This window comes from Larimichthys crocea, chromosome XIX (genome assembly GCF_000972845.2).
Source record: "Larimichthys crocea isolate SSNF chromosome XIX, L_crocea_2.0, whole genome shotgun sequence".
Taxonomy (NCBI): Eukaryota; Metazoa; Chordata; class Actinopteri; family Sciaenidae; genus Larimichthys; species Larimichthys crocea.
In genome coordinates this window covers 8,181,071-8,324,930 of record NC_040029.1, presented here as the reverse complement: position 1 = coordinate 8,324,930, position 143,860 = coordinate 8,181,071, and the positions used below count along the sequence as shown (strand labels likewise).

The 143,860-nt window shown below is 43.0% G+C and overlaps 5 protein-coding genes and 2 long non-coding RNA genes across 14 annotated transcripts in view; 3 read left to right on the top strand and 4 right to left on the bottom strand.

Annotated features, from left to right (window-relative positions):
* Positions 1-40,731, top strand: part of LOC113748293 (uncharacterized) — a 46,307-nt gene extending 5,576 nt beyond the window's left edge. Inside the window, exons 2-3 of the long non-coding RNA XR_003464233.1 lie at positions 7,527-7,656; positions 40,619-40,731. This is a non-coding gene — a long non-coding RNA (uncharacterized LOC113748293). The remainder of the gene's footprint in view (positions 1-7,526; positions 7,657-40,618) is intronic.
* Positions 11,821-40,060, bottom strand: LOC104929110 (fibroblast growth factor 14). Of its 3 annotated transcripts, none has more exons than XM_027291473.1 (5): positions 39,353-40,060; positions 32,590-32,700; positions 28,075-28,178; positions 15,811-16,009; positions 11,821-12,668 (listed from the first exon to the last, which is right to left on the bottom strand). In XM_027291473.1, exons 1-5 carry the CDS (start codon positions 39,543-39,545, stop codon positions 12,619-12,621), a joined length of 657 nt encoding a protein of 218 aa, XP_027147274.1. In that variant the 5' UTR covers positions 39,546-40,060; the 3' UTR covers positions 11,821-12,618. The 3 variants fall into 3 exon arrangements, with proteins under 3 accessions (XP_027147274.1, XP_027147275.1, XP_010741857.2); XM_027291474.1 differs by lacking the exon at positions 11,821-12,668 and adding an exon at positions 12,682-12,797 and having other exon boundaries at positions 39,353-40,059; XM_010743555.3 differs by lacking the exon at positions 11,821-12,668 and adding an exon at positions 14,977-15,485 and having other exon boundaries at positions 39,353-40,056.
* LOC113748294 (uncharacterized) lies at positions 25,686-26,225 on the bottom strand. Its single transcript, XR_003464234.1, has 2 exons — positions 25,984-26,225; positions 25,686-25,728 (listed from the first exon to the last, which is right to left on the bottom strand). It is a non-coding gene; the product is annotated as an uncharacterized LOC113748294 (long non-coding RNA).
* Positions 40,732-70,607: 29,876 nt separating the features above from the next.
* On the top strand, positions 70,608-77,256 carry rcbtb1 (regulator of chromosome condensation (RCC1) and BTB (POZ) domain containing protein 1). Of its 2 annotated transcripts, XM_019271139.2 has the most exons (14): positions 70,608-70,743; positions 70,846-70,875; positions 71,666-71,963; positions 72,157-72,307; positions 72,619-72,785; positions 73,199-73,357; positions 73,445-73,552; positions 73,629-73,771; positions 74,034-74,097; positions 74,703-74,829; positions 74,944-75,070; positions 75,153-75,304; positions 75,395-75,525; positions 76,025-77,256. In XM_019271139.2, the coding sequence occupies exons 2-14, from the start codon at positions 70,859-70,861 to the stop codon at positions 76,163-76,165; spliced, it is 1,785 nt and encodes a 594-aa protein (XP_019126684.1). In that variant the 5' UTR covers positions 70,608-70,743; positions 70,846-70,858; the 3' UTR covers positions 76,166-77,256. The 2 variants fall into 2 exon arrangements, with proteins under 2 accessions (XP_019126684.1, XP_019126685.1); XM_019271140.2 differs by lacking the exon at positions 70,846-70,875 and having other exon boundaries at positions 70,634-70,743.
* Positions 77,257-78,197: 941 nt separating this feature from the next.
* cdadc1 (cytidine and dCMP deaminase domain containing 1) lies at positions 78,198-83,978 on the top strand. The gene is made up of 12 exons (XM_027291472.1): positions 78,198-78,215; positions 78,313-78,412; positions 78,637-78,737; positions 78,824-79,001; positions 79,720-80,020; positions 80,416-80,622; positions 80,698-80,825; positions 81,213-81,262; positions 81,626-81,795; positions 81,874-82,063; positions 82,136-82,184; positions 82,266-83,978. The coding sequence occupies exons 2-12, from the start codon at positions 78,313-78,315 to the stop codon at positions 82,364-82,366; spliced, it is 1,575 nt and encodes a 524-aa protein (XP_027147273.1). The 5' UTR covers positions 78,198-78,215; the 3' UTR covers positions 82,367-83,978.
* Positions 83,979-84,024: 46 nt separating this feature from the next.
* Positions 84,025-96,891, bottom strand: cab39l (calcium binding protein 39-like). The gene is made up of 9 exons (XM_019271141.2): positions 96,606-96,891; positions 89,277-89,403; positions 87,904-88,068; positions 87,712-87,830; positions 87,465-87,633; positions 87,299-87,358; positions 86,309-86,374; positions 86,065-86,208; positions 84,025-85,980 (listed from the first exon to the last, which is right to left on the bottom strand). Exons 2-9 carry the CDS (start codon positions 89,376-89,378, stop codon positions 85,801-85,803), a joined length of 1,005 nt encoding a protein of 334 aa, XP_019126686.1. The 5' UTR covers positions 89,379-89,403; positions 96,606-96,891; the 3' UTR covers positions 84,025-85,800.
* Positions 96,892-97,613: 722 nt separating this feature from the next.
* mcf2la (mcf.2 cell line derived transforming sequence-like a) lies at positions 97,614-137,052 on the bottom strand. 5 transcript variants are annotated; one of them, XM_010743548.3, is made up of 32 exons: positions 136,832-137,052; positions 117,451-117,534; positions 115,733-115,847; positions 113,707-113,797; positions 108,236-108,355; positions 108,021-108,137; positions 107,783-107,932; positions 107,568-107,692; positions 107,358-107,472; positions 107,151-107,270; positions 106,603-106,794; positions 106,332-106,523; positions 106,099-106,252; positions 105,960-106,012; positions 105,779-105,858; positions 105,604-105,670; positions 105,390-105,505; positions 105,207-105,276; positions 105,032-105,124; positions 104,842-104,934; positions 104,624-104,749; positions 104,319-104,540; positions 104,060-104,152; positions 103,898-103,976; positions 103,736-103,802; positions 103,539-103,645; positions 103,239-103,331; positions 102,319-102,393; positions 100,694-100,803; positions 100,489-100,601; positions 100,095-100,198; positions 97,614-99,984 (listed from the first exon to the last, which is right to left on the bottom strand). In XM_010743548.3, the coding sequence occupies exons 1-32, from the start codon at positions 137,031-137,033 to the stop codon at positions 99,905-99,907; spliced, it is 3,618 nt and encodes a 1,205-aa protein (XP_010741850.3). In that variant the 5' UTR covers positions 137,034-137,052; the 3' UTR covers positions 97,614-99,904. The 5 variants fall into 5 exon arrangements, with proteins under 5 accessions (XP_010741850.3, XP_019126687.2, XP_027147610.1 ...); XM_019271142.2 differs by lacking the exon at positions 136,832-137,052 and adding an exon at positions 129,868-130,120; XM_027291809.1 differs by lacking the exons at positions 102,319-102,393; positions 103,239-103,331 and adding an exon at positions 101,680-101,754 and having other exon boundaries at positions 136,832-137,050.
* Positions 137,053-143,860: the final 6,808 nt, after the last annotated feature.

Sequence of the window (143,860 nt, the reverse complement as noted above, 5' to 3'; positions counted from 1 at the left end):
GTATCTGCAGGTAACGTTTGTCCTTCCTGTCCAATCCTCTTCTTTCTCTGCTGGAATCGAACCGGCTGCCTTTAGAAGGAGCACCGTGTGACATTTCCGCTGCCGTTGCCCCCATCGCTGCCCTTTTCCTGCCCGTGCCTTATCAACCTCGTGCAAGTGCTCATATGGGAATGACGCAGTTTCACTGTTTAAATATTCCAGAGTAAAGTGCATGAGACAAATCATCTTCTGAACTCTCCAGGTGTAATACCTTCAAAAAGGTCATGAAGACGGCCAGGGGAGGGCGGAGAGGGGCGCTGGTGATGTAATGTCAGTCGCTTTTTATAGAAATTCAGCCTTTTGTTATAAAACTGTTGGAATAATCAGCTAATGCTCATGTTTCCTGTGCAATGTTGACACTTTTGCCTGAGGGTGCGCGTCAGAAAAAGGTCACGCAGCGTCCCAGGTGGTACGTGTTGAACCTCTGGGGAGCATGAATATCCACAGTACATTTCATGGATCTCTGATATCTAAAGAAGAAGTAACTAGACGTGGTGAATATCCACAAACCAGCGTGACTTCGGTGACGTTTTAGCCTCCCAAGCTGCTTCAAAGACATTTATTCAGCTTAGACGCTCGAGCGGACGAGCAAAGAATCGCTCATCAGCGCGCTCGTATTCATACGCATGCACAAGAGTTCCTCCGTCAGTCGCAAGGCCTGATGGGAGAAGCTGTCTGCAGGCTGGAAATGCCACCACCGTCTCCTCTGTTGACAGACAGCAAAAACAGAGAGCGAGCCAGCTCGACAGACAGAGGGACGTGGGAGGGAGGGAGCAGAGGGTGGGAGGTGGGGGAGTTTGTTTGTTTATGTTTGTTTGTGTTGCATGCAGCATTTTCATATTTTAGGTAATGAAAGCGAGACGTCATCATCATTATTCTCCTGCTATCCAGTCACTGAATATCTGCACATGTAGTTCAACATATGGTAATTTTTTTAGAAATTATCTTTCCCTTCGAGGTCCTCAGGGAACGAGCGTCGTGTATGAATTAATAGCTGCTGTACTGATCACAAGACAAATTAATTATCATGTTGTTGGAAATGTGTGAAAACTTGATATACATTATTCTGTAGGGCCTCTCCACTGTGAACATATTTATAGTCTGACCCTGTTAGGGTCTCTTAATTATGACTAAATATGTGGAAAATCATCATTGCGTTGCACTAAATACTAAAAGCTTTCACGTTGTATCAGGATATATAAGATCGAACTCTTCCTACATTGTTTCCTACTTCACAAAATGTGAGACTGTGCTGCTTTGATTTATTTTATCATCTTAAATTCAGAGTTTTAGCGGTTGACAGAACAAGTAATTAGAGCTCAGAGGCTGACATAATTATTGAACAAGTTAAGAATATAAGTAAACACATTAACAGATAATACTGTTAATTATTTAAAATAAAAAATGCTCTTCCTTTAAGCTCAGTGGGCGGAAAATTAACAGGAGGAGAAAAGTGATGTTTGTATGTCGCAGCACTACCAGAGAGGTTAGAAAACTCAAAGTAGAAACACATGAAGTATCTTAAATAAACCGTATACGAAACAACTTGCAGTTACTAAACTTTAATTTTAAAGAATTCCAATTAATGTATTAAATGTACCTGTGAATTGATCGCCTCTCATCCGCCACTGAAGCTGTGATTCATGTCAAAAGCTTATCCGAGAGGTCAGAAAAAACTGAACCAGAGCAGATTAACAAAGTTTATTTCTTTTCTCCCTACAATTTAGAGTAATTGCCGTAACAACTGCCGGTACACACACCTGGACAATTACCTGCTGCGAATGCTTAAATGGCTCCAAATGGCTGCAGCAGCACCCACGGGTGAAATTGCTTGGAGGACTAGACTATGATCAGCTGACACAATTGCCTGACTCATCAGGCTTTTAAAAAAATAGGGGGGCTTTTATTCTGAAAAGAAATAATTTTTCTGGATCTGTTAGTGAAGAATGTATCGATTTTCCCGTCTGAACACCTTGACCTCCCCGCCTGCATGCGCACACACACACACACACACACACACACACACACACACACACACACACACACACACACACACACACACACACACCAATCAAATGTTCTGCTCAGTTGCTAGTTGCCAAGGTCACCAAACCTGCACACCTACGGCGGCCTAAAAGCAAAGAAAAACACTGTAATTTTCTTCTTGCTCTTTGTGCTGCAGTCGGGGCATTGATCCCTCTGTCTGACTGACTCTCTCTCTGCTCCAGTCCATTTTTCTCCTCTTTTAGTACCTGACTGAAATAAAGCGGCCGATTCTCAGAAATCTCCAAAGGAAGTGGTCGCTCACTCTCTCAAACCGCGGAGCTGTGACTTCAAAGCCACTCTCTAAAAACGGAGGGATAAAAAAACGCTCAATGTGGCTCCTGCCCGGCATAGTGGAGCTGTTTTTGTGAATGAACCAACATGCTGTTACCTGTTAGACCCCCCCAAAAAAGCTTATTATTCTTCTTCTCTATTCACACCCGTGGTCTTCTATTTGCAGCAATTCAAAACCAGTAAAATGTGAACCATTCCCGAGGGTTTCAAAAAAATTTGGACTCTCGCTCTCCACAAAGGCGCCACAGCGAGAACGTTAATTTTCACTCCCGAGGTTTAAAACATAGAAGCAAAGTGCTCTTTCATTCATACTTTTTTTTTTCTTTCTATTTTTTCAAACTGTGAATGCCCCTGCTGCACTTACTCTTCGCTTTAGCTGTGACAGCGCTGTACAGAGTGCTCAGGATTTCACCGGACTGTAATGTCAGTGCCCCTGACTGCAGTAAGCAATTTAAACAGTGCGTTGTGTTGAAATTAAATCTAATAAACCGAGCAGAGAAATCACACAGGTAAATAATAACACAGCTATTTTATGCATGGATGCAAACAAAAACAGTGAATGACTCATATAGACATAAATATATTAGTCATTTACGAGCTGATGAGGCAGCTTAATAATAGAAGACTTGAATGTCCCAAATTATAACAGGATATTGGTGTGTGTTTATCAGAGAGCCAGCCAGGGAAATCATATTCATATGAAATGCAATATTTATGAATTCTGATATTGAGGGCTTCTTTCTAACTTCAATATTAAACCTGCTGTGGTGTCCTTCAAAGCCTCGTAATAATCCACTCGTCCTTCCCTCTGTTCTCCCCATCCGTCTGTCTAATAATATCGTTTATGTAAAGAACACAAAGACAAAGCCGACGCACAGGCGCAAGCCGTTACTTTAAAGGAACATTTCTTCACTTCTCCTTATGTGAAGTTTACCACAACTTTACATCATCCAGCAAGGAGCTGCGGTCACCGCATCTAAAGCACGACTATGTGACTTCTCTTATGAATTAAATGTGAAATTACTAAGCAATAAAACACACCGCTGTTCAGTACAATCGGTTGTTTTGTTGCTACAAAGCAGCAACCTCTCAGTACAATCGGTTGTTTTGTTGCTACAAAGCAGCAACCTCTGTGTCCTCAAACGTGTCCACTTGAGGCTGGCTCCAGAAGTGAGTCAGTCTCCATAAGTCCCCATGTTAAAATGTCCACAGCAGATATACGTCTCTGTCTCTGATCCTGATGCTTTTGTTGGCAGCATAGAGTTTGCTACAGAAGACGGTGCAGCCTGTTTTTCTGGTGCGGACAGCCTCTGAAGTCAGTTTATCACTAATCCAGACACTAAACGACACTTGTTAACCCAGCGGTATCACAGCACGGGGGTTAAACCTGGGATAACACTTCCTACTTTTGTTGCACGCCTCAATAATCCCTAAAATTCCCTCCCAGCTCACTGCTGATGCGTCGAATGTGAATACAGCTCACGACAGAATGAGCCTCAGAAGGGCTTGAGCTGTTAAGAAGTGGGTTACAGTTCACCAATTTCAGAAATAGCCGTGCTAAAGGGAGCCTTATCTTCGCTCCTTTAGGTTTGCTGTGCGACGGCAACGTGTAACTACATTTTAGAACGAGCCGCGAATCTGTGCCGTGGTCAAGCCAAACCTGATGCTGCTCCACAGAGATGATAAGTGACGCAGCGGTTTGAAGTGGACGTGATTACTGTGAAAACCGCCCCATGACTCATGGCCTGAGTGTGTGTGTGTGTGTGTGTGTGTGTGTGTGTGTGTGTGCCAGCAACAGCATGGCTGGATGGCGTGTTGAAGCCTAAATCTTTAGGAGTGGATGTGTAAATACTCCAAACTGTCTGAGATCTTGTAAAGAAAATGTCACATCCCCTGCGGTAGTTTACGGTAAAATATTGTGGATGCGTGATACATAATTCAGATTTAATTTGGAAAGTTTAGATTTAATTTAGATTGAATTTAAAGCACACCTCTTGCTGTTGGCGTCGAATAATGAGGCAAGATTTCTCCTCGACGATCTCTTTCTCTACCCGTCTCTGCCTGCATTTCTCAGTCCACTGCTCCTCATTTGCATGACAGTTGAGAACAATATTGCCAAAGCGGCGAGACAAAGGCTCTCCCTGTCTTTTAATTTTGTTCTCTTTTCTCTCTTTCAGTGCCTCGCAGATAAAACAATGTTTCACAGTCATCAAAGTGTCTCAGAGACACTGTTGCAGGGACCTGTGTCCGGAATAAAATCAGCAACGGGCTTGATCACATTCACTGAACAATGTTTGGTGTCACATCACAGGAAAACAATATAGTGAATGAAATTACTACATTTAATGTGAAAGGGTTGCTGTGGATTCATCCAACTCTGCAGCTTTGCAGTGAGTTTTAGCACTTTACGCCGGGATCCCACCGGGCACGTTGCGTCGTACCTCACCAGGAGTGTTTCAGAAACATTTTGTCCGCTCAGATTTGGTCATTTTTCGTTGGTTCATGTGCTTCATCCATCAGTAAACAGGCTACGTAGTTTGATTGTTTCCCTTTTGGCTGTTTTTGCAATTTTGTTCAGGGTGTTTTATTTTGAAAATCGACTGGATTCTCTATGCCGTTTGTGTGTCTGACTTCCCGTCAGCTCGATTTGCTCTGTGCTGATTGACGTGGAGAGCCGCTTCTGGGAACGGGTTATTGAACAATTTCCATTTTCCACATCCAGCAGACGCTCAGTTAAAGTGATTTTCCTGGCCATCTGTTACACGTAAATCCAGTACTTAGAGAAATCTCTGGCTCTTTAGCGGCTAAATGTTCCACTGTGTTCACCAACCTAGTCACTAACGTCTGCTGTTGGGAGTGCGCGGTGGGTTTATCGGAGCTTTGATTGCAAAGTTTCGGGGCTGTGAAGCCAAAACAATTGGCTGAAAGAGGCAGAAACGCTGCGACAGAGCTACAGGAAACTTCAGAGTTAAGATACTGACTCGTGCAGCTTTAAGCTATTAAGCTGCAAAACACAATCAAGTGATCGTTTCCATAGCAACCAGTGCAGAACTGATCAGTCTGACAATAGATTGTCAGTTTGTCATTTTCCACACACACACACACACACACACACACACACACACACACACACACACACACACACACAGTCACATCAAGGCACTTCCTCCCTCTCCTTTCAGCTACGATGCTTTCTTGGTTGCCACGGCAGCCAACGAGTATCTCTGGTGCCAGGCAGAAATGGGCTCTGATTGGTTAATCAGTATTCAGACTGCGTGTAAGCTTGGCTGGATGCTTCTCTGCCCTACTCTGTGTGTGTGTGTGTCTGTGTGCGTGCATGTTTCTGTGTGCTTCTGTGTGTGTGTCCATCAAATGTCACTTATCACCTGAGAGATAAATTATTCCGCTCTCTCCTCCTGCCTTCACGTTTCTCTTTCCTCATCAACCTTTTCTTCCATTTCCTGTTGTTGTTGGGAGGGGGAGGAGGAGAGAAGGGAGGAGGAGGAGGAGGAGGAGGAGGAGAAAGTGGAAGAACAATCAGGGGAAATGATGACGAGAGAAAACTGACATGTGTCATCCTGACTCTCTGACCTCTGACCTTCATCGATACTGTTTAGCCAGAGGAGCTTTGAGCTGTCAATCAAAGTCTGACTTTAAACTCTGATAAAGCGTTTGAGTCACAAACACTCATCAATGTTTTCATCTTTACGATCATCATATTCACAAATCAAGTAACGATAATGAGGCACAGAGGCAGTAATTGTAAAAGACTGGGGGTTGATCTTAACCTTACAGGGTGATTGACAGCAGTCTGGTTGCCATGGGGACATAATGAAACTGCAGACTGCCTTACATAATGCCATTGTTGTGTGAGAACCTCATATAGTTTGTGCTTTTCATGTTCCAGCTTCCAATTAAAGGATCTGCACACGCTCCTCTCTGAGGGCCTCGGCACACGTCACTTCATGAGATTATTGAAATTCTTCATAATTATTATTAAAGATTATTTTACAGCGCTGGATAACTGTAAAAAAAAAAAAAACAACATGTAGGTCAAGATATCCACTTTTAGATTAATAGTTTTTAACAGTTTGGAGAGGCTGTGAGGGACGTTGCAGCTTGAAGTGTCCATGATTACTATGAAAACCATCTATGACGCACACCTGTGTGTGCATGTGTGTGTGTGTGTGTGTGTGTGTGTGCGTATGTGCATGTACTGGAGCGCCTGTTGTCTTTGATGATAATGATGCAGACAGAAACAGGCTCTCAAGTGAGCTCTCAATGCCACCTCAAACACAACGCTCCGGCATGGGCATACTGTGTGTGTGTGTGTGTGTGTGTGTTAGAGAGTGTGTGTGTGCGTTTGTGGCAGATAAGAGACCCAAAAAATCCCAACTCGATGCTGATTTAATGAAATTAATCAAAAAGACAGGAAATCGAAACATTTTGTGCTGCGTGATAACAAAATGTCATTTTGCTTTCCGGCTGTAATTGGCTGCTTTTTAATAAGAGATTACTGTTCAGCCATTTTGCTGCGCTCATAATGGAGTTCTAGTTTAGCTGGTGGCCAAAGTGATCTCACCAGTCGAGTCGAGCGAAGAGATTTAAATAAAAAAATAAAAACGGAGACGTCACAAGTGCAGAATTCACCAGCAGAACATCTTTTTTTTTTTTTTTAAGATTTGTTTTTGGCATTTCCATCAAGGCACATTATCACGGATATGAACTCGGTGCCTTCAGCGGTAACCATGGACCTGGAGCTAAATAAATGAAGACAGGAAGCCTTGGGGGGAGATTCAAGAAAGAAGACGAATCTGTCATACAAGATGAGTCGAGCAGCGGTTAAAGATAATTCTTAGCATTGCTGAACGGTTGAAAAACATTGTGTATATTGAAGTATGAAGCCTCAAAATCCCATGAAAAGATCTTATTTTTTTATTGTGCAAGACCAAAAAAACAAACCCAAACTTTGAATCCTCTTTTTCCGGAGCTTTCGATCATATCATGTGATATATTGTTTGAACAGTTTGACCTTCAGACGAGCACAAGTCCGACGTATGGTCAGATGAAACCACTCACGTGACGACAGAACCAACTCCCATCTGCTGATGAAGACCGTGTGATATGTTTTGTTGCTTTTTTTTTGACAGGACAGCAGGAAGACAGAGATAGAGAAGGGGGAGGACGACACGCAACAATGAACCACAGGCTACCCGGGTCGAAGTCACCACGGCGGCCCGACTGTGTGATCTCTTTAAACGCTCCGGAACGAAAGAGCTGGTAAGTGGACCTTGAGTTGAGATTGTTTTTGTCATGAATGGTCAAAAATGAAATAAGAATAGACTACACAGATGTAGACCTCGTCTTTGACCTCATACATGATCAATTACACGGTCCAGAGAGGATGCATGGGTATGGGTATGATGGGTGTTTACACAGAGGAAGATAATCACTCATAACAGCGCCACGATAAGGCCTCCATGGCATAAAAAACTAAATCGGTGACGTATCACACCAGTGATGACAAAATATGAACGTCAAAACCTGTATTCACGCGGGAGGCTTCTGATCCTCGCCGTGAATGAGAGTACGATGCGATGACAGAAGAAACGAGAGACAAAATGAGGTGGAGGTGAAATAACGAGGCGCGGTGCTGGAAGTGGTAGGTGGCATCAGAGCGATCAGTTTGAACGAGATGTGAAGCATCGCAGATATAATTAAAGCTACAGTTCTTTATAACCCCCTTTTCCTGCTAATTAAACACCGTGTTGCCCTTCAAAGTACACCTAATTTACATTAGATTTACATATGCAAATTTTAATTACATCCACCTAATTACAGTATTTGTGGTTCATCTGTCATTTAAAGGAGGCCAGGCGATGCAGTGTGTGTGTGTGTGTGTGTCTTCCTGCCTGTCAACCTGTCTCTGCCGAGCTGTCTCCTCAGCTCTCTCCATACATATCGGCCTGATAATGGAGCTGTTTAATGGTATTTTAATGCTGCTGGTATACCTCTGTCTCCAAGGCTGGATTACCAGCTGAGCAAAGACAGTTTATTATTGCTGCAAGTGGTTTATTATCATTTTATTAACTATGAATCGACAGTAGTAGTAACCCTTGAGAAAAACGTTCAAAGCTGTGGTGTTTCTTCTGAAATGTTGCCAACATTTTGATCAGTGAGATCCACATTTTAAAGTCGCTTTCTCATTAACTCAAATCCATTTAAAAAACGTGGCCATCCACTGTCACGTCACGGCTGGAGCATCCTGCGTCTCTGTGTCTCGTGTCTGCGTGGGTTCCCTCCAGGTGCTCCGGCTTCCTCCCCCCGCAAACCCGAAGACACGCAGGTTAATGAGCGGTTGTAGGTGTGAATGTGTCAGCCCTGTGATAAACCTGTGACCTAACCAGAGCGTGCCCCCGCCTCCTGGCCCCCCTGTCAACTGTGACCGCAGCTCCCTGCTGCAGGACAAGTGGTCCGGCTGGCTGACATCTCCCCTCTGAGACTCCTTATGAAATTAAAACATCAGAAATTGCAGAGTGTGATGCAAAAAGTGTTCCTGTGTGAAATTTAGCGTTTTGCAGCAGAATTCCACTTCAAACATGGTCTGCAAGGGCTTTACCTATTTTTGAGGTGCGCGCTGTCAAAATCAAGTTTGAAAAACCTTTATTTTGTCGACTGAAATGATGCTTACATGTGCGGATTCCAAAACAAATGACCACAAACTTACTGAAAAACAGGGCGCCTGGGGCAGGTAGGTTTCTTGGAGCTCATAAGAAAACATAATGCAGGAGTTATGTGTAGCTGCTAGGGGCACTGATTAATACTTAAAAGCAACAGGATACAAACACAATGGCACACTGACGGGGGTAGAAATGGAGCGGAGGGTCACGAAAAACCTACAGATCATTTTACCCGGGCACCTATAGCTGGTGTAGTCGAGCCCGTCTGTCCCTGTTGCTTCTACATTGTGTTATACCACAGTGTTTGCTGTTTGAACTCCTTCAGTACACAAGTTCATAGGATATATGTACTGCCGGCAGCTGATGAAATACTCATAGAGAGCTTATTTCTTCTTGAAACAACACAAAGCTGCTCACAAAGGCACTTACGTTGAAGGGTTTTATTTTGGTAAACGTCTGAGCTCGAGTTACCGCACAAGCGGCTGAATAGTCGAGTCGACCGCTCTTCGGTCAACACAAAGGATAAATCGACTTTATTGAAGTCGAGAGCGAGAGTCAAGTGTTGTGCAGTCAGTCAATCAATCAATCAGCCAGGCTTCCTTTCTATAAATCCTTTATTCAATATCATTGTTTTGTTTTTTTCTGTGTGTGTATACAATGGATTAGACACAAACTGTACAGTGCAGACAAACTCTGTTTGCATAATATGTATGTAAGGGTAACTGTACATTAACTGACAGACAGAGTAATCTCCTTTAAGATTGGCACCAGTGACATTTTGCGTCTGGCTCACAGCTAGCGTGGTTTCCATCAGCGAGACACAGCAGCTTAAATGTGTCCTCCGTCGTCTTTACGTAGCTCGTGTGCTAGTTTTATCTGCACACACTGGACTGGAATGAAAAGGTCAGAAAAAAAACAGCTCCAGTATTGCTGTAATACAGCTTCTGACCACCGGTGGCAGCACTAGGCGCGTCGTCTTACTCACCTGTGGATTCCTGCACACCTTAAAAGTCTCTACGGAGATCGGCCACCATCTGGTGTTTGAATATTCAAGATTATTTAATAATAATAATAATAATAATAATTAATATTAATATATGCAGTATGAAGGTCCTTCTAAAATAGCTGAGCTCCATCCATCATTGTTAAAAGAAGCAGCAAAAGGATTTCAAACAATTCCTTGCTCTTGTTTTTTTCACTTTTATAATCTTAGTTTTTCTGCTCTCAGCCACCAGAATTAAATATTGATGCTCCGCTGAAAGTGTTCCACAAACGACATGCATTAGTGTAACAATGTTAGTGATGTGGAGTAATTTTGATTAATTCTTCCTCTGCTCCATTATCGCAGTGATGGATTGTGCTTCAGAAACAATATGTGTGTGTCTGTGGGTTGTTTCTGAAGATCTGCATGTACGATTGAAACAAACTGCTGCTTCTCTACCGACGCGAACCGATGTCAGAAATGAGCCAGATGCAAATTTTTCACTGGTGCCACGTTGTACATGTTTGTTTTGTTTTGATAACACAGTTCCTACATTACCACATGCATTAGCCCCAGTCACCTTTCCTCTTTTACAAACCATGCAACAAGTGGGAAACAGTCCAAACAGAGGGAGGGAAGAAGGAGGAGGAGGAGGAGGAGGTGGGAGTAAGTTCTCTGGCTGCATGATTACAAAACGAGCAGAGAGCGAAAGCTAGCATAGTTACAGTGAACAGAAGATTGGGGGTCGAAGGATAATTGAAAAGTAAAATAGGATGAAGTGTGTGAAGAGTGTGTGTGTGTGTGTGTGTTGGAGAGAGAAACAGCTGGGTGGAGAGCGTCTTGTTTCCGGATTCAGATGTAATAAGGCATAAGACTTTTTGTAAAAGGAGTAAAGTGGACAAAGAAAAAAAGAAATGGCAAAGAAAACCTGAGGGAGACGAGCTACATCATGAGTGCAGTGCTAACCATCGTCATGTTCCTGTGTCTCTAAAGTGCACCTTTTTTTTTATTCTTACATCTTGTGTCTCGTGTCCATTTTGTGCCGTCTGGTGCCACAGCTACGGTTCACGCAGGACAAAGTAAGATGGCTACATGTGTAACTGCCGTGAGACCATGAGTGGTCCTTGTATGTGGAAATTAAAAGTGACCCAGGCTGTCGTGATTGCTCACTTCTAATTAAATCAGCTGCTCTCTTCCTGTGCAGAGCCCGCTGTTAGATATCTCATAATTGTAGCCTTGGTACCTGGCTAACCACCAGTGGAGAAAATTCTCTCCGGAGACACTGACAGTAATTGCGCCTTGGTTGTTTGAACCAGGGACTGTGATTACCAGCCTGGAAACACTATTGTAGCAGTGTTTTTTGGTCAGTAGCCAGGAAACTAGGCCATTTTTATCCGTCCTGAAACATTATTATTTCTTGAGTATGTGCCACAGATCTTCAGTAGCTGCTTTCACAGGATGCGAACCCGACTGCTAACCTAACAAGCGGGGCCTCTTTGAACGGAGGAAGATTTGGTTCCTTTGCTAAGTCGATCTTTTCCTCCTGCCTTGGAGTGTAGGACAAATTAGCTGCTTGATAACCGCTCAGCGAGTAGCAGATGCTGTCCTGGAGTCTTGTTGTCGATTGTATCTCCTAATGGTTGCTCCGGCGAGTACAAAAACACCGTCCTCTATACTGTAATTAAAGTGGCCACTTAGAAATGTTCTGCTTAGACACACGCGGTCGAGACAACACTGAATACATGCAAAAATAAAGACAGACCTGATTGTCAGTCGGGGTTTTTTTTGTTGTTTTCTTTTTTTTCCCGTTTTGCTAGTGACACAACAAGTAATCAATAAATGTTACACCCACATTTTTTTTTTTTTTTTTTTTTGACGTGAGACAAGCACAACACCGGTGGAAAGACTTCCTCCTCATCGTCACCATCGCCCTCCACTTCTTTGCTCTTCAAGTAATGTTACACAGGACAGAGCTGAAAGTCAGGCGACTTTGAGAGTTTGGATATTCTTGGTTACACCCTGCTGGATATCCAGGAAGGCTGAGCGTTTAGCATAAATCTGCAGCCGCCCGCCTTTGGATCTCACATCTTGAGCTTGGCTGGGGATGAGAGGCACTCACATAGCAAGAATCTACAGTACTACCCATAAAAAGAAAGGAAAAAAAAAACAAACACTTTCTGATGGTCCAGTAGCAGCAATACATTTTCACTTTTTCAGCATCGAGATTACAGTTTGGTGACACACAAAATGAAAACTCTCATCTCGCTTGAATCTGTCGTCTTTTTCACACACGTCTTAATTACATTTCGCTTCTGATCGATAGTCTGAAATGGGCACATTAGACTAGATAAGTTCGGGGGAATGTTGAGTCGGCCCGGCCCGCACATATTTGAAGATGAGGCAGCTAATGAGATCAGAGGAGAGAAAGTGTGTGTGTGTGTGTGTGTGTGTGTGTGTGTGGTGTATGTGAGGAGCAGAAATCTGAGGAATGCCAATTAGAAACACTGCGAGCTGTGTGTAGTACTTTCACAGTCTCTTCAGTGGCGGAGTGTATCCTCTGTACAGCGCAGCGGGACGACATCAAACACGTCTGAGTGGCTTCACTTGTGTGCAGCAGCGCAGCGTTTCACCTGCGCGCGCACACACACACACACACACCTGTTGACGAGGCTGGGGATGCAGCTGATTCGAGGATTAATCACACGGCCTTTTTTCTTTGTTTCTTTGTGTTTTGATCGCTGAAGGTCAGTCATCTTCATCTGTAAATTCAAATTTGTGACTCAAACAAAGAGCTGCACAGTGTCTGTTTTTGTTTTTTGTGTCTGCTGACACTAATACAGTGTAAAGTGTGGGATCACAGTATTAATCTCTCCTCTGTGATAGAACAGACTACTGGTTTTGAGGAGTTAATTGGCGTCTGGTCTCGCGGTCTTAAGAACGACGAGTAAACAGAAAGGCCGGCTGTCGAACAGGATCCGAGTCCTGAACAGATTGGTGCCATGTTGACTGTCACAGTGAGAGGGCAAAGCACGGGAATCGATTTGGTTTCATTTCATTTCAAGGCATTTTGATTTTCTGCCTCGTAAGTCTCACACACACACACACACACACACACACACACACACACACATAATTCAGTAGTTTGATCTGATAACAGCTTAATGTATCACTATCATCGATGTGTGCTATTTTGTTTTTGGTGGTTATTTTCTACAGAAATCATGTTTATAATACTTCTTTAGTAACCTAACCTTATTTTATAGGCCACTGTGTCGGCGAGTGTAAAGCCACTATGTGTAAATTAATTTTTTTTCTGGACATTAAAGTAAAAAAAAAAGTAATTTCTTGCATCCAGTGGTGGAAAGCAACCTCATACTCCAGATTCACTCAGGACTATACTCAGATACAATTCTTAAATACTTTATTTTATATTTTACTTCACGACGTTTCAGACAAAAATCTGATAATATATTAAATACTTTATTTATCTTTAGATCTTTTTATTTAATTTCATTTGTTAGTTACTTCACTATAAAAAAATGAACTTTTAAGAACCAATGGTTCTCTTGTCGTCTATGAGTTATTAGCACGTTTCCAACCAGAACTTTTAGTCCCAGAAACGACTTTTCAAGGAACTCAAAGGTTCCCACTGCGGTCTAATAACTCACGACAACAAATGACTCAGCTGAGGCATGAAAAAGCAACGGCTATATTTCTATTTTTATAATGACGCCGTATAAAGCGACAGACAATCGTTGCTATTAGTCAGTCCATCTCCCAGCACCCCCGAAGTTTCTGTACTTTTGGATAGTACTAATTAAATTTGTGCCGGGTTAAATAATGTCAAACATTTCAGCAGAACTTTTTTCCTCTTGCGTTAATCATCTCACAACCCCTCAGATTTATCGTGTGGCTCTCTGTCCTATCCTTCAGGTTCAAGAATACTTTCTCTTTTGATATGTCAAGTGCTTTTTGCCGACAATACTTGAAGGACTGATAGACTTTTCCTTTCTCCACCACTGCAGCAGTACAATGGGACCTTACATGATCTCATTAGACTAGAAACTAAGTGTACATGTGAGGAGTCCTCAGGTCAGGGTTAAGTAGGACCACTGGGCAGTAAAGTCTACACATAGTGGCTTTCACGTCATTTACCCTGTTCACTATTACCCTCATTCTTACCTTTTAATTTCAAGCACTTGTGAAGGAAACATCTGACCGCTCTAGAGCTCCCTCAGTCTACAATATCTGCTACGTCATGTAAACACTGACTGCTACCATGCTGCCTGACACCAGCATGCCTCCTGTACGCTCCGTGTTGCTACAAACAGGGAACACTCGGGCTACACGCTCAGCACTCCTCTCCTGAGCTACACTTGTGTGGACGATGTGGAAATCGTAGCGTTCGTAAAGGGACGGGGGGGGGGGGAAATAAAAAGTGTTTTGTGTGTCTGTACAACAATGCAGCTCGATAATCACTAGTGCTCTGTGTGTGCAGAATAATAAAACACGGAACAAATAGAGAATAAAGGAACACTAAAAAGACAAACATGCTTTAAGCTACGTGGTGTTAAATAAGAACTCTAAGACGTGTTTGCCTAGTATGTAATGCACAGGGTCATTTTCAAGCTTCGCCCTGTGCCAAATCTTAATTGATCGATGACTAAGCACCCTCTGAATCATCAGTGTTTGGTGTTTTAAGTGTTCTCTTTGCCCGATGTTTGCTGATGGTTTTAATCTGTTCCTTATTTACTTAAAGATCGAATCCAAGTGGTCGATTCTGGGTGGAAGCTGTGTGTGTGTGTGTGTGTGTGTGTGGCCACCAGCGAGCAAGCATACCTGGCAACAGAAAACGGTACTATCAGAGGAAAAGAGGAGGAAAAAAAAATGGGCCTCATTCTTACAGATTGTCACAGAAAAATACCGGTGAAGACGACATTTTTTTTTCTATTTTATGTTTGTTTTGTTTATATTTTTACGAAGTCATTTTGTCTCCCATACGAGGACACGCTGACGTCCCACTTCCGAAGTATCAGGCTGGCACCAGCCTGACTTTACGGTCTCCGTCCTCCTCTTCCCCCGCCACCAGCCTCTGGCCCTGCCCCACGACTCCGGATCCATCCAATAGGGAGAGAGGTGAGGCGGGACGTGCGGCCCCACTGCTGACCAGTCAGAGCGTGTTTGTTTTGTTACCTTTTTGATGAAGTTTTAGTGTTTTTTGAGAGCGCAGCAGTGGGGCGAGTCTCTGGCTTTTCCTGGCCTCTGGTTGGCCAGGGGAGGGTAAAAAGGGGGGCGGGGTTATGTCGCCTCCTTGTCGGGTTTGTTGACTGGTTTGCCGCCATTCATGACCACTGGTTCGCTGGTTGTGCTTTTGGAAGGCGGGCCCCCGGCGAGTTTAGGCACCGCCTCCCCTACATCGTGCAACGAAGGCTCTCGGTACATCGCAACTGGAGGAGTGGAGGGAGGGAAGAGGAGGATGGGGAGGGCGGGAAGGAGAGGTACAAGAATGAATAGAGGGACGAGGGGTTAAGGAGAGGATGAAAGAAACAAAGAATTAAGAAGAGAAGGTGTGTCTGTAATTCAGTTTGGTTCAGTTCATTTTGTTTATGTTGCAGCAAAGCATAACAATTCCCACCATGAGCAAGAACTTGGTGACAGCGGCAAGGAAATACAGAAGCCGGCTGATGGTGGACGGCCATCTGCCGGGACCGTTGGAGTTTATAGAGGGATAAAAGTATAATAAATAAAAGAATAAATAAGTATGTGTCTTACCTTCTATAGGTTTAGGCAGGAAGTGTGCAGCTGGTTTGGTCTTTTTGACCCTGTTGCCCTTCATGGCCTGTCCCTCTTTATTGAGTCCTAGAAACCAGGCCCGGCCCGACTCCTTCTGTCTGTAGAGCATAGAGCTGTAGATCACATAGTAGTTCTCGAACACCGACTCCTTAAACTTACACTCGGCTGTAAACAGTTCCTGAGGAGACACACAGACAGACGCAGACTCGCGTTAGTTATTTGTTGCAGCAAAAAGACTGTATGAAATCAACCCAGCTCCGCGGGACACTTTGAGCACCTGTTCAGTGGAAGACTTTGATTACAAACTTCTTTAATTGAAATGAATAAAAAAAACACACAAACAAAACATTCAATGTGTTGCCTGCCAACACGTCTGCCTATATATATGCATTAATGTTGAACGTCTGGCCAGACGTGTGAGATAAAAATACTAAACCTCGCTGGGAGGAGCAGCCCAGCACTGACTGAATGATGCTTTTCTCTAACCTGTGTTGTTCTCCCCCGACAGCCTCTCTGCAAGCACACGAACAACAAACTAAACAGATAAAAAAGCAGATTGATTCTGGTGAAGAGATCTCACCCTCCCACCCACATCAGCTCGGCTGTTACATGTCAGTACTCTTTCTTTCCGTGGCTGCCGGCGCCTCCAGCAGAGCATATTTCAGCACAGAATCAAGGTGTTATTCTTACTGGGAGAAAAATCGTCTCTCCCTGGTGTCCGCTTGCTCTACTGAGTCACGGCGAGTGTAAAAGGCAGCCTGACATAAAACCATCTTTTTTTTTTTTTTCAGAGGAGGTCAGACTCGAGACTGTCTGAAAAACTCCGATTACTTATCAGCAAACTGCAATTTGTCAAGCAGTGTGTACATGGAAAAGCTGAAGCTTAAGTCGATGATATATGATATATATATATTATGGCTGCAGCAACTAATCCTTTTGATTAACTAACAAGTCAGAATATAGTGAAAAATATACCCAAGAAGACTTAAAATACTCAATATCAACTAATCAATTAGTTGAGCAATTGTTTTGCCATTATTTCTCAACTTTAAGTCAGATTTAAGTGTTTTCACTCTTCACAGCAAACCAGATGAAGATGAATATTTGGATTTCATTTAGTTTTAATATCCTGATGAGAAATTAGATTATTTTTTAACGACACTGAGATAATGTGCTAATATAAGACAGCGAAATCAAATTGATAACATACAGGGACAGAGATGAACTACATGTAAAACAGTAAACATAAACCGAAGACAAATATCAATACTTAACTATTTCTTTAATATGTCACTGATGGCTGGTTTTCAAACTGGTTTAATGGTTCCAACGACGCCAAATGTGATTAAAATACACAATAATTTAAAGCAGCATCTAACAGGTTATCACCTTTTAAACCTGTTGAACATTAGCAATGAATCGCCAGTTTACACATCCAGCAGACAGAGTAGCGTTAGTATTGATTAGAAAACGTGTGAAGTTTTCACGATGACCCATTCACTCATTCACTCATCTCTCAGCTTTTCATCATTTTCCACATTCTTCACCAACTCGTCTTGAACTTTGTCTCCCTGCTGCACACCGCTTGACGTGGCCGTTTTTTGCTCAAAAGAAGCTGCTAGCATCAGAAAAGATGTTTTCGGTTATAGGCAGATGGCTCATCCAATCATCTTCACAGAGCTGCAAAGTTATTGATAATTCTCTGTGGGTTTGTCACTGACATTATACATAGTCATTGATCCAATTATTGCAGCTCTAACTGTCCCTACACTGTAAGATCACATCACTGTTATCTCCTCTTATATGACACAAAGTCTCTTTTTTAGGGGGCGTCGTCGTTTTTTTAATCATTTTCAGACAATGTCTGACACGTTTTCTCATTGAGACGATTACTGAGGAAATTAAAGAAGGAATCGCGTTAATAAACTGCTCCTCATATGGCTGAGGAGACTCCTGCCAACCCAAACAATCACCCCGAGGTCCCCAGACCCCAGATTGGGAAGTGTTTGTCTAGACTGTCTCTTATTGGTTGTTGTGGGCCTCTTGCCAGAGCCACAGACACATTGTCATTCAGCTCAGGTCTGTCGGTCCGAGTCTCATAGCAACATGAGGAAGAGAGGCGACACTGTAGCCGTGGCAACCAACCAGCGCTGAGAGGGAGGGGTCAGTGTGTGTGTGTGTGTGTGTGTGTGTGTGTTGGAGGGTGGGGGGGCTGCAAGAGCGAGATAGAAACACATAAACACTCGCTTTGGTGGTTTAACACATGATGTGCCATATCTCGTGCTCTAACCACATCCACTCATGCTAACATAGGAGGACACTTATTAACGGCAGGGACCGGTACGCAGCTGCAAGGGATCAGACACTGGCACACACACACACACACACAAACACACACTTGTGGCTCTAGGGGATGAATGGAGGGCGGTGCAGCAGGGCTTGCTGGGATATGAAATGTGACTAAATGAACAAGACAGGTTACAATGAATGGATGCTCTATTTATTGGCAATGTCAGTGACACACGCACAAAAACTCCACCACAAATCAAACGCTCCCCCTTTGCAAACAGCAATTTTCACTCCTGGATTGACATTCCTGGATTATTATTAACTTAATAAGGATATATATTTAGTCTCAACCTGCACCCGAGATTCATTATTCATTTGTTAAGCGGGGTTGATCTTTGCCGGTGTGCAGAGCACGGTGCCAGACGCTTATTAATACTGGTCAGCGGGGTCATACATAATTTAAAGCTGCTTTTAAAATAAAAGATGTTTAACGTTGGCGGCGACTCTCTGCCTCATCTGAAGAGAGAAAAAAAATGACAGTTCAGTCGGGAACCTCAGCCTTACAGGTGAGTCATTTTAACAACTCCGCCTGGCTGAATGTGTTTCTGCCGTCATTTCGAAGTAGCTGTGTTCACAGGCTGCCCACAGAAATAAGACGGGCAGAGTGAATGAATGAATGAATGAATGAAAGGAATGGAGGGTGAAAATTGGGGCATGAAGGAGAGGAGAGAGAATAAATCACCCAGTGAGGACGACGCCTCCTGATTGGAAAAACAGCAGGGGATTCTCTCTCTCTCTTTTTTCTTATCTTAGCATTTTCTCTCGTCGCTCTTCTTTCTTTCTCCGTGCTCTGCAGAGATTTAGTGCATCTTAACACGCTCCTCACATGCATGCACGTTGTTATCTTTTGCATTACGCGAGCATGCATTCATGCATTCAAGCCTGTCTGAATGGCAGACAGCCGTAATCAGATAGAGAGGAGCCCATTAACATGTTTAACGTCCTGCTCCAGAACATGCTAAACTGACACAGGCAGCACTTTGTCCCCTGTTCACTACAGACCTAAAAATAAGAAACTCAAAAACAAGAGTGGGAAAAGCAATCTCGACTCTTGGCACAGCACAAAGCAGCACTAATAACAACTAGAGCTGCCCAGACTACCACAGCTTGACTGCTGGCCACTGGGAGCTTCCCAGTAGAAGCACATTCACAGTGTAACAATCAACTGTTGATTAATTACTGCTACAGTGTCGTTCCTTCCTTTGTTGTAACTTAGCAGAGCCTTTAATCCACAGACGATCAGGAACATGTGTTCTTTAACAGGGCTGGAGGAATGGCATCACAACTGAAGAGAGTTCAGGCTTGTGACCTCGCCGACCAGCTCAGCCGCTGAATGACTGTGAGGCCACGAGTTCACCAGAGTCAACGGACTCATGGGGTAAACACAGACAGATTGACTGCCTGAAGCTAGATTTCTACTTGTGCATCACACCTGCTCCTCCTCAAAAATGTGAATGCACAATGAAAAAGTAGGACGCTTGTGTGTCCGGTTGATAATGAAGTCAAAGTTATTCACCATTATCTCTATAAACGGATATCAGCGTGTGATTTTGGCACTGGAAGCGTTCTGGTTTTCGTTTGTAGTCAGAGTAGTATTGACCAGTCCTATCTGATCAGGCTTTGGTCAGTTTTTAGTAGCAGAAATGTTGCCAAGAAGCCCAGATGTCTGGATATCTGCTGGCTACACCTGAAGCCCTGAAACATTGCCTGTCGCCCACAGAGGCTAGATCGTCCTCAGAGTGACGGTGCCCATTCATCATCTTTATCTATCATTTCCACTGCACCTTTAGCTTTGAGACAATTACTTTGAGGTACATAAACATAATTAAATTGAGGCAATGGCCTAACAATGAACACACATCCGTCTAATGTTTCAGCGATGGTATCAAGGAGTGAAATCTGATGCTGAAGTGTGAATCAATCCTTATAGTGGGAGTACAGTACAGGTGTAATTCCACCTCTTGTAAGCTCTACCTCATGACTCATCCAAGTCTGTTTTTTCACAAGACCCCACACATGCAACAAACCTTTGTTACATCTAGCAAACTGCTGCATCTAGCAACCTCGCCCGTTGGCCTGCCGTGTCCAAGTCGCACCTCGTTGACCCATCCAACCACCAACCAGATCTCCTCCCTTGGAGGTTTTGCGGTGCTACATTAATGTTATTTTATATCAGAACCAGACAAGACTACATGTTCTTGTCAGATCAACGTGAATATGTCTAAACACGGCATGTTCAAGGATTTGGAACAAACGATAAGCACCGTTTCTTTTGTCAGAACAGCTTCCGACATCTCTCATTGCTTGTTAAGTTGCCACGATTACTGACACCTCTCTTTAAATCTTGTTGAAAACCCTTAAAATACTGTCAAAATTTGCTGCAGCTTCTAAAGCTGAAATATTTAAAAGTCACAGCAAGCAGCCAGTCTTCAGTGCTGACAATTATACAAAGAAGAACATGTTCTGGTTCTTGTGATTGCCAAGCTTTAGAGTTTATAAAAACACACCTGGTTGACAGTATTTTCTTCTCATAACTAAGAAATCATTTACTGTGAATGATTTTATTGTTTTAGTACTTGTCGTACATTCCAACTACAATTTAGTTGGAATCAGTAGCCATAAGTACGATCATATCGACACCTTATGTCTACATATGTCTACATTATGTCTCTATATTTTTGTTTAAACCAACATGTTTAATTGTGCAAAGCGTTGCTCAGATTTGTTCTCTGTCATTTCAAAGTGGGGTGCAGCTGGTAACGTTATTTAACGTGACTAAGCTTGTGGAAGTTGTTTTTCATCCCATTGTGTATGTATATGTATATATATGTGTGTGTCTGTTTGTGTGCACTGCTCACTGAGTGGGTGTGTTTGTTTCCAACACCAGTTATTATCACAGCACTAATTACCCAGGGGAATTGTGGGTAAACAAATCATTCTAAAGAAAAAAAAGCCCACAGAGAAGAACGAGGAGGAGGAGGAGGAGGAGGAGTGTCGGCTTATGAACACAAAAAAGTGAAGAGGGTGGTTAGAGAGGGAACTTGAAAGGATGTCCTCGAGCCCAGACAGCCCGACTCAAAGTGTAAATCTGACTCTGATCATGGCGTCGCTCTCGGTGTGTCGGGGGAACCACGGTGTTCCTCAACCACTCCAGACCTGCACACCTGATCCGATTACACTGTTATGAAAATGTGTGGCTCTTAATTGGATCAGGTGTGTTCGAGCTGGAGCAACAACTCACAGCACAGGCGCCATTTGGTGTCTTCTGGTTCTTTTCTGATCAAGTCTCTCTTTTTTGAAAGCAAATTTATGCACATTGAACCCAATGTGCATAAATTTGGGGTAGGTTTTCAGAAATGCAATAAAAATCTGTAACCTAAACTTGAAACAATCATCCGGTCTTTAAGTCTTTATCAAAAGGGAATCACTGACAGTATAAAGAATGGTTGGTGTGTGGGTGACGTCACACGTAGGTTTCCAAAGAGCTGTTTTGAAGCTCAAATCTCTGCCTCTGGCATCTAAAAATCAACAAAGGCGTGGATCATCGGTGGACCTGAGGCGGGCCAAATGATGCATGGTTGCTCAAATAAGCCATCTGTAACAGTACCTACCTGTCAATCAAAGCATCTGTGCTGTTATTTCTGCATAACTTTAAGTCTTCACCATCAGTACAGTTGTCATGAACGTGGAAATTAGCTATAGTGACCAAAACTGTTTTTTGTATCAGGCTGTAAACATCAGGCTGTTTGTTTCTGCTGTGAAGTTGGACATTTTAACGTGGGGACTCATGGAGACTGAGTTGTTTTGTATCAAGCTTCAAGTGGATGTTTGAGGAACAGCACTTCCACATTGGCTTCACTTCACAGCCACTGAGATTGCCGTTTGAGTAGAATATATCTTCGCATTTCTGCGTTTTGAGTTTTAGATCCATCGTGTCAGGCCTTGATATTAGTACACCACCTTGATGAGAGTCCCTGAGCTGCTCGGCAAAAGGTGCTGACTGTGATTCACTGGAGGAAGTCTGGGAGAAAAGGCGACCGTACAGCACAAATGTCTGTCAAGCATCATCAGTGGACGATAGTTTGGTCCAAATGTTCCAATCTGCTGTTTGAGTGGGACGACTGCCATGTGGTACTTCAGTACCATGATGCACAGAGCTGTGTCTTTGAAGAGGCTCCACAGCTCACCAGCAACTAATTCATCCTCGACTCACCAGAGTGTGTGTGTGTGTGTGTGTGTGTGTGTGTGTGTGTGCATGCGTCATGACTCACATGGCTAACATTTACTCTTCTCTTCCTTCTCATCTTTCTGGATGTAGACATCAGAGGACTCACTCTGTCTGAGTGCTGTACAGACTGTGTTATGAATGGAAGTACACGCCTACATACACGGACGTGTGCTAGACACACACACACACACACACACACACACACACACACAAACACTCGTAGGCATATACGTACAGGACACTCAGCCCTGTGTTTGTTGAAAACATCCTTCTGTCAGACAACATCATGGATAGAGAAGAAGGTGGAATGACGAATCCACAATATAGAAAAAGATGAGCGAGCGATCTGTTTTATTTCATGTTTAATTTCTGAAATATAGCTGTAATCATCAGCCGATTAATTCAGTTGATTGACAGGAAACTAATCAGCAACTATTTTGATAACTGATTGATTGTTTCAATAAATAAAATATCTGTTTTATATTTTTGAAGATGCATAAAACTATCCAATCCACTTTATTTATATAGCACGATTTTAGCAAACACAGGGTTTCCAAAGTGCTGCACAACACGATAGAACACAATAAATAACACAATAGAAACACAACAAAACATCAAGTAGATAACAGAAAGATATGACTAATAAACTATGACTTGATTAATCGAGAAGATACATGGCGGCTTAAACGATAATGAAAATAATCTTTAGTTGCAGCCTCAAAGAGAAATATGACACTAATTGAAACTAAATGATTTAATTTAAGCCTTTATTTAACTATTACGTAATGATACTTTAATGACATATTATTAAATTTAAAACTCTGGCCGTGTGTTGACTGATTTTCACAGCTGTGGAGGGATCCATTGACTACATCCGCTTTTAACCTTGACTTAAGTCAGTAAGAAGAAGACACTGTGTCACTGTCAAGTGTAAATAAGACTGATCATAATCATAAATTTACTTTTAATTTGCTGTCTTGCATAATAGCCGTACCCGGATATGTACGTGTGAGACATTCATCAAAGCAGAGATGAAGGACATTTGATTTGAGTTTAATGAAACACGTCGTTCCTGTTATTCATCTAACAACTGTAGACCTCTTTTCAGCACCAAGAGCCATCCACAGTATGACCTAGACCAAGGCGTAGTCTCAGTTTGCTCTGCACACAAGGCTGTGCGTGTTTATTAGAGGATAAACTCACCTTATTTTTGTTGGGATTTAAATGGGCTTTCATACTTCCTTCGTTGCTTCAGGGGGACAAAGTGTTTTTTTGCTGAGGGCTAAATTTGACCGCAGGCTATTTGCCATCTCTTACTTTAAAACGTTTCTGTGACCCGAGGATACCTGGACTAAAAGAGAAGACGAGGGGGTGGGGGGGGGGGGGAGTACAAGATGGATGGAGGATAGACTTGAATTGATGTTGTTCAGGCTCTCAGGACCTTTCCAGCAGACAGACTGGGGCTGACTCACAGGAGCTGGCATGAAGGAATACATTTCCATTTCTAATCTTGGCCGGTGGACAGTCAGCACAATTCAGCTTGTGAAAACAAGCAGATTTTAGGGGGGCACTGCTGTACACAAGCCTCAGTCATGAACCACAGGACCACACTGGTATATAACTGTTATGAAATCATCTTATCCCTTCAAAACAACTCACGCTCACCTTCGTACAGCAGCAGCAGCATTAGGCGAAGACGATGATAGTCGGAGTAACAGTGATAGTGGTACATTACGGGAAACGTGCAGTGATTTTTACAGAGAAACTACACTTCCTCTTTCACCTCTCAGCCGACATCTTGACACCTACACCTACCCAAAACACCCTGATACACCCACACACACACACACACAGCACACCAATTACACACACGCGTCTACAGGAACACACTCTCGTCACTCCTCATTCGCACATAAACACACACAGTCCCAAACTCATCAGCACTTCTTTTTTTCCCACTTTACCCAGCATGCTCCATAATTATCACATAGCAGCTCATTGCACACTGTGCCATCTGTTAGCTGCACGCCCAAAAAAAAAACACACATGCGCGCACACACACACACACATACATGCACAACCACACAGTGCCAGATGCTTGGGATTAATAGGATAGTCCTACCATGTATAACTAAGTTTGCAGCATATCATTAACAATTTGCAATAAGAGGATAAGGAATGTCATTGAGGGCATAGCGGCGAGCGGCGAAGGCGCTAAACGAGGAAACATCCTAGAGTTTAAGTTTAGAGACAGTAAAGATAAAACTGGGATCATAATCGCCGAATTATCTTGATATACAGACAAAAAAGAATGATTTGTGACCTTTTATAAGTTAAGTTTGATCAGCTCTCCGTCATGCAAGTGGCTCAAAGACCCAACACAGTCCGGAGACGTCTATACATCATATTTTTTATTCAAGGTATCGAGGCTATAACTAGTCAAAATGTAGCAGCCATATCTAAAACTGGACTTGTCTTTGGTGAGGCTAAAGGACGTTGCAGACATCAGTCATGAATATGCAGCCGAGTTCATAAATGTTACATCGGCTTGCCACACACACGTGCGCGCACACACACACCAGCATCTTTTAGCTGTTTACCACACTGACAGTGAATATTCATGGTATCTCATGTATCTCACATCTCAGTGTGAATGCTTGTAGGAATTTACGCCGCTGCCGCCGTAAAGAGCTGCCGTCTTCTGGAGGCTCATTCATTCTCAGTGCTCTCCGTTTCTTGGAAGGAAGGAAAGAAGGAAGGATGGGATCTGGATTTATGTGTTTATTTGTTTCACAACGAAACTCGTAGGGCGCATAGTGACACATTTTTATCCGACTAAAATCTTCAAAAAGATGCACATGTTATAAGTAGTTCTAATAAGAATATTTGAATATCTTAAGATTAAGGGTGGCAGATGTGTTGTGGATGCTGAAAACTGGAGCTGAGTTTAATTTATCAGGTTAAACATTAAATATCTTGTCTTTGTGTTTGATTGAACATTGGTCTAAAAGGATTTGCCATGTTTTACACGGTGTCTTTTTTTAAATTAGGGCTCTATTTTAACATCTCATACTGTGTCATATTTTGGTAAGATTCACCTTGTTAATATTCCTTCGGGATGAGAAATGTGAGCCATGATGTCTGGGAATAAATTCAGAAATGTGGCCGCATGGATGTCATGGTTTTTCAAAGTGCCAATGAGATAAATTTATCCCGGGTTTTTGAATGCGTAACACAGGCGGTGAAGTCAAGTGAGTCGCTCTGGTGCTGAATTTTATTTTTTTGATTTACACTTGGACTGCACCGTGCTGCACACGATCCTAAACAGGAGAATCAACATAAAAATAAAAAACAATGATGTCAAATTAATTAGATATCTGCCTCACAAACACTTTTTCATGCATACTGTGTCCAGTGTTTTGTACGTCGTGTTCTGATTTAATGATTACAGTGTGCTTAAAATGTTCCCACTCAATAATGGGTGCTTACGGTTGTTTGTTTGCGCCCAAACATTTGTTATTTAGTGAAAACTGAACATATGAACACACCTATCCATGAGGAGGCCTGCTACTAACCGTGTTACAGCACAGACGACTGCTGACAAGTTGAAGCTCCAGGGACTAGGATCTGATTTGTATCGACTTCCCGACACCTCCACAATAACTAACCCAGCAGGATGAAAGATGGTCCAAACTGCGTGTCCGGTAAATGAGCCGTCTGAACCAGCCAATTACACAGAAACATCACGGTAAACCGCTCAGACCGGGATTAAACAAACTGTAGCTGTGATAGCAGCCTCGTAATGTTTAATGAGGATCTCTTCACCGTCCTGTACCGCACACACACACACACACACACACACACACACACACACACACACACGCACACAACGACATGTTACACCTACCGGAACCTTTTCAGCAACAAGTTAAACATGAAGCAGAGACATCAGGATAAATTAGACCTCCTGTATGTAATTTATATATTCGTTATCAGGTAGCTGCCTGCGCATCAGTCACAGAGCTGGAACATGATCAAACATCCTCACTTTGCCTCTACGCAGCTTTAGAGTGTGTGTGTGTGTGTGTGTGTGTGTGTGTGTGTGTGTGTGTGTGTGTGTGTGTAGGGGGGACTCCCCCTCTTCAATTATTTACAGGAAGTCCTCATGCATCTGTGACTTTCAGCGACAGAAAACCCAACAGAGCAGCACAGATCTCCTTTCTTTCTCCTCCTGATTACTCGTCTCTCTTTATCTCATCCTTTTGTCTACGACATTCTCCCTCTCCATCTTTTCCTCGTCTGTCTACAACCTTTTCCCTCCTTCGTCTACAATCTTTTCCCTCCTTCCTCTCCATCTTTTCCTCGTCTGTCTACAACCTTTTCCCTCCTTCGTCTACAATCTTTTCCCTCCTTCCTCTCCATCTTTTCCTCATGTCTACCTTTTCCGTCCTTCCTCTCCATCTTTTCCTCGTCTGTCTACATCCTTTTCTGTCCTTCCTCTCCATCTTTTCCTCTGTCTAGTCTTTTCCCTCCTTCCTCTCCATCTTTTCCTTGTCTGTCTACAACCTTTTCCCTCTTTCCTCTCCATCTTTTCCTCGTCTGTCTACAACCTTTTCCGTCCTTCCTCTCCATCTTTTCCTCTGTCTAGTCTTTTCCCTCCTTCCTCTCCATCTTTTCCTCATGTCTACCTTTTCCCTCCTTCCTCTCCATCTTTTCCTCGTCTGTCTACATCCTTTTCCCTCCTTCCTCTCCATCTTTTCCTCTGTCTAGTCTTTTCCCTCCTTCCTCTCCATCTTTTCCTCATTTCTACCTTTTCCCTCTTTCCTCTCCATCTTTTCCTCTGTCTACATCCTTTTCCCTCCTTCCTCTCCATCTTTTCCTTGTCTACATCCTTTTCCCTCCTTCCTCTCCATCTTTTCCTTGTCTGTCTACAACCTTTTCCCTCTTTCCTCTCCATCCTTTCCTCTGTCTAGTCTTTTCCCTCCTTCCTCTCCATCTTTTCCTCGTCTGTCTAAAACCTTTGCCTCTTTCTCATCCATCTCTTTCCCCTCGTTGTCCTTGTCCTATTTCTTGCTCACCTCCTTTGTTTTGCCTCCCACCCAAGTCTTTTCTTCGTCTCCCCTCTCCTTCATTTTTTCATCATTTGTCCCGGCCTCACCTTTATTCACCTCACCTCTCCTTTTCATTTCCCTCCTTTCATCTAATCTCCTCTTTTCTTCTCCCCTCCCATCCATTTCTATTCCCCCGTCCTCTCCGCCTCCCGCCACCTCATTTCCCCTCCTCTCTGGCTCCTGTGATCTCCACCCAAAAAAGCAAAAATGAAGGGGAGGAAGGAGGGATGACGTCAGGGAGAAGAGACGGCGGTGGAAGAGTGTGAACTCTCTCTGAAGAGTCAGCATGCAAATAATTCATATTCCACTCAAGCAGATCTCCGACTGCTCCTCCTCTACCTCTCTCACGCATCACCACCTCTTTCTTCACTCTTTCTAACCATGCCGTCCATAATTTGGACAAGCTTTGACTAATTTAGCTTTTTACTTGTTTTATTTAACTTTTTTTTTATTCACAAGTCAAATATTTTTGGGGGAAAAACAATAAATGTTTGCATGCTTGCAAAGTGTGTGTGTGTGTGGTGTGTGTGTGTGTGTGTGTGTGTGGCTGCTCACCGATGAGTAGAGGTGACCCTCTCCGTTCATGGCGATGTAGAGGCCAGTCTTGACTGATTGGATGGCCACGACTCTCAGACCCACAGGAATTAAGTTAAACAGAGCTGAGGACAAAAACACACAAACTTAGTGTGCGTGTGTGTTTGTGTGTGTGTCTTGTGCGTGTGTGTTACAGTGCTCTGAGAACTGACATGTCAGTTGGTCTGCTGCTCAGGTGGATTTTGTTTGCTGGTGATGTGAACAGTCAGCTTGGCCTCCAGGGGCTGCTTACAGAGCTTTTAAACTGAAAACTCAGGCCACAGCTTTAAATATGAATTTAATTGCACTCTATTTAAATGTCTATACCTTTGTACAATTAAAGGAGCAGCGTGTAGGATTTAGTAGCATCTAGAGCCTCTTGTTCCTTCTCTGACCCGCGGCATCTGGAGATATAACAGTCTGATTCTAAGGTAGGATAAGACACTCACGAAAACACAGTTATGATAAGACTTTATTGTGGAAATTCACTTGTTACAGCAGCTCGCATCACATTATATGAGATGGATGCCATATTCTACAAACAGAGCACCATAAATCTGGCACACTAAGTGCTGTCATTAAACTAAATAAAGAAAAAGTCCATGTTTTTATGTGTTACATAAGCTATTAACAAATATATACACTCAGTATGTTTGCCAAAAAGTCGCTCAGTAGAAGAAATATATAGTGCATTATCCTGATCTAACTCCCTGTTAAACAACTGTTATAAAACTCCAGCTACAGACGACTGACATGTTCTTCAGCAGGTGTAATAAGTCTTGACACTGAGTTTAAAATCATCCTCGGGTCAACACAGGTGTTTCCAATGATACTAATTAAGGTCCTCCACCCTCCAACATCCTCCATTGCACCTGACATCGTAACGTCAGCTATGATGGAGCGTACTTTCTTGTCTGCCTCCGTCCTCTTCACCACCTGTCAGCTCAGTTAAGGTCCACCTTCCTTTAGCGTCTAACTACGTGTCAAACCATTCGTTCTTTATTTATGTCACTGCACAGCTCTGCGCTCTGTGATGGTGGCACAGTGTTGACAGCTGTAGTAGTACACGCCGTTCATCAGTTTGAGTGTGACTTGTTCCGAGAGTTTCGGGATGAAATGTTCCTGCATGAGCCCCATCGTAATCATCTATATTTTGACCGTGTTCATTTCCATAATATTTTAATATCGCCCCATGTTTCCAAAGGCGCGCTCATACTCTCAGCTCCATTAGGTCAGTGTTATTTGAGGATCACACCCTTAGAGTCTCGGGCAGGTATTTTTAAAGACTATTGCTGGTATTCACTTCCTGCAGTCTGTGCTGTATCTTAGTTAGCAACTCAGTGAGAGATCGAACGAGGGAAATCATGCAATGAATATCAAAGTTGGACAGCGGGCTCTCACACTGTTGTGCAATAATGTTCTCATCTTTTTAGAAATGTTTTTTATGTTCATAGAACGATAAAGATTTAAAGCCTGAGAGCAGCAATGGGACACAAATCGTATAATGTGACTGTCAGCTTTCCAGTGGCAGTAATGGACTATTTTACCGACTTTAAGTACAAACCACAAAAGTTGTGTAGCATGAATTATTAGAAGGATATACTGTACTCACACTGGAGACCTTTCAGCTTTCTAAACTCACATTACAGCGATGGACAAGCTGCAACGAGACAGCGATTGACTAAACTCTAAAGACAATAATGAAGCTAAAAAAAGATGATTTTATTTTCATGGCGATATATTCCTCTGTTGAGCCCCTCTTTAATGTGAACATGGGACAAATATTACGTTGAATGTTGGCCTTCAATAGTTAAGTCACAGTATTTAATGTGTGTGCCAGTTTGTCTCAGTACCTCGGCATATGAGCTGGTTGATCTCCCGGTGCCTAATTCCTTGCCAGTTTTTGGATTCCTGAATCTGCTGACTTTGTCTCACCCTTCTTGCATTGTTTGTTGTTCTCTGATTGATCGCCTGTGTACCTTTTTTGGCTAAGTAAAGATTTATGTATCCGGTCTGTGCTTCTGAGGCAGGTTTTTGAGTCCAGTTGCTTGTGGCTTTCATCAGTTTTCCAAAAACATAAATGTAGCTGCAGCATACAGCAAGGCCAATTAAAATCTCAGTATTAGCGTGAAGTGTTTGAGAGTCCTTAAGGTTTTTCCAGTGGTGGTTGTCGTGCTAGAAAATACAGAATACTGTTTGTCCTCAGATGTTTTCATCAATTACTGATGGTGTAACTATCTCAGGTCGGTTGTTGCAGCCAGGGACTCGAGTATAAAGATGTTCACTGTTTCACGTTGTGAGTTTGATGCCTGGCAAAGGGTTAAAATATAATAATATTTGTTCAATGCGACACTTTTGTCCAGTCATTCCCATATTAACTTACACGACTAATCCACCCACGTGTCATAGATACAGCCTAAACACACTTGGCTCTTAAATAATCCTTTAAAGCTGGATTGTGTTGAGAAATGATTGAATTAAAGCAAAGGCGTCTGCTGTGACGGGTTGGATCGAAGGTTACTGTATTTTGCATTCAGCCACTGAAAAGCTTCAAAGAGTAGAAATGTGTGGAGCGAAGCTGCCGATTTTGAACGAAAACACAATGTGAGAAGCGTCCCCTCCAGTGTGCTTAGTCTACTTTCAACAAACTTTATTGACACGGTCATCAAGGCCAGCAACAGCGTGATGAATATTTCACAACAGCAGAGGATTCTCCTCCGACACTCGGTGCCAGTTTTTTGTTTTGTTCGTGAGGAAGGATATAAAAGGATATTATGTAAGTGATATTTATAAAATCATAACATAACAATGACCTGTAATGAAGGCTGTCACCGTGGACGTTATATTTGGAACCAACAGCCGTGCTGCCTAATCAAGGGTTGATTACACCTGGGATATCATTGCCCTCGTTAATCAAGGGTGCATAGAAATGGTTGTTAATTCGCTCTGACGAGCAACATTTACAGTGTTCGGAGATGAGCAGAAACAATGTATCAAATGTGAGAAAGAAAGTACACCTGCGGGTAATCATCTTTGGTAAATATCACACTTTCTGAAGCACCATCAGGCCTTCATTAACATAAAGATATGCACCCAGCTGATTAGACAACCGTCCCTTTTAATGCTGCAGGGAAATGTCACCGATGTCTCCCCTCCGCTGAATGTGGCTCAGCCAGAAAAAAACACTGACAAACAAGCAGGAGGAAAAAAAAACAAGCTTGGCAACAAGTGGGAGCTGCAGTAAATTCAGTTTGATCCACACGCCGGCTGAACTGTGGCAGGTTTTTTTTTTAAACATGGCAATGCGAAGACATTTTCCAAAGATTGATGAGAAGACGTTGGCCAAGAATAATAATAATCATAGTAAACAAGTGGGACGTTGCTGCAACACGAGGACGGCGGAGAGCAAACCGGCTCAGCCAATGTGGGAAAGGACACTTTGAACCAGCGAGAGCTGCCTGCTGTAGTGATTACTGATTAGCATTTGATTTTCTCACAGCCGAGCGCGGCAGAATATGGAAAAAGCTGCATTAATCAATAAGACATCTAACTGCAGCTCCTCCCTGAGGGCAGTGTTGGGTGCAGAGGTCCAATAAACTAGGCCCTAAAAAAATGAAACGCTGTGATCAGCCACTTGTCGCTTTCGGCTGAACAGTTGGTGTGTTTCTGTCCATCAATATGACTGCACATACTGTGACAGAATGGCTGTCCGTCTTTTAGATTAAACTACTTTAAGCTTTGAACTATTTCTATATTAACTAGTAGTCATTAGATCTTCACAGCAAGGGAAACAAATCTCTCGACCATCAAATCAAATAAAGACTATTGACAGATTGTCTCTAAATAACTATATGGTCTTGAGAGAGTCTGTCGTGGCTTTTCCTTTGCTGTGATGACATTTTCATTTTCTCCAGTGTTGTCTTGAGCGCAGCTTTTCCTTTTCTTGTCGGTCTTTCCCTTTCAGACACCTGTTGCACTGCATTGTCGAGAAAATCACAGAAAATCACAATGATTGCACACACACTTTCAGTTAAGCTGGGTTTCTAAATGAAGGTTGCTACTGTAGCTCACTCAGTTCTTGAACTATTGTACAACAGCCGGTCAGCGGAAAGCTCAGAAATTAAAATAGTTTTGCAGCAACATGTTTTGAGAGACGTGTAATTGCTGATTTTGTTTTTCGGTGCTGACATTTCTTCGAGTTTAGGAAGAGTTGTCTTTTTTGTGCAGTCATGCGGAGGCGGTCTTTGACACCAGAGACTGGGATTCACATCCCAGAGTCCCATGCGTGGCTGAGTTTAGGCAACAGAAGCATTTTTGGTTACCGTTAAGGAAAAGCTTCTGATTTGGGTTAGATGACGTCCTCGTTATTTGCGCAGTAATGGTACCGTGAAAGTGTGACTTCACACTACTGTGACAAGTGTTTTCCATTCACCTTAGCCAGCATTATGTGTGTATTAAGCTCAATAATATGCACATGTAATGAATGAGCACACTTACAGGAGTTGGTGCTGTCGTCTTTGGTCCCGTCCATACTTCCATCCTGGCCCATCTGGAGATAGAAGCCCTGTCTGCAGAACAACCTGGTCACTATGCCCTTCAGCTGTGGTTCTGCACAAAGCACAGACACAGACACAAGGACACAGGAAGAAAAAGAAGAATAGTTGAAAAGGACGGATACACGCTAGACTGCCCTTTTTTTAAAATATGAAAATAAAAATAAAATAAGGCCAAGTTTTGTCGGCTCCAAACCATCCAAATCCCCCAGAAATCAATTTCTGCACACATCCTGAGAGGCACACTCGAGATGGAATACAGTTTGGCATTAAAGAACAATGTGACCACATGCTGCATCCTCAGGGATTTCCTGTGGCGAGACTAGTCAGGCACATCCAATCCATTACAGGATTCTTGGACTAATCCTTCCTTCATGGTCATTGTTCCACTTGAATGACGGAGATAAATTATTTCTGAACCTTTGATGGTCGAGAGCAGCTTCATAACTGCTATATTCTGTTTACTGTTTATCTATTGATTCATATATTGCTTTGTATGATTTACCTAGGTAATTGTGTGGCTCTCGCGCCAAAAGCACCAGATACTGCGCTGTCACTTGTTTTTATACATCCACGTAGCTGAAATGCAGATGTTAAACGCTAAAACAGCTGGTCAGACTAAGAGAGACAGAGCGAGGCGTGACAAAGCAGCTGAGTCATTAGATAAAGCTGGAGGTGACACCATCTTCGGCAGGTACAGACAGGCAGGTTTCCATTCCCTCTGCAGACAGACAGCACTCTTTTCCACACAAACACTCGGTGCTGATTATCTAACACACGCTTCCATGTGACCACACCCCGTCCTCCCTCTGTAAAACACACATCGGTGACCTAAAGCAGGGTGGGAAATCCCCTTTTGAACGTGTGTGTGTGTGTGTTTGAGGTACAGAGAGTGAATTCGTAAAGGTGTATCCTAATAGGCAAGGACAGAAGAAAGCCAAAACTGACCCAGTTTATGAAGTGTGTATGTGTGTGTGTGTGTGTGTGAGCGATAGAGGAGCAGGGGTGTTTTCCATCTTTGTGAGGGATCCATCTTGTGCGGCAGGGGAGAAGGAGGGAAGAGGAGCAGTGAAGCTTGCAACCAGCGCTTGAAATGACAACACACTGTTTAGCATGTCGTGTCAATAATCAATCCAAGATGGATTAGAAACGACAGCTATGAAAACGTGCCGACGAGCTCGCCAAACATCACGAGGAGTGCAGAAATTACAACATGAAATCATGTCTATTCATAAAAACTGTTAATTACCAAAACCTGATTAGATTTCATTATTTTTTTAATCACACATTCACTGATTTCTCATAATTTAGACTGCATTTCATTTAGCTTACATACAGCTGTTTCGAAACGATAATAAAAATATGATAATGAACATATTTGACACTTTCTTCCCTCCCTGTAAATACAGGACACTGCATCATTCCAGCTAACGGCTGTCGGATTTATTCTTGCTGCTTTTATGATTCGAAATACCTGAACAGAAATCAGCGTGCACGCTGCCCACTGTGACCGAAATCAGTCATCAGTGTGTGTGTGTGACGCACGACCGGAGGAAGCTGCTGGAAATGTCATTTATTGTCTCTTATCTTTTTTCTAGAGCGTGTCGTGTCTTTTTAATTCATAAAAGATCGTCTGAAAATGTGTTTTTGTGTCTTTAAATGTGACTGAATCAAACCTGGAGGCAGCTTTGCTTTTGCATTTAAACATCCGCCTTCGTGTTGGCTCAAAGCCCCGTCTGATGTGGATACATGTCAGATACATTTAAAAACAGATCGTACTATCAAATACTACAAAATGTCAAATGAAAGTAAACTTTGAGATCGCTGGAATCTTATTGTTTTGTATTCCTTGAATATTGGGTTTCATTACCAGTCTGAAGTCACGTTCTTGCACGTTAGTTACGAGCTGAGGTGTGACAGGAAGCTTGTAAGTGGAGGTAAAATGAACGGGTCAGACAAAACACAATCGTGGCTCCAAACAGGTCACATCAGGCGTACACCTTCTCCACCATATCAGCTCTGGTTCTTTAGCCGGTTCTGTTCAGGATTCACCGACAATCAACAATAAATAATCTTCTTACAGGGATAAACCTTCCTCCTGTGTCAACTGAACAGGGTCAGCCTGCTCTGTGTAAGAAGAAGGCTGAATTATCTATCTAATATTTTGTCTGAAACCAAAACAGCCAATAACATGTGACCAAAAGTTTAACCAATCAACTGTTGAGTCATTAATTAGGACACAGCAGAATTTAGGTGTTTGAATGTGACGTTAACATGATTTATGGTGATTTATAGATTTTGAATCTCAGCGTCTGGGCCTATTATGAGCACGATAACAGCCTCAGATGGAGTTATTGTTGGTGTTTGCATAGCTCCCCGCTGTAACGGATGACAAATCAATAATTCTCCGCAGGGGACGTCCTGCTGCATCCACTCAGCGTCAACTCATCATCTATTCATCCACCTAACGCCCGTTTATCATTTACTGATAATTCCTGCCGTTGCCACGGTGACATTCCCACTCCGCCAAGGTGATTTTTTTTCTTTCTTTTCCCCCCCCACTCTTCCCAGCATCTCCACATCCCGTCTGTTACTAGGGAAATTCCCATTCTCGCGTTGCCACGGCAACAGTCTCGTGATTCCAGACTGTTCCAGTGGAAGGGTATTCCCCCATCCACACACACACACACACACATATACAGTACACGCACACACACAGAGCTATAGTCTCTCCATAATGTGATCTGATTCAATCAGTCAGGATGTCGAGCAGCCGGCGGCTGATTTGACGTGTCACATTGTCCGTTAATTTTCCCCAGTCTGAGTCTGAATACAGCGTTTAACACCAGGTAACATATCAACATCATGTCTTATATACACACACACACACACACACCTTCTCACCAAACAACAGCCCCCTAAATGAAGAACTCACAACCGGAAAGTGAACGCAACCATTTCACCCTCGTTTACATGCGAGTGATGAGTGATTAGAGGAGCACTCGGGCTCCTGGAAGAACAAAAGAAGGGGGATCGCTTGTTTCCAGATCTGGTTCAGCGACAGTGAACGTCCTTCACCTTTAATATGGCAGCAGTGACGCAGCTGATTATGTATCGACACTAATGAACAATAGAAGTCCTTAACCTGAATTTGAGACATTTGGCTTGGCTTTGATTCTGTGTCATGTCGAGGCTTTTCCAGCCTTGACGAGCAGACAGCTCTGAGGGAGCCACTGAGGACGGTTGACTATTGATTATCCATACCTGCTTATCATTATGTGTATTGAAAGGTGAGGGAACATCATCACACAGACAGACAGAGGTGATGGAGTTAATGAATAGTTAATCACTAGCAGTGGAGAAATCTTGGCATGTTTTCTGATGTCTGTCTTCATATTTGGCTTCCTCCTCTTGTTCCTCCCTGAGGGGATTTCAAGGTGATCAGAGGGCAGCTGGGAGAAGTACATCCTACTAAATCTGATTACCTTTATTTTTTTTTTTTAGAAATGATCTTTTTTTTCCTCTTTATTTTATCAATGTGAGAGCAGCGACCGGACTTTTTGGTTCCTCCTGCATCACTGAACTCATCACCTCAGCGGTGGATCCTTATTTTGGCATCTCCATGATCTCATCCTCTCGGTCACCACGTAGAGTTCAGGGCCTTTTTATTGTGCACGCAGACTGTCGCGTACAGATACATCTTTTAATAATTAACGTTACTTTTTTACTGACTTTACAGATGAAACTATGAATCGAAAAAAGTATTACTCAATCTGTTGCCTCACCTCTCATTCCAACTTCATTTTTCTCTCATTTCCTCGTTCCTATAAATACTACGCTCCATATTTTCTCGCTTTAAGTAAATATCATTCCATCTGACAGCTGTGATATTTATTCTTGCTCCTTTATGATTCGGAAATACCTGCCCGGCGTCCGTCTGTCAGGAGCAGAAATCAGCACACTGCCTGCTGCACTGAAGGACTGAAATCAGTCACATTTTCCAATCTCTCTCTGCTCTTGTGTGTGTGACGCACGACCACAGGAAGCTGCTGGAAATGTCATTTATTGTCTCTTATCTTTTTCTTAGAGCGTGTCGTGTGTTTTTAATTTATAAAAGATCGTCTGAAAATGTGTTTTTTGTGTGTGTGTGTCTTAAATGTTACTGAATGAGACCTGGAGGCAGCTTTACTTCGTGTTGGCTTTCACATGGTCTGATATGGATATATATCATCAGACATCAGGCGACCTCATACACCTGGCTGCTGTTGTGACTCGGCCGACAGCCACGTGATTTATTTCTTGATTGCAGCTTTGAAAAAAAATAAAGAAAAAATCTGTGGCAGCGATTAGCTTTTAATTTGGCGGAGAAAATCCTGCCCATCATGTCGCCGTCAAATCCAGCATTCAGGACCTGACTGATGAAGTAGTTTTTAACGTGGGTTAGCAGCTCTTTAATGAGGCTGATTTCACTGCAGGATTTAAATACAGTTGAGTAAAATTCCTCCCACGGCAGTGCCCATAATTCTCCACTTAGAACTCTAATTACCACAACTAATAACAATAATAATAATAATAATAATAACAAAACGGGGTAGATGTGGACCCCAAAAAATCCAGTTTCTGGCTCCATGCTGGTCTAATTCGAGCTGACGAATTGAAATGTTGCTGCGTTGAACCGCGTCTTTGATGAGTAATGAAGGCTGCAGATCAGTGTGCGTCTGTCTGTCTGTCTCTCCTTCACAAAACCTCTGGAAGACAGTAGGGGATGTTGGCAAATCTCTATCACACACTCACACACACACACACACACACACACACACACACACACACAGACAGAGCACAGACATTTTAGACGTTGCCAAGCTTTCACCAGCAGCTCGCACAGCTGGGAGCACAGAGGAGAGGGAGAGACGGAAAGAGGGAGGTAGGGAGGGGAAAAAAGTAAAATGTAGCTGGAAGGAGGTATGAAGAGATCTAAGGTGTGTAAGGAGGGGGTGGGGGGGTTAGGTGGAGACGAGGAGGCAGAGAGGTGACAAGAAAAAGGGCAAAGAAAGATGCAGAGGAGGAGGAGGAGAAAAGGAGGAGGCAAGAATAAAGAGGAGAGTCTGTTCTTTCATCTATTCTTTCCAAATATTAAAGAAGGTATGGAGGGATGAAAAAGATCTAAGTAGGAAGAAGAGAGGATTAGGATGGAGAGGAGGAAGGGTGGTCGAATGAAGACATGATGATGAGGAGGAGGAGGAGGAGGAGGAGGAGAGGGAATGAGATAAGGACATGGAGGACAGGAGGTGGCAACAAGAAAGGAGGAAGACAAGTGAAGGAAAGATCAGAGGAGGGAAAAAAACACCCAAATGAAGGTGGAAGAAAGGATGAGGAGGTTAGGACGGAGAGGAGGACGGATGGTTGAATAGAGAGATGAGGATGAGGGGAAGAAAGGAGAAGGAAGGTGAGAAGAGAAATGAGGAAAGATGGAGAGAGGGTGGAGGGGGAAGGAAACGTGAAAGGTAGAAGGAGAAGAAGGCAGGTAAGGAGGAAGAGAAGTGAAGGAAAGATAATGAGGGAGGAAAGAAAATAACAAAATGAAGGTGGAGGTTAGGACGGAGAGGAGTTGAATAGAGGGAGTATGAGAGGATGAAAGGAGGCAAGAAGAGAAAAAGAGGGAAGAGGAGGGAGAAGATGGAGGTGATATATGAGGAAAATGGGATGCAAAGGAAGGTGAGAAATTAAAGAGGATGAGAGGAGAAAGGAAACATGAAAGGGAGGAGGAGAAGAAGGCAGGTAAGAGGGAAGCGAAGGAAAGAATGTAAAGGAGAAAAGGAAAGCTGGAAGGAGGAGTGGATGACATAAGGAAGAGTGACAGAACAAAGGGCTAAAAGGAGGTGAGGAAGGGTGCAGGTGGAGGAAAGGATAAAGGAGAAAAGAGGTAAAGAAGAGGAACGAGGATGGAGGAAGAGGTGGAAGGGAACAAGGGAGGGAGGAAAGGTGACAAAAAGAGGAGGTTGGAGATGAAAGGTGAAGACATGAGGAGAGGGAAAAGGTGAGAAGAAACTCCCACCACGGTTTGGAACGTGGCCCTCTGATCCCACACACCAGAACTAACTGGTGAAAACCACTTCCCATCAGCCTGACTCCTCACGTTCCTCCTCGTTTCCTGCCTCCTCCATCCATCCATCCATCCATCCATCCATCCATCCATGCACCGTCACCTGCTGGCTTCTCACACAATCAATTGATTACAGCAGCACTTATCGCCTCTGCTATTGAACGCTCCGGCACAGCACACACAGTCACAAACATGTTCCCATTAATCTGCATTCACTGATCACTCCTGCGTGCATCGATCCGCCTCACACTCACTTCACTTTTACTTTTTTTTTTTGTGTGTGTGACCTCCTCCACCTTAAATTTCAAAATAAGAGTGTTAGTTTTGTGTTGTAAATGACTGATGGGGATGAGAGAGCGAGGTTGGAGATGCACAGAGGCAGACGGAGAGAGAGAGACTAGACAGACTAATCTGTGGCTTCAATAATGGATGTACCTGAAACTACTGAACCATAGGGCACTACAAGACATGACTGTGTGTGTGTGTGTGTGATTGGGGTGTGTGCGCGTCCTGCGTGCACCACCCAGTGCGTGCATGTGTGTGCGTTTCTGGAATATGCATATCAATATATCGGGTGTCTGTCTGCGTGCATGCGTGTGCACACCTTGCCGCCGTAGCCTCCTCTTCTTCAGGCCAAATATCCGGACTTTGGAGAAGATGTCGACCAGGTTCCCGTTGCACAGCCCCTGCTTCTTACCGGGGCTCTTCCGCCGCCGGTGAGTGGTCGGTCGGTGGGCGTGTTGCTCTCTCGCCTGTCGCTTCTGCCGGATCAAACCGCTGGCGATAGCCGCTGCCATGTCGACACAAAAACAGCCCCGTCTCCGTCCGTGTCTCCAGTCTCTTCAAGCTGTGTCCACCGGAGGGGACGGAGCGCAGACAAAACCAGACACAAACCTCCGGTCTCTCTCTCCGCTTTTACCGGCTATAACGGCCCCATACTTTAGAGCACACGTCCGAAATAAACACTTCACAGCATATTGTCTGTTGTCGTTATCCCCCGGGCCATTTGAATTTTAAAAAAAAAACAAACAAACGGTTTTTTAACGGTTTACCTGTCCGTCACGTTTCACCGGTCTGTCTGTCAGTCAGGTAACAGCACACAGCTGTCACTGAACCGATTTTACCGGAGCCCGTTTGTCACTTTGCGTTCCCATGGTCACCAGGCGAGAGAAAACACACAAACAACCTCTAAAAAACACACACACACACACACACACGGACACACACACACCGCTGTCCGACCGTTTGTATTCCGCTGACAGAAGCGCGTGCCGCCGCCAGCCGCCGCGAGCCGCTCCAGCTGCGTGAAACTGGCGCGAGTTACCACGGCAACACCGGAAACAGGGGCGGTTTGGCTTTCAAAGTTAAAGCCCAAATACGTAGTGCCGCCTTTTTGAAGTGGATTATTTACATTAACGCATTCACTTTAGTGACAATACATGTAACAGTTTATAGTGTAACAGTTTACTGTATTCTACATCTGCTATTCTTCTTTTATTCCTCTGCTGTCGTTTTTGCTATCTGTTGCTGCCATCAAGTGGTCAAATTCAACCAAAATTATTATTTAATCCAAATTATTGAAGAATTTCCAACTCTAGAAAAATGAATATGACGCATTACACCTTCCTATATTTTTTAAAATATATATCAGCTACATTATCTTATGTTCTTTTGTGTTATTTGCTTTAAAATATGATTTATATTGGCTGCTATGTGGCTAAATTTCTCAGCTTATGATTCTTTATGTTATGTATTTAACATTTACCTTTCCTGTTATGAGCTGTAGAATGGACCTAATTATGAAAACCTATTTAAAAGTGTTTTTTTCAAAGCTTACATTAATCGACTATACCTCCTTGTTATTTTGAAGGTAATGACCGGAAGTCCCAGTTGATTGTCGTTCGGGGTGCTTTGACGTTTGGAGACGCGCGAGCGCTTTCTGGAACCGTCACACACACACACACACACACACACACACACACACACACACACACACACACACACACCACGCGCCGAGCGAGCAGTCACACACGCGCTCTCTCTGAAAAAAAAAAAAACTTGTCATGCTCATTACGGGTCGGTGGTCGGTGGTCGGCTGGCACGGTGGCAGGTGCCCGGGTATCCAGGCTGGATGCGACTGACACACAATGACATTGAGGTCATATCATAACTTGTATTAAATCACCAACAGGTGCTATAACTGTGAGCGTCTATAACTTTTCAACAATAATAATTATTGTATTATTATATTATATTTGTTCACTCTCTGAACCCATGCTGTTCCACAGCGTTTGGGTCCTTGATTTATATTTTTCTATAATATATAATATATATATATAGATATATATATATATATATATATATATATATATTATATATATTATATATATATAGTCATCTACCAGGGCTGTAGCTGTGATTGCACCAATATGAGATATATATGTGTGTGATATATGATGCAAAGGAAGGTGAGAAGAGAAATAAGGGGAGAGGGTGGAGGTAAAGGAAACATGAAAGGGAAGAGGAGGAGGAGGAGGAGGAGTAAAGGAAAGATGATGAGGGAGGAAAAAACTACAAAATAAAGGTGGAGGAAAGGATGAGGGGTTTAGGACGGAGAGGAGTTGAATAGAGAGAGGATGAGAGGATGAAAGGAGGCGAGAAGGGAGAAGATGGAGGTGATATATGAGGGAAATGGGATGCAAAGGAAGGTGAGAAGAGAAATGAGGAAATGAGAAAAGGATAAGAGGAGGAAGGAAATGTTAAAGAGAGAGTCTATACCTTTTTAACAATAATAAATATTGTTATATAATATATATTATTATTATTTGGCCACTTATCTGAACCCATACTGTTTCCTCAGGAGTTCATTTATATTATATATAGTCATCTACTAGAGCTATATATAATATAACCCTGGTTAATGGTAGATAAAAACATGTATTTACATATTTACATAATTACATGTTTATTTCTGAGATTTGGGGTCTTTTTAAGTTTATATTCTACATTTAAGAGCAAAAATATGTGGCATATGCAGCATTATTAGTATTTATTTTAGTCTCAGTATGTTCAAGAGCCCTTTAAGACATGTTTAAAACATAAAAAATGCAAATCCAGTTCAATTATCTAAATAAAATTGCATCTATTCATCCCCTCCTGATTGGAAAAAAATCAGGAGGGGATGATAATTAATTAATAATTTATTAATATGCACATATTTGCATTTCAAAATACGTCTCCTGCTTCACTGATAGGGCCGTTCTGGTGTGTTTGTGCCGGACGTTTCAAGCGTTTCGCTTCAGCAGATGTGAAAACAGCCTTCTAGTGTCGAAGTCTGCACATGCATCATTCTGCACAGTCAAGGTCAAACATCCGATGACAACACAAAAAAAAAAACAGATTTTTGAGCAGAAGGGCCCTTTAAGGCTGAGTCACTTTTAAGCCAAAAAACAAACAAATAGCATTTTTTGTGTGTATAAATGAATAAATAAAGATTAAATCATAATATTCAAAGCATTTTCAAGTCAAGTAAAGAACTTCCGTCATGTGTTTTGGATCGTAACGGAGATAATGAAAGCTGCTCTCATCCCACATGCTGTCTGTGCTGAGCTGGAGAATAGCTCGCTGAATGAATGGTTTAAAAATGCAGGAGGTGGGTTAGATTGACAGGCTGATAAACTGGCGCTCTGCCTGCCTCACATGTCTGGATTGTCTACTGTACACGTGCTTTCCTTTCAAACATGTTTCCAGCTGTAAGTTTATACACTCACATTTCCTCCATGATGTGACAGCATGCGGGGGGTGGACTATCAGGTGGACACACCTGTGTCAAGGCAGACAAAGTCAAACAAAGTGCTATTATTTTGAAAAGTCAAGTTCTGGTTCCTGAAATTTCACAAGCCAGCGTGAATGTGTCTTTCCAGTGCATGTAGCATGTAGGTCACTCATCTCTCCGGAATAAAGCGACAGGATGGGACCCAGCTGGACACAAAGAGCGCTGAAATGAAATGTTCCTTTCTTCCGGGGGCAAAAACGATATCAAAAGAAAATCTCTGCACCTTTTCCAATCTTTGTGTCCCCTCGATGAGTAATGGACAGCAGAGTTTGGCCTTTGTGGGATTGTTTTCTCAAAGGCAGGGTAAAACCCCAATCATATCAGGGACGCAATCCATCAGCTGGGCCAACAGTGGCATCCCCCTCCAGATACTCCGACGTGTCATTAATAAGCCTCAGAAACAATGGTTGCTTCTTAAAAACAAACAACAAAGCATCATTTACATTTTTGCAGAATATCAAAATCTCATAAAATTCATATATGCCCCAAAGGGACGAACCATCTCCATCACTGTCAGCCCCAAATGTCAGCTTTGCATAGAAGATATATCACAACTTCACAGGCAGAGGTTGATTGTCATTCAATATACTGATGTGTGTGTAATATGAACTAAATTATGAGATATATATATATAGAGATATAGATCGAGATATATAGCTAGATAGATAGAGAGAGATAGATAGATAACACACACCAACAATGTGATACATCACTAGCTGTACGTCACAGCACAAACAATCACTATGTATGTATGTATATACAGGAAAGGTGTACTATGAAAAAAATGAATTAAGGAATACAAATACTTATTATTGATTACAATATACCAATTCTCTCACTAAACTTGAGCCCAACAAACCTTCTGTTATGTGCAAAAACCAGGACTGAAGTGTGGCTACATCAAAAATAAAAGTAAAAATGTAGAATAAATATATTATTGATACAACTAGTATGTAGTACTAGTAGTGTTTCCTGCCTTTCCTGTATTTGTTAGTGGTATTTTTTTGGACGAAAAGTCCAAGTTTAAAACAGTTCAGAATAAATTAAAGTCCTATTTGTGTCTATGTTGTCGGGCGTTCAAAAGCAGATGAATCATATGCGTTTTAAAAAATAATCAGCTGTCGCTTTGAGGCTTCGTGTCGTCTGAGGCAGGTCAGAACACTTGAACTGAAATATTTCAGCACCATGGACAGCGAACAGCCTCTCTGACACTTCATCTTCCTTCGCCTTTAAATGTGCTGTGTATATATATATGTGTGTGTGTGTGTGTAAGAGAGAGAGAGAGAGTTAGTTATTCATACACACACACACACACATTCATAGACACCTATGAACACACTGTTTTTTCCAAGGCGTCATAGGAATATGTATTTCTTTCCTAGTGCACCACTAGGTGGCACCAGAGCGTGTCTATCAGTTCTCTGATAAGAGCATTAACAGAGGTAGTACATCAGTAACACAGTGGTGGTTCACTGTGTGTGGCACATAATGATCAGGAGCAGCGTGGGGACCCTGCAGAGACAAAGGCATGACTAAAAAACCTGCTCATATAAAACGATAATAGAAAAAATGCAGATTTAGTCTCTGAGAACTGAAAATATGTCGGTGACATTATGTCTTTTTTATTCTCATCCTCATACTTTGCTTGCTTGCTATGGACGCAGTGTGTCACCTTCATTTTTGTCCTATTTAGTCGTCCACAGTGTCCCTTCTTTTGTCCTTCATGTTGCTGACACACAACTATTTAAGCTCCGAAGAAAACCACTGATTCACCTCTGCTCGTCTCTCTCCCAGACAGCAGAGAAAGGAGAAGAGTGTGTTAGTGTGTATGTGTGTGTGTGTGCTGTTTTTTATATCCAGGTCAGTCAGAGTTATGAATAAATCAAAGCTGCATTTACATTAAAATTCATCTCTTCTGCTGCTTTTTATAACATCGGGGTAAGGCGGGACGCAGCTCTTAAACTTCAAAAGGAAAAAATATCTTTCCACCTCATCCTTCTTCCATCCAATTATTCCACCATCCGTCCTGAATCTTTCTGCTTCGTGGCACACGATTTTTTTCAAGAAAAACACACACACGGGTAAACGCAAGGACGCACACGTATCATGCAGGTTAACAGAAAAATGCAGGACTGTGCGTGAATAAGAAAGAACTGCTCATCCACCTGATAGATACACATTCCTGTTCCTATTGTATTTAAAGCTTCTCTGCATGTCTGTGTGTTTCACAGAGGCAGAAGCGCCCTCTACAGGCACTAAAACAGCACAGCACTCATCCACCCACTCTTTCTTTTACACACTTCTACGTCTTTCCACTCCATCCGCGGATGCATTTTTCTACTATACGCCTTTACCTGCTCGCTTTGTGCTTCGTTAGGTGTCATTGTAACTTGTCCATCCCTCTTTAAGATGCTTCCATCATGCAAAGTAGTATGGACGGATCATTATCACATGTTTTCATACTCAAACAAAATATGAATGGCCAATATTTCACATGTATTAACCAGGTTAAATGTTTATGAAAGTTTGTTGTGAGATGCTGGCAAGAAGGGTGAAGTGGAGAAAAGATCTTCAAATACTCTGGCAGAGGGGGGGTCACCTTGTTTTATAATATACAAACTGTCAGCAATATTTCAGCAGGGAGAAGCTGCAACAAGGACGACGGCATGCACTGTACCTTGGAAAAATAGGTGAGATGCATGCCCTTGTATTAATGATGAAGCGGTGGGAGAACCAGGATGAAAAGGAAAGGAAAAGCTGTTGATGACTGTAGATATGTCAGACTCTTCAGAGTGATGTAGCTTGTCAATTCCTGCAGATTTGGCATGAAAATTTGGTATGTAACAGACATTTGAGGCGGATTCTGAATCATTCAATAAACTTGTTTATAAATTGTATGCAAGAAATCAAAATCTAATACTGTGAGTAGGTTGCTGTGACACAAACATATTAAGAACCCTTTGAACCGTACTACAAGTAAAGTTTTTAGGGTAGTAAAATCATCATATCCTGTCCCCATATCCTACAACTTATTTAAAAAGGTTTCAAACAACACACAATGCAACTGCAATGCAATGCAACAACTCCATGCAATGCAATGGTTGGTGAGTATGTTATTGTCGTCCCGCTAGGCTAGAGGCTGCTTCAGACTTATAATTTCAATCCAAAGCGTCACTTTGAAAAGTAAGTGAATGTGAATAAACTCAAAGAACCAGCCAGGAATAGTCTGCTGGGACTCCAAAAGCAAGATTCGTCTCTGACATTTCAAAGTGTTTGTTCGCCAAGAACGGAGCGCTGCCTACACCAACGATGGTTAAAAAAAAAACATTGTGCAGCACTAAATCTGCTCAACTACCTTGAGAATATTGGACATGTTGGGTGTGGGAGGATGACAATGACAGGATGACAATGTTCTGGTTCTGATATAGAAGAACAAGTGTGCTTGAAGCAGGAGAGAAGTGTTGCTCTCCACTGTCTACATACTTTGTGTACTTTTGGTCTGGGGCTTTTGAACTGTGACTGCTACAGAACATGACAACATGATGCAGAGGTTAAATCCCCGCGGCCAGCTTCCAAAACCTGGTGAAAAGCTTCCCAGAGAAGTGGAGGTTGTTGTAGCAGTACATTCAACAATACATGTAGGTGCAATGTTTAGTTGTCCATATACTTTTGGTAGCATCGCTGATAAACTGCTCACCATCACCTCTAAATTTGTCTGATTAACATGTTGCATCTTGTCTGATTAAGAGAAACGTAAGCATGACAGTTTGTGGTTTCAGAGGGAGTTGCATGCTGGGCACAGTGACTTTCACAGAGATGTGGTGACTCAAACTTGAGCTCACCGACCTGGAAATCAGGCAAATGGATATCTGTAGTTTGTCAAAAATAATAGTTACACACAGACATAAGAGTGGCATCTTCTCTTTTCAGAAAATGTTGAACTATTCCTTTAAATGGAAGATCCACCTTGTGTCAGTCATAGATATACTGAACAATCTGTCAATAAAAACAACATTTTTAGCAGTTCCTGGGCATTACGTGTCAATCACACAGCATCTCTGTAGGTGGTGCTCTTCTCTTTGTTCAGTCGTGGCTGCTCGTGTTTATTTATGAGCTCCTCTCCCTGCTCTGAACAAACAGCAGACGAAGAGAGAGAGAGAGAGAGAGCAACAGGTAGACAATCGCCTTCATGTGTGTGAATCAAACGCCCTTAATTATCTGTAAGTGTGTGCGGTGGCAGATGAAAGAGACGGAGGGGATGAAAGATGGAGAGCGATGGAGCGACGGAGGAGGAGAAAGAAGAGGCAGACAGGGAGGCAACAGATGTGGGTGGGTGTTCCCCAGACAGGAGTGTGAGGATATCCACTCTGAACCGAGCGGGATGACTCATAATTTACACTCAGACACACCGCCCACACACACACAGCAGCACAGACATGGGGAAGTCCACTGTTACCTAGGTAACGAGTGATGAGTGACGCAGGTGGGTCTCCGAACAGAGAGAGGGAGAGAACACCTGCTGAATGCTGAGAGGATAACACACACACACACACACACATCTGGCATCAATTACATTCATCGTGCTGCGTCAAACACAGACACACACACAAACACTCGTCGTCTTGTTTCTGCTCCTCTCACATCCTCTCCTTTCACCTTATTTCCTTGTGTCCTCTCCCCTCCTTTCATTTCCTTTCCTCGTCTCCTCTTTCCTCCCTTCATCTCCTTTCCTCTTCATTCATCTTCTTTATTCGCCTCTTTTTCTTCTTTGTTTTTCTCCTCTCCTCGTCCTCATCTGTGCTTGCGTCGTCTTTTTTCGTTCCTTTCTCTCCTCTCCTTTGCTTGCTTATCTTTCTATCCTTCCACTCCCTTTCTCTCTAATCTCCTTTACTTTTCTCCTCTCCTCTCCTCTCCTCTCATCTTCTCTTCCCTCCCTTCATCTCCTTTCCTCTTCATTCATCTTCTTTATTCGCCTCTTCTTATTTTTCTCCTCTTCTCTCCTCTCCATTCCTCTCCTCTCCATTCCTCTCCTCTCCTCTTGCTTATTCTTTCCTTCCTTCCTCTCCCTTTCTCTCTAATCTCCTTCACTTTTCTCCTCTCCTCTCCTCTCCTCATCTATCTTTATAACATCACCAACTCAGCAGGGAAGAGGAGAGAAGGAACGGAGGGACTAAATTATTCATTCACACCCCCCTTTACTTTTCTTCCATCTCTGTCTGCTGTCTCTGGTGCCTTGAATCTCCCTCCTCCATCTCTCTCTTATTCTCTTTCTCTTTCTAATATTCCTCTTTCTCTTTCATCCCAAATTTTTTTCAACGCCTCTCATGCTTGCGGCACAAAGACCAGCGAAAAAAACTTTACATCTATGCGACGAGGACAGACGCGTCGAAACATATATAGTGTTTTTGTTCGTGTCAGACTGGTTTGTCAGTCGTGAAGCTTTGTTCTATTCCCAACATAACTTTGTGAGAGGGGAAAATGGGGTACGACGAGCTGTAACCTAGCAACCACAGGCGGAGTTATGTGCATCATCACAGATGAAGATAGTTAATGCCAGGCACATAGTTGTATAAAACATCTAAACTCACAGTAACCTGAGTTGAAGCTCAGACTGGCTCTTGACATCTTGTGTCCTTCTAACACACTGTAGATGTTAGGCGACGATTTGGGCTAAAAACAAAGTTTTAGTTGTTAAATTAGCCCAGAAATGTAAGGTGTGTCAGTGTGTGACACTAGCGTGAGACAATTGGCTTTATTTTGAAAATTCAAGAACACTGTGCATCATTCTCTTCACTTTTGTCAAGAAGAGAAGAGACAAATTGTTATTTCTGTGACCAACATGCAAACAAAGTGGCAGTATTTTCCTCTACCGTTATTTATTAGAGAATACAGTAAAAGATAATGATTTAACAATCAACATACTGTAATATACCTCATTTGTTGGCCATGAGTAGATGAGAATGTTTCTGTTTTGCCTGCTCGGTTCATCTTTTTAAAAAAGCCATTACGCTAATTTAAAGTTACTACTTTTAAATACTTTAAAAGGTCCCGTTTTTTTATTGATTTATTACGAAACTGGTCTAGATGATGTATAACACTGAAAGTATCAAAACAATCCATGTAGAATACACACAGTATTCAGAAATTGTGCTTTTAAACAAGCTGTTGGGACTTCACGAAGGTTGTGATGTCACAACTATACAATCACCGGCCTCAGTCTCTTTTATTTGTTAAAGTTTTTCATCCTTAAACTACAGATTTCATTACAACAAACGAATATATCAAACAATAGCAGTGTATCAAGACAGCTCCTGTCTGTATATCCCAACGGTTAAGTATTTCAGACTCTTCCCAACAGCAGGGCTTCAGTAATAGAGGTCTGGACCTCACATGTTACTATTGATCTCTCTTTTAAAAGCTCCCTGTAGAGACAGGCAGACATGTTAAAGGGGATATCCCCAGGAAGTGCTGCTCTAATATTTCTGGTGTTGTTGGTACTTTGAGGTGTGAAGTCATAACAGTGAAAGTCAATTCGTGTTAGTCACGGCTTTTCCCCAGAGTCACCAACTGTAAAAAAAGACCATACACAGAGGATGTGTCTGAAAACGAACAGTATGCTTTAACTGAGCACAGAGGTCAGATATGGTGGGAGATCATCAGTGACAATTTTCCAGGCAAAATGATAACAGTTAAAAAATGTAAAACTTCTGCTTCGGAGCGGTTACATAATCGTTCCAGATCTTTTCCCAAAAAACTCTGAACTACAGAGGAAGATGGGAGGAACTGTGGGGATAACGAGAGAGACTGAAGGGAGAAACAGCTTTGAATTAAGGAGGTGCTGAAAGTCAAAGCTGGGTGGAGGTGGCAGACTGCTTGAAAATATGTTTATATAATGTCTGAGACAGAGTTAACTCACACACCACCAACTATTTCACTGATTTTAGTGAAACTGGATCATATTTTACGGCCTCAGCTCTCTGTGATTTAGGTTTCCCGATAGACGTTAAACTGCCTGCTGTGAAATGTAGCTGCTGCTAGCTCCACTCAGTTAGCGTTACAGTCCGGGAGTCAGTGTAGCACGGGCGTGGGATAACGCTGATGGAGACCTGGTGTCATGCGACGATCAGAGCAGGGCGAGGAGGCAACGTAACCAGGCTTAAGCAGCTTCTATGGACGTAATGGCAGAGGCGAAGAGACTGAAGAGGATGACCAAGTAAGAAGCGACGCCGCCAGGCAAGAGTAAATCTTGGACAGACTTTTAGTGATTGGCTCGGTGAAATAAAAGGTAAACACATTATTCAGTTTAAGCAGTGCAGTAAAAGCACATTATATCTTTCTCATTCTCTCTTCAAATAGATTGTGCAGTGCAGTCAGTGAAGCAGGCTGCCGTGATACCACTTCATCCGCTCTCCGTTATCCAAACGTGGCTCTGCTTAACCTGCACATTACGACAGGATTTGATCTATGAGACTGCAGCTTTCACAGGATTCAGTCAAAACACAAACCAACATGCTGTTCAGGAACTAAATGTTAAGATAAGACAATCTATCAAAAGTTATTTTCGACTAAACTGTCCAGACATCCTATAAATAAATTCATTCTGATAAGTTAAACTCGTGACATTGCACACACTTTATTGCAGTGTGTTGCTGGAGGATGACACTGTACATACAGTCTAGACCGGACTGTGAAAGAGAGAAATCTAATACATCTGTCAATATTATTCATTTACTCTCTCTCCCTCTGTGGTTGTGTGTCGGGTCAGAGAGCACTCACAGCTCACGGAGTAGAAATGAAATTGATTCGCCGCACTCAACCAAACCGCAAAACACACTCTACCAGCACTGCTTTTCAGCGTACTGGTCCTTTAACGAGCAATGGCGGTGATTTTATGTTCATTATAACCTGCTGGCCTCTGTAATGAGTCAGTCTCATCCCGGGCGGGTCATTGTGTTTGATTGCGTCGGCGTCGCTGTCACAAGCTTATAAAAGATTGCACACTTACTTGGTGACATATGTCAGATATCTGCTCCATAAGAAGGAGAATAGAGCTTTGATGACAGCTTTGTCGTCTGCGCCTGTATGCGCGTCTGGCTGAACGAGACACAAAGTTAGTTAGAGCGTAGGTAGACGATGTGACAAGAGATGAAACTTTGTTAAGCATTTAAGACTCAACAATGGAGAATGTTTTCAGTAACCACCCACGGCCCATCTCAGTGTGCACGCACGCAGTTAGACAAAGCCTAAATTCAGCGATTTCTACATGGAAAACGTGTCATTCCTCACACATTTCTGCGGAGGAAAGTTCACAGTTAGACGGAGGAGGAGGAGCAGGTGGTGCATCTTTGCATTGTCGTGATCGGTTGTGATTTCTGGCTCTGCTGGGTAAAAAAAAAAAGGCTAACATTTAATGATCAACGTACACCATGAAAAACTCACTTTATTCACTCCTCTGATACATCAGATCTGTCCTTTCCTAGATAAATAATAGAGTGACTAACAACAGGCGGGATATAAAGGTGGCGAAAACACATTTCAGAGGCTGACAGTAACGCTGAGGAGACTCTGACTAATCTGTTTTCCCCACATTGCTGCATTAAAGGAGCCCTGTGTACAGATGTGTGTGTTTATGTGTGCGTGTGCAGAAATCCCTCTCAGTGACAATGCGAACAGCTCAGCAGCACGGCACATTCGAGGATCTCATTCAGCCCCGTGAGGCTAACATAAGACCGCATCTAATCCGAACTGTGTCACAATACGAGGCCTGAGACGGCACACCGAGCACGGGCTTTGAAAATACTGATTCTAAAACCGTTTCAGGACCGGGCCTTGGAGAGAACATGCTAATGGATTTGAGATGACAGAGCGTTAAAATGTCTCACAATTCATTTCAAATGGGACAAAAAGGAGCAACCTTGTTCCCAATCTTCCCGTTTCACCAGGTTAATGACAAAACACACTATGAAAGGCATTTTTTTTTATCACATGTGAAGACTTAGATTGTCATTTTGCTCCTTCTAATGGCTCCAAATCAGCTTGACTGAAGCTTTTACTGCTTTTTTAGTGTGTTTGAGGAACTTTTCAAAGCATAACATGACATGACGGGCTGAAGCAGGTAAAGGACAAACATGTTTTGGTAAACAAACGCACAAATATCTGGATTTAAATGAGCATTTTCCAGATTTCCCAGCCATATTTTTGAGCTTAAAGGTTTCAGAAAGCAACTAGCAATGATGCTACAGATTGTGACCAACTGAATATCCCTCGCCTCACTCTCCCCTTCCAATCGTGTAGTAGAAACTACGGTGGAAAAAGTGAAAAGGTCCTATCGAGAGCCGGTGTTTAGTTTGTCTGTTCTGGGCTGCTGTAGAAACATGCTCACTCCAGCTCCCTCTGTAGATATAAAAGTCTCATTCTAAGGTAACAAAAACATATACACTAATAAAATCATACTTTCTGCCAACAGATCCACTGAAACTTTACACGCTAGACCTTTTTAAGAGAGAGAGAGGAAATGGCGGACGACATGCGGTCATGCGGTGAGGACTCAGCCTTCATGGGGCACAGACTTTACAAGGTGAGCCGTGGAAATCACGTATTTAAGAATAGATTTTTCTTATTGTCAACAAAGCAAGCTGATCCTGTAGACAAGATTGCCTCAGATTCTGTGGCACAGAGCTCCTAAAAACACATTTTGAATCAGTCAAACACACACAGCAGGCCCTCGCCGTCTCTGTACGCCCTCCACCCCCAACAGCACTGTTTTAATTTCAGGTTTCAATTCACTCTTGGTTGGTGGTATGAGTGGGTCAACATGCTCAACTCTGGCTGCACACTCTTCTGACCCAGTGGATAATCGCCTATGAAGACACGTGCTGGACAGTATCTGCCTTCATGGGGGTGTTTGTTTAATTCACCATCACAGCTTTATGTGTGCAACTCCACCTTAAAACCACAAGACTCAATGAGTGTTATAATTTAAAGTTGAGTATTTAGGATCACACTCAGCTACGCTTGAGCGACTTTTTTTGTATGAAAAGGAAAAGTTCAGTCACTTGACTCAGACCAGAACAAAATGGGAAGCAACACATGAGCGGCTTTAGTGACGAGCAGGTTCACCTCCTCTGTCCACCACATACACACACACACATACATCATTGACAGCTTTATGATACAGTGTCCTCCAGACAGAGGCTAGAGGGTGACGCCTGACTATATCAACGACTACAAAAGGACTCTACTGGCACTTAACCCCCCTTCTGTCTGGACGCAGGTAGACACGTCCAAGCTTCAAATAAGTAACTGTGTCTGGATGGGAACCTGTCGGTCATATCTGTGGTATTTTCTTTAGGAATTCAGCCTCTTTTATCCCGGCGAGAGTGATTTTATTTGACTATTTCTGCACCGTGAAGTTGAGGTCAAACCAGGCTTGTCGTCTTTTATGATGTATTAACAAAGGAGTTGGTGTTTTTTTGGCTGCCGCGTCACCCGAGCACAGCCTTGAAATTATTTTAACCAAGCATATAATTGAAACTCAAAAGAGTCATTGTAAGCGGCCAAAAATTGTTTCACATTTTTAAGCAAACTTCTGAAAATTTTCAAAAAAATATAAAGTAACAAAACCAAAGACAAGTGTAACAAATAACACACAGCTGCTGTCAGTGTAAAGAATATCCTACCTGCTTCAGCTTTGCCTAAAGCAGCCTTTAGTCTCCTCTCTGCTACCTTCAGTATAAACTCAAAGTCCATCGCTAACACACACCTGTAAACACCAGCCCATTGAACTCGCTTCTTAAATTGCCTGGACTCCCCCCCAAGCGTGGCCTCAGACACACACACACATAGCGAGTGGGACAGATATGGCGATTATGTCATGGAGGGCTGTCATCAAGCAAAAGGTTAACTCAGACAAGGGAAGAAGTCAGTCAAGTGTGTGTGTGTGTGTGTGTGTGTGAGGGAGGAGGAAAGAGATAAAGATGAAGAGGTGCTAAGAAAAAGTGATGGGAGCCGCTTCGCTTTCACTTAGATGTTTGACCGCTTGCGGGAAAGATTGCCATTGTGGTTTTTAAAGAGACATGATCTCTCTTGTTGCAAGCAACAAACTTCCTCTGTGGGACTTTTTGTGGTGCAGCTGCCGTGGCCTTTAAGGAGAAAGGCAGGAGGCGGAAGGAGTACGTCCAACATGGCTATATTTGTAATATAGTAGCCCTTGAGTTGGCATTGTTTTTTGAATGTAAAGAATGAACAGTGTATCAGATTTATGGCTAATATGGCTAATATGGAACATAATATGTGTTTTCATGAGTGTATAATCACCTGAAAATAAGAATCTTTATGCCGCAGGTCCTCTTCCATGTCATGTTTCCGCAGTAGCCCGGGACGGACAACACACTTGAGACAGGACTATTCGCATTTTTTGCACATTCCACCCTAGTTTCTCCTTCACGCTACGAAGGAGAGGGTGATGATCTACACCACTAGATAGCTCTAAATCTTACACGTTTGTCCAAACAAAGTGCGATGGATGACTGGTTGAAAGCTTTTGGAAAGAAGTGCACCTTGAATTTGGATTATTTTGTCAAATAAAAACACAGCATGTCACCAGCTTTAAGCTTTACTACTGTAGCACTATAATAATATGTATATTTAGCATCGCCGGTTTCGTCAATGAAACACATTTTACGCAGCGAGTCGAAGAGAAAGAGAGAGACTGAGTCGTCGTCAAGTGTTTCTCTCTGCTTCTTATCATTCAGTCTGTGAAAACACTTTGATGCCCTGCTGCTTTTTAAGTGCACTTGGAAAAATAACACTCTGCACTCGCTCTCTCTTGACAGAAACCTGGAGCGAGAGCTGTCCAAACACACACACACACACACACTCGTTCACCTTCCCTCGTTTTCCTCATCGCTTCATTTAGAAAATTATAGTGTTTCTATTACCGAGCAGAGTCACACTGCAATCAGCAGCACTGCCTTCTCATATGTGTTTGCTTTGTTTGACACCCTTCAGTAACCGCACTCATTTGCCTCAATATTGCCCTTTAAAAGCAGAAATGTACCAGCGCCGTAGATGCCAGTTTCAGCTTCTGGTGTTAAAACATTTGCAGCAGAGACGTGTGAAGAAATATTCGGGGTTTTATATGCAGGTTTAGACCACAGACGTCCTGGTCGTGCCAATATCATCAGCTGCCGCAGCTCGCCTTGGTGTTATTGATTTAAAGCTGCTCTAATCAATATTTTTCATGTAACATGTCATCAAACAGCTGACTACTCATGCATCCGGTCGTGTTTAAGTCCATCCGATGAATGAAAATCCAGTATTTGCTCCAGTTTTAGCTCCGTTTTTGGTCTCCACCACAACTTCTAAGACAAATATTTGGCTCCTTAGATGTTAAATGCGCCACGATGTTCACCGGTCAGTCACTAAATGTGTCCGTCTGCAGTCCAGTGGAGTTTATTCCATCAAATTAGATTAAAAAAACATGAAAGTAAAGTAGAGTTAGAGGCCAGAAAACCAAAACAATGAGCTGAAAGACTACAAAAGGTGATAATTCTCTGTGAGTTTGTCGCTGTTTCACATTACACATCTCATCTGATCTATTGTGGAGTTGGTTTAACAGCATATGTTATATACTAAACTATACTTAAGTGTGTATGAGTGCGACAGTTTTAAGTTTGTTTTGTGTTTCCTGTTTTATTTTGTAGTTCTCCCCTGTCTGTGTCTTGCATTTCTACTTCCTGCCGCCTGTTTCTGATTATACACCTGTATGATTAGTTTCCTTTGTTTCTTTCTCTCTCCGTTATGTGTCTGATGATGACTGCATGTGTCTGAAGCTTACCTGCTTTCCTGCCTTCATCCTGGATTTTTGTTTATTGCACCTTCGTTTTGTATTTTTGTCCAAACCACCAGCCGCCTTTTTTAGTTTCTTTAGTTATAAGTTCAGTTTTTTTGTGTCCGCAAAGTTCAGCTCAGTTTGTTCTGGTCAGATTATATAAATGACCTGTGTGACTGCACTGTATGTGTCTGTGACGGGTGTGATTAGCGGACAGCTTGCGAGTGAGTGTATGTGTGTGAAGTATGACGTGCATGAGAGTTTAGATGAAAGGTGACAAAGTCTCACACACACACACACACACACACACACACACACACACACATATATATACATACACATAAAGGAAGCTTGTTTAGAGTACTGCACCAAAACTGTCCATGTGACCTTAGCGGACAGACATCACGATGATGTCTGTCATTATTTTGTCAACTCATCACCTTTGGACAATGTAACAGCACGCAATAGGGAAACAGACACACACATAATTCATTTTGTTGCAAGGTTGTGGAAGAAATTGATTCTTTACCGGATGGAAACTAAAATAAAACTTAAATACGACACATTTAAATAACATACATGTGCTGTGAGTGTGAGTGTGTGTGTGTGGTCCTTTAACTTACAGAGACAGATCCGAGTTGGCACGAACCCCACTGCTATACTCTGGTGTTTGAATAAAATATAAAGTGCGATGCTTTAATGGCAACTCTCAGGAGAAGGTGAGTGGGAATATGTGTGTGTGTGTGTGTGTGTGTGTGTGTGCGTGGGAGGGTGCTATAAAGGGTGAAAATCTCTATCTGGGTCACGCCACATGGGACACAAGACACTGAGTAACTTTGCGCCTTATTCCTTTTAACAATGAATGATAGTGATGCTGGTTCATGTGGAGGAAACCGAGGGAACTCCATTCACACAGTTTGTAGCAGAAAACGCTCTGGAGCAGAAAGTATGCAGTGTTTTGTTTTATTTAAGGGGTGAAGTTAAGATGAGACTGTCTGTGGTTATCTTGTGTTGAAAGTTCTAATCTTTTGATTAGATTATATCAAACTGTGTTTTTGAGACTATTATGCCATTTCTTTTGTCAATCTTCTCTTTGTGATTTCATCTACTTGACCCTAGCCTCCCTTTTTACTGATACTGAGTTGAATTTGTTACTCTCAATGTAAATATTTCCTCCGATTTAAACCCGTGAATCACAGGGTGGCTTCTAATGTAGAAACCACCAAGATGAGAAGAGGTGGAAGATGAGGAACGTCTTCAACGCTCAACCCAACTCCCGATACAGGTTGTGTTCGTCTCACGACTCGATTACTGTAACGCTCTCCTGATGGGCCTCCCAGCCTGCACAGTGGAGCCTTTTCAGATGATCCAGAACGTGGCGGCGTGCCTGGTTTTCAATCAAACTTAAAGGTCAAACATTACGCTCCTGCTCATCGAGCATCCCTAATGCTTGCAACGTCTCCGGTTCTGCTGTTCCCTCCCGACCGTTGCCCTCCTCCAATGAACGATGCCTGGCTCTGCCATCCGTTCACTCAGGCCAATCCAAACGCTTCTCGTCTGTTGTTCCCCATTGGAACATGCTCACCGGTTCCTACCAGATCAAAACCTAGTACCTCATCTCCAAGAACTACCAACAACTGGACATGCTAAATCTATCCCTCTCTGCAGCTGTCACAGTATTTATTGACAGCCTTACTGTTCTGTTGTATGGAGAAATGTTCAGGCGTTCTAAACATGGGTTGGCTCTGAAATCCTCTCATTTATTTGGCTGCACTGTAACAACAAACTGCACCTCGGTTTCTCTTCTTCTGTCACGTTTCTGAGAGATTAGCCGCTCGAGACGTGTTTGCTCGCCTCAGTGGCTGATAGATGTGTTGTTACGACGCACAGCTGTATGTTACCTCTGGCAACCACAGGAGATTATAGCTCTGAAAAAACATGACGGTAACATCCTGAATTATTTGAAACAGATTGTCTCAGATCTTTCCTATCAGCGCAAAACATTTACAGTTAGGAATATATCTAATAACATCTATTAAATTTACTCCCTAGACTAGAGGGTGGATGCAGTGTTTCTGGGGATTTATAGACCGAATAGAAATCTATAAAACTAATATTCAAAAAGTCATAGCTACCCGACGACAGCAAGTGTAGTAAGAAAGAAACTGAAACTTTCAGCTTGCTTCTTATTCAATCACACACACACACACACACTAAACAAAGCTGTGTTTCCGTCTTCCCAGAGGACCTTCACTAAATAGTGCAATTCAGAGGGAAAAATGCCAGTGAACGCTGAGTCAGCAAAACTGCCGCCACCTCCTTGTACAGCAGGTCCATATTTCACCAACACCAACTGCTGCGTGTGTATGTGTGTATATATATTACGCATAAACGCACACATACACACTAAAAAAACACCAGAGAGAGAGAGTTCAGACGTTTTCTTTAATTAAAAGTGAAGCAGCTAAATGGTGCCGGATGCTATAAATCTACGCGCTTGGCTGCAGGATGCCAGGCTGGAAAGTTTCTCTCAAAGATAGTTCATCCTTCTTTGCATCCCCCACTGTGTGTGTGTGTGTGTGTGTGTGTGTGTGTGTGTGGGTGAGACAGTCTTCCATTAGCTAATCACCCAACATGACAAATCAACATATGCAAACGCCAAGTTTCTGAATTCCAGTTTACACAACGTCACTGTGGTCGGCGTTGGAGCAGAAAACAAGGGCGAAACTTTGAGCTCGGCACTTTCACCACGACGTAGTGATGTAATAAACGTGCAGTGATTTAACACTGAAACAAACCGGGCAGCGGCGGACCAGCAAAATGACGTTTTATGGTCCCCAAAGAGAGTAGATGGATCAACATGCAGTTTCCAGTTAGAAAGAGCTGTTTGACAGCGAGGTAGCTTCCATTTTGCGACTCCAAACTGGATCTACACATAAATATCTCATACAAGCACACTTCAAATAACCCGAACTAACCCTTTAAACATCAGGCATACTGAAAGCGGTGGCTCAAAGTCTGTCCGCGTCCAAAAAAAGGAAGTTCGAAACTTGCCGGGTAACTCGTTAGGAGGTCATGCTCCGTGGTGTTAATATATCTCGGAGCGCACATGTTCTCTACCTTCGAGCCAGTTCATCAAAAAAGCAAAGAGGAGCACCATGTAAGAGGGAATCAAAGCCCGGAGAACACAAAGACACAACCAGTCATGTGACACTTTGCAAATTGCAGGCAGTGTTGTGTTGGCAGGCAGTTCTTTCTTTCTTTTTGCTAGTACCACTGTTTATTTCCGTGGAGCGAATGAGTCCTTTCACCTGCGCCAACACATCAATATTGATTGCTTCGTCTGTTTTCACCTTTAATCTGCCAGATTAGAGCTTTCTGTTCGGTGCCAAGGACTCGTTCTTGCTCTGGTGTTTTCCCACAGATTACTTTTTTTCCTTCAAATGTTTGAGCACTTGTTTTTCTCAGGAAAGACAAGTCGCCTCTCTTCTGTATGTGCTTCTGTGACAAACTCCTGTCTCCTGCAAGTGTGGGCGCAGTTCGGCTCGTCACACAGATACAGCGATGAGGTGTTTGCCTTCATAGCCGCCGAACAGAGCTGATTTATTGCGTGTTTGTCCTTTTTACACATCAGCTCCAAACCAAACGGTGCTTTGTAATCACTCAAACTTTTCAGCGTTCCATCAGGATATCCACTCTGTTCGCTTGTCTTGTCTGTGGTTCCTCAGATATTTCCTCTACGCAGCCACATAGCGACGTTAATGTAAAGAGAAACAGACTTTCAAGTGGCCACATAATGACACTGTTGCAGTGTGGTAACTCTTGAGGGCTTGGACGCAGGGCAGAGTTGATGGGAACGTCTACTTGCATACTACTTTCTTGCTGTTTCCTCTGAAAGCCAATAGATTGAACCACAAAATTGGTTTCATTTGGGCTTAAAATAATCCTGTTTTGGCAGGTGTCCCCGCTGGTCCCAGCTCAACACCAAACCAAGTCTCCTTTTTCTTTGCCTAAATATCTTTTGTTTGGCTCCAAACAATGAGGCAGTGACAGTGCAACCCAGAAGCAATTTTTTCGAAACATTTGGCTGTCACAGACGTGACATTTCATGTTTTTTTCCCCCTACAATTTAGCTTGGTTTGGCCGAAGTTCAGAAAAAGAGAGAGGAGAGGAAAAACAGAGCGGTTACAGATATCCACATGTCTTGGTGTAGTGGTGAACTTTCCTTTTAACTGATAGATGAGGTGTCTTCGAGCAAGACGCAGAAAAGCAACCAGCTAAAAGGCTTGCCTGTAAACTTACTGTCTATAAAACAATATAAACTCAGATCATAAGTGGCACCATTTGTGGTTACAAATGTGCAGAATCATAACTGCAAATTTCACCTGTCAGCTATCGGGGCTATTGAGAGTACAATGCAAGTCGTACAATTCAAGCATTATGAAGATAAAGCAGGAAAAACAATATAAGAACAATACAACAGTAAAAACTATAAGTACTACAAGAGTTTTTAGCAAGCTCAGCTGTTCAGGGGATGTAGAGGAGGGACAACTGCAGACGCTCGGTCACCTTCAGGTTTAATCTAGATTTCAGGACAACCAGAAAGTCTCAGTCAGTATTGCTCAGAGGTCTGACTGAGGTCAGGTGCTTTAGAGGTGATGATCTCTACAGTCAACTGGTAACCAGTGTGACCTAAGACATGCCATTTATAAAACTGAAGCTGAGATCAAGCGGCAACCTCCAGTGGTGGAAAGTAAAGCCAATGTGTTAGTGCTAAAAATTGTAAATCCTCAAACGTCCACTTGAGGCTGGCTCCAGAAGTGAGTCAGTCTCCATAAGTCCCCATGTTTCACAGCAGAAATAAACATGTTTACAGCCTGGTACAAAAAGCAGTTTTGGTCTCTGTAGCTAATTTCCCCGTTCATGACAACTGTACTGAGGGTGAATTTATATACAACTCACCTGTTCAGATTATATTAAGGCTTAAAGTTATGCAGGATTAAGAGCGTGGACGCTTTGATTGACAGGCTGTGCTGTTACAGATGGCTTGTTTGGACACCCAGGCTTCATTCAACCCGCCTCAGGTCCACAGACGATCCACGTCTTTGCCGATATTTAGATTAACAGGGAGGTGGAAGAAGCAGTACATCCAACCTGCATATTTTCAGCTTCAAAACAGTGCTTGGGAAACCTGCAGGTGACGTCGCTGAGGCTCTGTCCATTTTTTACACTGTGATTGGCTGAGATACCGAAGAGCGACTCAGGGTGGCGAATCACAGCAGTCAAGATGGGAGGGAACAAAAACATGAATGAAATCAGATCTTGACACGACACGATGCAATAGACTTTAATGATGCCACACTGGGGAAATTCACTTCAGCTCGTGTACACGAGGTGGATAAGGAATTACTCACAAGTGAGAAACATACCTCAAGCTGGTCTGACAGCTGTTGCGATGAAGGACCTGTGGTATACATATTAAAGCTGCAACGACTGTCATTATCAACTATATCACATGTTTAAATGTAAATACTGAATTAGGAAGTTGTGCCTGGACGTTCTAACTCACTTAAACAAGTGAGAAATCATCCAAATAAACAACAAATCACTTTTTGTTGATCGGTGAATCGATGAATGAACCAGTCATACAAACAACACCCAGTACTTCTTGTGAATGTTGCACAGGAGGTGGATTCAATAACACAAACAAGGGCTCGGTGACATCCCCACCTGGTTAATACACCTGCTGTGCAACGTCAAGGCATCCATTTACCTCTAACACCCGGCCCATGTGACTTCAAAAAGTTGCTATTCGCCCTCTAAACGCTGTGCTGAGGGGTGCAGAGGCCAGCTCTGTGCAACCGCAGTGTCAATACGCCAATAAATGTCAACAATGTGCACTTCCTGTTGCCGGTGCCAATGTCAATCTCACACACATAGACACAGAGCGCAAACTATACAATCTGGTTGACTCATCATCCAGGCACTTTGTTGATGAACCCACGTGACAGGCTGATTTTTGAACACAAATCCAACTTGAGAACATCAGAGGATGGACATGTCTGATGATTAACACACTGACCCGAGTAGGGGAAAGTTGTATCACCTTTCAGAGCATCGAACCTCACACTGAAATGTCTGCATGACATAAGAAACACTCACACACTTTCTCCCCCAGTCCCACAGTATGCACTGAACATCCACAGTGGAAGTCTAAATAAGGCCATGTGCTGTTTAATCATGCAGGTTACTGGAGCCTGAACGGGTCTGCATGCTGCATTACACTTGATTTTCTGCAGCATATCTGCCACGCACAGCACGCACGCACTCTCTCTCTCTCTCTCTCCCACCCGCACTGTAGTCAGTTTCTGTGCTAATAAGTTATCACTCCACCTCCACCTCCACCTCCCCATCAAACCCTCCCTCCCTCCTCCTCCCTCCCCTGTAGTGCACTCACTTGCTGCACAACTGCGATTGCAGAGAAACACCAGCAAGCGCACACACACACACACACACACACACAACAAAGTCTTTTCTCTATGACACCCACACCCGCACGCACACACGCACACACGCACACACGCACCCAGAGAACAAACTCACCAGTTGGGTTCTTGTTTTTCTTGAGGCTCCTGCCACAAAGACACTGCAGCATATGCGATCCTTTGCTGAAAATGTTGTTCCAAATAAACCGCATGGATTTGGCCGAGACGGGGGAGGAGGTGGAAGAGGAGGAGGAGGAGGAGGAGGAGGAGGTGGAGGAGGTGGGGGACGAGAGGCGCTCCGGATGCGGCAGCCTAAAATTCACCCACCGCATGGGGGCTGATCCGCCCCCCTGTTTGCATGCCAGCAGAGCCGGCCAGCTGTTGGGCTCAGTTCGGCGGTGCTTCGGCCCCCCAATCTGCACCATAGACAAGAATAAGAGCAGGAAGCCCGGCTCGTCGCCCGGTTTCTCGCCCGGTTCCCCCACGAGCCCAGAGACCAGCAGCCGCACGTATTCCGCGTCGACGTCGTCCCCGTGCGGCAGGAAAAGAGCAACCGCTGCGGCGCTTTTCTCCGCGGTCTCCGCCTCCGGCTGCCCCAGCGGCCGGTGGTCCTCAGCGGAGGAGGAGGATCGGTCGCTGCTGCTGCCGCCCGGCCGCCGCGGCGTGAAAAGCCCCCGAGCGCTCCGCTTCAAATGGCGTCGTCTGCCGCGCGGCGCGGGGAGAGGAGGAGCGGCAGCGGCGGACACGCATGCGGCTGCTGCGCTAGCGTGAAGTCGGCGGTACGCGGCAGCTGTCGGCTTCTGCACAAAAAACCATTGCATATTAGTGGGGATGGCAGGGGGTCGGTGCGTCCGTCCGTCCGTCCGGGAGGGGGGGAGGAGGAGGAGGAGGAGGAGGAGGTGCGGATACCGGGTGTCCGTCAGAAAGTCGGTGGCATCCCTGTAACCGTACAGCAGGCAAGTACTGCAGCAGGGGGGCTCCTTTCCAAACACACACACTCACTCTCTCTCTCTCACACACACACACGGTGGATGCAGAATCCGTTCCCCGGCAGCAGCAGCTGATGCTCGGGTCTCCTGTCAGGCAGAGACCGGGCAGGTGAATCACTGCAGGGGCTCCGTGCGCGCTCCTCTTTAAAAAAGTCTTTATGAATATTTGATCCGCGTTTCGGCCTCCACTTCTCAATAATCCATAAGCTCCAATGCGCCAAGATACTGCTGCTGTCTGTCTGTCTGTCTGTCTGTCTGTCTGTCTGCCTGTCTCCTCTTCCTCTCCTCCTCCTCCTCCTCCTCCCCTCTTCCTCACCTTGCTAATAAAAAAAGAAGCAGCTGGACTCTGCTGCCTCCACCTCTCCACAAACTACACCGGGAACAAGCAGCAGCAGCAGCAGTAGTTGTTGTAGTAGAAGAAGACCGGCTCCGGCTCGTGCATGGTCCTCTCGTGCTCCTTCCTCCTCCTCTTCTTCAGCAGCAGCGCTCGAGACGACCGACGGCCGGCGGGGCGCGAGGAGGTGCACTGACTATCTATAACCAACCAGAGACCAAGCGAGCGCGTGTTCCGTCTGCCACTTTCAAAATAAAAGTAAACATTTAGTAGTTTACATTATTAAAATGTGTTATTTTTATTTTATACATGAAGGTTTTGTTATATTTTTATGTCAAGTGAAGGCTGAAAATTTTACTTAATAAATATAGATTCATAATAAGGAAGGACATTTTTGGAGGAAGTGTACAGCCTTATTTGAGTTGCCTATAGGCTTACTACAGCATTCATTTATTTATCTTTATATTGCTTGGTTTGTTTTTTCTAAGCAGTCTTCCTCTGTTTTCTCTTGATAACGAGTTCATTTCATTTGTTTTCTCGAGATCTCGAGTTGTTTTACGTCATCCTGTCCAAATAGCAAATGTTATTCTGAGATAATGGGATCTCAAGATAACTTTGTTCTCCTGAGATGATGAGAAAACAAAAGGATAGTCTAGTCTATCATTCAGTGTAGCAATGTCAGAGGAACAGGAGAATGTTGCAGCTGCAGTGGTTTAATACACTAGGCTACCCTTTTTGTTAATTCTGCGTTGTTATCTCAGGAATACAAAGTTTCATTATCTTGCAATCTATAGAAAATTATCTCAGGATTATTTTCGACATGACACAAGTAAACAGAGGCAAAAGAATGCATGAATGTGTGACTGTTAGGGCTTCCATAGTATTTTCTTAAACAGGCAATATATTTAAAAAAGAAATAGAGTACATTTATTCAAATTAAAAAATAATTACATTCCCTTCCTTATTATGAATCTGTATTTATTAAATTAACATTTCAGGACATTTTTATTTCATAAAACAAAAATACAGCTTTCAGTTGACATGAAAATACAAAACCTTCATACAAATGTGACCTTCTTGTCTGTACCTGCAAAACATTTTATTTTTTCTTTAAGCAACCACAGCTGCGCTCCCTTCTCTTTAACGTGTTTTATTCTGAAAGAAAACTTACATCCTGCTCCCCCCGTGCACTTTGACGCAGCCTTTCCTCACAGGAGCTGTTTGCAGTTGCGTAGACACGTGGTTCCCACACCGTCAGTATCTGGACTGACTGGATATGTACCGACAATATTTGGGGAGGGGACGGAGGGTCGGCTGTGAGATGACTGATATGAGGGCGAGAACACAGCACAGATTTGTCTCTGTGTGTGTTTGCTTGTTTTGGTTGTTTTAGGAGCGCAACATTGTTTGGGGTCGTTGCTCCAAACTCTGTCCAGAAATCAGCCAGTTTAACGCAGCCAAAAGTGCGCACCTGTTGCGTAAGACTCGGGGTCTTCCAGTCAGTTCCTCTGGCGTAATAACAACACTTAATCTGCGCATTGTCCTGTGGTTGAACCGTCAAACAGTTTGTTGAGTTATTAAGGTTGACATCTTGTTGGATGAAGTGTTTCTTGGTGTATTTATATGATTAAAGGCTCGAGTGTTTGGGGCGCACGACTGAAAATGCTGCAGTGGTCTGTGGTGCTGTCCGTGGTGCTGAATCCACACCAGCTGCTAAACTCTAAGAGTCTCAGCCACTAACTAGTGTCAGAGCGGTTAAATAAACAAATCTAACTTCATTATTTTGCAGATTTAAATCATCAAACCCAATAAAACCTTCCATGGGTCTGCTGAGGGAATGAAAGAGAGAGAAAGGTCTGTGTCATCATGACATGTGGAAAGGCTTTTTTAAAAAACACACCATCCATTCTCCAGATTAGGTTTGTGCCTGTGAATCATTCAGTTCATAAACCAAAGCAGCAGTGCCTTTGATGTTTGCAGTGTGGGCTATTGAAATTAAGGAGAAACGGAGGCAAGCTGTCATCAAATATATGACAGTAAACATTCAGGCAGGAGTTAATGCATCAAAATGGTTTGGTTGCTTTCCTGAGAAGAAGCGAGAGTCCTAAGCACACCATCATGACCCTCCTTCAACTGTGTGCTTACACAACAGTCAAACTCACCTATAAAAACATAACAAACGAGCAGAAAAAATATTAGTTTGTAAAGTTTTTATAGCAGTTTTTAAAGAAGTGGACACATTTTATTCTTATCACACACTGAAGCTTCCTGCAGTGATGTGGAAATGAACTCCAGGGTGTGTCAGTACACTGTGACATCACTGTAGGGCGTGGTTAAAGGTGCAATTAAGAGCATATAAAAACATTAATTAAACCCTCACATTTCGTGTCATTTGTTTTACCAACCGATCAACAACAGTTTTTAGTATTCTGATGTTTCATTTCAAACTTTTTCTCTACAACTCTGCTGTTATTTCTGTAAAGAAGCAACATGTGTTTATTCTAATCGATAAATAATTAATATTTACTACTATCACCACACAACCTTATTATTGTATGTCACCAGGAAAACCAATGGATCGCTTCATGGCACACAACAAAACGGTCAGGTGCTGTTTTGTTTGCACAAATGTTGGGAAGACTGAAAGATTAATGACTCACAACATTAACCTCCTTAATAAAGACAAACAGGATGAAGACCAGGTGGCTTGAAAAACAATTACAACCTCTATCCAACAAAGATTTATGGGTGTAATCTCTGAGAAAAGAACAAATATAACCCACTATCTGTATCCAGCATGGTCTCATTTGTTCACAGTGATCATATCAAGCCCTCACAGTTTATCTAGAAATTGCCACACACACACACACACAGCACCTTGAATCGTTCACCTGGGACTAAACGGCCAAATCCAGCCGTGTGAAAGACATTTGCATGTTTTTAAGCTGTCAGACTCAAATGCACTGCAGTGGCACAAATGACCAATTACAGGCAAACACTGAACTTCCTGGAACAAAACATCACTCTCAGCTGCATTGCAGTGCTGCAAATGAGTCCTGGATAATGGTCCTGACAAACAGACACGGCTCTTGCTCATCCAGTCTTGTATTTTGTGACATTTGGATCACAACAATGACCACACACACACACAAAAACAGTCATTACTGCAAGATGATTGACGTCTGGCAGATTTATTAGTTTCTCTTTCACACTCCGTTCACGTTTTGTTCCGAGGAGCTTAAGGCTGCAGCGTCGAAGTGCTGTCATCAAGATGTAATATATCATGTGTGTGTGCGCACAGAGAGCTGCTTCATACAGCATACATAGATGTGCGTGTACAGTCTGTGTGTGTTTTTGTCACAATGCACTTAATAGTGTAGCTGGAAAAAGGAAGGAGGGGAGCAGCGAAGAAGGGAAAATGAAAGTAGTGATAGAGAGAGACAGAGAGAAGGAGTGGGAGGAAGAAAAATAAGGGCAGCAAAATCTAAAAAAAATCAAAGTGAGTCAGTCAGAATTCATAAAAATCTAATGAAGCAGAGAAGAGGTGACTTTTAACACAGTATTACAGAGACAGGAAGGTGGAGATAAAAAGTTCATAGCCTCTGAAAATATTGTCCTAAGCCCCATTTGATTTATTTCTATGGGAACAGGGTGTTTGTAGAAAAAGGTGTCAGTTCAGTTTGGTCTAAGTTTGCAGAATAAGAACAGGCAAGTCGTGTAACAATAAAAATAACATACAGAGGCTCAATGTGGACGAGAGTGCTCCCCCAATTGACCCTGGGGGTGACTCTGCAACAAAAAGCATGAAGCACAGCACTAATCACATAACAATACAGTCATATTACACATACCAAACACAACTTAAACACCAAATATTTACGCTGTGTGCCATCTCAATTGACTCAGAGCCAGTGACATACATACCGATACTTACACATCTGAACAAATGTCTCGAGTGTACACTTTATTATGGCACCAAAATGATTCAAATAGACCTTGTAGTTGCAGAGATATACTCTGTTCACTGGGTATGTCGTTTTCGTTGTCAGTGTGCCGACATTCTCTGCATTGATACAAGATCTGATGTACAGATACACGTGCAGGCTGTCAAAGTTATTGTGCCGTTGACCACTTTTTCATCCAGATTGGGAAGCCATTGTCGCCTCAGAGCAAGAAGAAGGTTCCTGACTCGAATCGCTCTGTGAAGTTTGCATCACAGTCCAAAAACGTGCACGTAACAGGTTAATTGATGACTCTAAATTATCCTTAGGTGTGAATGGTTGTTTGTACCCCACCTCTCACCCAAAGTCAGCTGGGGTAGGCTCCAGCAGTTACAGATAATGGATTTTTTTTTTTTGTTTGTTTTTTTGTTTTTTTGATTTTAGCATCAAAAATGAATTCATTTTTAGGCTGCTCACTGTTTGATGCAGTGTTTTTCCACCAGGATTCAATGTTTTCTTCACCAGAATTGTATTCCTTGTAACACTGAGAGTGTTTTATTTGGAGGCAAATGTCATCTGTCATTTTCTTATAATAGGTTCCATGGAAAGAAGTAGAGACACAGTTATGACTTTCGCTTTCGTTGTGTCGAGCACATAACTATGAGCTATGAGCACATGGACTTTAATATCCACAAGACAACCCGTCCAAGTTAGGTTAATTTATTTGGCCAGTTCAGTGTTTTTATTGTTAGATTTCAGTGAATTCTCTGCAGGTGGTGCTTCTTTTTTAGGTTTAGTCAGACTACCTGCGCACCAGAAGACACAATAGCAGATGGAAGCCTCTTCGGGGCAGTACACCACAGGTGAAAGAAATCTGACTTCAGACTGAATTAAAAGGGCTTTAAATGTTTTTTTTATTGATCTGAATCTATAAGATGTACTTCAAGCACCTTGAGTCACGGCGATTTATGACTGACAGCACGTCAGAGTGGCAGATTTGTAGATGTAGCCTGTAAGATCCTGCAGTGGACACCGGGGATAGTGAGAAGTGGGTTAGCGCTAAACCTGCTGATGCATTGATCTGTTGGCTGCAGCTCTGAGAGAAAAGCACAACATGGCTCACGTCCAGGGAATATCATATAACTGCAGTGTAAGCCACAGAACAGACTGCAACACAAGTGCTGCTGGACAGAAAGTGGAGCCCAAATTAGAAATGACTATCCTGATTGGTATGCCTTCACAATTAATATGATCCCGTGTGATATAAAAATAATTAAAATGGTTCTTTTGGACACATCAAACTCTGGGTGACAACACATTTTCAGCATGTTCACCTCAGCTGAGCGAGAAAAGCTGCTTGTCATGATCAACCAGAGACTAATCTTTAAAATTTAGCCCTTTTCAGGATTATCCAATATTTGCAAGCCATCATCACAGTCTCTTACTGAATCATGACAGCTGAACTGATCCCATTTTCAAACCTGAAAGCTTAAACTCTCATTGTCAGGCTCTGAAACACTGAGAGAATCCCAAATGATGCAGCACATCCAAAGCCATGAGCCTTGATTTATGTAGTAGAACTCCACCTACTGGTTCTCAGGGAAAATTACAAATACATGAAGCGATGCTGACCACTGCAGGGTTTTTGTGGATAATCAACTAGTGAAAGTACCGATTGGAGGAGGAGATGATATGGATGATGCATGATGAGAACGTCATGCATCCTCTGTAGTAAAGAAATATGGTGCAAACTAAATCTTTCTGTGGGTGTTGTGGCGCCTTTTGAATCTAAATCAACACTGAAATATTGGGTGTAGCCTTCTCTGAGTCCACTCCCTGCATGAGTTGCAGGAGCTTCTGGCTGAACTCGCTCTGCTGTTTGATCAGTAGGTCAACAACCAGCCCCAGGGGCTCCAGATCAGTCCCCAGCCCAGTGTGTAAGTGTGTTAGCGGCATCTAGTGGCAAACTTGCAGACTGCAACCAACTGAACACCCCTCATCTCTACCCCCTACTCCTTTCATGCTAATGGGAGAACCTAATGTGGGTATGAAACTCATGGAAATCGTCCTATCTACAGTTTGTGTTTGGGTTATTCATTCTGGACTACTGTAGAAACATGGCAGACTCAAATGCTCAAAAATGCTCATTCTAAGGTGACAAAAACAAAACAAGTCTAATTTTCAAGTGATTATTAAGGTGACAAAAACAAAACAAGTCTAATTTTCAAGTGATTATACACAAATTAAATCACACTTATGACTAGTATATTCCATATTTAGCCAATAAATTACTCAAAAACATACACACTGGACCATTAAATGTCCATGCAAAACGCAGGGTACACCGTGTACGAGTCTCCAGCTTATCGCAGGGCCCATAGAGACAAACAACCGTTCACACTCACATGCACAGCTTCTAGTCACCAATTAACCTATTAAGTACATGTTTTTGGACTGTGTGTGTGTGTGTGTGTGTGTGTGTCCACACCGTGCCACCCACCTTTTAAATGTCTCAAAATGAAAAGAATTGTGCTCATATTTTTGCTCAATAATCATGAATTCTTAACAGTTCTGAATCATTATATAAAATGCAAAAAATTATAAATAAAACAAACAACTTAAAATAAAACAATAACACTTAAATATACATACATTCTCATATTTTTATAAAACCTCTTCTCTGCAAATGTTCAATATCTCTGTAAATGTTTAATCTCTCTGTACATATTTAAATTTAGAGCTATCTCAGGATCATTTTAATATATCCATACTGTGTTATAGGTTAATTCTAACCTATGTTCAATGTATGTTTGCATGCTGCTACTGGATGCTTGAATTTCTTTCGCTATCTATCTATCTGTCTATCTGTCTGTCTGTCTATCAGACAGATTTAAGATGATTTTTAATGAAACAAACACCTCATCAGACGTTTCTCTGTCATCACATCGATGACAGTCTTCTCTCTGTATTTTAGGTGGTTTCAAGTTGCCTATTAAGAGGTTCTAGTGGCTGTTGAGGAGGTTCCAGTGTTCGTTGAGGAGGTTCCAGTGTTCGTTGAGGAGGTTCCAGTGTTCGTTGAGGAGGTTCTAGTGTTCGTTGAGGAGGTTCTAGTGTTCGTTGAAGAGGTTCTAGTGATCGTTGAGGTCGTTTAGGAGGTTCTAGTGGTCGTTGAGGAGGTCGTTGAGGTTCTAGTGTTCGTTGAGGAGGTTCTAGCGTTTGTTGAAGAGGTTCTAGTGGTCGTTGAGGTTCTAGTGGTCGTTGAGGAGGTTCTAGCGTTTGTTGAGGAGGTTCTAGCGTTTGTTGAGGAGGTTCTAGTGGTCGTTGAGGAGGTTCTAGCGTAGCTTTAAATACAGCTCTCTTATAGGTTTTCTGTCTGTCTGTGTCTATCTATCTGTCTGTCTATCTGTCTGTCTATCTGTCTGTCTGTCTATCTATCGGTTGTTCATCTAATGACCGCTGGGGGCAGCAGCACGCATGCGCCATGCACTCCCGCCTGTAACAGACGAAGAAGAAGCAGCAGCTCGGCTCTACCGTTACCGCTGACAACAACAACACCGGGACACACCGGGACACAGTCCGGTAACTTTCCGCCGTTTATCGTCCGTATTATAGACTGAGGCTGTCTTAGTTACCGAGCTGTTGTCATTAAATGTCTGTGTCTGTCTGTCTGTCTTTTCTCAGTCGACGCGTTGTCATGGAGCGATGTTTTAGGTACGAGGACAGGAAGCTAACATGCTAAAAACATGTTTCACGTTTATACATTTATATTTATCTCCAGGTTTAAAGCGGAGTCCTGGCTTCAGAGTTTAAGCTCGCTGGCTGTGTTTTTTAAACTCACTGTGATGACTCAGGCGCTTTCCTTAATTCACAACTAAAGTAATGAGTCATAGCTGCTGACATTAATATTCACCTGTAAGCAAGAATATTTATACATACATTGGATTTTATGCAGAGTTTCTACATGCACAATATTCAGCATCCTTTTATTTTTAATTATAATAATAGTTTTCATCAGCAGCATTGTTGCATGTTCATTTTTCCAGCTGTCAACAACAGCAGCTTAATATACATACAGATACACAACAATCAAAATAAAGAAACATATCCTTATTTTTTAATATTTACAAGTCTCAGTGCGAGTCATACAAAGTCTGCTCGTGTTGGGCTTACAAATTCAGTCCATTTATTCCAAATGTGTCCGTTTGAATCCTCAAAGAATAAACCAACATTTCCATTCTTTAGTTATTCTTCCACACTGATCATCGAGTGTAGCTGCTACTGAAAACATGCCCCAGATAAAGAGTCTGCTGCTGCTTCGACTGCATGCCATGCCTCATTTCCATGAAACCAGTGGTTCTCCGTCATCACCCGTCGATTAAGAACCGCTGAATATTTTATTTGTTGCATGTGTTGCCTGATCAGCCCGCTGCTGCTTTGTGAAGCCCAGCACTTTGCTCCATGTTTTAAAACATCTCCCCTCTCGTCTTCTCCCTTTGTGAAGTGTCAGCAGGGATGATTCTGCCCCTTGCTCCTCACCTCCTCCTCCAGCGTCACCTCCGTCTCCGCCTCACGTCTTCCCTTGCCCTCGTCACCCCCCTCCCATTCCTCCCTCCTCTCCCTCGTCGACCCTGACCGCCCCTCGCCGCCGCGGAAGGCTGAGTTTCTCGGGAGCCATGGTGGACGTCAGCAAGTGGCCCCTGTTCTCGCTGCTGGACGCCGAGGAGCTCCCCACGGTGCGGCAGGCGTGTGTGTTCGGGACGTCGGCTAACGAGGCCATCTACATCACACACGGCAACGAGGTGAGGAGTGTGTGTGAGACACTAGTGTGTCCTGCCTCTTTCAAGTCTAATATTTAACTTATGAAACTGATGTTTTATTTGATGATGTGTGTATTTTTGTCACTATTTTCTGACATTTTATATGATTAAAATAGAAAATATTCAGCAGGTGAATCCATAACGGAAACCGTGCGTGTGTGTTGTTTTCTCCCAGGTGTTTGTGGTCGGCTTGAACAGCAGCAGCTGCCTCGGCACAGGAGACAGCCTGAGCACCATCGTGCCAAAGAAACTGGACTTCCTGCGAGGAAAGAAGGTAGTCAGCCTGAGCTACGGCAGCGGGCCGCATGTCCTGTTGGCTACCGACGGTAGGTTATTACTTAGACGAGCTAAATAAATTATCTGCTCGCTCACGCAGCGTGTCTCTGCTCCTCTCACCTTTAGCCATGTCGAACACAAGAGCTCTTATCGCCGACGTAACGAACTCGTCCTTTAATTTTAGTTTTCTTTGCGTGCTTGTTTTAAAATATGGAAATCGATATGAATTATTTGCGTCATCTTTCCCTGATAGCGAACAGCTCAGATTTGTGTTTCCAAAATGTAGAAAGAAGCGAATCAGCTGCATAAACTCTTCTGATCTCGACCCTTGTTGTGTCATCTTTGTGTTGACTCCTCACAGACGGACAGCTGTTTGCTTGGGGTCACAATGGCTACAGTCAGATTGGGAACGGGACCACCAACCAGGGACTGACCCCGGTGCTGATCACTTCCAACCTCCCGAACAAGAAGGTGACCGAGGTGGCGTGCGGCTCGCATCACTCCATGGCCCTCACTCTCGACGGAGAGGTAGCTTTTTTTTATTTCGTCATCACTCACTAATTTCACTCATTTATGAATCGTCTCCGGCTCGCTGAGCAGGAACTCGTGTGTTTGTATTTCAAGTTGAGCTTCAGATGGGTCACTTGACGCAGTCGTCTCCTGCTCTGTCGCTGTCAGACTAAGCAGCTTAACTCCACTGGCATTAAAGCTAATTTGGTTGTGTGTGTGTGTGTGTGTGTTTGACGAGCAGGGATGTGTGTTAGCATGTTAAATGTCACTTAATTGCTCTGTTTTGGGTAAACATGTCTTTGTCTGTTTGACTGTGTAGTTGTGTAATCACCCCTGCCCACTGTGCATGTTGTGTGTTAGCATTTTCTCCTTGTGCTATAACTTCACCTGTGTTGAGTCCCTGGTCCTCATCTGCCTTCCTGCCCCTCCAGGTCTTCGCGTGGGGCTATAATAACTGCGGCCAGATCGGCTCAGGCTCCACAGCCAACCAGCCCTACCCAAGGAAAGTCACCGGCTCTCTGCAGGGAAAAACTGCCGTCGCCATCACGTGCGGACAAACGTCCTCCATGACTGTGATCGAAAACGGAGAGGTGAAGACGGCGTCGCGTGAAATCTCAGCGATCCAGATGAGAATTCTGAACTCTGTTGATGAAGAGGATTGTCTTGTGTTTGTCTAGGTTTATGGCTGGGGCTATAACGGTAATGGACAGCTGGGTATTGGCAACAATGGAAACCAGCTGACGCCTTGCCGCCTCGCTGCACTGCAAGGGCTGTGTATTCAACAGGTAACACAACAACCCGTCTGGTGATATCACTTATGCAAATGTTGATTCACTCGCTCACGTGTTGCCTCTTTTCCAGATTGTATCAGGTTACGGCCACTGCCTGGCACTGACAGATGAAGGGCTGCTGTATTCCTGGGGGGCAAACACCTACGGTCAACTCGGGACCGGCAACAAGAGCAACCACCTCAGCCCCACACAGATCATGGCTGACAAAGAGAGGTAGGTAGGTGGGTGGGTGGTGAATAGACTGCATGTTGTTTCCCATCCTGTTAAGACTTCAGCTTCCTATTTCCTGCCCTCATTTCCTCCCTCTGTACCTCAGCCTCCGCTCTCACTCTTAAGTAGACGTAAGTGGGCAAAAGGAAGTCCAAAACGTGTCGTTCACCTTCTTAAACAATGACCACAGAGCAAAAACTGTTCAACACAGTCAGTTTGTTTCTTGCTGTGGCAAAAGCTTGTTAACGCGTCTGTCGTCTAACAGGGTTGTCGAAGTCGCAGCGTGCCATTCAACACACACTTCAGCAGCCAAGACCCAAAGCGGGCAGGTATGTGAAACAATCTTCAATGACTCCATGTGTGTTTTATTTCTATGTGAGTGGATAATGTATTTCCTTCCTTCAGAGTTTGTAGAGGAGTTTAATTAGTCTCCAGTTATAAGTGGGTCCTGTAGTTTACCCATTTATGCAGCTGTAAAATATTTGTCTCACCTCTCTTTAAGTCTGTGTGAAGTAAGAATAAATATGTGTTCTGACTTTGTCAGACCAAAGAAGAAAGTTACAGCTACAAGCAGCCGGTTCATATAAAAGATGTCCCGTGTCCCATTACCGGTGTATTTTCCTCTGGACTCTGCACAAGACCAGTCCAACGTTACATGCACTGACATTACTGTGCACTAGGTCACCTAACGTTACTATAATCATAACATAAGCACACAAGGTACAAGGCGCAGGGGTATATCCTCAAGGTGGCCTCAGCGTGTCATCGAGCCACCCTTTAAGGACCGCCCACAAAATCCTGGACAGCAAACTGGTGAAAAACTGTTTAAACCTCTAACTCTGCATTTCTTTCATTTTCCAATATGTTTGATATATTTTGAAAGAAATCTCAGAATTGTCTAATAGTGCTCAATGGGTTTGTGTTTATCCCTCAGGTGTACATGTGGGGTCAGTGCCGGGGTCAGTCCATCGTCTGGCCACACCTCACACACTTCGTCAACACTGACGACGTCTTCGCCTGCTTCGCCACGCCCTCTGTCATGTGGAGGCTCATGTCTGTGGGTGAGAGAGAGCGTTGACGGATCTTTTGTTAGCATTGTAAAGAGGAAGGATTAGACTACAAAGAAAGAGAGAAAGTGAACAGTGGATGACGGGTGATTGTGCTTTCAATTCCAGAGCACGACGACTTCCTGACTGTCACGGAGGCTCTGAGGAAAGAGTTCGACAGTCCAGAAACGTCCGACCTGAAGTTCAGCGTTGACGGCAAATGTATCCACGTTCACAAAGCCGTGCTGAAGATCAGGTGAGTGTTTTCATGTGCATGTTTACTTTCCACACCCGGCTCTGTATACTGTATATAAACAGTGTTCTCTTGTTTGGAGCAGGTGTGAGCATTTCCGGTCCATGTTTCGCTCCCAGTGGACGGAGGATCAGCAGGAAGTGATAGAGATCGGCCAGTTCTCTTACCCCGTCTACAGGTCCTTCCTGCAGTTCCTCTACACGGACACTGTCGACCTTCCACCCGAGGACGCCATCGGTCAGCACAAATGCCTTATTCGTCCGGACTCTAACGTTTTCTGTCTCTGCGTAGTACTCATTCTGCATCTGTTTCTTGTGTTGGCTGCAGGCCTGCTGGACTTGGCCACGTCTTACTGTGAAAACCGCCTGAAACGTCTGTGTCAGCAGATCATCAAGAGAGGAATCACTGTCGAAAACGCCTTCACTCTGCTGTCTGCTGCCATACGATACGACGCGGAGGTGCAGTATACACAGACTAAACCTTGGCCGACATAACTGTCTATCAGAGGCTGTAGCAGGCTGCTAACAATGTCACGGTAGCGTGGCTATTTACAAACGAGTCTCTGTCAAGATATCTGAATGAAAACCGGTGCTACGGTTACAGTAGCAGCCGAGACTCTCTGGAATTTAAGTCCAGCTGTATTCATGTGTGGCTGTCATTTCATTGTAGTGAGAGCAGTTTTTTTAAACATGGAATAGTCTTACGGTGTCTTGGAGTCTTATTTTGGAGGGATTTTTATCAGTTTGATTGGTCGAAATGGAAAAATTCTGCACCGAATTTGTACAAGCGACGCCAACCCGAGTTTGAGTTTGTTCTGTTGACTCCATGAACATCACCACAGTGGACTGTGCTATGTGTACTGCTGCAGCAGCACTGAATCCTCCAGAGGGATCATGCCATTGTTCATTATGTTCTAATCCTTTATCATGTTTGTGTGTTTTTTTGTTTGTTTTCCAGGACCTGGAAGTGTTTTGTTTCAGGTTTTGCGTAAATCATCTGACTCAGGTGACTCAGACGTCGGCCTTCTGGCAGGTGGACGGAGCCATGCTCAAGGAGTTTATCAGCAAAGCGAGCCGCTGCGGGGCGTTCAAGAACTGACCGGCGAGTTACAAACTCCATTCTGACTCCCGAGTCGATGTGGTTGTGCTCTAAGTGAGGCAGCGGGGTGTGTCAGCGCTCCAACGGTTCTGATCACATTCCCTAAGAGAAACCGATGGCTTTTTTTTATTTTTAAATTGAGTCACATATTTAAGGCACATGCTGCTACATTCACACAGCGACTGGAATTAAAGCTGCATCATCCGTGGATCTTAAATCAGCACTTGGGCCAATTCCTGTGGAGCCGCTCGACCGCATCACATTCTGTACATGCTATACTTGAATTTTTTTGTTTGTTGTTTTCTTAAGTTCTTTCACTTCTGGTTCTCACAGGGAGACCAAAAAAAAAAAACCTGGAGGGAAAAGAACAGAACAGTCCGCGTCTTTGTTAGCGAACTGAAAGAGATGTTTTGTTATAAAAGGGGGGTTAGGTAACTGACTTTACGCTGGCCAGGACACTAATACCACTGTATCCAAACACATCTTTGAGTCTGTCATTTTCAGACAAAAGTTGCTCTCGGATGTGTTTAACTTCACACATCCTGATCCTACTGTTGGTATTCTGTACATATTGGAAGTTAAAAAAATCATGTGGGATGTGTAATATTTCCCTTTTTTTTCCTTTTTTTTATACTCGAGCTCTTTCATTTTTGCTATGTTGCACTTTAAAGAACTGCAACTGCTTCTTTCTTATAATCAGTAAAGCAGTAAGAGTTCAGACATTTAAAACGCAGCAGGAGGGAAGAGTAGAAAGTTAAAGAATGTTGCACAGTAAAGATTTGAGGCACTGTTAGACGACAAGCAGCTTTTTTTGTAACGTATCTAAGGCAGGTTGTATGTTAAAGACGATTTATATTCCTTAATTACCTTATTTTCCTGTAGCGAACTGATCCAATGTGACTTGTTTGTGTTTCCAAATGATTCCTTTAAAAGTTCTTCAGGTTTTGTCTGTAGATGAGGTGTATACACAATGCAAGCTAAAGCAATACGAAGACTTTGAAATGCTCTGTGAGATGTTGTTTCCTTTCCTTCCATCTTGAGTTTATGATGACCAAAAAAACTGCCGGCTGTGTTTGATTTTTTTTTTTTTTGCAGTGTCATCATCAAAGTGTTTGAGCTTAAAGGTCAGCTGGCAGCGAGACCGGACAGATCAGTTTCTGTTTCCTTCGTCCACTCTTGTTAGGTTTCTATTCCTCGATGCACTCACATGCTTGAAACTTAAATTTGATCTTGAGTTTATTATAAAACAAAAAACTGTTTAATTCAGGTCCAAATAACAGGTTAGGTTTCTGTGGAGGTTACTGCAGGTTTACAGTTTTCCTTGTGTTTTTATATATAAAACTGGAAAAAATAAGATTGTTTTGCCTACTGTATTAAGATAAAAGTATATATTTATATTCTGCTTTGTTAAGCCTTTATTTACATAGAACACGTTTGTAAAACTGCTGGTTTAAATTCAACACATAGCATAATGTTTGACTTTGAAGTGATCATCAGCACTACAAGTGGGATTTGTATGACTTTTATTTTGCCGTTGCATAACTGACATGTTTTTTTTTTACATTTAGCAATGAGATGACATGTTTCTGTGAAGAAATAAATAACTCCAAACTCTACATAACACATATTTACTTTTTTATTGACTTTTAAATGAGCATTTATGAATAAATTAGTGTTTTAGCAGCAGGGGCTTTATTAGTGTTGACACCTCATAGCCACGCCCCATTTCGTTACGTCAGCGTTTCGCTGACGTAACGAAATGGGCGTGGCTATGAGGTGTCATAAAACCGGAACTTCGTCAAGCTGCTGACAAGATAACAATTCTCCTTCCAAAATAAGATTCACAATACATACGTGATATATTTATACAACACTGGATAATATCTCAAACTTAACATGTTTAACTCTAAATACAGTTAAGTGTAAATGTCTGAAGTAACCGCTCACTTTTATCCGTTTTAACGTTAGTTTGATATGTCCAAGCGCTCCGTTATGCTCTTATTTTGAAATCCGCCACCGGAAACGGTTCTATCCTGACCCTGTTTCGCAGGTTGTTATTAATTCTGGTTGAACTCTTCTCGTCCTGGCAGTCGCTCCCGTGCTCTCTTGTGCATTATTATTATTATTGTATTATTATTATTTTGTAGATGGAAGGAAGAGGCGACACTCGGAACCGAGCTGATGCGGACCAAGCCAGGCCGGGTCAGACCAGAGACAGCAGCACGCAGACTGACAGCAGGGTGCAAGGTGAGCCGGTCGTAGGTTTCTGTTGTGCCCCTGCCATAAAACAGCTGATTGTGGTCTACATGGAGTGTGTGTGGCTGCAGCACAGAAGGAAATGCATGTGCAGATGTTAAAATATGAGCTGTCAATCATCAGCACAGGGCAAACTAATGTAAACAAGAGTGTGTGACAGGATGTTCTCCATCCTCACACAGTGTGATCACACCTTGCATTTGTTTCTCCTGCAGGTCATGGCCCCAGGCTGTCAAAGGTGAACCTCTTCACGTTGCTGAGCTTGTGGATGGAGCTGTTCCCACAGGAGGAACCTGAAGAGGATGAGCACAGTCAGGTGAGTCCAAACACATTTTATTTACATGAAATCTCTCCCTCTCTCTCTTTCTGAGAAGGTGTTGTTTTGAATCTGTTTTCTTCCAGATCCGTGGGCTGGGTCTGGTGGTGGTGCGGGACAGCAAGGTGATAGGACTCCACTGTTCAGGACCTGACCTCCACGCAGGACAGTCAGCCATCATCCAGCACGGCGCCGGCCTGGCCGACTGTCACTTGTACTTCTCGAGGAGACCCTGCGCCACCTGCCTCAAGATGATCATCAACGGTGAGGAGAGAGGGATGAGGTGAAACCAAACACCAGGTGTTCCTTCAGAGAAACACACACACAAAAACAGGATCCAGCTTTTATTTAAAATCTTAATTTTCGATGATGTCGAGAGCACAGCAGAATCCACCAAACAAGCAGACGACAGTTACATTCAAGAACAGAGTGGTCAGTACTTTTAATTTCATGTGTGTGCAGCACTAACTCTAAAAGTATAATAATAAATAAAATGTTTCCATTCAGGGCTTTATAAAGAAATAGAAACCAACACCTATCACAGCACAATGTTAGAGATCTCCAACCTATCCTTTCATACGAGGAAAGAGGAGGCAGATGAGTGTCTGCCATAATCCATAATTCAGAATTAAGTTGCATTAAATCCAGTTTAGAGCGAGAGGGAAACATCACAGCTTAATTTAACGTGTGTGAAATGTGATTTAATAGTTATTTAAAGTAACTGTTGTGATGGATAGAGAGTAGAGCCTGCGTACGACAACGCTCCTAACAGTTTGCATGATTATTAAACTGCATTTAAATCAGCTGTCAGGTCCAAACGCTGTGTTATATTAACAGTTAATAGGCATAACAACTAGACTCTACTGAAGAACTAGTTTCTGTGGGGTATTTAAATACTGTATTCACTGTAAAAGAATTTGATGTTCACTTATTTTGAAATGTTTGTTGTTGTTGTCCACATGGGATGTTTGCTCTTCTCCAGCTGGAGTCAGTCAGATCTCCTTCTGGCCCGGAGACCCGGAGGTCAGCATGCTTCGGAGGTCCGCCCCTACAAACCGTTCAAACTCCCACGCTCCACCTGACTGCATCACGGAGGAGGCCGCGCTGGACGCCGTGGCGACCGAGAAGCTGAAGTCCAACGGGCGCCCTCACATCTGCGTGCTGCTGCAGCCGCTCGCTCCCGGCCTGGCGCAGTTTGTGGACGAGACGTCCAGAGAGTGTGACTTCATGGAGAGAGTGAGCGACGACGAACCGGGGCTGAACACAGAGGAGCTCTTCAACAGGTGCCCCACTACACCCACTCCACCTGCTGCAGCAGTATGAGGATAATTTCACTTTTTACTGATGCTCGCAGAGATCCAGCTTAGTCAATCAGAGGGCAGGGCAGCCTGTATGTGAGGTGAAAACCACAAGATGCTGCTTGGAAATCTTATTTTTGTGAGAGTTCAGTTATAATTAGAGGATCTAGATCAACATTTATATCAACTCAGAGCTCCTTTAAGTACTGAGACACCGTTTGGAGACATTTTACTGAGTAAATCAAACACAAATTGTAAATTTTATTTCCCACAAGTATTCAAAAACTGCTGAAAGATGCACGCTGACTAAAATCTACATTTAAAGTGAGACTGAATCTCAGTTTTCTGTGGTCTGATGTTTTTCACTTTCTGCTTCCCAGAGAGCGGACGAGACACCTGAAGCATTTCTCCAGACACTTCCTAATCGAGACGACCCAGCAGCACCGGGCCATTTTGACCCAAATGGGACTGGAGAACTTCTGCGTGGAGCCGTACTTCTCCAACCTGAGGAACAACATGAGGGAGCTGGTGGAGGTTCTGGCCGCGGTGGCCGCCGGCGTGCCGCAGCAACACTACGGCTTCCACAGGTTAGAACCACTCACAGCTCTTCACGATCGCAGCTGATGTTACGTGTTGGTGATCGTGTTGTTCCCGTGACGCAGGGAGCTGCATTCAACCCCCGAGCCTTCACTAAACAAACCCTCGCCGCCTGCTCCTCGTCACGACGGAGTGTCTCAAGAAGGGGCTCGCCATTGCATCATCCAAGCCAGGCTGCTGGCCTACAGAACAGGTTCAGTTGGTTTCTCTGTTTCACTGAGGAGGGGGTGTCCTGTTTCACGTCGGGCTGAACAAGAAAGAGATTAAAACATGAAAGCTGCAGCTGCTCGACTCAGAAAATGAAATGTGCAACCGCACATGCAAATAAAAAGAAGAGAGCCAGGAGTAATAATTAGTTAAACAAACTTTCAGGTTTGTCTGCGTGCCATATCACTGTTGAGGTTATGTAACTGTCAACCTGTCTCAAACTGTCTAACAGCATACCAGCTCTGACATTTCACCCAAAGTCACAGATTTTCTCTCCACGCCTGCAGGACATTTTTTCACACTGACAGGCTCAGGCATCACAGATAATGTAAAACACACGTCAGCAGCTTCTTACATGTTATTTTCATTCCAGAGGACCCCAAAGTGGGCGTGGGCGCTGTCATCTGGGCCAAAGGACAGTCGGTGAGCAAGCGTTTCTTTTGATTGAAGTTATTTTAAATGACGTTATTTCTGTTTTTGTTCTGCTGCAAATGGGATCAAATAAATCTGTGTGCTGTTTCGAGCTGATGGCTTTTGACAAATATGTGATTATAAGAACGTACACCACTCTTTAGTCCATCCATCAGGTAGCTGTGCCACATATTTTACTGTTTTCTCTTCCCATACTCACTGAGATTGACCCAAGGAGACTCAAATATATTTCATGTACACATTTTTGCATGATTCGTAGAGACCTACCTGATTTATAGCATAATCAACTTGCATAAAAGTAGAAGTTGTGAAGGGTATGCATGTGAGCAAGGCTTTAAATGTCTCTCGTCCCAGGCTGGCAGTGATGGGACGGGGTGTCTCTACCTGGTGGGTTGCGGGTACAACGCGTACCCGGCAGGCTCGCAGTACGCAGAGTACCCCCAGATGGACAACAAACAGCAGGACAGACAGAGACGCAAGTACAGATACATCATCCACGCGGAGCAGAACGCCCTCACCTTCAGGTCAGAGCTGCGACGTGAGAAAACAGCATCTTAAAGTTAAAGAACTCAAAACTTAAGTGTTGCTTCTGATGCTTTCAGGACTCGAGCCATCAAACCCGACGAGCCCACCATGCTGTTTGTAACTAAATGTCCGTGTGACGAGTGTGTGCCTCTGATCCGAGGAGCCGGCATCACGCACATCTACACCACAGACCAGGACAGGGACAAGGACAAGGTGGACATCTCCTACCTGAGGTTCAGCAGCCTGAAGAACGTCAGCAAGTTCATAGTGAGTACATGGAGTGACGTGTCTTTAGGTTTTCCCCATCGTGGAGAGTCTGACACTTTCCTGTCTTCACAGTGGCAGAGGACCCCTGCGGCTTCCTCGCCGTCCTCTCCTCTCCACGCCAGTAAGCTCCATCCTCCATCTTCACGTCTCCAGACGTGCCTTTGCGCCGTGTCGCGTTGTAATCCGTGTCTTTTTGTTGCAGACGGTTGCTTCGGGAAGCACAGCAGGCAGGCCGATCAGGAGAACCACAGCAACAAGAAGCTGTGCACCAACAGATCCCACGACTCGCCGACTGTCAGCTGAGCGTCACCCAGGATGACGGTTGGGCGGACGGACAGATAAACCAAAATTTTTAGCTGCAGATTTGATGTTTGATGGCTGCATCAGCGCAGAGAGAACTGAGAGTGAATATTTTCTCCCTGAAGATCAAATCTGTGCCACGTCACCGTTATTTATTGGCTCCTTGTTTTGTTTTGTTATGTAATCAGGACCTTTCCCCGTGTCCCCCTGTAGACTGTGAAATCTGCTTCTGCATGTTTCTGTTTCATACTGTACCACGCTGAGTGAGAGCAGCTGAGAGAGGTTGGTAAACTTGATATCGATTTTTGATTTTATTTGATCGGGCAGGGGCTGCTTTTAATAAGAACTGTCTGAAAGTTTCCCTTCAAATCTCAGGGTGCATCCCCAAATCTGATGTGTCCTGTCAGCCCACTAACAGCTGATCCAGCAGATGGCACTGTTTCTTCTCTCTTCGCCTAGTTTCACTACTCTACTCTTAGTCCAGGGGCCACCCTGAGCAGAGAGATAGACATTAATTCATCTCAGTGTGTTTCAAAGTTAGTCATTTAACCCGATTTAGACACCTGATTGCATAAACTCATTCAAATGTGGCTGGATGCTTAATAACACTTTTCGTTTTTGGTCTGACAAACTCAGAACACATATTTTAATCTACGAGAGTCGGGATGCGCCCGAAGAAGAGGGAACTACTTTTTTTGCTGTTGTATGTTTTACATCCAGTGAGATGGAGAGATGAGATCAAACTGAAAACATACAATGCGCTGACCTCAGAGAGAAGCCACTCATAATGGATGGATAAATGATGGGAAACAGGGACCACAAAGAATAATATTTAAACTCGTAATATAAAGCGTGAACTCTAGATTTGTTTGTTTTATTTGTATAAAATGGTGAATAGTTTAAGGTGTGAGGATGAATAGGGTTTAAAAGAGCTGCACTTTGACTTGAAAGGCCGTTGCTGTGACGATATTTTACTTATTTTATACTTTTTATCTTGTTTTGGATGGACGCAGAATGCACTTTTGAATCTCAGGCTCGGAAGGAAGATTAAAATCTATCAGAATCCATTTCACAGTAATCTTGTTGGATAAAATGAGACATGAAGCTGCTGATCACACAGCTTTACTTTATTTTTCTGCATGACAACCCGTTCTGCTCGTGGTGTACGTCACATTTCTGTTCACACTTCAACATCCGAATGTTTCTGTAACTGAGGAAAAAAGCCTCTCAGCATGAGAGCTGTAGTGTTAAAAGAAAGAACAGTTTGAAGCATCTCAAGGCTGTACGAATACACAATGTGAAAATAAAAGAATATATAAGAGTTTTCTTTATGATGAATTATTGCAAACAAATGAGCACACACACACACACAGAGCGTGCATTCCCATCCTTTTATTTGTCGTGAATGTGGTACAAGAGCGTCAACGTGGAAAATAAAGCGGCTGCGTTCAGAGACGACACACCGGGGGGTGGGAGAGAACGTGGAGCTCTGCTGGCTCCGAAGCTGCTGAAAGTTTGGCTCAAATGACAAAAATCTGACGTGAAGCTGGTTGAGTCGAGTTTTTATATGGTCATGTTCATACGTCACAGCTTAGAACATTAAAAAAAGAAAAAAGAAAGCTGGTTTTTATTTTTCACTCAAAAGACAAAACATGGAACTATTTTTTCTTCTTTTACACCTGATGAAAAGAAATCAGTTCACGATTGTTAGTGTCAGCGCTCCGCTGCTGCCTTTTTATTCCTGTTTTTATTTGACCATTAGTCTTTAAATTTAGTTCGAAACGGTTCAAATTAAAGATCATCATGACTCCATTAAAGATAAAAAGTAACCGAATGGATGCACATCAAGTTAAATTTGTTAATTTTAAGAAAACTGAATATTTCTTTTATTACTTCCAAGTGAAATATAAAAACCAAAACCACTTTAAAGGTGTTAACTTCACTGATTTTGCACATTTCTTGGTCCTTTAACTACATTTGGATTTTTTCACAGTTACATTTGTCCGTCGAATCCTGTTACGGGTCAACTTTGGCCTCACTCTGCGACAAGTTTCCGGATGAGTTTGAACTTTGAATCAGCTGCAAAAACGTTTTTGCAAAAATGTTTCTCTCGACAGCGTAACTCAAATATAGCGAGTTAAGAGGTTCACTGCTTAATCATAACAAATATGTCCAATCAGAACATATTTTCATTAACATAATAATTAAGCTCCCCCTAAGAAAGATACTGAAAGTACAAAAAAAAAACAATCAGAGAGAATAAAGAAGGAAAACACACCAAACCAAAAAGGCACCTCTCAATAAAACAGCACAGACAGAAAAAGGAGTAAAACAAAAACAGCAAAGTGCCTCCTGTTCAAGTCTCACTCGCTTCAGGTGTGCAAACCACAAACTGTACATGACAAGAAACTATATATGTAATAAAAAAAAAAAATACCATCGAGCAGTGTGGAAACAGTGATCAGCTTAAAGAGTAACAAAAGAAATTAAAATAATACATTTGAATCATCATTTAACAGAAAGTGCTATCAGCCACCAGCGACGAGAACCAGTGATCAAAATGATTGGAGCTTACTGTACCGATAGCAGCCCGATGATGTCACGACACGATAAAATAAAACATAAAAAAAAAACGCCCTTCATTTCAAAGTCTAGAGATTCCTACAGGTACGATTATTGTTGGCAATTTTTTTTGGTCAACAAACCGATTCACTCGATTCTCGGTCGTACTCGAGCTGACTGGAGATTCCGACGCCAAACATTTCGCAGACGGGCGCCGAATCTTTGTGGGTTTTTCTCAACTTCGGAGAACTACTCGTTTGAATTAGCAAAGCTAAAGTCTTACATTACCGTATTACATATTGCATCAGCTTTTGAGGAATAGCAAGGAAGACGACGATGCTACGTTGGCATTTTGGGATTGTACTCGAGTCTGACGAAGCTAGCTTTGGCGAAAGAGAAGTTTGGCTTTGAGCAGTGACTGAGAACGTTTCACTCTGACGACGTCCGTCCTGATCCTGATCGCGTTGACTCTTGCTTGATTTATTTTATTTTTGATTTGCAGCTACTTCATTTCAACCGTTACAAATGAACTCAAGCGACTGAACAAAAGCGCCTTTTTTTTTTTTTTTTTAATTGCTGGTTCTCCCGACAGAGCAAATCAGCTGCCTCCTCCGACACCGCGAGCTGTGGCACTAAATGCTACACATGAAAATAAAATTTACAAAAGAAAGATCAGTGATTGAGAACTACGTCTGCACAACTTTTAAACGAACCAACAAAGAGAAAAAAGACAAATAACGTTTTGAAGATTTGTTTTTTTGTTGTTTTTTTTAAATACCCATTATTGTTAATGTGTTTTTTTTCTACTGTACGTCTTCCTATTGATAAAAAGTTGGGGTAGAGGCCAGAGGGGGTGGAAAGGGGGTGACGCTCCTCTAGGAGGCCGGTTTCTTCAGATCCCGGATCTGTTTGATTAGGTAGGTCTTCTCGTCGTTGAACTGCTCGTCGTCTGTGCGATCCTTCTGGAAGTTGCTCAAGAAGTCGATTAGTTTGGTCTGGTTCTTGAGCAGGATGTCGATGATGGGCTGCGTCTTGTTGGGGTTCGCTACGAAAACCTACGAGGGCAGAAAACAGATATTTCTTAAATTCTGTCTTGAGTGGAAACCCTAACGCTCAAGTTAAAGGTTTTTTTTTTTTACCTTGAAGACATGGAAGGCCTCAAACTGGATGTTGGGACTCTTGTCTCTCAGCAGATTCATCATCAGCTTGAGATTCTCGGGCTTGCTGATGTAGCGCGTCATCACCGTGAAGTTATGTCTGTCCAACAGGAGCTCGCCCAGAAGCTGGAGGAGAGTGACATGAGACGAAGAAATGATCAAGATCGAGCAAGGGGCCTACTGGGAAACAGAGTTCTTTAAATCAATGTATGAGTCAGAGTCAAACCTTTAGAGACTGCCGCTTGGTGACGTAGTTCTCAGAGTGCAGCAGCTTCTCGTAGTCTGCAAACACCTGCAATTACACAAGGAACGCCTTACATGATCCGCTGTTAACAGACTGACGGTGGAATCTGGGACGTGCAGTTTAACACCTCCGGTTGTTTTGCATACTTGTCTGCGTGCCTCCGAGGAAGACGTGCTATTTTTGAAACAAACAACCGAAAAAACGAGCGAAACTATTTAAACGTGGGAATTCGAACAAACAAACAACACGTCTCAAAGAGGAAGTGGATTCTCCCTGCAGCCTCCTCGAACTGGAAACTCCAAAAAAGACACAGCTCAGTGCAGAGGAACTTCGTGTTCTTATTCTTGAACAAATTAAAGTGACTTCTGGCTGAATTTTTAGTACCTAAAAATGTATGTACCTGGGCGGGCCGTTAACATCTAATCAAAGTGCTCTATTTTTTACATCTGTCAACATCTGGAAAAAAAAAGGTGGTTTCATGGAGTTTCTTCATCCTGGGGGTGAAAGGGGACGCTCTGCCCGAGGAGGACTGACAGCACAGAGCTGAACTTTGTCTCCTGATGAGCTGTGACGCTGCGAGGACTTTCCACTGATTCACTTTTCCTGGAACTTTAAGTGAATTACTATTCCTTACTTATCGGCCCCTCTTTTCCAGCTTATTGAATAGTGTCTCACAAGACCTGTGGATGCCAGCCTGTGACCAACGTGTGTCCAATGTGACTGGGCCATTGAGCGCTGAGGCGGCTGATACCTGACCTGGTTGTGTGTCTGCGGGTCTCTCGGGGGCTCCTCCTGGTCAAGCAGTCATTTAGAGGCAGTGTTTATGTTCACGCCGCTGCTGATACGTGACCTACGTGGGAGGTGGGTGTGTGTGTGTGTGTTGCATGGATGTGGTGCAAGATAGAGGCTGAAAAGTTCCACCTGGTGACACCTGGTTCAAAATACCAGCTACAGTGTTTGGAAATCACTCACAGCATCGTAGTTCTGTTCGAGGAACTCGGCCACGAGCACTTTGTGTCTTGTCAGGAGATCCTGTGAGTGGAGACAGAAACATATGAAGCTGAACATGTGTCGTAGAATGACGGCATGATGGCAGATGTTAGCAGAAAACGGAGGTGTGACGAGATCACGGCGGTACCTTGAAGGTGGCGAAGGCGTCCGAGGCGATGTCGAAGGTGGACATCTCCACGTAGTTGAAGAAACTGTTGAAATGTTCCGAATGGAGAACTATCTTGGCGAGCGGCTCGTGGCGGATGCACTCCCTCAGCATGATCCCGCAGTTCAGCGCTACCTGAGGCGTCTCGTACCTTCAGATGGAGAGAGTGTTAGCGCGACCTTGTTTGGCAGCCGCACTGTGCTCGGTTATGTATCGGAGAGTGTCTCACCCTTTCAGCAGGATGAACAGGACCTCTTGGTGGGAACAGAAATATTCGACGGTGGGGCTCCTCGTCCCGATCTGCCTCCTCAGGATGTTGTTGAAGATCTGACACACATCTTTCTTCCCCTGAAAGATAAAGTGTGATTAAGGTGAAGCTCATAAAGACAACAGAACACCGTCTACACCGTTCTGTCCTCACCTCGAAGTCGATGACCTGCAGGTTTTCTACCAGCGACATCAGCAGGCCGCTGTTGTACAGTTCCTGGGCCAGCTGGGCCACCGTCTCCGTGTGAGGCTCCTTATCGTTGCTGCCGTACAGAATCTCCTTCATGGACACCAAACACTTGGACACCTCCTCAGACGCCTGGAGAACAGAGAGGAAGATGGAGGAGGATGTGAGACATGAGTCAGCTCTAAGCGCTCAGGGGACGGCTGCTGTCATCCATAAACATCCAGGAGAACAATGAGAGTTGACTGGTAGATAATTACAGCTCTGTAAGACAATGTTAGAGATTTAAAGTCCTCAACAGGGACGTGCTGAGGTAGGTGTGAAATGAGACTTCCCTGTGATGGTCCCACTAAGTGGAAACCAGATGGGATGGTGTGGTCGCAGAATGCTGTGAAAGCCATGCAGGTTAAAGTGTACATTGACTTTTAAATAAATCACCAGGTGACGGTGTCACCAGCAAAGCACCGTGACACCGTCACACCTCCTCCTCCTCCTCCCTGCTTCAGGCTGGGAACCACACATGTAGAAACCATCTGCTCAACTTTTCTGCAAAGGCCAAAAATCGCTAATTTGGACTCATCGGACCAAAGTACAGATTTTTACCGGTCTAATGTTCTATTCTTCTTGGTCTCCCTCAGTCGTGTTTTCTTTGCAGCAGTCGACCATGAAGGCCTGATTCACTCTGAACAGCTGAGATGTTTCTGCTACTTGAACTCTGTGAAACATTTATGTTGGCTCTAATCTAATTTGCGATTTCTGAGGCTGCTAACTGTGATGAACTTCCTCATGAGTTTCTTCCGTCATAGCATTTGATGGTTTTTCGTGACTACACTTGATGATACATTCAAAGTTCTTGATATTTTCTGGATTAGCCGACCCTCAGGTGTTAAAGTAATGATGGACTTTTAATTCTCTTTACTTAGTTGAGTGGTTTTTGCCATAACGTGGATTACAACAGCTGTATAGGATGCTACCTCTAAGCAACATGACAGAAGTGTGCAAAAGGCGGCTAAAAAAACAAACAAATATGAAACATTCTGTTTTTTTGTTTCCTACATAACTCCATATGTGTCCTTTCATAGATTTGATGTCTTCAGTGTGAATCTACAAGGTAAATATGAACCTAAAACAAACATTACAAAGCGACTGACATGAACCTGAACTTGGCTCATGTGGGTAATTTTATGTGTGTGTGTGTGAGTGTAAACTGTCTTGACAGTGAAGTGTCAGGAGGTGACAGGTCCAGGCTGTTCCACGTTCTAATTTCACAGAGGGCTGTCACCCGTCGGGCCTCTGGACACCGAGGCATTAACACACGAGAGGAACACGCCGTCCTCCTCTACCTTGTCTGTCTTCTTGTCCTGCTTGACGAGGATGGCCAGGTTCTCCTTCAAGGTCCTGACGATGTCCGCCGGACTCTTGTGGGATTTACCAAACAGCGGCATGATGGACGCGCACTCACCTCGGGACCTGGAAGACACAAAAACACACATATGAATAAAGAAAGATTCTTTTCTTCGTTTCCACAACAGTTCATGACAGACTTTTTTCCTGAATCAGAGAAACTTGGCTCTGCCTCTGAACATTTCTGTGACATTTAGGAGCTCGCCAGCTTTTCTAGGATACGTAATGATGGATGAGCGCCCAAACGATGCTGACTTTGAGGCCGATACTTCAATATTTGGCATTTTTGATCAGTGCTCTCTGGTGGACAAACACTGTTTCTATAAAAGGAGGATTTGCACACAAACCTGACCTGATGATCGAAGGTTTGGGGTAAAAGTAGTAAGCCAGCGTCTTCTACCTCTTATATGAGACAGATTTGATGCAGTTTCTTTACATATTTATTGTATAATGAATCAATATCATGAGGGATTTGAGTCAGACTGCACACACAGATGGTGTGTCACGCTCTAAATGCTGTCTAACATCCTGAAAATGACATTTTGCGAAGAAAATCAGCAAATACAGAGTCAAAAATATCAGCCTTCACTCCTCCGCCAACCCATCTGCAGCAAGCGGGCAGTAATTCACCAATCAAAAGGAATTCCTGGAATGAATGAACTTTTAAACTCCGTCTTCAGCCGCTTGGTCTGAGAGCTCGACAAGAGAGAGAGAGCGGCCGAGAGCGACGCAAACTTTCCCGTCACGCCTGAAAGACAAATTCCAACGTCACATCTCGTCTACGTGAGCGACAGCTGCAGACTCTGACGGGACGTCTTACTGTTCTCGAAACCTCAGTCGAACATCAGCGGAGGAATCTTCTTTGTAGAGGCCTGATTATAACTTTTGGTGCATTTAATGGCACGTTAGTTCATTTATTTTTTCGTGACTCTGGTCACCAAACCTGACCTGACTTGGCCTGAATATGATCCGTCGAACTCGTCTGAGTCGGGCTCAGGTTGTATTTTGCCCTGCTGCCGTCAGAATGTCATGAACTGTTTATGTATCAACAACAGTACTGATACACTGAGTCTCAAACAGGGAAATGTTTGGTCACGTCCATGAATGAGTGCGTGAAGGCAGAGGCCAGGTCAGGAACAAGCGGAGAACTTGTGACTGCTAATCCTCATCTGGGAATGTGAAAGGGCATTAACTCCATCTCCAACCTTCATTCCTCTGCATCCACCTCTGCCACCGTTCCTCCGCTCCATCCACTCCAATCTTGCATCTTTCCAGCTCGACCTCATTTCGTCCATCGGTTCAAATCGTCAAAAGTTTGGCCTTCTCCTGTGAAACATCTCAACATCTTCTCGCTTGCACATGACCTGAAGCAGTGAGCCAAATCCATTCCCATCTGAGCTTTTCAAGGCTCGATTACAAATAAATACCTTGAATCGTCTGCTGAGAAATCGAGGAAAGCACAAAGCATGACTATGAAATACGAGTCTCTTTTCTCTGTAACAAAGAACCTGGATTTGTAAAAACACACAGGAAGAAAACAGCCCCGAATTGGAATCACAAGATTTTCACCTGATGAAATCTCCGCTCAGCTGAGCGCGTTCACTTCCCTCGACACTGACCCGCAGTGTTCAAGCGTTTACTTTTGGGGCTTAAAGGTTTTAATGTTGTTGTTATTGTGATGTTTGAGACAGTGGCGTTGGTGGGAGGGCAGACTGCTGATTCACATTCAAAGCCAGTGGAAACCCAAATCCACAAATATGTAATTTAGCAGCTCAGCGTTAGGAGTGAGAGAGTACTCGGCACAGATCATCAGAGTAAAATGTGGCATCAGCTTTTTTTAAATAAGCAATAAATAAAGGATAAATATTGTTATGAAGCTCAGTTTTAAGGCCGTTTCTTATAAATATAGCAGCAACCTCTGGAAATTAAACTCAATAACCGTGTATACATTCATGTAAACAAGGTCTAAATTCCAAAACAAAGGGACAAATCTGTGGTAATTGGTTGGACTGAAGTAAGACTAAAGGAATTGATTGACAATTTATTACTTTATTACTTTATTTATTACATTACTCTATGCTTTAAATAACAGTCAAACCAGGCGGGGGTCAAAAGGTGAGGACATTACGTTTGGCGTGGTTACGTTTGGAAATTTATTGCAAGAATTATGAAATTAATTGTGTTAACCAATGATGAAATAATCCACATCGGTTGTCCCACAAAACAAACAGAACCCTTTGTGCTCGCGGTCAATTTGCCTCCCCAAGCCAACCCAATATCGTGGCCATGAGGAGAGACCGGTTCACCTGCCACAGCCCACAAACTCTGGTTTTTGTCAAAGGAGTCCGGTCTGCCGGCTTTAAAGACAGCACTGATGGATATCTGCACTTTGTTGAACTAGTTCACTTCATTTTGGAGATGCTTAACGAGACGCTCAATCTTGATATCACACCTGCATTTTTTACTATTTGAAGCCAAGGCTTTAAAAAAACAACTTTGTCCACAAGCTGCTGAGTGCACAAGATATTTCAGAAGGTCAACTTGAACTCAAGGAGCCAAGGAAAGACGTAAATACCCTTTAGTTCCTTAAATATGACGCCAACTCGAGACACATAAGACACAGTAGAGCTTTAAGGAAATGTCACATTTCCACTGTGTTGATCCTCCACATACCTCACCTCGATTCGATTAGAGAGATGTAAAGAGGGTGCAGAGTACACATTCGAGGTTTGTCACTTCAGACAAACGTCACAAACGAGGCTACGTTACGTCACACCTGCACAACAGAAGCCCGGTCAATGTTTGTCAAAGGATAAGCAAGCAATGAGGAAGTAGTTATCAAAACAGGAGAGCCACATTGCAAAAGATTTCCTGCTCTTTAATCCAATCATGCCGTCGACTACTGTGTCAGATAATTAACAGTCTAATGTTTCCACTGTGTCGCCTGGCCTCCCTGCTGCTGCTAAATGTTTCTGATTATTAAAGAATACTTAAAGGGCCCATTTTTAATCATGCCATCACACTTCTTGGAGCGGTGCAAGGCTTAAACTCCAGGTGACTGTGGAGCCTTCATTTGCCACTTGTAGCCTACTTAAGACTGACTAAATGTTGCGTAATGGAACTAATCTGGTGCCCACTGAGCATGAAACACACACAGCAAGCTGTGATCTAACAGAAAAGCTCCACGTTGCCCCAAATATTAAAATTCTCAGATGTAATTATCGACATTTTAAGGAGCAAATGAAATCTTTTGCCTGTTTTTTGATATTTCTGACACATCCTGTCACAGTAATGATGATAATTATTATTATATTTATTATAACCGCTCTCTTTCAGGCTGCAAAGCTGCCCCTGTTTTCATCTTTGATGAGAAACGCTGATTTGAACACTTTGGTATCAAACTTCCTGTTGGTCTAAAAGAAGAAAATGTAAACGTAATGTTAAAATAACTAATAACTTTTACTGTTCATCCGCCTCACGAGTAATAAATACAGGCGTTTTATTTTAAGTCATAGCTGCACTTTGTGTGATTCATCAGGAACGATTTCAGCTCCATCCCTGCCTCGTGTAATTACACAAAGACGTGTCTTGCATGCTGACGCTCTGCCTGCGCCAGCCGTCGCTCTTTTATGTTACTCACGGTGAAACTCTCTGACCGGAGACGTTAAGAACGATGACATATTTCAGCTGTAAGCAGATTATCTGTAAGCGTGACATTTGCTGTGACATATGGGCTTAATGTCAAAGCAGACGCTGGAGAAGAAAAAACACTGTTCACTTCCACTTTTACCAAAACAGTCGCTCAGTGCGTTCTGAATAATTCAAGTCGTGCATTAAAACTTCTATATTTATTGTTCCATTTGTTATGGACTGTATAAACATGGACATAATCTCCGTGATGTCACCCACAGGTTTCTGAAGAGCCGTGTGGTGACTCTCCTGCCTCCACCGACTCCTGAAAATGGGCAAAGACGTCGACCTGAGGCGGGCTGAATGACGCCTGGTTGCTCAAACAAGCCACCTACCTGTCAATCAAAGCGTCCACGCTCTTAATCCTGCATAACTTTAAGCCTTAATATAATGTGAACAGGTGAGTTGTATATAAATTCACCCTCAGTACAGTTGTCATGAACGGGGAAATTAGCTACAGAGACCAAAACAGTTTTTTGTACCAGGCTGTAAACATGTTTATTTCTGCTGTGAAACATGGGGACTTATGGAGACTGACTCAAGTGGACGTTTGAGGAACTGCAGTTTGTGGCTTCACTTCACAGCCATGGAGGTTTGTCAGTCAGGGTTGTAGATGTATTATACATGAACCTTGCTGCAGTGACTCCAGGTTTCAGCATTTCGTCGTCCGCCATGAACAGTCAGTCCAGGTATATCAGTCGAGGGCCGCTGCCCTCATCAGATAGCACATCTGCCTTTTGCAGCATCGGGTTACAGTAACACTGTAAAAAGCAGGTACACTGATAGTGGGCTCTTTTGATGACTAATCAAAGTCATTCCAAGCGTGGCGAGATAGTGGACCGTCACACCTACATGTCGCTCTGACAACAGCAGCAGCAGCGAGCGCAAGTTTCACGACTTGTACTGAAAAACAGGTGATTTTAGTAGCTCCAGAAAAAAACAAATTAGACTTCAAGTCTTGAAGCTTCACACGCAGCTGCTGAAACATCAGAAACAGAAAATTATAGGACGACTGCAAATGAAAAGGCCTGATTCAAGTCTTCGCACTCCTTTGAAACTCTCTTTAAAGAGTCGGAAATGTATTTCATTTAGTCCCGAAGGCGTTCAACAATGCCCTTTCAGAAAAGAAGAAAGGTGGCTGCCTCTAATTTAACGACAGCATTTCTTCTCGGCTGTCTGGAATGCAGAGGCAGCCGTTCATGATGCAACATAACACATACAACTGGAATTTAAGCAGTCGAGGAGGAGCGAGGAGGATATTTAACCCTCGCACAAACACAAAGATGGCTGCTGGTGTAAGCCAAGTTGGTTTAAACTGGAAACCAAACATGTGGAGACTTTTTGAGCCTTGAATCAATGGAAACCAAACATGTGGAGACTTTTTGAGCCTTGAATCAAGGTGGTCAAAACCGTTCAAGGCCCTGGTTTCTATCCAAGTAGCTCATTTGTTGCTCTTTCTATGCCAGCTTCCCGAGACAGGGCCGAGGATCCGAGTGTTTGATCACGGCCTGCCACAAACTACAAAGAGGCGTCCTCTCTGCAGACGTTTCGCACCGTCCTCTCTCCGGGGCAACCTGGGAGGAACGCTGCCTGGAAAGGACAAACATCAGCCCATCCTGAGATTGATAATGAACAAAAAAAAAAGGATTTCATGCCAAAAATGCCCCCAAGCAGGAAACACTTCACTGAAGCACACGGAAACCTCTGTAACAATACGATCACCTGCTGCATGTGCAGCTGCTTTAATAACCACAGTGACTCTGTGTCTGCACCCTCAGTCAGGTCTGCAAGGCACCTCGCTCCAACCTCCGCCTTGGAAGTTCAGTAAAAATGTGGCAAAACTTTTAGTCATGTAACAGATATGAAGTCATATATTAAATCAGTGATGATTAGTGATGCAATCCACGTTGCATTGACCAGCTGAAGCTGCGCCCACGTCCAGTTGCTTCATCCTGAGTGTGCGGTCATGTTCGGGGTCAATCAGGGTTAATATTCTGAGTCAGTGACAGGCAGGCCCTCTCCTTACCAGGATATGAGCCTACTGTATCTGATCTTTCTAATATGAGAAGGCAAGTAAAGGGAGGCAGAGGAACACCGGATGTTAGGTAGATTTGCTTTCAAATTAAAAGCACGGCTTGAGAACTTGTTATTCCGTTAATTAAAGCACACAGAAGACGTGAGAATATCCAGATGTGAGAGAAGATCTAAAAGTCTAAAATGAATCTGCATAATACCCATAATAATACTGCCCGTCCAAGAGCAGGGTTTTTTCTTTTTGTCTTAAACATGAATCAGCAATCGGAGTCTAATCATGACTCATAGCTTCTGTACATGACAATAGACATGGTACTAATGGAGTAGCAGCATTATAAACTGACACTACTCTGCACGGTAGTCAGAAACAACAATTATTTTCAGTGTTTGTCAACCTATCAGTGATTTCTTCAACTCTTTAATTATTTTATGTAGAAAATCAGAGAAAATACCTAAATGAATTATAGTTATTTAAGCTGAACACACAAAGCAGCAAATCTCAACACATAAGATGGTGAAATAAGAGCTTGTTTACATGATACATTTGCCAGAATCTACCTATTTCTGTATATCTATACCTATATTATTATTATTATATACTGTTATTATTATTATTATTATTATTAAGTATTACGGTTATTTTATTTATTATTAATTTATTTTTATACTGTATTTATTATTTATTATTATTATATATATGTTATTATTATTATTGTTTTATATTTTTATTATTATATTATATTGTTAGGATATACTATTTATTATTATTATTATTATTATTATTATTATTATTATTATAATAAACTGTTATTAACAATAACACTACCATCAAACCATCAGTACTATTACCATCATCTTGCCAATTACCTTATGTACCTATTTATTTTATGTTTTTTAAGTGTCCTTGTCCCATTCTGAGTTTTATTTATCTATTTTTTCCTACTTCAGTATTTTATTCTATTGTATTTTTATTGTATTCAAATATACCGGACTGCTATGACGGACCTAATTTCCCTCCGGGGATTCATAAAGTCATCTATCTATCTATTCATCTATAAAAGGGGGAGTAAAGATGCTTTTATTTTGAAAAGCATGGCCGGTAGCTGCGTTGTCTTCATCGTGTCCAGCCTGACGCAGGTTCGTCTTAAAAGTAACCCAGCAAGGAGCAAAGACAAAAACACACAAACAAAAAGCACACAGCGTGTTTGTGCTGCTCGCTGATGATTAAAGATCCCGTGGAGGAGCGTGTGTTCACAGGGAGGAGTAATAACACATAAAGGCCGAGTGAGGAGTCCCAGACAATGTGATTTAACACGGCTACACCCCTCTTCGCCTCCGGCTTAAACTCCCCTCTCCCGAAGCTAATCACAGCTGTCTGCATCATTTCGCAGACCACACATTAGCACGGTCACACTTCTCACCGTAACGCCTACGCCTTCAACCGCCACCAACTGAAGTTAAAAACACAGTCAAGGGCAATAATGTTTCACCATCGGGGTAACTACGAGCCGACGCCGCTCGACAATACGAGCCGGAGACGTTACCTTTCAGTTGGGTTTTCTTTTTAAACGTCTTCGGTCCCGGTTCCCACAGCAGCAGCAGCCGAACCGAACCGAGCCTCCTCCGGATGGTTCCCCTGTGTGTTCACGCCAGGAGGGCAGTTAGAGAGAGAGCTAAAAACTGTGTGTGTGTGTGTGTGTGTGTGATACAATTTAAAATGTGTGGAGTGTGTTGAAGGAGGCAGAGCAGGAATCCATCTGCTCGTCGGTCGAGCTAACGCAGGCTAAACATAGCGATTTCCGGTGTGAATCTTCAAAATAAAACACCAAATGCGTCTCATTTTTTACCCCTTTCGGCACGAAAAACAGGGCGTGAGGTTTGAATTCAAACAGAAACAGCCGCCTCGCATTAAAACACTACTTATCTCACCAACACAAGCGCTATTTCGTCTAGTTGTGCACTATTGCGTTGTCATACAGGCGAGTTTTGCTTTATAGCGCAAACTACGTCACGTCCGGTAGCGGTGCTTGCTTACGTTCGCCAGCTTGACGCATCTGTATCTTTCCAGCCGCGGATGAGTCTCGTTCGCATCCGCTCATCTCACCTCCTAACCGCCCTCTTCTCGTGTCCTAATCATATGTTATATCATCAAATCAGACGAAATGACAGTTGATTTCACTCTAACACATCATGTGAGACTCCTTTTGCCTTTATCTTCCTTTAAAAGTAAAGAATAAAAGAAGAAAGGCAAGTAAAGGTCGCGTAGTGTGCATATTGGAACGAAGCCCATGCCAAATCATGACAGGCTAAACTGGAAAAGGTTTATTGGAGGTTATAAACCACGTGATGATTACGCGTCCGGATCAAAATACATAATTCATAACAATGGCATGCTTTCGCGTCCGGATCAAAATACATAATTCATAACAATGGCATGCTTTTATTTAAAAAAATGTGTTTTAATTAATCAATTAATTTGATTAAATGTGTCTAATTTGCAGTTAGAATTCATAGCATTAAAGATTTAAGTGGAATTAAATGTCAAAGTCATGTAGAGGAAACCATTTCAGACTTTATTAAAGCTGCTTTTCATTATACATACAATTCAAGAATTACATATGTACAAATATACAAGGATATGTCTCATTATAATATCTTCAATATCAACACCATACTCAGTAGATACAATAGGAAAATAAAGACAGTGGTTGCTGCAATGTGCTGCATAAAAAGAAACTAAAAATATATATATATATATGACCCTTCTCGTCTCTCCGAGCTCCAAGTCCAAAGTACAAATAATTCAATCAGCTTTTATTGTGTGATCGTGATAACACACTGACAAGTTTAGTGCCCGTGTCAGCTTTCGTTACGAGGGCAGAAAATAAACTCTCACAAAATACAACAGTCCCTGGTAGAAAATACTCGCCTCGTTCATTCAGGGTTTGTTTTGTTTTTTCTTTATACATGAGAGCTTTTTCAAAGTGGAGCTGTGAGGAACATGCCACAAAGAGACGAAAACCATGACCCTACCCCGCCCCTTCATAATACACATGCTCTTGAGGAAAACAACATGAGGTATAAAGAGGACACATCTGTACAAGTGTAACATACATATCTCAGAGTGTAAACCAGCCACAGTTTACTCTCTGTAAACTAGCTGGTTCCTTTATCTTTCCTTTTGCCACTAAGGAGGACGTGAGTGTAACATTAAATAAAAACACAGAAACTTTAAGACAAACGTAACCCCGTTGTGGTTTCAGTGTAACAGCATGCCGTTGAGTCACACGTTCAACATTAAGGACAGAAGGAGGAAGAGATTGTTTTACAGTGCGCCTTGTGGATACAGTAGAAATCTTGGGATAAAAAAACCCTTGAAAAACAAGGTTCAGAATAGCACAGGTTCCTTATGTATGTGTGTGTGTGTGTGTGTGTGTGTGTGTGTGTGTGTGTGGTGTGTTACAGCAGCTGGTTGTGCCACCAAAATGTTTCAACGTCCTCCAGAGCCAAGCAAGACCATCCGGGGCTCAGCTTACCCACCGACTGCTGCTGTGCAATCAGCACTTTTTATTTTTCAGACTTCTCTGCACCTTGTTATTCAGCCGTGATGATTACTCAGCTACGTTGTTGTGTTAAGTAAACAAATATTGCTCTGTTTGCAAGGTCTGGGCCCCGGTTAGTCCTGCTTGTGGAGAAGTGTCTGCTGTCACATGCCTGAGTGGGGCTGGGAGCGCAGGGAGCGGGGGCAAAGCCGGCTTCTGCTGCTGCAGTGCAGACCAAAGCCAGCTCGCTCCTAAATGCATTAAAATGACCCTGCACACATACGTCCTGCTAGCACTTTGTGACACACACAGACACACACCAGGAATGCACATACACAAAGACATAGTCGACACGTTCAGGTATGCAGTCACACCTGCCTGCCCACGCAACTTCTTGGGCTTCCTGAGAGGTGAATCCAGAACAGTTCAGAGGCCAGAGAGACAATCACTCTTTGAGAAAACAAAAAAAAAAAAAGAGGTTGAAGTTGTTCCAAGCTGCCGCTCTCTGTGATTTGTACGTTGTAGCTGAAGTGCAAGACCACCAGGTTGTGCTGTTGTTGGTTGACATTCTCCTGGTGATGCATTTGCAGGTAAAACCAGAAAAGCAGGACGAAGGGGAAGGGGAGAATGAAAAAGTACTTTGACACCACAGACAGGGATTTAACACACACGTGTGTGTGTGTCACATGACGTATAGATCGATGTTTGACCCGCTCAGTGACGCTCCAACATGAAAACATTTGCTCTTCTTGTTGCAGTTTTCACAGTGTAACGATTCACGTCTGACACTAAAGCCGATGGGAATGCAGCAAAGTCCTGTCGTATCCGAGATGTTTCGTCCGCTGTGATGTTGTCAGCGATACCAACAGTGTTGTGAGCTGCTCACGTTCAGTGCAGAGCTTCTTTAAATGTGTCCACTTTAATGCTACATACTCAGGAGGGTGCAGACATTTAGCTTTCCTCTGTCGTTTGCAGAGTTTGTGATTTTTAGCCTGACAGGGACGTCGAAGAACTATTTTCCCTGATATTTTATGCGTGGAAATATCTACCAACATGCTGAATATTTCAAAGGTAGATGAGAGTTTAACACTGCTGCAGTTCGACTGACAGGGACTGTAAATACTGTAATTATAGAAAAGGTGGGTGTAGCAAACACTCAGCTAAAACACTGGTAATATTTGCAGATTGCTTTGGTTTTTTTCGTCGGTCGCCGTCCTCCTGTGTGGGTGGTCTTCAGATTATTAATTCCACTTGGAAGTTGTTCTTAGGTGGAGGGATGGAGATGGGTCAGCGACGGCAGGTCAGGGTTTGATGTCGGAGAAGCTGGTGTAAGTCTCGCTGCAGCTGGAAGAAGTGCTAAGGTTGCCGGAGACGCTGCCATCTGCAGGACAAACAAGAACAGTGTTGGCTTTATTAAGTCGAACAAACAGCTCTGTCCGAACAAGCTATATGACTCATGTCAGTAGACTCATCGTCATATGGAGAACATACCTGAGCTGCTGAGTGACTGGGATGATTTGGACTCTGAGATGAGGCTGAGGAGGTTTGCTGCTGCCACCCAGCCCTCCTTACTGCTGCGGAGGTTCTTCACAAACCTGCAGAGGGTTAAACAAACAAGGCCATGTCAGGATCTATGACACTAAAGCTTCCTGATTTTGCACACAGGACTGTGTTTGGGATTACAGCTCAGAGGAAGCTGTAATCGTTCTGCAGCCTTGGCATGGATTTCAAGGACTTTTCAATGACTTTTGTGATACAAGTCAGGTTGGTTTTAATTTCCACATTATTGCAATATTTCCATAACAAAAACAGCCCAGGATGAGTTACCTGACTCATTCAGGACTACGTAAAATTGCTTTGACTGGAGAAATGTAGTAATGTTTACCACTGTCCCTCCTCTCCCTCTCTGATTAGCTGGACCATGTCTCCGCTCTTGACAGACAGCTCCTGAGGTCCCGCCTTCTCGCAGTCTGCTACCACTGTGTACTTTCCTGGAGCCTGAAGGGTCAAAGTTCAGCAAAGACAGCCGGTGAGAGGTGAAAGGTGTCGGGCGGCAAACACCAGATAGCAAAATGTAGAAAAAGGCTCACCAGCTTCTTCCCTACTTCCTCCTCGGGGTCAGAGTTCATGGGGTCCTCGCCGCTCGAGTACCCGTCATTCTCTTCCGAGGCATCCACGGAGAGAGACGCCTTGTTCCAGCCTGGAGGTGGATGGTGGTGGTGCAGAGAGGAGGGAAACAAAAAGGACACAGGTGAGGAGATTTAGAGGCAAAGAAGGGAAGTGGAATGACGTGAAGTGATTTGAGGGAACGTAGAGTTGAAAGTGTATCACACACACACTGACACTCACACTCCATGTGGCATTAAAATGCTTCCTGGGTCGAGCTAAATTTATCAACAAAACTATCTGTAGAGCGACTGTGCTACTCAGAGTGGATAGTAGGGACATCCACGAGTGAGAGAAGATGCTTTCCGCCAGTATTAAATCAGAAAGAGAAGAGAAATGGGGATTTTGCCCGGAGCAAACCGAATGCCACTTGGAAAGAGAGTCACAGTTTCACTAGAATCTCCCCCGAGGAGCAAAAAAAAAAAGAGTCAAAACTGTCAAACCAAACTCATCCCAAAGAAGATCAACGACAGCAGGGAGGGACACCAACCAAAGTAAAATCAAGGATTTATGATCATGAGTATCACCTGGATTCATTTCAAGGCTGCTCTGACTGCCAGGGCTGGAAAAATGACACGTAGAAATGGTGCACTGTTTGTCTAACTTCATTATTCTGCACGCCACACAACCAACTAAACCCAAAACACCCCGCAGAATCAGACAGAATGATTGATTTGAAGTAGAGCAGGTACCTTTGCGGAGAACATTTAGCCAAGAATTGAGACTTAGAGCGAGAAGAGTAGAAAATCATAAACTCATCTCACGTCGCCATGACAATAAGACTCAGCACCAGGCTAAATGAAAGAAGACTGGGTCGTCCGCTACACTTTACCTCCAGTAAAAATCAATCATGACCACCACACACCACAGCAAACACCCACAGTGGCTGATCCTCAGAGCATCTCTGTACCTCGCCTCTTGCTCTGTAACAGACTAGAGGTACTCATCCATTTGACTCTGCTCAGACTGACATGGGGAGCCGGCTCTAGACAAGGAGGGGGGGAGAGAAACAGCCAGTAAATCAGTCAGACGGCCGGACTGGACGTGTAGTCAGACGGCTGCTTTAGTCGGGTTAGCCGGTCACACAGGTGTAAATGAAAATGGACGCAGCATCTTCACAAGTTATTATGGGAAATATGTAAAAAAAAAAAAATGGTGATGATGACCTGTGGAAAAATGTATATCACAAAATATACATTACAGAGTATCTGCGTGTTTAAGAAGCCAAAAAGACGTTTCATTGGTCTAAATGTGAGATAATTAGATGCAGGTAGTTCTGGATTGGTTAATCAGGGAATGGAAATGTATCATGATGAACACATGACTGCGTTTAGGACATTTTAAAACTACTTCAGCTCTTCAGTGAATCTGCAGATAATCTGTGTGAACACGACACATTTCTAATGTTTGATCATCACATCCAGTTTCATCCTTCTACATGAGACACACTGTGAAAAACACACAAGACTTTGTGGCGGTGAGCGATGTGGAAGATGAATGACGGCCTCTAGAATCAGATGGCCCGCATCGCGGGGGGACATCAATATACCTTTGAACCCAAACGGCGTGGGGTCACTCTTGACCAAGTGACGTTTGGAGTTGTGCTCGGGGCTCATGGCCGAGCCTGGTCACACGGGAAGGAAAAAGTGAAGAAGAAGAAGAAGAGAAAAGTAAGAAAGAAGTAACTAATGTGGACCTGCAGTTTCGGATCATCATCACACAAGAAATACAGAATTTTCCTCTAAATAACTTGATTCAGATTTAGCCATGATTATAACTGGACCTGGTGCACATGCAGTCATTGTTTCTCTCGCTATGGAAGATCTGCTGTGTCTAGACAGAGGTGGCAATGCTACACTTTTACCACCAGGAGGCAGAGTGTGCAAGATAAGAGTCATCAGTGAAGAAATACTGCACATACTGCAGGTTCATTTGCATGTTTGTCCTGTACAGGTGATAATTAAACATTATCTGCCTAAATTAATTCCAATAAAAAACATTTTGGATTTGACACAAATATACTTTAACATTTCATTAATATCTTTGCTGTCTCTGATGTTTTTCCTCCGGTTAAAAAAGAAAAAATTCTGCCAGAAAGACAAAACAAAACGCTCAAATTCACAATTAATAAAATATTAATAATCATTAAATGTTAGCTCTGACCAGTTGTTAAGTTTATAACAACTGGTCAAGTCCTGATCTGAATTGTCAAGTTATTTTTAATGATTAAATTCAAAAGACCAAAAGATCTTTGTGTACAGTGCTTCAAGCAAGTATGTGTAGCTTTTACCCAACGATTACAGGACGATAGGAAATTAAAAAATATGTCGGATTCACTGCAATATCTATCTAAAGTCTGGCTAACAGAAAAAGTGTGTTTTATTACTTATGATTTCAGCATTTAATTAGTAAAAATAAAGACCAAACCAGTCTAAGCACTGCGTGCCTCCTCGGGTCTGCTATCGTTACCTTTCGGACTCTTCAGATTGCTGAAGCCCTGCAAAGTAAAACGCTTTTTAGCCACTGAGGACCTGTCAGTGGTCGGACTGGTCACCGGTTCATCTGGAAACGATGGTTTGAGATGGAAAGTGAAAGAGAGAGAGAGTGTGTCACCCCAATAACAAAGGAGTAAGGAAGGTAGGAGAGACAGAAAGAGGATGATGAAGGCGATGAAAGGAAAGAGTCCAGATCAGTGAGATTCTCACAGCATTTCAGACACAGGTGACACATTTCCTGCCTGTACGTGACGACGTGGCATCAAACCCTCACCTTTGTGTTTCGGTGAAGAGGAGTTGACTTCAGACGTCGGGCTCGCCTCCGCCTTCTTCTCCTCCTGCTGCTTCTTCTGGTTTTTCTGACCGCTGCTACGAAATGGACTGAGAAAGAGAAGAAGAGGAACACAGTGATAAATATAGATATCTGACATGTGTGGGTGCACCTTACATACGCAATGTTTAGATGCCAACCTGAGAGAGCTGTTGTTGCTGGTGGGACTCGGGGACACAGAGTCTGAGCTCTTCTGCTGACTGGCTTCTAAAAACAGACAATCATCAAGTTAAGTTACAAGAAGGTGAGCAGAAGAAATGTGAAAACGCATATATGTGTGTGTGTGTGTGTGTCCACAATACCTCTGCAGGCTTTGAGCTGCTGCGTCAGAACTTTGCGGATCTCGTTCACCCACGCCGTTTTAATCTCCGGCGTCGGAGCCTGCACGAGACAAACAATGACACAGCGTTAAGGTTCCTTCTTCGTCTGGGGTTGGTCAAAGTCTTGGTGGGACTTTGCTGTACCTGCACGATGAAGACTTCATCTCTGGAGTTGCACCAAATCTCAAACTTCTTGTTGTCTCCTTTAGCGTTCTCTGTAATGCCCACCGCACTCATCTGAGAGAAGAATGACAGAGGTCCAGTGTGTTAGATTTAGTGCCATCTAGTGGGAGGTTGCTGCTTAAACCCAATTATCTAATCCAATTAAATAAAGCGTAGTAAAATAAATAGCTAAATGTGGATTTTTCCATGTTACGGAAGCAAACTTGTCTTGGGAACTCACGCTGAGAGAGTGTTTGAAGCTGTACGATGGAGCTTTCTCGTAACCCTCCCCGTTCTCCTCTCTCCTCTTGCAGAAGAGCAACGCCTTCTCGTGCAGGAACAGATGCCTCTGCATGGGCTTGAACCGGGCCAGGTCCTTGACTTTGGCGTGACCTTTTTTATGCTCCGTCCACACGCTGAAGGAGCCCTGCATCAGCAGGCGACCCAGTTCTGACAGGTTACCCTGAAAAAGGACGGAAATACTAGAAACAACTCAAACTACTCGTCTGCTTGTACATCAATTTCTTATTTCATCGTCGCTCTGACCTCGTATCCTGTGATGGCGATGAGGTGCATGGAGTCGTTGACAGCTTTCAGGATCCCCAAGATAGAGGACAGAGCTTCCTGCAGGTCATCACAGCCATCGCAGCCCTTACTGTACTTTAACAACTCCTGCAAACACACGATAAACAGGTGAGGATGCACAGAGGCTGAAATAAAGACACACAGACATACGATACATACAGAACATGAACACAGTTCACCTTAAGCAGTAGCTGGTACTTGGTGATTCTCTGGACAGGTTTAAGGAGGTAGGAGTCCAAACCAAGTTTATGTTCCAGCTTCTTCTGGCACTCCTGGGTCACAAAACATCAACCAAAACAGATAATTAGAGATTGTTTGTTATTATTGGTGAAAAAGGTGTTGCTATGAGGTGAAAGGTAAAGGGGCAACCTGGAAGAAGGCACAGTCGGAGCACTGTCTCCACAAGCTCTCAGAGCGAGGTTTATTCTGGCAGTACGCCTCGTAGATCTGCAGGTCCTTCATCTGCAAAGAGGACAAAATGTGACGTTTATTGGTTCTTTATTAGTAATAAATCCAGACACACACAGTGGAGGTAAGTGCTCACCCTCTCTAAAAAGCAGCGGCCCACGAGTTCTGGGCAGTCGGTGTACGCTTCCAGCTCCTTTAGAAACGTCCTGGAGACAAACAACACAGCACCGAAGTAAATTATATACTTCTTTACTACGAAACGATTAAACGTCTCTGACTGAATCGTCCCTTCTCGCCCAAGTGTCTGGAAGAAGCTCACCTCTTATGAAACTGGTAGATTTCAGACATGTTGCCAAATAGGACGTCCTTCTTGCTGAGCAGGGTGTTCGGGATGAGGTGAGCCATGGCGGGGTTGTCCATCTCTGCTGCATAGCCCTGGAGTTTAATATTACGAACAACACATTCACTGAATCACGCATGCAAAGATGACGATTAGTACGATGACACACTTTACTTTGGATGAATGAGCTCACCTCCAGCACACACAGCAGCTCCTCCACGTACGCTCTCTCCGTCTCCAGCAGTTCATTCATAACGTGGCTGAAACGCAGAAGACAGTTTGCATTTAGCACAAAAATTCACATTTTCTACCTTAAAAGTGATGCAGACAAAGAAAGCCATGACTATTCTCGAGCTGCGACCTCTTACCGTCGAAGCACTGCCAGGTTTTCTTCTTCCTCTGAGAGAGAAGCATGTCTGGTGCCACCGTTATGTATAGGAGACTCCACCTGGACACACGCACACAATCATATATAACAATGTATTTTTCACTTTTTATCAAAAACAATGAGAAATATTTGTTGAATGTGACGACCAAACAACTGATCACCTTTTTGCAGATGGCATTATCTGCAGAGTATCTCCTCTCTTTTCTCTGTTGATCTAAAGGACGGAGAGGAAAGTATTTTTATACGGCTGGATTCTACATCAAATCTTTAAATCATCATCATCTATCGATCGAGACTTACTAGGAGAGGAGAGTGGAGACTTCACTTCAGGTCTCGGTGCTACTGGCTGGACTGGTCTGGTCTGTTTGGCAGCGAGTTTCTTCAGGCTGATGCGTCTCTTCTCAAACATCTCCTGCACGGAGCTCTGCTTCTGGAAAACTCTCTCTACCTGGTCCTGATGGAGACCAAACACGACCGTAAATATCACAGTAAATGAGCTAAAAAGGTTAAGTTTGACCGCACTTCCTACTGACCCTGAGCTGAGCGGTGAGCGTTGCCTCGTACTGGCAGAAGATGGCGCCGCGGTCGGCGAGGGTGTGCAGCGGCGCCGTGTCCAGGTATCGCTCCAGTTCTTGCAGAGCTGCTTCGGCTCCGTCCTGAGACTGACAGCGGTCCACCGGCTGGCTGGCCAACAGGAAGATGCCCTCCTCGCACCACCGCGACGCCTGCAAGGAAAAGTTTGATGAAAATGAGTTTCCTCTTTTATCGGTTAGAATTCTTCATGTATTTGAAACACACTCGTACCTTCTCCAGAGCGTGGTGGAGCTCCATCGCCTTGAGCAGGAGGCTCTTCTTGTTCCTCAGCGTGGAGCTGATCTCCTCGCACACTCCCCTCAGCTCGCTGCACTTCGGCCTGATGGAGTCCTCGGCATAGTGGGAGTTCTCTATCAGCCTGTCACCTTCACTGGCCAAGGTCAGGGCACGGTCCAGAACATCCTATAGAGACACATTGCAGGTGTTAATATGAGAATATCATCAATCACACCCTCCTCCTCCACCCTCGAGTGTTGATTACATAATTCTGAGAAGACCCAGGTCTGTTTTCATGTGATATTTATATTTATAATATATTTCTATGGTCTGATTCACACACACGTGTGCTCTCTCTACCTCCCCCCCCCTCTCTCTTACAACTATTTCCACCCATTCCCACTGAATGGGGGTTGGAACAGGGCATGACATTGATTATATCATTAGCCATATGGCTTCAAGGAGGTGAAAGTGTTGAGTGTGTGTTTTCTGTAGCACGTGAGCTGCAGGATGAATCAGGATTGTGTGTGTGTGTCTCTTACACAGGCCTTGTCCTCATGTCCGCCGAGCTCTCGGAGGACGTGCTCGGCGTGGGCGGGGCTTACGCTGACCTCAGAGAAGTCTGACAACCGCTCAGATGTCACATCGAGCTGGGCGCACACCTACGGACACACACGTCGTTTAATGCGGTGTTCATCAGCGCACACGCGTCAAAGAAACTGCATTTCCCACAATTCAACGACACTCACTTCACGGAAGTGCTGCTCAAAGTGGCGCAGCTGTAAACACTGTTCCAGCTTGGTGCGGTGGCGCTCCCAGAAATCGTCAAACGCCGTCTCTGTTTCGTCCAGCTGACCGAGGAGTCTGAGAGAGGAGAGAAGGAGGGAAGGAGATGAGGAAATTCTCCCTGTATGCTTTCCTGCTCATCTATTTTTACATCCATTCATCCTTTCCTCTACCTCTGTACAGTAGCTAAGTTCTCCACTTCATCGTAGGTCATATTGTACTCAGGGTCTGTCTGTAGAGGCTCGTTGATGCACTCCAACAGGCGTCCCCCCTGAGACAGCGCCACCTGCAGGTCCTCCTGGAAAATAAGTCATTTTCTTCAGCACTAAAGCTCTTTCTGTCTCCAGGTGTTAACATGTATGGAAAATACAGAAAAAACACATCTCACCTTCATTTTATCTTTCTTCAGAGTGTGTGTGTGCAGCAGGCCGGTGGTGGCCTCGGCATCGTTGGGTAATTCTGTCTCTGCGAGCTCAGTGCCAAACGCCTGCAAGGTCTGAGCCGTGGTCTTCACCATGAGGGCAAATGCCTCGATCGCCTGCAGAGGAGACGTTCAGGTGATGTAGAAATACATGCATACAAGTGCGCTTCTTTCTTCTCAATAGGTTTTATATGTGTGTACATACAGTGCGGTGTGAGATCCAGCTCTCATGGCAGTACTCCTGCGTGCCGCCCAGCTCTGTGGTCAGTTGTCCCGGGTCGATATAAGCATGGAGCTCAGTCACCGAACTCAGCATCACCACCTGATTAAAAACACATGTTCAGCGGATTAAAAGCAAAACATAAAGATGATAATAAAACATGACGATATAAACGTGCACATGCAATGTAGGAGTCATACCGGCACCTTCATTTTGAACTCATCCTTGTTGAACTTGAACAGGAAGTCTGACAGAGTCCGCTGGAGCAAAGCAGTGGGACGCAACACCAGAACCAAGTGCAAGTTCCCTGGAAATGAACCCTGAGAGAGAGAGAGAAATAGATGAGGATAAGAAAAGTGTTTTTAATATCTTGTAATATATTGATTTATATTTTCAAAATACAGCTTGAGCTTCTTGTTTTTTCATCGTGTGGCTTAAAGAAAATGGGCCCAGATGCCATTTGTTGATTAATATTCCTTCTTTCTTCCGTCACTCTTTTAAAACAAGCTTGAATTTGCAAAGCCGCAACTGGCCAACCAACCGTCAGACCACTGGAGATGGAACGTGTCCGTAAAGTGTCAAATATATCTGAACCCAAAAACAAAAAACAAAAAAACAAAACACTAAAAATGACATGCAGGACTCATGACTTCAGTATATTTAAATCAACACTTTGGATTCTCTGTCTTCATTTTAAAAGGTCAGTGCTTTATCAATATAGTCCTCGCTGTGTTTTGGTTGATGATGTTTTGGTGTTATAGCAACTCATACGCAGTATATCCTTTGGTGTGGATGTACAGGTTACAGTCCAGATTTTATCTGTTTCTTATAGCATTGGAAATTATACTTGTTTATGGTGTTTGCAGCCTCCAGGTTCAGAGTCCTGCTGCAGAGGAATGAAGCTGTCCCTCTGCTGCAATCCTGAACCGACCATGAAGAGAGTTTCTAATATCCGCCAAATCTCCTACATTTCTTCACGGTCGTTCCCTTGTTTCACCTCCCATCTGGAAAGCTGTCGCTACAAGGTAAATTATCCCCGGGGCACTGGGAGCAGGTTTTTGTCTCTCCACCTCCACACTAACAGGTTAAAAGCGTGGAATTGCCTTTACACAGAAAACAGCCCAGGAGGCCACTCTGCTGAAAGGCTTTATTGGTTATGGCTTCCTCTAAAACCCAGGGTGAATTACTCCGCCCTGTTAGGCATCGTAAATCGATGTAGGGTGACACGTGCACACACACACACACACACACACACACAGACACACAGGGTCGGCGGCATGTTCAGAGATGTGTGACAAGGTCGTGAAATATTTAGCGTAGCCGTAAATAAAGCGTGAAACACATGCAGGGATTAAAACTAGTGAAATTCAGGTTTGTGCTTCGTGGTTCTGTCGACAAATATGTGAAGATGTGGCGCTGAATCTGAGCTTTAAATCTTGTCAGTCAGTCACTGTTATTATTTTTGGATGTGGCATCAATGAAGCCTTTTCGTTTTATTTGTCACTGCTCTTCTTGTGCATCACCTCCCACTCAAACATCGCAGGCATTCCTGGGATTTCCTGTCTTTTCTGTTGATGACGTCCCCAGAGCTGTGCCAGCTACAACTGGGATTATCTGACCTTTATGTATAGATTTATTACATCTTCGAGGGACGCTTCAATATATTAAGGCATGGATTATATTGAATGTGTGATACTGTGTGCACAAAAATCGATATTTATCATTATCACAGAGAACATCCTGTTAAAAACAGACAGGGAAAAAAAAAATAAAAATACTGAATGTGGCTTTAATTTAGTCTGCAAGGAGACCTGCAATCACACAGCAGCGCACACACACACACACACACACACACACACACACACACACAGAGTCATGAAATGCCTGCAAGGCGTTGCCATGGAAACCACTCTCCTTGGAAAACGCACGGAGGGAGTCCGAGAGATAGAGAGACAGTACATGACGAAATGCAAGCGAGAGTGATGATAGACAGTGTTCGTATGGTGTGTGTGTGTGTGTGTGTGTGTGTGTGTGTGTGTGTGTGTGTCTGCTCTTCCAGTCATTTATTTTTGGCTCACACACACACACATACACCTGCTGCGATGCTGATGAAAGACAACCATGTTAGAAGATTTTACGCTCGTTCCACACGCATACTCTTCTAATTTCATCCGCAGATAATCGACCAATCATTGCAATCTTTTATTCCTCTGGTACCAATAACACACTTGTACACACACACACACACAAACACACACACATACATCTATTAAATTCAATAAACCCTCTGAGGTCTTGGTTTAATTTGTACCTCTGCATTAACATGATAATACATGATAATAATGTGCACACACATCCCTGGACACACACTTATACATTAAAGTGATGCACACACGCCTCTCACGGATAAAAAGCAGACATAAATAAATGATAAGGATTAGAATATCATTTTCTGTTGATCTGGGTGATTTATATTCTCCCAGTGAGGACGCAGGGAGGAGAGACACTCCACATGTCCTCTAATGACATCCACATTGTCCTCCTGGGAGCTGGCTCGCCTCCATATTAAAACCACCTCCCTCCACGTGCTCAAACCCCCTTCTGGACCTGAAAGAGTCCCCGCTGATGACAAAGAGATTCAAACGTGAATCTTGACAGAGGCTGCTGCTGCTGCTGCAACCGCTTTTTAGCCAGTTGTAGCTTCTTGTTTGCGCCGGCTGATAGAGCCGTCTGTCTTCACCCCGCAGCAACGTTCCTGTACGCTTGAACGGCCGCATATTTATCACCCCAAACCGCAAAGATGAGGCGCAACAGAGAGGAAGGTGTCCCATCATCATATTTCACTGCCACACATGTGGATTCACCCGGTTAGACCTAATTAAACACTGAAGGATCTACAGTAAGATTGTGGCGTAAATATGAGAGGAAGCCTGTCGTTAAAGCACTCATAGGAGATGCTGAAACTTTCACTAATAAGACTGGAAAGTCGATTTATCCCAAATGACCTGAAGGTGGTCCTGCATGGTTCGATCCTGGGAAGGTTTAGAGGGGAGAGCCAACATCTCTTTGTTGCAAATACTCCTGGAAGCTGCTATTAAATGTATCAGAATGAGATGGCTGAAACATGAACCACTGATATATAATATCTGGCTTTAAAAAAAAGTGAGATGGAACAAATTACATATGCGATGCAGCCACATTTATAAAGAGCCAAGTGTGGAAACATGGTACACAACTCCTCCAGGGGGCTAGATGTAATTCCTTTTACCGGGGCAAGAAAATCCAAATTATTTAAGCCTCTTCTGTAATTTTGTGAGCAGCGATTGTTGCGTATTTCACAGCGACTCTCACCTATAGGTCAAATGTGATGCTACATCACCGCTTAGCTCCATCTGTGGACTGCCAGACAATTAAACATGGCAGTGTGAGAACATCTGTGCACGTGCTGTAAACTAATCTCTGCCTTTATGAGACAATACTGCCCAGTCCTCGTGTTTTTTTGCTCTCCGGCGACCAAGCAAAGTGACCTTGAAGCGTCTCACGGGAAGGCGGGTGGTCGTTGTTCTACATGTGTCATTGGCTGGTGGACAGAGCAGGCATGCCCATGGAGGAGGAGGACATCATACAACCGTGAGGAGGAGAGCGCCACCTGCTCTTCATGCCTTCAGGCTGAGTGATAAACTGACACACTGTCCCCTCGACATGAAACCTGCTCAAACACCTGCTGTATTTTTATTATATTTAAGGATCATGTAATTGACTAAACAAGGACCAGACTCTGCCCAGAATCTATAATCTAAATTTAAGAAGCATTAGTCGCCTGAATTTGCTGATTTGTTGAGTCCGATAGCGTCTTTGGATCTCACATATATCTCGAGCTATTACTGTAAATGTAACTGAAAATAAAAAATGTTCCCATTGTTCCTATAAGTGCTGTGTGGGATGGGAAGCAGAGGATGACTCCACAGAGTGAAGAGAGGAGCTCAAAAGCAGAACAAAGAAGTGAACGGATAAAAAAAAAAAAAGAGAGAGGTGATCAGCAGGAGATGTGAAGGCAGCACAGGAGATCCTGCAGAGAAGCTCCTGCTAGCATGCTGATTAACCTTTCCGAGACACATTTTACTCTGCTATAGCTTCACCACCATTATGTTCTCTTGGTTTTATTGTCCTCACTGACAACAAAGACAAAACAAACTGCAGGAATCTATCTGACCAAGGCAAAAACAAAGAGGCTATAGTCAAGTGGAAGGAGCAGATATTGAATTTAAACTAAATGTACAAAAATAAGTGTCAGTAAAATGTTTTTATTTTCTTTAAGGCTTCATTTAGGGGACAAAATTCACTTTGTCGAGAGAAGATAAGTTAGCTTAGCTTAGCATAAAGACTGGAAACGGGTGGAAAAGCTAGCCTGGCTCCATTTAAAAAGGTTACAACATCCATATACTGTATAAACACCTCCAAAACTCACTTATTACATAATATATTAAGTTTGTTTAGCTTAGAATACAAACCAAAGTGTAACATTTTAAAGTTTTTCGTGGGAGGGTTATGTCAAGACTCCAGGAATTCTTGTTATTTATCATAATAATTTAAATAAAAGGACTTTGGTTTAGTGTTTGGTGCTCTGAACATTCATACACTGCCTAAACAAATTACATAGATAAACAGCAACACCAATTAATAACAGAGAGACAACTACTGATTGGTTCCTCGCTATCAGCACAACCCACAGTCCATCAACGTCCCTGTCAAGGACATGGACCAGGCCAATGGACTGGAATAAGATAATAGACCTGGACTGGTCCATTATAAATGCTGGGGGAGTGCATTTTGTGTGTACAGGTTAAACTGACACGAGTCCAGTCTCTAAATAAAGCAGCTTCATAATGATTTATGGTCACAGTGGGGATAGTTTAGAAATGCCACGATAATCAGTGTCCAATTAGCATAGATTAGCATACATCTGCATATATTAAGGATGCTTAGCTGTGTATTACAGGACGAGCATCTTAACAACAGATGTGTTGGGTGTGGTGAAGCTTCACCCTCGTGTTGGCACAGCCGGTTAACCAGGATTCAAAGATGGAGGACAAAAACACACAATTCTTTCAGATACATCAGTTTTCTTTTTGTTATTCGCCTTCTTCAAGCCCCCTCTTCTTCCCTCTGTCACTTCAATTTATCATCTTACAGAGGAGTGAAACTTCTACTTTCCAAGAAGTAGGCTACTAGGCTAATGACACACATACATACACACCGCTGAAAAAAACAATTAGAAGAATGAGACTAATGGCTCACACGGTACAGACTTTCTATTTCTAACAGGACGGTATCTCGCTGCACACACACTATGCTCACACATTGCGTGACTCCACCACCCACTCCAGCATGATGCGTTATTTTTATCTCACCAGAAAAAAGAAAAAAAACACACACTAATTGCCAGTGCATGCCCTCCGTATGCACAGCAAACGAATAAACCCAAACACACACACGGAATACCAAAACATCCATTACTGTAAGTGCCCACAAACCAAATTATACACACACTTACAGCTGACAGCAGCAACTACACCCACAGACCCATGTTTAAATAAGCATTTACACGTATGGGGTAATCCACACGTCATTTGAGGTACTTTATCAGCAAACGATGCATGTAAACACTTACAGCGATGCGGAGCAGGGTAGCCCTGACGGCGGCCCATCGGTCCAGTCGTCTGTCGATGACCAGGATGAAACCCACTCCTGATGCTGCAATGCTGCAGGAGAGAAGCACACACACACACACACACACCGTTATCACCACTGTTCTGTGTAAATCAGCAATGTACGTGGCGCCATATTAGTCTAACTTTATGGAGCATGTTGATGTCATGTGTGGCTCCAACAGCAGGGGTCCTGAGCTGCAGAGTAGGATGTAGGCAGGCGGTAAAAGCTGGATACCTGTGCCACTAATTATATCCTAGTCTCAGACAACATATGTAAGAATAAGTAGTAAATACTGCACGTTAAAGTGCTGCTGTTCATGCCCCAGGTTAGTGCTTTGAGATAAACTGCCACATAATATATGTGTATATAAATATATTTATATGACAGGACTACAGCGGTCTTTGTTAGTCTTCAAGACAGGAGATTAAATCAGAGGATTAAAAATCAACACGAGGAAAGGTTAAAATCTCGGTACAGACTGTAGCCATCATTTGTCATCAGTGATGATTATGAGAGACCCTTGTGATTACCATGGCAACATTGGCTCTGCGTTATAATATGTGTGTGTGTGTGTGTGAGAGAAAATCCTGCCATTCATTCCACAGGCAGTGCCATATGTAGCGGCCTCATTAAGCTAATGTGTGTGTGTCAGTGTGTGTGTGAATGCAGTATTTGCAGCAAAGGTCCTGTTGGACAAATTGACATGCATCCTGACACCTAAGCAACACGGATAAAACACACACACACACACACACACACACACACACACTGTGGGCCAACATGCGAATGCTGCTGAGTTGGTCCATCTGGGGCGACGTTATTAGCCAATTTTCATCATCACACACAGACATGTTAAGAAAACGAACACACTACACTACCAAGAGAACGCTGCGGCAGCAAATCCTCAATCCATCTCTACTGGAGGGAATATTCCAACCGCATAAATGAAGCCGGCTCTGAAATCTTTTGACACTCCAGGAACGCACCGAGAACACAAATCCCCAATATCACATCCAGCAGTAATCCATCCCTCCTGAGTGATCGTCAGTGTTCGATTCCTGCATCCACAATCATATGTTTGCAGCCTTGCAGATGGAAGAGAGGTGACCGCTCACATCCTCCTTCTCCCTCGGCTGCTCCTCCTCCTCCTCCTCCTCCACCACCACCACCTGCTTCCCACCCTCAGCCAATCAAAGCTAAAGCCCAGCGTCTTGCTGTTTTCTCACAGCCAATCGGTGCTCGGAGTGCAGCCGACTGGCAGTTGGGTGCAAATAGCTGGTGGGGAGAAAGGGAGGGGACTCAGAGGAGGAGAGGGGGGCGGTATAGGGGTATATATGAAAGGTGATGAGGCCGCCATGACACACACATACATACAGTATATATAGATAGCTATACAGATTCATAAATCTCCATCCTTCCTCCTTCTCCTCTTAATTGCTTGTGCAGCTCTCAGCAGTTAAGCGAAGGTGGAAGAAAGGGAGAGGAGGTGACATGCAGAGAGGGAGGAGATAATAAAGGAGGAGAGGAGGAGAAAGAAGAAGAGGAGGTGTATCTTGATTTAATTTACATTCAATTAGCGTTTAATTTAAACTCACAGCCACTAATGAAATCTTTTGTTTCAGGTTTAAGGGTTGTTGTGGTAGTTTATTCTGAAAAATACTAAAAACGTCTGTGCAAATTTGATCTGAATTTAAGTGGGGAATCTTTTTATTTTTTATCCTTTATTTTTCCATGCTCAAAATCTTGCAAATCCTCTAAAATCTCATCCTTTGTGGCTCTCTCCTTGTGCCAGGCCTTTTGTATTGCCCTGACATCTGCTGGCTCCATGTGGTATTGCCCCACCACAAATTGGCCACATTCCCTTCACACTTTGTTTGTCGTTGTTGTCAAACTGCACAGAGATGGACGGTGTGTGTGTGTGTGTGTGTGTGTGTGTGTGTGTGTGTGTGTGTGTGTGTGTGTGTGTGTGTGTGTGTGATGCCAACCTGGGGACGCTGGTGAGGTAGCCGAGGACATTTTGGACCTCCTCGTCTTCCAGCTCGCCGAAAGCTGGGAACTCTGGGAGGACGATGATGGGGTTGCCGTTCATCCCGCGGCCACCTGGAGACACAGAGGTCGGTGTCAGTAAGCGGCATGTTGGTGATTTATTAAAGAACTCGTGACTGAAGGTAAAACAATATTGTATATTATATATATTTGTATATTTACACACAAAAGAAAAGACAAAGGAACAAACACAGACACAAACTCAGAACCCCTCACCAACCCTCAACCCTGGTATGGTGGAAATAAACAACTGCAACTGAGTTCACCTCTGGTTACATCTCTGTCATTTGTTGAAAGTTTGAAAAGTTACCTTTACTGTTCTGCAGTTTTTATGCCCTTACTAACCCAATTTCTTACCTGTCTCACATGTAACCTGGTGGGAAATGTTTCAGAGAGAGTATTAAGAGTATTTCTTTTAGAGGTTAGAAGAGTTAGAAACTTAGAGGAACATGCTTTAATTGGTAATTGGTGTTCAATAGGATTGGAGCTGTGCAATCCATAATTTAAGACAGATGTGACGATTAATCTAATTGTTTTATACATTTTCCACAAGAACGTCAGATAAACTCATAACTCATGACCGACGACGTAGACAAACTAAAAACAAAACAACAGTTTAAACGGCGTCACACACACGCAGACACACACGCAGACACACACGCAGACACACACGCACACACACACACACACACACACACACACGCACACACGCATAGACACACTTCTCTTTCGTCGGCGGGTCGAGTTGCAGGACAAATCATCATGGCGATGAATTATTCACACGCCGTCACTGGGCAGGCATTATCGTCATAGTAACCCAACACAGGGCCCTAAGAAGTGTGTGTTTCTGTGTGCATCGGCGTGCACGTTGTGTTTCTTTCATGATGCTTTGTGCGTTTCTATGCGAGTCGAACATGTTAAACTTGTTTGAATGTGTGTACTTGTCTTTCTTGAATTTTATATGGAGTGAAACGACACGCACAAAAGCTCAAACATCAAAATAGCTTTATATCAAAAGGAAATGAAGAAGCCGTATCTGAGAAGTCACACATATTTTGCTGAATAATGCAATGCTGGCTAGACAGCTACAGCGGAGATGAACACACGGAGATTTGAAACTGAGAGAGATAATTGTCATTAGTCTGGAATCTGGATGACAAATCTGTGTTACATGTACTGTGCGTGTCCCTGCTATCAGAGAGACACACTCAGTTTGATGTCCGCTACAGTGTTGTCACTGTTTTTCAAGCTTTCAATAGAGCTACCTGCTCAAAAGAGACAAAATCTGACCAAATGCTGCACAGGAAAGCGAGATTAATCTAAAAATATCTATAATGCAACAGTGGTAAAGACAGATATTAGATAAATACCAAATTAGGGGTGATTTAGTTTAATGAACGCGTGTTCCAAACTAATCTGAATCACAGCTCTACCCGGGGTGATGAGTTCATCCACTTTACATCTCAATCATTTAACACCATTACATTGTTTCATTTAACTGCATTTGTAAAGATAATCTAAAATGTTAGGTCTAGTTGTGCTTTTGCTAATGTAAACATGCTGTTTATTAGGTGAGGAAACACAGTTGGATCTGCAGTGACCCCGGTTCATGCGGTGCTCGACATCAGCGATCACAAGAGAAATAAATCAAACGAACCTGGCAGGATGGCAAACTGTTTCTGGAGTTCAGAGCCGATTTCTGCTGCACACATGGGAACATCGTCTCTCTGCAGAATGTCATCTGAGGAAAAAAAAAAAGACAGAGAGAGTGATGGAGATACGTTCATCATGATGCTGATGTTTCCACACACAAAAAACACACCCTCACTATTCATCATCGCCCTGTGAAGCTGGCATCCGTGTTGGAAGCTCTCAGACGATCCTGAACCCAGATCCGGTGACTGAATGTGATCAGATCACAAACTCAAACTACATTTCTGTAGCACCTTTCGTGCTTCACACAGAGCAAAAAGTAAAAGCAGAAGTAGACAATGAAAAGAGCTTTGAACACTATAATCAATGAAACTGCAACAATAAAAACAGTAAAATTTTACAAAATAAAAGATGTGACTTAAGGTTTATTTTATAAATAGCTACAGAAGTCGAGTCCGAGACTGATCCAGAGACAACTCGGAGTCTTGCCTTGGATCTGAGAGCGCATAAGAGACAGGCTGGTGCCACTCAATGATTTCAAACCTAATGAGAGCATCTTAAAATCATAAGAGACAATCAGAGTAATGAGTTTCAAAATAAGATTTCTATGTGCTCTTTGTCTGCTCTCGGTCTTTGTCAGACAAAGAAGAAAGTGAAGAAGTTAAATCGGGCTGTGAGGAGCGTCGTAGCTGATTAGCCACATTCTGATACGGAGCCAATAATCCAGTGTGACCCACTTTGGTCTTTATAGCCAACAGCTGACCTTTTTATTACAGATACATGTAATTCAATCAGGTTTATATAACTTGCTGGGTGGTTTCCAACTATTTAACAATCGCTGCCATGGCAACCTTTCCTAGCCTTGTCGTAATACACTGCTAACATGAACTATATATATTTAAGGAGTGATTAATACTGATTTTTTTAATATACAGTATGTAAAAAAGGAGAAATAAAGAGGAGAGTGGAAGAGGAACAACACATAGAGGAGAAAGGGGATGAACTAAACAGCTCTTCTCTCCGGTCAAGCTGGATTACAGTAATCTCATTTAGCCCTCTGAGACATGAAGAGACAGAGAAACATAGAGATGGAGAAAAAGCACAGTCCCATCCAACCATCCATCCATCCATCTGGTTGCTATGTGTGACACATGAAACACAATGAAGAGGATTGTTAATTGTGTATGATCGTGCGAATGAAAACTGAGAATTTTAGTGTGTGTGAAGGAGCATCACTGTGTGTGTGTGTGTGCGTATAGACGAAGGCTGGCGCTATGGCTGGTGTGAGCGAAGAGTGGCGAGGTTTCGGAGCAGTATGGTCGGGCTGGCAGCGAGAGGCTTTAATTACCGTCCATGTGCAAACCAAGCAAACTGTTCGTATTTTAGAAAAGAGCCAGATCTCCGCCGGCAGAGGCAGCGCTTTAATCTCATGATAATCCGTGAGTGTTTGAATATCAGGCACTTTGAGACGAGAGCCACCAAAACGAGGACACTGCAGCAGTAAAGTATTAAAAATAAGACACACTGTAAATATTTGAAGACCCGGTCCTCTCTCAAAAAAAGTGTTTTGCTTATTGTCCCTTCACTGTGCAGAGTTTGACACGAGAAGGCTGTTCATCTGTTCAAGGGGGAAAGTTTCTGCGTTCTACCTTAAATATCAGTTTAACGCCTGTGTGTACGAGTTGATTTTGCAACTCTATAACAGGTCCAAACCTACATCACTTCTGGTAGTCCATTTTCAACACACTCTCTAAAATATGAATGAAATCAATAGATTCATCCTCTCACTGCTCTATTTGGTGTTACACCGCAGGGCTCTTTGTACTCTGCTGGCCAGATGACTGATTCTGTTCAGATCCTTCATACTCTGTCCTCTGTCTTGTATTGTTACATAGTTTCTTCTTTCTGTTTTGTTATACAAGTACGTAAAATGACCGTCTTTGATTCAGTAGTGAGGGATAGGCCTAATTAGAGCACCCAGGCATCATTCAGGCTCTGTTCATTCTTTATACTGTCATTGAGCTAGACAAGACAAGGTCAGAATCTGGTGTATAACTGGACCGTGCATGCCGTGTCTGCACCGAGTGCCCCCCGTAGAGAAACTCTAACACTCGACCCACCAATGGTGTAACTTCATCACTCAGTCAGTCGTTGACAGACTTTCAGGTTTATAGGGGTGGCCCTTCTTTGCTGCGGTCCAGCCAGTGGCAGCAAGCAACCGTTTGCAAGCTTGTGGTTAAATAAAATACTAATGACCAAAGCAGCTGTTACAATACACACCATACAACTCACACTCTCCAACATAAATACAGACTTTCTGCAGGAAAACTGCACATTCGGACGTTTATCAGCATTCCTGTCTTTGATCGTAGAAATCTGCGGCACAGAGGATTCCATATGATGAAGATTAAGAGCTTAGATCCTCTGTATTGCACATCATGGAAGCATACCACGTCGGCCAGACGGTGACTCAGACGGCATACTGTAGGTCTCGTGTCTCATGTGAAGTCCACACTTAGCACAGAGCGGCATGTGTCAGAGGCGAGGCGGCTGCTGATGAAATTACTTTATGATGATTAAACAGGCAGCACCAAATACATGTAGTTGTGGTTAGGCAGGAATCTGTTTTACACAGTTGAACACTGACACACACACACAGTATTAATGCCAGTAAGGCACTGGGCACGGCACCAGATATCATGGGATTACATTAAGATGACAAGGCAGTGACTCAGGAAGCATCGAGCTTCAAGCAGGAACACCCTGAAGTATGACAGAAAACACAGTTTAGAAGAGAGGAGTAAGGTGGGAAAAAGAAAAATTATAGAGGCACAAAAAGGAAAGAAAACTGAAGTGCAAAGTTGGGAAAGAAGGCAGGAAGAGAGGGTAGAGGGATGGTTAACGTGGCACTAATGCAGGTCCACTTTAATAGACTTTAACAGACCGCAGAGCTTCCAGCAGAGCCTGTAATTTAACCAAAAACAGCAACTCTGCTGTAATTACTGAAGCTCCTACTCCAGCAGAGAGCAGGAAGACGAGCGAGAGGCTTTGAAATGTGAGTCACTCAAAAGAAGGTTTGACACTGTGTGTGTGTGTGTGAGCAAGTGTGTTGTCATATGTCGTGTTGCAGTGTGTTGTCGGGGCCAGCTGTCAGTTCAGTGTGTCATGCAGTAAGCTCTGGCTAAGACCCAAACTCTGGAACAAAGCCAGACATGTGTGACTCTACTGTATCTACTCATAACCTCGAGGCAGGACAAATTACCAGCCTCAGTATCTGTTAGTAATCACCATTTACAAAATAAAAGCTTTATGAGCGCTGTACATACAAATATTCAGGATGTTGGATCATTTGAAAATAAGAGCGGCTTTCAACTCTTCTCGTTTTCCGACTTTCCCACGAGTAGTGCATGTAGCATCGCGCTGTGGGTTTTGAACACACGTCAATAAAGAAGCTGTGATCGCAGCAGCAGTGAGCGTGTGTTTTTTTTTTCCTGCCCCCCAGCCAGCTGGAAAATGACAGGGCGGGTTTGAATAATAGCTGCTCCGCACTGTATTTTGATTGTCATCATTGAGACTAAAAGAGCTGGTTGGCAACCGCAAACATAGGTTTGTTTGAAACACAGCCTAACCTTAGATAATTCAGTGATTTCTGAAATTCATTTAAGAGCAGCAAATAATATCTTTAAATGTGGTTTATTTAATGTTCAATACTTACTGTATATCATGCTTGTATACCTTCATATGTAAGTGACTGTATTCTATTTTTATGAAGCAATTAAAATGGTTTATTTTTGCAGATTTATTTACAGTTTTCCTTCTAATTTTTTATAAAAATAAAACAAATCTCTCAGAATTGTTCTGTAAATATTATTTGACAGATTGAACCTGCAATAAATCAGCCAGAAACTAGTGAGCTAAGATCAGTAGCTGCTGTATGTCTGACACAGGTTTTGCCTGTAAAGCAAAACCTCAAACATCTCCAAACAGTATGACGTAAATACTTTGAAATCAGATGACAGGGTGAGTTAGTCACACATATCACATCCCTGCTTCACCACAGCAGCCACGAGAGTTTCAATCTGCCGTTAGCAGTGGACATACATGTATATTTCTCGGGATAAGAACAACAATTTCACCCTGAAACTAACTGTGCAAGCCTACAGGGGCGACTGACGCAAACATATCAGACATTCAGGCGTCAGGGCTGCTTTTCATCCGCTGCTGAAACTCTAAAAAACTCCCCGCTTTGTCCTCAGTCAAATGAATGAAATTAAACTACAGCGGCGAGGCTGCAAGTGAACCCATTTACCCACCAAACAACACACACACACACAAACACACAGTCTGGAAGTGGGGCAATGCAAGCCAAATAGTGATTATGGGGGGCTGAGAAAGAATGTCCCTCCTCCTCCTCCTTGTACCCTTCCCCCAGGCCCTGACACCCCTTCACCATTTCATTCATCCTTTTTTTGTCTAGGGGCTTAGCTGAGGGGCAAACTGATACACAACCCAACAACCTTCCCTTTTAAACTAAATATTACACGTTTAGCTCCATTTGAGCAGCCTCACTTCGGTTCTGCTGGCTTATCTGTGTCGTTAGATTCAGTTTTTCTCTTAATCATGTCCTGATATAACAGATATCACAATAACATCCTGTATGTCATGACTTGCATGCACATTTTCAAGACCCAAATATGAGACGAACAAATAAAAGCCAACTGAATCACACCAATTCACACTCTCGAGTGTCTCCGGCTGAATGCCTGTTTGTGTGTCTGCATGTGTGTGTGTGTGAGAATAAGCCCTGGATTTAGGGAGGTGAAAAGATAGTGAAGAGGAGGAGGCGGCGGAGGAGACGGGGTATGAGGCAGTCGGAAAAAAAGAGCGCAGAGGTGCTCTTGTCTCAATAGGATGAAATGGAGGACAGGGTTTCTTTACACATGCCTACATATTTAATGTGTTGGCCTTGGCGCTAGCTGATACTGTGGATGTGTTTTCTCTATTGTAGGGGGTCAACAGCAGTACCACACTGTACTATACGCACCAATAAGATATAAGTGAACTGATTCAAACTGACCGACAGAAAATTCATCTGCAGCTATTTTGGTAATCGATTAATGACACAGCATTTAGAGGAAACTATAACAAGCATTCTTCGCTATTTTCTGACATTTTATAGACAAATAATCAAGTGATTCATCCATAATTAAAACTAGAAGAGTGAGCTGATATCTTCCAGGTGACTGAGCGTGTGATGATGAGGCATTTTCTTTTGGAAAATGCAGAATTTAAAATGCAAAATTCGGCAGTGAATCAAGATCACAGGGATCAATGACAGACCCGTCTGAACACTTTCCGTACAGCCAATCATGTCGTGTTCATGTGTCTGATACCTACACCAGCTGCTTTACGGTCAAGATGGTGACGAGTATTACAAAAACTGATATTTATTCATCTCATCTCTCTCCCAACCTTAGTGGACCGGAACATATAGGGTATGAAATTAAATTAAATATTCTTTAGCTGCTGCTTTACTTTTTAATAGAGTAACTCATCACAGTCTCAGCTTTCATGTGACACATCATTCGTCTGTGTAGCATGAAGTGTCAGAGTACTAGCAATGGAAATGTGATAAGTGACTTCATGACGCTATACAGATTTTGAAATTTGCTTGGTGTTGGAGTTGCGTTTGGTGTGTGTAAATATGACTTACATGTGCCTGTAGCAGAGTTTCCCCTGTTTAATCTAATGTTTATTATGTAACTGTATTGTTACATGACTGCTGCTGTGTTTCATGCTTTTTGTTGCGGCGTTAAGAGGAGTGAGAAGGCAGCAGTCAGTAGCAGTCTAGCACTCGTATATGAGTTGTATACTATGCATACACGAGATAAAACCTTTATGCACGGAGAGGACAGTAATCTTTGCAGACATTTTAAGTACTTCCTTGGTTTTCCGATGCTTGCATAAAAAAAAGCAGCATGTTCGATATCTGTCTAGTAAATATTGACACTTGGTATCTCGCCTGCACACTTCCTCAAACAACAGTTTGATTCATGCCGACTGAACTCAGCATCTCGTCCGGCATCTACGCAGTTAACAATAAATGAGAGAGCACAATGAGACTGTACACACCGCGCGTACGTCTGCGTTTGGATTTGATTACCACTAACACACACGTACAATGTCATTTGTAAAAACTCAATTTGTGAAAGTCGTTTAGGTTAGGTCAGTGCTCCGAGGTGAAAGAGAGGCAACAGCCCAATTAACTCTCATAAAGCTACAGTCCATTACACACAGTCAAAGCACGAGCAACTGATGGAAACCCGGCTATCGTTTGTCAGAACACACACACACACACACACACACACACCTCCTCCTCATCCTTTGTTCTGCCGTCGTGTCCCTACAGGTTTTCATTGCTAAACACACATTGTGCTGGTTCAAATGCGGCAGCCAGCTGTTCTCCGCTGGTTAATGGCCACCAGCGCTGGTGGCTGGTCAAAGTTCAAAGCCACAGGAAGCTGGAGAGCTGACGGATGTTCACTCAAACACATGCACACACACACACACACAGGAGAGGAAAAACATGTTTCAGATGCTGTAGCTGCAAGACTTGAGCCACGAGATTCAAGCAGCTGTTCCTGAGATTGCTGCCCAGTGATAATTATTAATATGTATGCATATTTATGTACTACAATAATGTTTGTTTGTCCAGTTTGTATCCCAATATTTCAGAGAGAGAGTGCTAGAAAGATCTGTTTTTTGACTCTAAAAGCTTGAGAACCACTGATGTGGAGTGTGTTTTATAAGTGGTTTAATGGCATCAAATCAGTAGAAGATCAAGACATTCATGACTAGAAGGACACTCGGAGAGCGCAGGCAAAACTCCGCCAAGGACAAAAGTCCAATCTAGAGATATGCAAATCTACTATACACACACGTCTGTGTAAAGATTGATCTATCTCGCTGTTAATGAACGTGAAAAACTATTTGTGCATCCGTCCCATGAAAATCAGTTTTTGCATCATCCTGCTGACAAACAAACAAACAGCAGGAAGCGTAACCTTCCTGGTGGAAGCAATAAAAGCACGACAACAGACGTGCGGCACTCAGACGCCACCGAGACCTTCAGCTCTCCGTCTGCCGCTCTGGTATGCACCAACTGGAAAGGACAGACTTAGAATGTAGACTTGAGGGCACTAGGTGTGTGTGTGTGTGTGTGTGTGTGTGTGTGTGTGTGTGTGTGTGTGTGTGTGTGTGTGTGTGTGTGTGTGTGTGTGAGGGGTTAAAAGCTGCTGCGTTGGTATCAAGTGCCAGCAGAGAGATGGTCAGTTGCGTCGTGTGTATTTGCATGAAGAGAAGCAGGGATTTGCCAGCCGCTCTGCAGCTGTGTGTGTGTGTACGTGCACTTGTGTGAGGGAATCCGAGCGCTATTATCTGGCATTATAGTCAAGGTTTACCAGAGTCCATCTGTCACTGCCGTGGTTGTATCTAACACACACATACACACACACAAACACACCATGCCAAACAACAACTGGGTCAGAGGGCCAACAGTGGCTTGGAATGTGTGTGTGTGTGTGTGGTGTCCATACTCGAAGCTTGAATTAGTGTGGATCAGGAAGACGTGCAGCCAGACAAACATTAAAATATCACTGCGTTCATCACGTGAATTCAATCCAGTCCACATTCATTTCAATTGCACAAATAGAAATTTTTATAATTACAGCAGTTTACTTATTTTGATGCTACAAATTAAAGTTTCCTCCCTCATCTAAAGGCCAAGAAGCTCCGCAGTACTAAGAAATCCAGAACAATGACTTAAAGCCTGACTCCGTCAGGCACTGAACTACGGTCTACTGAATAGATGGTGGCATCATCATCATCTCAGTGAAACAACACACTACTGTCCGCCCGTCTGCAGTCTGCACTGCCGTCACAACACACACACACACGAAGGCACACAATCACTCAGCGGCTGGCCGGAGTCCAGCCCAACACTCTGGCAAACTGTATGCAAAATCCAAACAATCAGATGAGATTTAATTACCTGGAATGACAAAGAGACTGGGCTTCCTGAGATGTACAGATCATCTCCTGAGCTCTCCAGTGTCAGATTATCTGAAATTATCTCTCGTCACGTATATGTTGAGAGCTCGAAAACGTTTGCATGGCCTCGAAATAAAGACAAAGCACAGCTGAAACTCATGCTACACGTTAGAGAAATAGTTCCACATTTTAAGAAATACATATTTAAGTATCAAGCTGCAGCCAGCTACCTTAGCATAAAGACTTTCCACCGGTTGCTTTAAGTCTGTAACAGGTTTGTTTAAAATACCTTCAATCTTTACTCTGAATATCACACCAAACATAATGCACTGACTTAAATATCTAAATCCACAGGCCTTAAACTTGCTACCAGACAGGGAGACAGGCAGACAGGGATTATTTGTGCTGCAGTGATAAGGCAGGCCTGGTGGGGTTTGGTGTGACCTTTCCACGCTGGGAAAGTTTTCCCAAAATGATTCAATCTGTGCCAAAGTGGCAGCGAAAAACTCCCACCTGCTCCGAGCGCAACACAACCCCGACCTGCAGTCTCATGGAAATTTATGGAAATTTTACACCGGCTTGTTGTGGTGCAACTCGCTCGACTACAAAGCATGCAGTGCAATCTTGTGGGCTTTAAATCCAGACTCTCCCTCCCTTCCTCTTTCCACCATTAGATTAAAAAAAACAAAAACATAAAAGCTCAGCTGGGAGTAAAACCAGTGGATATAACAACAGCCTTTTTTTAGACGCCTCTGGCCACAGCTACCAGTCATTACCCTCTGCAGAACAAAGAGGAACATGAAAACTGAGAAAGACAGAGTGCGGAGGGAGAAAAGGAAAAAAGACAGAGGGAAAGAGCAAATAACTAAAGAATCCAGGAGGACTGTGTTTTTACTTGCCCTTAAAGAAACTTGCAGCTGTAGCAAAAACACCACACGTATCCTCGACATGCACTTGAGGATGTTTTGGAGGCAGACGGCAGAAATGATTTACAACACAGACTGTGGATTTGTTATTACCTTATCTTATCAGAAACGCAAATATTGCCTTTTTTGCCCACCCTCTGTCCTACAGCACACATACAAAACTGTGATCTGCATCTGTGTTAAAGTTGAGCGGGTCATAATCAAAAGGTCAGCAATCCTCCACAGAAAGTGATCCTCCTCTTCAAAGCTCACATGTAGGGCACGATGAAACTGCCGCCCCGGGGGCACGACTTCATGAAGCTTTTAAAAGAGTTATTCATGTTTATTTACGTCCCTCTGACAGAGGACAGCAGCTCTTTACAATGTGCATAATGCAGAATATATTCAGTTTGACCTATATTAAAAAGAAGGGGCACTACAGCAACTTTATAGGTCAAGTTCATATTACAGGAGGCCTTGACAGGCAGACGGATGAACACACACACAAACAGGTAAAATATAAATGATTGGAACAAGAGGTACAATCAAATAAATGCATAAATTACAAAATGAAACAAAAGCAAAAATGCACAAAAATAAAAGACAGGGAAGGAGATCTATCCTCCGTCTACCCTCAAGGACCCCCGAGGTCTTCTGGGAGCAGATTTTTTAATAATATTTTTAATAAAAGTCACATGGTGAGGCGTCATTCTCTCACCGTGGTCCACGTCTGTGGAACGACCTGAGCAACAAACTCAAGACTTCTTTTTAATCTGGCTTTTGCTTGAACTATATTTTAATTTTTTTCTGTTTATATACTTTAATCTGTTACACCTTTTACACCTTTATTTATTTAAGTAGTATTTCTCTATTTATAAATCTTGACCTTATTTTTAGGCATCTGTATATTTAATTATTCTTTATTTTTATTCAGCTTTATCTAACTATTCATACATTTTCATGTTTTGCTATTAGGAAATGGTAAAGTAATAAAAACAAGATGATGAGATGGCGCTTCCTCATTCGTACAATGGGGTGTTTTGCATGAAAGGTTTTATACAAATAAAGTCGATAGGGTTTAGGACTTAAGCGTATAAGATTCAGCAAACCTGAGCGACTGTGGAAGATGATTCAAGACGAGGGTCGGAGCTAAAACGGCGACTCTTTTGCAGCTGGAGTGGGCGATGGATAAAAAGGTCAATATCTGAGGGAAGAGTGGTCGTGGAGTGGAACGAAAAACGAGGAGTGGTGTGCAATTTGATGCACGTAATCGAGATGATCACATAGTTGATTCTGAATTTTACAGGAAGGCAGCAGAGGGATGCAAGTACTGGCATAACACAGGGGGCCGAGTCTGTAACAGCACGATAAACATGTCGACTCTTTACAGATCGATATGTTTGATTTGTTGTGTCTTGTTGCCATCATCCTATCCGCCCTCGGGGATCATTAAAGATTCATCACATCTACTTAATCCAATTTATCCGCCTGTACAGAGTTCATGATGTTGTCCTGGTTTCGTATTGATACAGTTAATTTGTAAATGTTTGCTGTGCACGACTCCTGAGGACAAAATAAATTGACTAAAAAGGTAGATTAGAACAGCTGCTGCTGCCGATAAATCCAATGCAAACAGATAACTGGGACGCACACACACACACACCAACACACACATCCCTGATTGCATTATGGGGGCTTAGCTGAGACTTGTCAACTTCTAATCTTGACTTGGCATAAAGCAACACTAGGAAAGTTTGATACCTTAGTGTGAGTGTGAGTGCGTGTGTGAGAGCAGGCAACATAAGATAACCGCAGTCCATCTGCCAGAAAAGCAAACGTGATCTCAACACACCACACCGTACACACACCTGAAAAAACTCACAGAGGGCCAAGAAAAGCATATCTCAGGATTATTATCAATACTGTGGTTCATCGCCTAAATAAAAGAGAACACACACACACACACAGCCGAGAGTGAAATAAGGGGGAGGAGATGTTGACATTCAAACTCTCAAAAGGGTTTTGTCCTATCCGTCGCTCCCAACTGACAAGGGGAAACACACTGCGTTTAATGGGGCCGAATGTGATTAACATGCTGTCAGCGCGCTCCGCTGTGTCCTGTACGGAGGATGGACAAACATCACGTTAACACACACACAGAGTTTGGACCTCGGGACAAAGCTGTCCACTTTAGATTGGATTATGTAACCGTCTGATGGATAATAGTGCCTTCAGCGGGGAAAAGCATCTTCGAGCTATGAGACAAAATCAATGTGGATAACGAAGTTGGGTCATGTTTGTTCATTTAGTCCATTCACAGAGTGCAACGTTCTCTATGGAGATTCATGGTCCCCAGAAGATGAGTCATGACGCCGACTGCTCGACCTTTGATATGTGCGAGGCACATTTTACAGGTGAAAAATAGACTCTGTGGACTATGTCATGGCTGTAAGACTTTGCTTAGGAGAAGCTACGGTGGCCATCACATGACAAGAAGGGTTTTCACCTTTCAAGAAGAAATCAGCAAACTTTGCCATCACGTTGAAAACAAACTACTAACCTAACCTCGTCCTCTACGTCACATCCACCTTCTACTATTTCTATCTGTCCTGCAACATAGTGGTCGCCTTTTTTAAACTTTTCTTGCTGTAAGCCATCAGTTCTGTTATATAGATTGTAATTGATGAGAATATAATACGCATAACTATGTTTTCATTAGTGTATAATCACATGAAAATAACAACTGTTGGTCCTTTAATATGCACGGCTCTTCACTGCTATTTAACTTCAGTTCATGCCACGTAAAAACCGAGCGAAACCTGTAGTATTAGGCAAAAATGCGCTTAAAGACGTCACACTTGCGTAGTTAGCTTGTTAAACAGAATATTTCATTACTAATATGATCACAATTTCAGCAAACAATACAACATGAAGGCAGACTTAGATTGTTCCTGTTCCCCTTTCAAACTAAATCCAAAAGGCCAATAGATTTACTGAGAGATCAAGTCACAGTTGGACTGTTCACAGTAAGAACAACAGTATGAAGAAGTTTTTTGTACTTGGCGTCCACTTAAGTACTCTCAACCACAGCCCCAAAAACGTACATATCTCCATCTAATAAACAAAACTAACCAGCCTCACAAACTCTGAATTTTTAGGCTTCAAATAGGCAAAAAGTTGAGTAAATTTCTCGTGCTGTGAGCAGGACTTTGTGCTTTAGATCACACCGGGTCAAACTGCGATGCATAGACTGCAGTGTGCTGTAATTACAGCTGGACTTGGACAAGGATACACACAAACACACACACATATATATACATACACACACACACACAGGACAGCACCTGAAGCGTTCTCACAGTCGTATCTCTGTGTATAAAACTTATCCACACACATACCCAACACTATGAACAACAGTCTGGTTCTTCCTCTCTCACCTGCCTCAGTCACACACAGTCAAACTCTACCTGTCATCATCTTCAGTTGCAGCCACAGCCTGGTGATATCGTGGCAGAGTTGAGACACTCGGTTTAGAGCCATCGTGTCGCCGGTACATGTATGCTCCCTGATACACACACACACACACACAGGCGTGTTGTTAAAACACAGTCACACACGGCCACATATTCTGTCAGAGGACATTGCGGTGGAAGTTCAGGCAGTCCATACCGCTCACAGCCGAGCGACTTGGCCGGCTTACTGAGCTGTCACTGCACAGAGCAGCCCACACACACTCACACACACACACACACACACCTCCCTCCTCCTGCAGGCGGAGTTTCAGACGATCCGCCCACAGTTTCACATTTCACAGCGTTTTCACTGATGGACAGAGAAACTGGATGTGACAGAATGTGGAAGTCTCTAAAAAACCTGAACAATGGACCAAAAAACTGCAGCGACAGCTCTTTGTAGTGACTTCCTAAGACATAATCCATGATAATAATTATCGTTTATTATCATCATTCCTGTGAATAATCTGTCTCCAGTGGGGTTCGATTTCAGTTAGTTAATAAATTAAATTACTGCATGAATACATCTCTTTGTTTTTGAAGTTATGGCCTGAATCAGCTGAGAAGAGGAGGATCTCTCAGCCGATGCTAATCCATTTTTAAAAGTCTGTTTACATTTTCTCTGTCTGTGATTCAGGCTTTCAAACAAAAAGAAGGTTGGAGTGAGAATATATGAGGAAATAAGCACACATTAGCACAGCTTTCTACTCCAACACAAATCTTAAAATCATTTGTTTGGGTGCAAATTAGTTGTGCATGTGCCGCTTTATCAGAAAAACTCATTTACAGCAGCGTTATGTGACGTTTACATCCTTGATAACACTTTCTTCTTTAGTCTGACAAACTCAGAACACATATTTATTCTTACTTCACACGGACTTTAAACTTTAAGAAGAATGATCTTACACATAAATACTTGGTACAGCAGTACCAAGCTTTGCACTTTCTTGTCAAACCCGAGGATATTTTTGGGGGTTTCCAGCATTTAGTTAGCTGGACAAATCTACTTGCAGAGTCATAAAAGAGTTACCCAGAACAATGACCAGAGTGTTTTTAGTGATTTTAAAATCACATCTCTGCTTTCCGCTCGTCTTTTGGTTAACTTTTACGTGCCAGATACCCCGGAGCTGGCAGAGATGAGAACCCAAAAGCCTCAGATGTAAAGTAAACATGATTTATGTGTGTACTGTACTCATTCAAATACAAGCCTCGTTTGTGCCAGAGGGAACGGAGGCCTCTTTCTCTGTTTTTCTTCTGCTTTTCTCACAGTCTGACACAAAAAACACACACAAACACACAACAATGCCAGTGAAGACAGCAGGGGGACCCAGTGTGCCACACACTGGTGAACATGTGAATAGACCCTCAGGAGCTCAATTCATACACAACACAACCCCGCTGAGGAAAACACACACGTTTAATCTGTCATTCTGTTGCTCCACATATAAACAGGAAAATACAGTAACTCCTCACATCCTGTGTACGTACGCTGACACAGATACTTGATAATTAGCAAATAAAAGACGCAGTAAAACTGGAAAGACTCAAACATGCAGGAGGGAAGACGACAAATTTAATAACATTCCTAATTCTGGTCTTTAGCTGGAACAAATCAGAGTATAGTATAGTGAGGTCTATGAGGTGGACAGTCGTGCTTTTTTAAGCCTGTGATGACACAAAGAAAACTTTTTTTCTGGTCCTGCACAAACTTTTGTCAGTGAGATGTTAATTAACATCTCTCAATTAACTGGCACATGCCACAAACTCTGACTTTTAGATTGCACAGGGTGTGGCCGCTGCTGCTGTTTGCCTTTTCAGCGTGGGAATTCATCTCTAAGGAGTGTGAGTACAGACATTATGATACTAAAGTTTCAGATTAAGATTAAGTCACAGTGGTGTCATCGTGGTTATTTCTGTTTCGACTCAAATGTACAGGAGAAAGCTTGTGTTACAAACTCGAAGCATGAAGTCGGAAAAATGTCGGCTGGGTCGATTCAAAAATGCCAACAAGTTGCATTATGGGACGTGTAGGATCCAGCAAATTTAGAGCCCATCAGGACACAGTCAGAATATTTCGGCCTCTGCTGCTTCGATTTTAACTGTTTTAATTGTTGGAGTATCTCTTTAAAAACAACGCAACATGTAGTCGTTTATAACACAAGAAAGAGGCTTGTCACGGAGCGTCAGACTCTTCTTCAGGTTTCTGTTATGACACTGCTGACCAGCGAAAAGGGGATAATCCACGCTCACATGCGTTGACACATCCACATGCCGGGAAAGTCCTTCCTCAGTCAGTCTGTCTGGTCTCCTGAATCCGCTTCGAGCTATCTACACAGTCTCAACATAAAATACACAACAGAGTCATTTTATCATCCTGCACAATGGTTTTACTTGTAAAGATGATTACGCGATGGCCCAGATAAACTAAGAGACGTCAACAACTAGCTACAGTAACATGAAACAGAAAGACAGAAATGTTTTTTTATCATCAGGGGTCAACATTTACTAAACTACAGATTAAAATATAGTAATGTCCTGGTGAAAGGGTGGTAGAAATGATAGATTAGAAGATTAGGCAAAAACAATGGATGTGTGAGATTAAGAATTAGATTAAGGCTAAATTAAAGATGAATCTCTCCGTCTAGTCGGAGATAAGATTATCAATAAACAAAGAGGATTTAAGAGTTTGTGCCGACAGGATTTCAAAAGACGTGAATGTAACAATGGAGGTCTGTGTCTGTGTGTGGTGTGTGTGTTTACCTAACGTCAGATTTAGATGATAGAGCAAGTTGGCTGTGCGACAGGAAAAGGCAGAGGGTTTATAATGGTTCATTTCCTGCCTCTGTTGATTTATCCACCAAGAAGCTCTGACAGCAGTTTCAGCCTCAACACGCACACTTCATAAGACATAACATAAAATATGAGATATATCACCATGAAACTCCCCCCTGTTGATTACTTAAGTTTATTAAATTACAAGGTTTATAAAATATTATGCTTAAATATTCACATGCCATTTAAAAATGCATTAATTTCCAGAAAAGAAATGAGAACTTTGGATGAAGCCAGGTTTAAAATTCATTGTTTCATCTCTTTTTTTATAAGAAAATACCGTCAGCAGCCACAGACAATCCATTTGCTCCATGTTTGCATGAACAGAATCAGGCTCAGGCCGACCTTCCTTGGCACCTTTGACCTGCCGTACTCTCTGTAGTGTACACACATTTTTCCACTATAATGAAGGTGATGATTACAGGCAACATTTCAGGCACTCATTTTCTGTTTTCAGTTCAAAATAAAGACTTTAGATGAACTGGCTGACTGCTAATGTTTCTTAGTGTGCCTGGCTGGCTTTGACTCCGTTTTAACACTTGAAAAGTGAATAAATGGCAATCTGTGCATTGTTTTGTCATTTCGAATTTCTCAATCTACTCCTGACAAATTATAAAATGCATGAGTTTACAAAAATTCCCCCCTCGTGACTAAAACACTCCCAACATCTGCGCTCAGCCGCGTGATTAGCTTCACACTTCTCTTATGAAAGTTAAGCGAGATGAAACGCATCAGAAAAGTGTCATATCAGCTGCATACGACAGGCGCAAAGCGTCTCAATTCAACGTTGGCTCAAAAATATTTCATGACATGTGAATGTGCATCTGTGGGATGCAGAGCAGACTCCAGTGTGTGTCGCCGGGATGTAAAGGAGACTTGTGTATGTGTGTGTGTGTGAGAGAGAGGGATGTGGTGCAGACTACAGCTAGAATAACTTGCAGATTAATTATTTATTTGAGTTTGACTTTCCCCCCCGCGTCTGTGTCATCAAAGACGAAACACTATTGACTCCTTCCGCTCTGCGATCAAACACTATTGGCCGGCCGGAGCGTAAACAGGAAGATACCAATTGGGACTTGAGATTGTGACTCACAGGCCGAAACAAAGCAGCGGAGGAAGAGTCTGCGAACAGAATGAGGTGTGAATCAAGGCTGTAACAACATATCTTCATCCAGTTAACCTTTCCCTGTCGCTCTCTGAATAACAGTTTATAGATGAGAAGAGTAGCAGGCAGTCATTACGCCAATTTTCTGCTACCTTCATGAAATACTTGACATGTTGACGTCTCAACTTGTCAGCAAAATTGACTCCTGTATTCTGTCAATCTGCAAGAGCGAAAAAAGTAACATGTCGCCTTCAGTTTAAGATGAATTAAGTAACTTTATAATCCATGTTTGCATTATTTTATATAACAAAAACCTTGCCTTAAAGTTTGGGCCACGCTTCCTGGTGGTTAGTACTAACCAGCTACACTGCAGAGGTTTAAGAAACAAGATGTGTGCTGGACTCAGGTCTCATTAGGACAAGCTGATCTGACCAGGCTAAAGATGTAGAGCATGTACGAAACTGCTAATTAACTGCAGTGCGTTACATAAGCTGCATTCACCGGTAACGCTTCCACTGTTGCGACTGTTGTGTGGGATTCAACGCAGTATTAAAAATCCAGTTCTCACACAGTTAAACAAGTTTTTTTTTTGTATGTTCATCCACTAATCAGCGGCTATCAAAAGATACTGCCTTCAGCAGTTTTTCCTTGTGGACTTTTTTTGTACACATACATACATGTCATGACAATCAACTGATTGGAAAGGGAAACTCAAATAATCCATAAAACATACCAAACAAAGACTATGTTCAAACTCAGGCTTTACACGTGCCAGAAATTGATTGCTTTACAAGGCACAACCCTCATCCAGGTGATCATCATCGTCGCTGTGCGCCAAGACCTTGTTGACAGTCCAGTCAGACAGTTGACTCCCACATGTTCCTGTTAAACCCAATAAAACAAATTGAATTCTGGCAGGATGCTCGGATGACTTCACAGACCTGCACTACGACAGCTGATGAATGTGTGTCTAAGGCTCATGTGGTACAGTGACGAACGACAAAAGGCTCAAATCCGGCACAGCCCTCCCTTCAGCGCTGCTGCGTCTAGGATCTTGGTGAATTAAGAGTTTATTCTGACTTTTGATGTGTTTTATTTTGTTTCTGTTGAGTTTTAATGAAATGTTATAGTGTGAGGAGGTAAAATTACTGGTTTTGTTAATCAGGTTTGGTAGATTTAAGCACAAGATTCTTCCGGTTATGACACTTTTAATGGACGTAGCAGTTGCCTACAAGGATTACACATAGCTGAGACCGTTTCACAGATGCAACTAGATATTTTCTGACCACTTGGTTACCGTGTTTCTCATTTAAACTAGTTTTAACCTCCTTTAACAGAAACAATTAGGAATATCTTGAGCCAAATTTTCAAATTGAACCGTACAGGCTGTATTATGCTCGACAAAGACGCTGGTGGAGTGGACTGGAGTGAGAACACGAGAACCTCTTACATGCAACAGCATTGCAAAAAAGGGAGTTTGTTCGTAGTCATGAGGATGATGATCTGTGTGGAAGGGCCAGAATCACGCACACCAACTGCTCAGATGACTTAAAAAGGTCAGCAGGTGTCCAAAAAGTCACACCACAGGTCACACAGATATTGAAATCACAGTTAAAATCATGGGAAAAAACTGAAGTAAAATCATGTGAAAGAGGAAGTTTTGCTTTAGGGGGAAGAATATCATCTGTCGGGGAAACACCACAGGAAGTTACAAAGAAGACAACAGCTGCCCCTGATAAAACCACCCAAATGAATACTATCTGATCAAATACTACACACTGACACTGGAGTTTTGATGTAAGATTTGAACAGTGGATATTTTACTAGAAGCGAAATCTACAAATATATCCCTCCTCGTGTCTTAGCATCAACATTTTATATCCCTGAACAAACAAGCAATGGAAACGTGAGCTAATGTAGCAACAGTGAGGAGGAAAATAAGATCAAGAGCCAAAAAAAAAACTACAGCACCTGTCACTGTGACACCGCTTTTAACGAATAACTCTCGCTAAAAATACACCCGTCATCTTCTAAAAACAGACCACAGGAAACGGACCAGAATAGAATCGAACCATCACTTGACAGGCGAATCTAAAAACCATCCACTCACTGCACATGCCTCACATGCAGACACCCAGGAGTCAATGCTGTACAAGCACACACACACACACACACACACCTCATTTTTCTGTCACGCATGCACGTACACACACACACACACACAGAGGCTGTCAGATAATTGTGTCACCTTTTTATTGAGCCACCTTGAGTAAATAAGGATGCATATTACTCTTTTTCCCACATGTACTTTGCCTCCCATGATGGGCCACTGGAGACGTGTTTTCTCGTGCAGCTTCACATCCATACATGATATCTAACAGGTTACACGGATCTCTGAGGATACACAGAAGATTATGTGTGCTAAGCACTTAAGTTGATGGTATAGAAGTGGTTCAAAGTACTAATAGCATGTAATGATCAAGCACAAAGCTTAACTCAAAATTAAGGTTTTTTTACAAAACAACTTGTCGTTTTTGGATTCGATTTGATGGATTACCTCTTGGAAAAAAGGCTATGAAGGACGTTTAGGAAACAGAAGCTTGTAGAAATGCCTTGAAGACTGACAGGATGTAATTTAGCAGCACTGTATACCGTAGTTACCCCTTATTCAATTTGACTAGAATTACTTCTTCATGACTCAAAAGACTTTTCATACGAGTCTAAGTTTAATCAAATAGATATTAAAGGATCAGATCTAAATGAAATGGGATAAATCAGACAGGAATGTGGACAGACATTCCTCTGGTGTCATGAGTCAGCCTTTCAGAAAGACTGCTCACAAAACCTCAAGACAAATATTTCAAGCAACAGAAGCTTGGAAACCACATGTGATCATCATGAGGCAACTAAAAGAAGCAGCACTTGCAGATGATGTACAAAGCTCATCTAGATAATGAGAAAACATTGCATCCCAAAACTCACTGTGCAGCTGCTGACAGCACTGAGTGTATCTGTAGAAGCTCTTCATCTCCTCCAGCGAGATGCAGGCAAACCTCTCTCCTCCTCCATATCCCTGTTTTCCCGTGCTTTCCTTCATCCCGTCCCTCTGCCTGCTCTCCTCTCCCGACCTCAGCATCTTCATCTCCATCTCCACAGGTAGAGAGAAGAGTGTCGCCCGCCTCATCCTGCACTCCTCATTTGTGTTTCCAAACTCTCTCTCGCTTACACACTCACTCACACACCTGTCAAAGTTTCATGAGGCATTACACCACTCCTCCTTCCTCTGCTCCTCCCTCCCTGCTGTGGAAATCTGCATGTGACCAACACATGAAGAACATATACTGATATGCCAGCTTGTCTCAAAAATAATCCACATTTAAGTTTTAAATAAAAAAAATTTTTCCCACACACAGTCTTTAAAGTCACTTATTCTTCATGGGTGTGACTTAAAATCCTTTCAAAATAAAACCAAGGCTTTAAAACAAGAGCACTGAAGTTAACTTTAAGAGTTGCATAGATTAAAGAGTTCAGAGTCCATCCAGGACCTGATTGACTGCAGCACCGAGCTTTGTCTCCAACTTCCTGCCTTGAACAGAAGAAAGACTTATAGTATCAACACCGACACTCGTGGTTGCTTGTATTCTGATAGCATTGATATTGCACATTAATCCAGACCTGTTTGCATCATGAATCAGCAACAAGCTGCGAGTCAGATGTCTTTATAACATGACTAGCCTGAAGGGATTTCATTGTTTGGATAGAAAAGCTCACACACAAAAATCAACCCCCCATCTAATGTCCACAAACAAGGATAATGCTCTGACCTGTCCGGTTCCTGGCTCTGTGAGAGTCTCGTTCATGAGGACAAATATTGATTAAGCTGCTTCCTTATCGATGTAAACCTTAAATTACCTGTTTAAAAGAGCAAACAGTGAAAACTGTCTATACCTGAGGCAGAATACGACACTCACCTGGTCTGTAAGTCTGTGTGTGTTTATGTTTGGCTTTCCTTCGTCCTGGCTTGAGGCCACAGGAAAGACTGCCGAACATGCTGAACGTCCACAGTCCGTCTATCTGTCCCTCAACGACTGAACACGCGTTTCTACTGCCAGTCTATTGAGACATGAGCTATGTTATCAATTAGCCACTCTCAAGGTTATATTAGGTAATCAGTTACTAAGGTCAGACACCAAAGAGGGCTGCGTTCAAGGACTTACACTGCCCCTGCTGGTCTGAGTATTTGTTTGCTATCTTTTTTGGGATGATACATGTAAGTATTGGCACACTTTGTTGGTTGTGAATTGTACGAGCAAGAAGCCGTCACACGGCTGTGGGCAAAGCATGGTTTTGGTGTTACATTACCTCAAATATTATTATGCATCAGTATTACTGGAGCACAGACAAAGTGTAGAATCAGCAGGAAACTAAATGTGAGGTTTTTCTATCACGTTTGAATAATGACGGGGAAGCACACAGCAGGGTGACAGGACATCCTGTCATATTGATTTAAATAACAGATGCTACGGACAAAGTCGCTCTTTGAACATGGATGTCCAGTTAATGTGAGAGAATTACACGTAACACAAAACACTAACCTGTTCTGCAGGTGGCTTTGCTGCTGCTGCTGCGTCTGTGTCGGGTTAGCACACTGATAGATACCGACAGATTGTGTATCAGTCGACTCAACGCCTCTAGGCCTACTTCTTGTATTAACTCCAAAAGAGACATAGTCATGTCAGAGCGGGCTTCATAGTACATCTACGAGCCGGCACAAGCTGCCTTCCTCGCCTCCTCTTGTTTGTTCCTGTGAATGTGTGATTGTTTATCTCACTTCATGTCTGCGCTGGGTTTATCACAGGAAGTGAGGGGTGGAGGGTGGCCTATGACATAAAGCCCCCTCGACAGCTAATTATACTAACTTGGCAAATGTGTGTGTGCTGCCCTACATCAAACACAAAACTAGCATATGAATAATGTCTTTTTCTGTGTGTGTGTGTACATGAATAAAGTGTTAACCATCCCATAGCTCCCCGTGAGGGAACCAGTGACTGATTTTTAATGAACACATGATCCTAAAAGTCACGCAGGGCGACGTGTTTTTCCACCATGAGTGATAGAAATTTTGACGAAGCCAAATTCTAATTGAATCTGCTCTGAAAATAGTCAGATTCACACAATACGCCTCTTTCATTTTACTGATTGCAACTGGCAATTTAGGGTTGTCACACTTTCCCCTGTGCACAAACAACACTGCATGAAACATGAATGTGCTCATTTCTTTTGATACAGATGGCACTTGGGGTCAAACATGACTAAAAGAAGTCTAGAAGTAAGGTAAGAGATAACCTACAGTATGTGTGGTCTAAATAACAACTCAAGGAATATCTCAGACTGCAGAGCCATTTAGAGCCACGTCATTAATCATTTTGTAAATCACAGCAAAAACAAGCTGAATTCAGAGATCTGAAACCGCTTGCTGCTCGTTTACTGCAGGATTACCTCACTTTAGTCTCATGAATGACGACCCTGTAAACTCATTTACCACATTTATATCAATGAGGGTGATGATATAACACAATACAACTCCACAGCATGACAAACTGGTCCTCCAAAATGACCATGAAGTCTAAAAACAGCCTCAAGAAAAACTCAAGAACCTCAGTCACCTTTTCCACACAAAAAAACCTGGGTGTCTTATATGACAGAAAATCAGGGACTTCCTATCAACTGCTGATCTAGAAGAAGTCATTTGTGAACTGATGTTATCTCGGCTGGACTGCTGTAACTCACTCTACCTCTGCGTCTACCATTAACTGTTTGCAGCTGACTCAAAACGCTGCAGTCCGGTTACTAACAAGGTCTTAGAGATGTTCCTGTTCTTCCCCCTACAGCACCATCAGACCCCTCATACTGTCCCACCACGGCATGCCGACTGTGTCCCGGGAATAGGGCGTTTTCCACTGCAGCTCCTCGGCTCTGGAATAGCCTCCCAGAGGTCATTAGACAGGCTGAGTCTGTTGATGACTTCTTTTTTTTTTATTCCGTCTGTCTTTGTGGTGCAAAAATCTAATCAAAACTGAATTTTGTTTTTAACTTCTAACTTTTACTCAAAAACTTTCCAGGAGTGTAGCCGTAGTATTCAGACAACAGGAGCTTCAGATGTTGGTGTCAGTGGATTTAGATTTTCTTTGGGTATTCCTGGTGACGGGGGACAAAGCTGAAATGACGCTGGTGCCATCCGTTAAGATCTTTACCTCCCCTTGATTATCATCAGACAATCGCACAGACATTCCCAAATTAAACTTCAAAAGGTGGCAAGCTTAGTTGGTCATGCACTCCTCATTACGTGGCATTCTGTACTATTAGATTTATTAATCAATCAGGTAGAAGAGTTACAGCCTGAAAGATCAAAACCTGTGCCCTCCTACTCTGAACCGGCTTCAAAACAAACAAAATTATTCTGGTTTGTTCTCAGTGAAGCCCAAAAATCCAACTGCTTTCCTTGAACCATTTATACTCATAAATACTGGTTATATTATTCAATCAATCTATTTATACTGGAACTATTTGTGTGTCTTTTAGACAACAATGGCATGGCATAGAGACAGCAAAGGAACAGAGGGGCTGTTGCCTTCAGGAGCAATGCAACCCCTCACTGCCGCTAGTTATGGACATTGTAGTTCAATAAGATGATTTTAAAGTCTGTGTAAAGGCAATTTTGAGATTTCTTTCAAAATAGATTTCACTTAGCAGGCACAGAATTACACAAAACGATCATTAACTAACTGATTAATTTAAATAACTATAATAATTGTGCATGGACAATGTTGACTTAGATCTGCAGAATTCTCACACTTAAAAAAATATATAGTTTTGTCCAATGGAGACGACACCACATGAAATATTTCCATATTTCCAACCATTTTTAGATTCAAAAGCACCTTCCGACAGCAAACGCCTGAGTTCATCCTCTACTGATGGTGCTTGTGGCCTCAGTGGTATCATGTCATTTTCACTGCACTGGTGACTCCTACTAGTTGGACAGGGTTAGAAACAGGATCTTTTATTTTTTGCTGCAAAACTTCTGTTCACTATATGTGAGGAGGTGATAATGGTTGTCCATTGTCAAAAGTCAAATCATTCTTTGTTTTAATGGAACCTCCTGAAAGACACCTCGGGTTAAAACCGATTTTCAAAATAAAGGCGCGTTTTTTTTACCAAATTTGCAACATGTAAGCTGTGATTTACAACACAAGATCATTTTCGCGTGAGTGAGTGTTAATGTTACCTTAAACTGGCAAGTACAACTGTCTTGGCACAAATAGAAACTTATTTAAACACGGAGAGAATGAATATCAGTACTGACTTCTTTATAAAGGATCTGTTACGGCCGCCACCGTTTCGCCCCGACGTATATGTGTGTGTGTGTGGTGTCTCCTTTACGTAGGATAAAAAAGAACAACTACTCCTGAAGTGATAAAAATTTTAACTGACCGTAAAGCAAGTGTTAACAACACTGCTACGCCTTCAAGAGAGAATGAATGAACCAAACTACCAAACAATTCATGTTGTTTGAATCTCGTCTAAAAATGTTTGAATCTCATAAAAATACAACACAACTGCAGTCTGTGATACGTGTTCTGTGTGCTGGCTGAATCATATTTGTTCACACCAGCACAGTTTAAATGATGAAAAACATGTAAAGTCGCTCACTGAACAAAATGGTTATCTGTCGACCAAATTTCAGCCGAATCAATTCATTTGATTGTTGAGTATTCTTGCAAACTTATAGAAAAATGTAAACAGGTTTGATGAAGAAGAGTAAATACATAAATTAGTGGCAAAATATGTGCAGCAGAAGCTCATTTCATGTCAGGTGTAAATGAAAGCCCACTAATCTCTCTACTTCAAAACAATCCCAATAAAAGATGCAAAGAGTTTATGCATTCTTTAGAAATGATCTGAGTACACAAGACCAAGTTAAGAGGACGCTGAACAGATGCACAAGACAACCAGAACTGGCTGAGTACCGCAGGGATGCCTACCACTAAATGTCGACAGCACCTCCAGCGTTTGGTCCAGATCTTCTGACACCGACAGCTGCTCTCCCATCCTCTCCGCCGGGCACCAAAACACGGCAGACGTTCCTCTTCTCACGTACTTCACAGCTCCTACAAGAGCACACACGCAAACTGTTACTCAAAAAAAAAACAACAACTATGAGAGTAAATCTAGAAAAACTAAATACTGAAGCGTGACCATACTGAAGCGGCAGACTCAGGTGAAAGCGCACAGAAAGGGAGAGATGCACTGTCCATTTAATTTGGTCAGCAGTGAGCAGAGAGAAGGGGAGGAAGGAAGAGACGGACAGGACAGCAATGAAAGCACTTTTGGAATTGCATAACACGTAACAACATCCATGCCTCCTTGTACCAAACACACACACGCCTGTCCTGAATGGTGTTAAGAACATTACTGGTGCTAATTTGATCTTTTTATTAAAGTGAGCTGTGCAGCATTTGGAAATATGTGATTAACTAAGTTTAACAAGTTCATTTATGACAATAGATAAATAAAATGTTGCACATTTAGCATTCAGTACACCAAAATCTTGGCCAAAGGCCCAATCTGTAGATTTTTAACCAAATATTACAGATATATTTACATATAATGTAAGCGTTTTTCACACTGGTATTGGTGGCTAGTCTCAAATATGACCTTGCACATGAACATGTCAGGTCAAACGTGGTGTCAAAGTTCAGTATTTTAGGTTGTTATCTGGCACGCAAGGAGTACGTCCATCAATATTTGATCTGGTCTTTAAAAACCAACACACACCTGATGACTTCTGGTAGAACAATCAAAGCAAATTCAATTACCAGCCCCCTGACAGTGGGTTCCTTTCATTGCTTTGACAATAGAGCAGCATGCTCTTAGTCATATGAACAGAGATCTTGTGATGTGATGGGGATATGCCAGGCTAAATAAAGACTAAGTTCCACATGCAACGCAATGTGACACGTCTAACAGCCAAGTTCACAGGCGTGGTCTCGGGGGGTGTTTGGAGCACACGGAAATGAAAGTGTCAAAAAAGTATTTTCCAAGGAAGGCTGTGCAATACTCACTTTCAGTTTTAACTTCAGGTCACCACCAATATTAAAGTTTCATTTTATAAGAAATGAGCAAACAGCTTCACACAGTAGACGGGCTGACTGTATTATGACCTTTATGACCTCTAACCCAACTCATGTTTTAATGACTGTACTCAAACCAAAGTTAAACCGTAATAATTCAAAAAATGTAAAATATTTCAAAAAGTTGAACACAGGTTTAACAGTACAAAGTCTTGTGTACAGCTCAAAGTTTGAATGAAGTCTGTAGCTGAACGTATGCAGACGTAGTGGCAGTTGAAAGTGTTGACGGTTTGTAGAAAATATTTTCAAGTTGTGCTGTTCATTTTAATGTAAGAAGAATGAGCAGAATAAGAGCTACCATGCCCTGAGTGAGCTGAATGTTGTTTTATTTGAATAAATAAAGTATGTAGGAGTAGTTTTTCTAATTATCTACTGGTCTCCTACAATGCACTTCTCCAGGGACTCGGTATTTAATTTAAAATGAACATGTGTATAAACCTTTTTCACAGCAGCCATTTTGTCCTGACACAGCAGGGTCAGCGCAGGTGACACACCTGAACGTGACCTTAATTAGCATGATTGGTAACACCTGTGTGGACCCCATTATTTCATGTTAAAATGGCGGCTGTGAAAACGGTCTATTATCAGCCTGACAGTGTTAATTCAAATGTCCAATAAGGGAGGTGTCTTGTTGACAACTTACCCGTTCATTAATTGAGTCTGGCCCGCTAACGTGTTCATTAGGAGTCTTCAGCTCGGTGACGGCTCTGTGAGGTCATGAGCAGGTAACAGAGCTGCGGTGCCTCCGTGCGTCCTGTTTGGAAATTACATATATCTGACTGCACCGGGAAGATGCCTCATGTGTGAATGCTTTATT

What these genes read in the sequence shown, in the direction of transcription:
- LOC104929110 (XM_010743555.3), bottom strand. Translation starts at nt 39,545, where the DNA reads ATGGCAGCGGCTATCGCCAGCGGTTTGATCCGGCAGAAGCGACAGGCG. An exon ending in AGGGTCACCTCTACTCATCG is followed by an intron (nt 16,010 to 28,074) that starts GTGAGCAGCCAC and finishes GTGTCTCCTCAG; the next exon opens with GAACTGTTTACAGCCGAGTG. An exon ending in CCTGCCTAAACCTATAGAAG is followed by an intron (nt 15,486 to 15,810) that starts GTAAGACACATA and finishes CCACTCCTCCAG; the next exon opens with TTGCGATGTACCGAGAGCCT.
- rcbtb1 (XM_019271139.2), top strand. An exon ending in TGTCCTGTTGGCTACCGACG is followed by an intron (nt 72,308 to 72,618) that starts GTAGGTTATTAC and finishes GACTCCTCACAG; the next exon opens with ACGGACAGCTGTTTGCTTGG. An exon ending in CCCTCACTCTCGACGGAGAG is followed by an intron (nt 72,786 to 73,198) that starts GTAGCTTTTTTT and finishes CTGCCCCTCCAG; the next exon opens with GTCTTCGCGTGGGGCTATAA.
- cdadc1 (XM_027291472.1), top strand. Translation starts at nt 78,313, where the DNA reads ATGGAAGGAAGAGGCGACACTCGGAACCGAGCTGATGCGGACCAAGCC. An exon ending in GACTGACAGCAGGGTGCAAG is followed by an intron (nt 78,413 to 78,636) that starts GTGAGCCGGTCG and finishes TTTCTCCTGCAG; the next exon opens with GTCATGGCCCCAGGCTGTCA. An exon ending in TCTGGGCCAAAGGACAGTCG is followed by an intron (nt 81,263 to 81,625) that starts GTGAGCAAGCGT and finishes CTCTCGTCCCAG; the next exon opens with GCTGGCAGTGATGGGACGGG.
- cab39l (XM_019271141.2), bottom strand. Translation starts at nt 89,378, where the DNA reads ATGCCGCTGTTTGGTAAATCCCACAAGAGTCCGGCGGACATCGTCAGG. An exon ending in AGGACAAGAAGACAGACAAG is followed by an intron (nt 88,069 to 89,276) that starts GTAGAGGAGGAC and finishes TCTGTTCTCCAG; the next exon opens with GCGTCTGAGGAGGTGTCCAA. An exon ending in ACGCCTTCGCCACCTTCAAG is followed by an intron (nt 87,359 to 87,464) that starts GTACCGCCGTGA and finishes CTCCACTCACAG; the next exon opens with GATCTCCTGACAAGACACAA.
- mcf2la (XM_010743548.3), bottom strand. Translation starts at nt 137,033, where the DNA reads ATGAGGCGGGCGACACTCTTCTCTCTACCTGTGGAGATGGAGATGAAG. An exon ending in GCCGCTGCTTTTTAGAGAGG is followed by an intron (nt 105,125 to 105,206) that starts GTGAGCACTTAC and finishes TCCTCTTTGCAG; the next exon opens with ATGAAGGACCTGCAGATCTA. An exon ending in AGGAAGTAGGGAAGAAGCTG is followed by an intron (nt 100,602 to 100,693) that starts GTGAGCCTTTTT and finishes TTGACCCTTCAG; the next exon opens with GCTCCAGGAAAGTACACAGT.